Source organism: Saccopteryx leptura, chromosome 1, assembly GCF_036850995.1.
Source record: "Saccopteryx leptura isolate mSacLep1 chromosome 1, mSacLep1_pri_phased_curated, whole genome shotgun sequence".
NCBI classification, from domain to species: domain Eukaryota; kingdom Metazoa; phylum Chordata; class Mammalia; order Chiroptera; family Emballonuridae; genus Saccopteryx; species Saccopteryx leptura.
The window spans coordinates 142,777,571-142,921,749 of NC_089503.1; the positions used below are offsets into that span (position 1 = coordinate 142,777,571).

General features: G+C 41.1%; 1 protein-coding gene across 6 annotated transcripts; it reads left to right on the top strand.

The window, feature by feature from the left end:
* The first annotated feature begins 7,197 nt into the window (after nucleotides 1-7,197).
* Nucleotides 7,198-92,017, top strand: PIK3R1 (phosphoinositide-3-kinase regulatory subunit 1). Of its 6 annotated transcripts, none has more exons than XM_066376340.1 (16): nucleotides 7,198-7,317; nucleotides 17,470-18,188; nucleotides 66,177-66,269; nucleotides 66,673-66,747; nucleotides 72,704-72,835; nucleotides 73,656-73,857; nucleotides 74,047-74,126; nucleotides 85,833-85,935; nucleotides 86,705-86,803; nucleotides 86,902-87,082; nucleotides 87,329-87,454; nucleotides 88,231-88,373; nucleotides 88,594-88,770; nucleotides 88,880-88,948; nucleotides 89,621-89,791; nucleotides 90,867-92,017. In XM_066376340.1, the coding sequence occupies exons 2-16, from the start codon at nucleotides 17,855-17,857 to the stop codon at nucleotides 91,054-91,056; spliced, it is 2,175 nt and encodes a 724-aa protein (XP_066232437.1). In that variant the 5' UTR covers nucleotides 7,198-7,317; nucleotides 17,470-17,854; the 3' UTR covers nucleotides 91,057-92,017. The 6 variants fall into 6 exon arrangements, with proteins under 6 accessions (XP_066232437.1, XP_066232447.1, XP_066232465.1 ...); XM_066376350.1 differs by having other exon boundaries at nucleotides 7,302-7,440; XM_066376368.1 differs by lacking the exon at nucleotides 7,198-7,317 and adding an exon at nucleotides 61,212-61,260 and having other exon boundaries at nucleotides 18,053-18,188.
* Nucleotides 92,018-144,179: the final 52,162 nt, after the last annotated feature.

Sequence of the window (144,179 nt, forward strand, 5' to 3'; positions counted from 1 at the left end):
GTGTTGATCAGCCCACATCATTTTGGGCCCTTTGAAAGTTTCTCCTCAATTTGTGGTGGTGATAGATCAATTAACAGTCATAGTGGTCAGACTGAAAGTTGCTCAGAAGTGGTATATCACAGGTGCAAAATGAAGAGCACATTTCCCTGAAGGCAGGGATCGCTGGACAGTGAGGTTGTATGTATTGCAATCCTAGCATCAGAAGGCCCAGTGAAGATTTGGTTCTGTTGCTTACCATACATGGGACCTGGGCCAAATCACATAGCTTTCTGGAGTCTGTGACTTCGTCTCTAAAATGAAAATCACAGTACTGTACATGTTCTGCCTATAATCAAGGACTGGTACATTAAATAAGACAATTCATGTAAAAGCTCTCTTTAAACATTAAAACTCAATACAGCCCTGGTCTGACAGCTCAGTTGGTTAGAGTATTGTGACAATACGCAATGTGCGGGTTCAATCCCTGGTCAGGGTGCATACAGGAACAGATTGATGTTTCTGTCTCTCCCTCTCCCTTCTCTCTCTTAAATCAGCCAGTCAATAACAATAATAATAATAATAATAGAAAACCTCTCAATACAAAAGCCATCATAAGCATGGCTCCCTTCTTAAAACAGAAAACAAGATATCCAAAATTATCAGTAGTCATTCTTTCAAAATGCATTTTATTCAGAACTAGAGAAGGGATATCCTTGTTAACATTGTGATATAGCCACTCAGCAAGGGTTTTGAGTGTTAAAATGAAAGTGTCTAACCAATTTTAGAAAAACTGGTACTGTCACAATACAGCCTCACCTGATCTAAAGTGTTTTCTTTGCACACACACAGCTTGGCAAGACCTAGAGAAAAGGCTGTGTGATAGAATCTCAATTGGGGAGGCTGATGGTAATGTGCTCCTTTATTCTGCAAAGCTGGATGAATACTTGGGGCTTGGTTCCGTCAGCAGCGCTGACAGTTCTGGATTCCCTCCAATGGCAGGAACAAAGGCTGGTGTTTCTTTTGAAAAATTTTTTGAGCAGTGAGATTGTCCAACACAGTTTCCTTGATAAAGGGCTCATTATCTATCGGTGTGACTTTGCCCTTAATTTTTATACTGGCAGTGCCAACATAGGCATATTTAAGCAAATCCTTTTACTCAGACAGCTGTAACAGCACCCTAACCATTGTGCCGGTGCTCAAAGCTGGGGTGGGGTTTATAATTAACTACAGGCTAAATTTCCAATTAGTTGAATCACTAACAGATATAGTTTATTGGTTTGCTTTTCATTGTACTTACAGTTTTTGTCATGTTTCAAATGCAAGTTCACTTCAAATAAAAAAAAAAAAGATAGAATGTTTAAGAATTGCTTCTTTACTTCAAATGATACATCTTCATGGACCTAAGATCCCCGGTTGCTTTTGTTGGGGTAAAATGGCTTCAGAACTTTGGGAAAAGGTGACCCTCTAAGAAGGAAATCAATGTAACAATTAATAAATGACAAATCAGTCTAAGAGAAACAAATCTGTAAGTGGTGATAGGAAAGAGTCTTGTATTCCCCAGTCTAACAAGGTGATTATGTTTTAGTCTCTAAGGCAGGATGGGAATGTGATGTTAGCACAGAAAGCTGAATACTGTAAGCTTTACAAAAATAGTTTTATTCAAAGCGAGGTAGCGTTACGGAGCCCACAAAACGAGATGTCATAGATCCAGAGTGATTCCATGTTTGTCAGACAGTTCCAGGGGGAAAGTTCATCTGATGGATCAACATTCTGCTCACTAAGGAGATGCACTTTTTTGGTGCCTAGGACACTTGGCTAAGGTCTCCAAAACCAGAATGAAATACCTCTTTCTGGTTTTGGAAAAACATTCATCTACTCAGAATGTTTTCAGGGTTCATCCATGTTGTAGTATGTATCATAACTCCATTCCTTTTCAAGGCCAAATAATATTCCATTGTATGTATATACCATATTTTGTTTATTCATCTATGTTGAACACTTGGTTTTTTTTTTCCAGCTTTGGTTATTGTGAATAATGCTGCTATGAACATCGACATATAAGTATCTATTTAAGTCTCTTCTCATTGTGATTTTTTTTTTTTTGTATTTTTCTGAAGTTGGAAACGGGAGGCAGTCAGACAGACTCCTGCATGCACCTGACCAGGATCCACCTGGCATGCCCACCAGGGGGCGATGCTCTTCCCATCTGGGGCGTTGCTCTGTTGTGACCAGAGCCATTCTAGCACCTGAGGCAGAGGCCATGGAGCCATCCTCAGCGCCCGGGCCAACTTTGCTCCAATGGAGCCTTGGCTGTGGGAGGGGAAGAGAGAGACAGAGAGGAAGGAGAGAGGGAGGGGTGGAGAAGCAGATGGGTGCTTCTCCTGTGTGCCCTGGCCAGGAATTGAACCCGGGACTCCTGCACGCCAGGCCGATGCTCTACTGCTGAGCCAACCGGCCAGGTCTCATTGTGATTTTTAACTTGCATTTCCCTAATAACTAAAGATGTTGAGTTTCTATACATAAGCTTCTTTGCCGTCCATACATCTTCTTTGGTAAAGTGTGGAAATCTTTTGTATATTTTTAAAAACCGTTGTTTGCTTTTTTTATTACTTGTGTTGTGAGAATTCCTAATGTATTCTAAATGGAAGTCCTTTGTTAGGTATATATTGTGCAGATATTTTCTGTAGCCTTTTATTTTCATAAGTGTTTTTCAAGGAACAAAACTTTTCAATTTTGATGGTCTAATTTATTGATTTTTTTTTTAGTTCATGCATTTTGTGTGCTAATATTTAAGAAATATTTTCTAAACCTATGTTTTCTTTTAGAAGTTTTATAGCTTCAGCTCTTAAATGTACATCTCTAATCCATTTCCAGTTAATCTTTTAGGTGGGGTATCAGCATCAATTTGCATTTTTGCTTGCTCATGGCTTTTCAATTACCCCATACCTGGTGATATTTTAGCACCCCTGTAGATTGGCAGTGTAGGTATCCCTGTCTTTCTGTCTGCTAATTTAGCTGTGACTCAGACCTTCAGAGGTACTATCAGAACAACACCTGCATGCTCTTGAATTCTGTGTTGTGTTTCCTTTAACTCTCTAGACCTTTCTCCCTTACCGAGTACCTACTATGTATCAGGAAGTCTATTAGCTGCTGGAGTTACTCAAAAATAAAAAGTGGCTCTTGCACTAAAGAAAATAACTACACAAATATGTTTCTATGTTTCATATTTTATCAATCCAACGGACATTACTACATTATAATTTTTTTTGAAGTCCAGCTTCTTTACTATAGCTGCTTTCTGAGTAAATTTAACTGAAACTGTCACTAAGGTGGCTCATTTACATTCATCTCACACTGGTTGATTTATCTAGTCTGATTCCCCAAGCGTGAGGACTGAAGAGCTCAAGGAGATAGTGCTGCCCAGAGCATAGATTATGATCAGGGAACTTTGAGTAAAGGTGATTGTGGTCTGACATGTTTTCCAGAATACAGCCAGGAAATTGCCTCTCCTAATATTTCAACATGTTAAACAGTTAGTACAAGTCCAGAACAACAAAATGAGAATTATAGTAGTGTTGGCCTTCTGAATGCTCACTCTGCTAAGAAACATTCCAGCCAATAATTTTTTTCATGTTTCTTTTAATGTATGTTTAACCTGGTTATCTCACAAAAATAGATTTTAAGCTAATACAAAGATTTATTTCTTCCCCCTCCCAAACACTTCAGCTATGGGAGCACAGAGGGAAAATAAAAATCTTAGGCAAAATTCTGTAGTGTTTTGCCCTGGGGTTGCTAGCACTGGTATTTTACCCATGACCAATTCCCAGTCACTGAATAGGCCTGCAATGTTTGGTGCTGTAGTAAACAGAAAATGTGTGGGCCTTTGGATTAACAGTTTAATACTCTAACATGTCAATTCTCGTCTTGGATATATATATTATTTTAGGTCCACTTAATTATATGATATACAGCATAAGACCTTAAACTGGTGGTCATCACACTTATGTGACCTAAGCCAGGTTTCAAAACATGTTGAATAAATTGCCAGCATTTAGAATTAGGAAATTGCCCATAAAAATATGGATTTCCAGCTTCTCTTTGAAAACTGAAAGGTGTGACAAATCTAGGCTAAAATCCTGTGGCAACAGTCAGCTCAACTCTAGCACCAGTGGCTTCCTGTAAGACCAGCCCTTCGGTATTTAGTCTCTCTCCAGCTGACTTTCCTGGTGGCATCATTCCTACCTGCTTCCTCCAAGGCATTGGATCTTTTAAACCTGGTTTTGCATTGGAATCACCTGAGGAACCTCAAAGCTATTGATGCCTGTGTCCCACCCCCAGAGATTTTGATATAATCTACCTGGGGTGCAGGGCTGACAGTGGGATTTTTATAAACTCCCCGGGCAATTCTAAATGGGTAGCCACAATTGCGGACCCCTGTAAGACAGCATGGCAGAGTTTAACTTCCATATCAATCACCTGGGGAGCTTGTGAAAATGCAGATTGTGATTCAGTAGGACTGGGATGAAGCCTGGGATTTTGCATATCTAACAAGCTTCTAGGTGTTGCCAGTGCTGCTGGTTTATGGTCCTCTCTTTGAGAAGTAAGGCTCTAAGGCATTTGTATGTGTTTTGTTTTTTGAACCCTAAACTACACAGCGACGTTTCAAGAGCAGTGGAAGCATATCCTAGCTCTGCCATTATTGGGGTAGCTGGAGTGATGGTGGCAAATGAGAGTAGTCTAATGGCCCTCTTTGGGCTGGTTGCTTCTCCACCAGCCATAGCCACTGAAAGCCTTTCAAGGTGTGCAGGGGAGGGTGGACTCCCTTAAATCTGACTTCCAAAACTTTCACTGTCACTTGTATTTAACAACCTCCCTTTGGTAAATTGTACCTTCTCTGACATTCTGAGCTCCTTGGTGGTGGCACCACCTGTCAGCCAACAGTTTGGCTTGTTACTGACTGAACTGTGGTGTTTGCGCACTTATCTGAGCGTTGTATTACAGTCGTTTTAGAGCAATGGTTCTCAAACCCTAGCATGCAGCAGGCCTTTTGGAAGGCTTATTTAAACAGATTGCTAGGCTCTACCCCCAGTATTTCTGATTCAGTAGGACAGAGAATTTGTATTTCCAACAAATTTCCGGAATAATGATGTGGCTGGTCCAGAGACCTGGTGGTCCTCTTGGCCTCACCACATGGCTTCTTTTAACAGTTCCATTTTGGGAGTCCATATAAGATTTTATTAAAGTTTTTTTTTTTTTCATTTTAAGATTGAATACTGCTGTTTTGTTGCCTTTATTATTTCATATAAATCAATGAAAAATAAAGATGCTAATATTAGTAATATGCGAGCAGGTACCAATTTAATACAGATGACACAAAGACCAAAATTATTGTTTGTGGAAAAATTGGTCTATTGTCCTTCCATGGACACTCTTTGGACTTATGCTGTGCATTCCAATATGATGGCAAAAATATATATTTTAAAGTACAGCATCTACTGGAAATAAATTACTGAAGACTGTCTGAAAAAGAAAGCTCAATTGAGGCTCTCATGCTATTTTTAGGTTTGAGGGGAAGAGAACCCCAATTGTAGAAGTACCTAAGTCCCTTTCCAGGAACTCAGCACATACAAAAGGAGGAGATGGCTGGTAAGGCTTCTTCAGACCCAAGCCTAAAGGAAATACTGTCAACATCACAGCAGTTACATCTCAGCTTACTGCACTGGATCAAAGTAATTCTAAAATGAGGCAGCTCATTTTATTTGCAAAGCTTAGACAAACAATGTATGAGGCTCATCATTTTGGGTGGGAATGATGTAACTTGGTAAATTTCATATCTACTTTTAGATAGAATAGATTCCTAAATAGGTAGGTAGTTGTCTGCTTCTGCATCTCCACTTCAAGTGACATATTGGAATAATAGAAACGCTAGTGCCTTGAATAACCCAAAATAGAACTTTTCCGTTAAAATGTGAGTCACCTTTAAAAATCATTATTTTCTAAGGACAAATTTCAGAATGTCCTTTTCTCTTCTTCCAACGCCTACTGGAATAAACCACCAAATTCAAAGTTTGACAAAAGTCTTAGTGCTTGGTTAAAAAAAAATTCTTGCAAGAAAATTGGGAAAGAGCTGTACTGTAAAACGGCTTTGGTGCAGGCAGACTGGGCAGGTGCAGGTCTCAGAACTGAAGGAGGAATCTGGAAAGAGCTTTTCAAAAAGCGACTCTTCCATGTTTTAATGGAAAAGAGCGGAACACAGGGTGCTGGCCTTCCATTTTACCCCTAGTGGAAGGTCTGAATCAACATTTTTTTTTTTTGGTTATTTTTGTAAACTTAAGTAATGGTTATAGTGGAAGAGTCTGTCTTTGAATGTTAACATTCTTATGGGACAATATAATTCACGTGAGCTTTCTCCACCGACCCCCCTGAACGAACAACGAGAGGGCCGCAATCTGCCTGAGCTACCTACATTTGCTCCGTCATCTCAGGGCTGGAAGGGATCAGCCAGCGTGCGCGCTCAAAAAACTCTTCCTTTCTCGTGGACCCGCCTGGCTCCCGGTGGCGGCGGTACCAGGCTCTTGGATTTCGCAGCGGGCTGCTCGCGCTCGTCCCTCCGGTTCACCCTTTCACCCCTCCTTCACCCCCGGGCGCCACGCAGGGTGGCGTGGTTTTTCCGCCCACTCCCAAGGCTGCGCTGGCGAGGCCGGGAATTGCAGGGCCTCCCGGCTTTGGCGAGCCCTGGATCTGAATCCTCCCAGCCCAGCCCCTCTGCCAAGGGGCTGGAGGCTCGAAAGAGGCTGGGGTTTGTTTCAAGACGCTCGGATTAGAGACGCAGCCTCCAAAGAAGTCTCAACTTGTCCTCGACCTCCCCCAGCCCCGCTGCCTCTGGTCCGGGAGACGCCCAGTAGCCGGCTCCGCCGCGGGCGGGCAGCAGCCTGGCAGACCGAGGGACTCAGACCCAGGAGCGCTCCACGGCGGAGGTAGCGCGCGTCCCGGCCTCCCAGGGCAACTCCGCGGCTGGGGCGGAAGGCGAGTGGGGCGACCTGCGAGCTGGAAGACAGGAAGGGTCCGCAGGGCCGGAGCTCCGCCCCCTGGCCGCCCGGCTTGGAGGCGGGCATAGAGAGTGGCCGTGGCGGGGGGCGCGGCGCCAGAGGAGAGGGGCGGAGACGTGGGCGCTGGTTGGTGCGGGCTCGGGGGCGGGGCGCGCGGGGCTGGCCCGAAGGCGGGGCCGGCACCCGGAGCTGGAGCTGCGGGCGCTGGGAGAAAAGTCGCGAGCAGCTGGAGCGGAGTTGGAGGAAACGGTGGCTGCAACGAGGCTGGCGGGCGAGTGGGTTGGAGACGGTGAGCTCAGATCGGGAACTCGGGTGGGTCGAAACCGGGTCAGAAGCGCGTCGGAGTCGTGCGTGCAGGAGGCCGCCGCTACAGCCCGGCCCCGGAGAGGAAGGAAGCCGGCCAGCGGGGGAGGTAGGCGGTGGCAGCGGGTCCGGGTATGTGTGCTCGGAAGGGGGAGGCGGTGAGTGCCGCGCGGCTGTCGCCGCGCTCTTCCTGTCACCAGCAGCAGCTTCTCCTTCAGCAGAGACACGCCGAGGGAAAGCGATCGGTTGTCTGTCTTCCTCGCTGCCAGCATCTGCCGCCCGCCCAGCGCCCGGCTCACAGCCAGAGTGCTGGCCCCGGTTTCCCGGTTCTTTTACACGCTGGTTCTGCATGCCGCCGGGGGCATACGTCCCCATCGTTGTAGGCGACCTCCGGCTTTCCTCTCACCCTTTCGTCACCGCACACGTCTGAGGGTTCCCACTGTCGCCTTGCTGCAGTTTTCCGGGGCCCTTCCACAGAGAAGAGCGCCCTGATCGCTGCCTTTGCGTTAGCGGGAAGGAGCTATGCTTTCCTCCGCGCCCTCCGTTTGCAACCAGGGTCGCTGCTCGGGCCCTTCTCCGGGCGGGCGGGGCGGTGGTGGTCCCCGGAGCTCACAACCAGCCCCCCTCCGAAGTTTGCCTCCCTCCTCTTCCGGGGTGGGGGAAGTGCGCCCCGGGGCGGCTTGTGGCTGGGGCCCCAACGCGGCGTCTAGTGCCGGCCCGGCCTTGGGCAGGTTATTGAAGACATGTTTAATGGGGTCTTGGAACAGCCCGGAAATCCAGCTTTTCTGTAACGTTGGGTGAAACTGGAGAGACTTGCCCAGCAATATGGGGCGGGTTAAGGATAGCAAGAGAGCGTACTACGAGCCCAAGTTAAACTATCACGGGGAATTGTCAGGAAACCACAGCTCTAACGCTCACTTTCCAATGGCAGAAACTGCCCCTCGATCTCTAGACAAAGAGAACAGAAAAGCTCAGGCCAACCACTCCAGGCAAGAAATGTACTACTTTGGTAGCTAGAATTCGAGCATGAAATGCAAGAATGTGAGCGGAATGGCTGTTACATGTTGAAGGCAGCATGTCTGTGAACTGTATTGGGGGAAATTCTTAGGTTCCTCTGGGCGCTGTTACTTTCGGAGCTGCAGCGCTGTTGGCATGTGAGTGGGAGTTGACTCTTATTTGGGTGTTTCAGGACTTTAGAAACGACAGGCTTTTTAAATTTTCTGCCCTTTTTCCTCTTTGTTAGTGTGAAGTACAAATGGATAAAGCAGTGCTGGGGTTTTGAGTGCAGCATGAGATTGTCACTTCAGTGTCATGAGGTTCAAGTTTTAGTGTTTAGGCGGGACATTCACAAAACTTAATTGACCCAGGCTTAATATGGAATTGTATTTTAATATTTCATTAGCTGATATTGGCACCTTGAACAATGGTGAAGTATTAACTGGGAAAGGTTGAAGTAAGTACATAGGTTCATTTCTGAGATGGGCTTTCAGAGTAATGCATTTTCAAGGTGTAAATTATTGGGAGTTTGGTGACTTCTGCACAGAAGGTCCCACTTGTCTTTTATCATTGAAAAATAAAATGAAAAGCACCCCTCTAGCTATAATATTTTTGACAGATCACATTGCTCTTGAAAACAAACAGCTTAAAAGCAATAGATGATGGTTTTCTTAGGAACAAAAGTTACTTAAGCTTTAGGAAGCAATTGTTTGCATCACAACAAAGAAAATACCCTAAGAGCAATTTTGAGAGTTTGGGAGGGGTCCCTCTAAATTTGGGGAAGGTGTGCTTGGTTCAGAATCAAGGTTTAAAATGGAAAGGCCAGTGGAGGAAGCTGCCTGCCTTGCAAAAGTGTTGGCTTATGCCACTGCTGGCCTCCTCAGCTTTTATATGCCAGTTGCAGGTGGGTAGTAGAGTCATACTTTTTGTGTAAAAGAGTATAGATATTTATGATCGGAAGAAAGTTTTATGTATCTGATGTTGGCTTTGTTTGTGTTACCTGCATTTGCTTTTTTTAACTTTCATCTCGACTTGGGGCCTGTTCTTGCCAGTTGCATAACAGAACTCTGCAATGTACACATTATTATCTCCTGTTTTATCTGCTTTTGTAAAATGATGATATCACTGTGTCTTTTCTCATCTGTGATGCTGATAGCCAATGTGAAAAACCATTTCACTTCCCATTGGTCAATTATATTATCTTCCTTTAGCTATTTCTTGAAATTGAAATTTATTAAGATCAGGAAATCCTGGCAGCATAAGATTGGTTTTGGGAAACAAATTATACAGTGAGTTACAGGCAATATATATATCACTTCTTGACAGCGGTGATGGTAGTATCCATTTAACTGCTGGGACTGTCGGATGAACAGCTGATTTTAGAAGTTTTGTATCTTAAATGCAAATCTACTGCACTTACCCAAATTTTGTGTTAAAAGTATTGGCCAAATCTTTAATTTTTCCATGAATGCCATGTAACTTTTAAGTTAGCATGTTGATTGAAACATTTTTTTCTTAGGTAGGTTAGGGGAATATTCTAAAGGCATACTCTGAAAGATCGTTCATTAAAACAGGAACAACTTTTATTATGCTTGCATTTTGTAATTTGCAAAATATGTTTTATTGAATAAAGAGATGGTGCATGAATAGATTGAAAAATAATTTATGAGCTGGTAGATTATAGAAAGCTTAGATCATGTTGGCAATTGGGGTTTTGCTTTTAATTCTCACATCTGAGGCATATGCAATGCAGAGAACATGGGAAGTGTATTTTTTTGTATATTATACATTTTAGACAAGCTCCCCATAGATCTACCCCTTTTGGAAGGCACAGGGATTTGCCAGTGAAGCCCTCTGAAGGTAAGAAAGTTACTTATCAATGGAAGGAAGGGCTTACCAATTAGTTTTTACCTTAGAAGGCATTTTACAAATTATGTAACTTTTTTTAACCAAAAAATTATGTTGTGATTAATTTCTTGAATATTCATATTATTTATTGCTACCCCTCCTTCACCCATACATAGCCCCTTAAGTGATTACTTTGTCACGATCTGCCAACACTCTTATTGTAATTACTTGCCAAAAAGAGTGGCGATTAAAAGCCATTTCATGTACATTATGCCAAATGAGCTGAAAAATAGACTGTGTAAGCACCCATAAACTTGTCTGTTTGGCTTATGTTAGGTTTCTCTTTTTTTTGAAAGGGTAGTACAGATTTTGCTTTAAAAAACTTTCTATAAAAACATCTTTGGAGGTTTTATCCTACTAGCATTGTTTTTCTTAAAGCAAATCAAATACATACCCACAGAATACCTGTCATCGATATAGTTTTCAGGTTAATGAACAGCCCCCCCCCCCCCCCCCCCCCCCCCGATAATTCAAGTCACAGGAGTCTGATGGGAATGTAAGGGGACTCCACCAGTGTGTGGAGTACTTTAATAAAGCGAGATGCCTGGGCTATTGTGCCATACCCCTTGTCCTCCTTACAGGACCCCCAGTGTCCAGGCTTGGGACTCAGCCCCAGGAGCTGGGGTTGTAACCTGAGGATCCGGCTGCCTTCAGTCGCTGGAGGATTGCATTAGTGCTGTCATCTCTCTCTGAGAGCAGCGACTGAACCCGGTTGGAGCAGAGTGTTGTGCCCTGACTCCTCCTCCTACCTGACACATGTCACAGACCCTTGCTGCCTCCTGAGTCTCCTTTGCCCTGACCTCTTTAGAGCCACTCTACCTCAGGTAGGGAGAGGAGTAGATGGGTAAAGTCCACATGCAGCCTTTGTCTGTCTGTCTGTCTGTTTACTCTGAAAACGAGTTAAAGGACAGCAGAGAATTTTACTTTGGCTACTTTGGGATTCATTTAGAACAGTTTGCTGCATTTAGAGGCAATACAAAAGAAAATTCCTGGTGAATGAGTTGTGTAAATGGCAGTGACATTCAATACTGCTAATAGTAGTAATGGTAGTAACAATACCATTGCAGTACTTCACCAGTTATGTAACTTAAGGCAAATTAACTTCTCTGCTTGTTTTCTCACCTGTGAAATGGGGATAATAATTGTACCTAGGGTGGTTGGTTGTAAGGATTAAGTTGGTTGATACAGACAGAACTCTTAAGAACTGAGCCTGGCCCATAGTACACACTATGTCGATGTTAATTATTAAGCTCTAATTATCAAGTGTGGAGCTCAGTGCTTTATATAAGCAATTTAAGCCTCATAATAATCCTATGAGCTGTAGGTTTGCTTTTTTGGTATCTCTCACAGATGCTAAAATTGTGCCACAGGGGTTTGAGTAACTTGCTCAAGTTTAAAAATCTAGGTACTGATGGGGACAGCTGCTGAGTCTGAAGCTGAGTGCTTCTACTAACCTTCTTGTTAAGAATTTTACAAAGTAGCATTGTTTCTTAACAAAAGGAGGGATTTTAGGTTATCTGCTTCAATCCCCTCATTCCATGGTGTCTCCTCAGGGCCTTTTATTCTGCCATGATGTAGGGAACCAGCATGATCAGGCCATGGGGATAGGGTGTTTCTCAGGCCCAGGAAGCCCCGTGCTTTCTCCTTACCCTCAGGTGCTGACCTCTGAGCCTGAGAGCTGCCTCCAGCTGGGCCTGGGTCTCTCTCCTCCGCCCCTCCTGCAGTGCTCTGGCGCCAGGCCAGCATTTTGCTCGATGGAGAGCCCAGCCTCCTGTCCTTCCTTGTTGTTTCACCTGGGCTTCTTCTGAGCCCCCACCCCCATCCCCAAAAGGGCTTGCAGGCAGGAGTCCTGACCTAGACACCCTGCTTCCTTCCCCACTGTAAGAACAGCCCTGAGCAGGCAGCTGGCAGCATGTTCCGGGGGCTTGAAAATGAATGGAGATATTTAATGACTGTGACTTCAGGATTCACCTGATCCCATCTTTTTAATTGCATTTTAGTTGCCATAAAATTTATCCTGAGCACATTATTTTAATTAGAAATTAATTTTGTTTACTAGGAAATTTTAACTTTTGTTCAGTTCAATTTTCATGATTTCCAGAACTTACTTGGAAAGCGAAAAGATTTTTTAATAATGAGTTCGGTTTTGTTGTTTTTTTTGGGTATTTTTCTGAAGCTCGAAACGGGGAGAGACAGTCAGACAGACTCCCGCATGCGCCCAACCGGGATCCACCCGGCACGCCCACCAGGGGGCGATGCTCTGCCCCTCCGGGGTGCGTCGCTTTGTTGCGACCAGAACCACTCTAGCGCCTGGGGCAGAGGCCAAGGATCCATCCCCAGTGCCTGGGCCATCTTTGCTCCAATGGAGCCTCGGCTGCGGGAGGGGAAGAGAGAGACAGAGAGGAAGGAGAGGGGGAGGGGTGGAGAAGCAGATGGGCGCTTCTCCTGTGTGCCCTGGCCGGGAATCGAACCCAGGACTTCTGCACGCCAGGCCGACGCTCTACCACTGAGCTAACCGGCCAGGGCCTGAGTTTGGTTTTTTAAAGACTGAATGTAGGTGTGGCACTTGCCCTGGACTCAGAGCTGGCGCACTGAGGGTGGAGAAACAGGGTGTCAGGAGGTAAGGGCTGGGGCCCACCAACCCCTCCAGAGCCTTTGCATCTGGGTTGCAGACCCATTTTGTGCTGGGACCCAGCACAAATTATTAATTTTATCACTGGATAGATCATATGGTCAGGATATAGTCTTGATTTATTTAAAGCGATTTAAAGATGCCCTTTATTTCTTCTCACCTAATCTGCTAAATCCTTGTCCTTTGTAAAAGGGGAATGAGTAAGTCAACAAAGTCAGAGGACTTTTTCAGAGTTTTGTTTGGTTCTTTGCCAAAATGCCTGCAGGTTAGAGGGTTAAATTGAAATTTTACTTTCAAACAGTTGTACATTAAGTCTTGGTTGCTTTTTGTGAGGCATTAGAAACAACATTTATTTTGAGGAACAGAATGATAATTGCTCAGTATCGTAGCGGAGAGAGGAAGTCACGTCCAATCAACGGTATTGCGGATGGTCTTTAAAAAGATTGGAAGACTGAAGCAAAATCATCCCCTTTAAGGAAATTGTGAATGGTTTGTATGATGTTACCTAAGAGTAAGTTAATTTGTTGTTGTTTTCATAGAATTTCTTTATAACTTTTGTACAACAACATACGTATGTGCTAGCTAGAAGATTAGATACCCAAACACCACCTTGGTTATTTGAAAATATTAACTTAGGGCTGGGGATGTTATCTTCATATAAAAACCTTTACTTTGTGAATAATTGTGTTAGTAGTGGGTGGAAGTAGTTCAATGAACAGGTGTATGTAGCCAAAGAGACTGGAGGCGAAGTCCTGTGGATCTGAGCAACAAGTAGCCTGCAGATCCAAGTAGTTCGGCTCGTTGATGGCAGAAGGATTACACAGCACTGCGGGCCTCAGGCTGCTGAGTCTTCTGCATTCCTGTAGAGAATTTGAGGGAGGGTGAGAGAAAGGAGAACTTGTCAGTCTTCTAGATGTGATAGCCCTGTGATTGTGTGTACTTCACGTGTCCCCCTAAGGATGAGTTGAATTTTTAGAAATTGTGCAGTGAAGAGCCTGGATTAGCCACAGGGGGCATAGATGCCAAGAGGGATATAGGTGGCAGAAGCTTTTAAGCTCACAGAGCAGAAATGGGCAGGATTCTAAAAGTGGGCAGCCTTCAAGAAGTGATGTTCCCAGAATTCTTTTATTCACTAGTTTATGGATGTCTTTGGCAAGGATGCATTTTAATGAAGTCTTTGGAAGGAAATTTGAATGGTCCTAGATGCTGGCTCTTGGGCTTGACAGAACTGCTGCTGAGTTATAATAGCTTCTTTTTGTGCAGGTGTGTTTGTGAAAGAGCCACCAACACTATCAGGAAGGCTGCTGTCACAAAGAGTAAAGAGCAGAGGTCAGAGTGTACTGGCAAGGAATCAGCGTCGTTGACCCCATGGACATATCTGGGCGGTCCTTGTGCATCGAAGCAAGTTGAGTTTAGGCAGTAGGTTCGAGTGGTGTTAAAAATGGTGGCTTGGAGGCCCTGGCCGGTTGGCTCAGTGGTAGAGCGTTGGCCTGGTATGCAGGAGTCCTGGGTTCGATTCCCGGCCAGGGCACATAGGAGAAGCGCCCATCTGCTTCTCCACCCCTCCCCCTCTCCTTCCTCTCTGTCTCTCTCTTCCCCTCCCGCAGCCGAAGCTTCATTAGAGCAAGGTTGGCATGGGTGCTGGGGATGGCTCTGTGGCCTCTGCCTCAGGCACTAGAATGGCTCTGGTTGCAACAGAGCAATGCCCCAGATGGGCAGAGTGTCGCCCCCTGGTGGGCTTGCCGAATGGATTCCGGTCAGGTGCATGCGGGAGTCTGTCTGACTGCCTCCCCATTTCCAACTTAAGAAAAATACAAAAGAAGAAACAAAAACAAAAAATGGTGGCTTGGAGCCAGACTGCCTGGATCTGAATTCAAGTTCCGTCTCTCAGTTGGTCAGTGTTATGACCAAGATACTAAATCTGCACCTTACTTTCCTTTCATGTAAAGTGAGAATTGTTGATAGTATCTGCCTCATGATTATCTTGCTGTTGAGTGTGTTTATAATATAGCTCCCACAAATATTACGGGATGACTGTGAACAACTAACTCCCTGTAAATATTAGATGAGGAGGAGAAGGAGGAAGAGGGTTAAAATGGTCAGAACACATAAAGCTTTCAGTAAGTGTCAGGTGATGACCATGATGACAATGACAATCATTAAAATGGACCTGGCAGTCGGGAGAAAGTGTGTAGGTAGGGTAGCGGCCACTGCCCCTTCTTAACCAAGGACACTGTGTACCTCACCATAGGACATGATCCAATTGTAGCCCAAATGGCTAGGCAGCTGTCTCTCTTCTCTTACAACATTGCTCACCAACCACTTACTGTATTTTTCGCTTCATAAAACACACCTAGGGTTTTAAGGAGGAAAATAAGAAAAAAAAACCTGAACCAAATGGTGTGTTAAAATATTTAATAAAATACCATATTTTTTGCTCCATAAGATGCACGGGCATTTTCCCCTCCACTTGGGGGGGGGGGGGGAGTGCGTCTTATGGAGCGAAAAATACGGTAATTAGTGCTGACCTGTGGCCAATTTTGAATTGTTTTGATTGATCTTTTTCTGGCCTTGAAGGTGTAGTCCTAGAAGACAGGAATGGTGTGTTCTGCCTCCAATCCTAGAGTCATAGTAGCCTGGGGTGGTTTTATCAGACCAGGGCGCAGAGTTCTGTGCAGGATTTGTCTTTCATGGCCAGTAAGCTTCTTGCAAAAATGGTGAGAGGGGGGAAATTGTAGAAACATACAGGTCTCTGGCATAGGTGGTGGGCGGAGAGTGCTGCTCCTGAGTTTGGCCTCCTTAAAGCCAGAGGGTTTCTCAGGGTTATTTCTGTCTTCGCACAGACTTAGCCTCAGGCCGAAATAAGCACAGTTTTCAGGTTTGTAAAACCTTGACCAGACATGGAGGAGTCTTTCTTACTACTGTGTCCTGTGGTGAGGATCAGGCATAGCTACATAGGTATGTGGTGAGCAGCCGCTTGGTGGTTGCTGAGGGCTATGGAAGAAGAGATATCATTATATTCCCCATTCTGTTAAGAATCTCACCAAACTGGCCCACTGGGGTTGTTGAAATAGAGGAAGCCATAGGCAGCAGTTGGAGGAAAGATATACCAGCTTACTGGTTGAGGATTTTTCCTCAAAAAAGACATACATTGCCTGAAAGAGCTAATGAAAATTTCAACACAGATTTGTAGGAGTCATATTATTCTTAGGCATATTGCCTGGTTTCCAGGCACTTAGGGATATGTAAATTTTCATGTTCTTTATAGTTCTGTGTCTCATTTGTACAGGGTACATTGATACTAAAAATGATATTTGCTAGTTCTACATTTTTGTGTGAATTTATGCAGTGAATATTTAATTTGATTTTGGATCTAGCAAAAGGAGACGCTGTCTTCAAACATAATACAGTTTATTTTTCTCATCTGCTCTGCTGGTTGCTTTAATTTTTTTTCTCTGACAACTGAAATACAAAGTAGAATAATAATAACCCAAATTAATATTCTTGCTACACAAAGATTTCTAGTGTTTGTTTTTGCTTCTTTTAATATGTAACTCGCCTACGAGTGTTATTATATTACATCTAAGAGGCTTTAGCCATGTAAAGTTGAATACTTGACACTTCTGAATGCCAGCATAACAATTACTCTGTGATTAGATTTTGCTTCTTAAGATGCCTACAACTGAAGAGTGCCTATAATATTGAACTTCTAAAGTGTTCCACACTGTAAAACTTATACAAGCTCTCTTTGATGTAGCACATTGAAATTGTGTGGCTATTGTTTTTATTGCTTTATTGTTCAACCAGCTTAACTGAAACCTTTAGGTTGCTTTGACTCTTTATGATAAAGATAACAAGGAATGGAGTGCAGTGTGCCCCCTGTGCCCCCTGTTCTGCCGGCAGTCCAGCACTAACGTACTCACTAATTAGAGAATCATTGACTCTCTAGTTTCTCTGCCCTCCACTTTGTTAAAAAAATGTGTTTTTTTTTTCATTTCCCATTTCTCCCTCCCCTAAGCTATCGTCATAGAGTAATCTGCAGCAGCCATCTCTACTTCCTCTTCAGTTCCTTTAATTAACTCCTTAAATTCTGGTTACTGTCCTCACTGCTGCTAGACTGGAGTCCGCTCTCACCAAAGTCAGTGATGCTCCCTCTGTGCCTCCAGACGGATTGGGCCCCTTGCTCTAGCGCTTTCCAGAATATGATACTTGCTTAGTCACATCTGTACCTACGGTCATGCCACACATTCCATGCTGTCTTCAGATTTCTACAGTCAGATGTTGTCTCTCCCCAGATGGTGTTTGGTTTCTGCTGTCTTGTGGCATTTACCTAAGGTTATTGTGTACCAGTTCCTTGTGTACCAGTCTTATCTCTGACACACTGCCACATGTCAGCACCCCTCCCACTCTTACCTTTGGCTCTTCGAAGGGCAGGGACTGTCTCACTAATCTTTGTTGTGGGTATTGTGTCCAACAGTAGTTTGCCGGCCTGTGTACACCTGCGAGATTGATTAAGTACTCGTTGAATGGAAGTAGAAATCCAAATTCACATAGATGGCAAAGTGTGATGTTCATTCATAAGTCTTGTTTTTCCTTTGCTAGGTGAAGCTCGCTTGTGGAGTGCAGCAGTAAAATCATACGACAGATGGGCAGTGTGACGAGAGTGTCAGAAAGAATTGGGCCTCGCTGTGAGAGTCAGCCTGGAGCCAAAGTGTTGACAAGTTGCTGAGAAGGAAGCCAGTGGAAGAACTGTGGCCTGCAGAGGAAGTGGAGTCCTCCTTCAGTCACACCATTGATGGAGGACAGATGGACAGCCATTGGCCAGTCACCTCTCCTCTTAAACCTTTGGAGAATTGTCCTTTGTCTTCTGCCAGACACATATTAGGAACCTTAACACATACTCTTGAGTTCAAGTTCCATAGAAACATAAGATTAGACTGCAGTGTGTAACCTGACTCATCTGCTGCATGGTCACAGATTTGCAAACATGAGTGCCGAGGGGTACCAGTACCGAGCACTATATGATTATAAAAAGGAACGAGAAGAAGATATTGACTTGCACTTGGGTGACATATTGACTGTGAATAAAGGGTCCTTAGTAGCTCTTGGATTCAGTGACGGACAGGAAGCCAGACCTGAGGAAATTGGCTGGTTAAATGGCTATAATGAAACCACAGGGGAGAGAGGGGACTTCCCAGGAACTTATGTAGAATATATTGGAAGGAAAAAAATCTCACCTCCCACTCCAAAGCCCCGACCACCGCGACCCCTTCCTGTTGCACCAGGGTCTTCAAAAACTGAAGCAGAAAGTGAGCAGCAAGGTCAGTATTGATGAGTGATTGCTTGACGACTCCTTTTAAAATAAAAAAAAGAAAAAGTTTTACATTTGGGTAGTGCTGAAATGCTCTGGGCAGAAGCCATTTTGCAATTTTACATGAATTTTTACAGGGTGTGTAAGCTTGGTCAGTCATTGCACGACTAGAAATTTGTGTTTGTGGGGTGGAAGGTTGTTATAAAAAATAGGGAAATGGTATCTGAGAACCTGCATAGTGAGTGTTTTTAAACACTACTTTTGTAGTTGCAATTGAATTAAGTACTTACTGCCTTCTTATTTTTTGCAATTGGTGTTATATATCTAAAGAATCATTTTAGGAAAGTAGAGGGTAAGTCTAATATAAGTATATTTAACATTAATATGATTTGTATGGAAAAATGTAGAGAGTAATAAAATGACCACAGAACTCAGCGGGTAAGAAACCATTGTTTTTATAACCCGGTGACTACCTCTTGGTTTCCTCTCCAGGAACACTGCGCCTGCAGCTGAAACCCAATCCTGTAGTTAGTGTAGATGTAGACGGAGTTCTCTTCCTTCATGGGCAGTGTCATATGTAGCATTAGTGCCTATAGTGTGCTTGGCCTTCATGAGAAAAAAAGATCACTGAATACTCTTCATAAATGGGAACCACCTTGATTCAGAAACCACTCTTCGTTTATTGGAGGTGGTCCACATTGGCGCTTTGTGTGCAACTGTTCATTTGAGGGGGTTTTTCCCCTCTCTCTGTTAATGTCACACAGAGACAAGCCTCAGCTTTACTGTTATCTGCTTTGTCAATTCATTTCTGCACAGGTTAATTTCAGGAGTTCGCCCCCCCCCCCCCCCCAATCTTTTTGTTGTTGCTCCCTCTGAGAAGTACTCAGTGGCAGTGGATACATGTTTAGTGGAACTGGGGCATCCCAATGCATTTCTGGAAGAGATTCTGATACTATCGCACCTTCTTTCATGTTGGTTTATTGTAGCAAAAATGAATGAGGTAAGGAGAAGAAAGAAGCAGAATGTAAGGGTAAATAGCTGCTCTTTTGCATAGAGTAATAATGGGATTGGGGATATTTTGTCAAAGCCAGAGAACTGACTAAGGATACCTGAAGGGAAGTGCTTTTCCCTTTCCCACTGGACTCAAGAGAGATACTTTTGTTTCATGAACATTATACAATCCTTTATAATAATGTCTAAATATGTCTAGCTATACAGTTCAAAAGCAAAATTTAATTTTTTTTTTCAGGTGAATCAAGATGTTGACACACAAATTTTGTCAGCAATTGTGTTTCTTGCATAGTTTCATAGCAGATCAATGGTATATATATAGAGAGAGAGTTGTTTTTTTATACCAAATTACATATTTTAACTTGACTTTTTTTTTTCTAAGTTAGAAACACATCCTTATAAGTAGGCTAATTCAAAAGGAAAAATGATTTCATTTATTCCAGAATACAAAAGATTACATAATCATAAAAATATCTGAGTTGGATTGGAGAAAATTATTTAAAAGGTGGAAAAGGGTATCTTGTCAATGTTAGTGACCAAAAGATTTTGTAAAAATAATTTCTAAGCCACATTGTATTTGATAACTGCTGTCAGGTGTAACTTCATTTGGATATAGTATATGGAAAAGCAAGTCTTTAAAGAAAAATGATTCTTTTTAGGTCTTGAATTCTTTTATAATGCTTTCTTTTTTGTATAATTTAAAATAATAGAAATGTTGAGTGAAATAAAAATCTTTAGCAGAATTTAAGAAAGAGACCCATGATGATGATGTTCATTAAAGTATTAGAAAGAATGGGCCTGAATATAAAAGAGAAATTAGGAATAATTGAGAGGTTAAAAAGGCAGTGTTGGTGGGTTGAGAGTGGGGAATGTGGTACTAAAAATTAGATTTTCTAGAAATGTTAATCTTTATTCTCATTTAATACTATTTCTATGAAACAATTAAGTTGCTTCTACAAATTGATATGGAAAGTAGTTGTGAGGACAAAGTTAGGTGTTGAAACCTATTGGGCTCTGATTCCTTTTGCCTAAGTGTGTATCTGAGAAGTTTTTGTAGTAAAAGTGTGTGAAGGTGAGAAAGGATAGTTCTTTTCTCTTCCTACTGTAACTGAATTCTTCAGCCTTTTCTTTACCCTTCTACTCCCTTGGGGGACTCAGCCTGTTTTTCGTGTTTGTCTTTATTTTATTAGAGGGTGGCCCCTGAGGTCTGAGGACTACAGCAGGTCTCTCTGGTGGAGACCGTGCCCCGTGACAGTTGGCACACTCCCACAGTGGGCATGCCCACTCGTCATGTGCACCTCACACCCTGAGCTTGCTACCTCCTCTGTTTCTAAAAGAAGGTTGGGATTAGACTCTGGCCAAAAGCTGATTCTGTGTGAAGGATTCCTCCTTATATACTAGGATCCACTGTGCCACTTCCTTTGTGTGTTCTTGGAAATAAAGCTGTGACGTGTAACTTTGGGGAAGGAAAAAGAGTCAAAAATCCCATTTGAAAATCTGGTATACAACTCCTCTCAGGAACACTTGTGTTCCACCAGTGCATTTGTGTCCAGTTTTCTTTCAGAGCCCTAGCCTATAGTTTGGGTTAAATTTGTATCCTGGGTAATCTTGTATTTATCAAAATTTAAGGAATTCTGTAAACATGAACTGCATCCCTATTTTTTGCTGTGAAGCGGGGATGAAAGATGAAATCAGGACTCAGGAGAGGCAGCTTGCCCTCTGAGGCCGCCTCCTGCCCCTCCCACCTCAGGTCTGTGTTTTGTCCTCTCTGCTTGGGCAGCGCTTCCTCAGACATCCCTTTGCCCGACACACTCTTCCCACCTTGCTCAGATCCTTCTTCTGTGGAGGTTGGCTCTGCGCACCTTCCTTCATGTGGTAACCTGCCCCTCTGCTTTTGCAAAGCATTTATTATCCAAACTGTCAATTTACTTACCACGGTGACTGTTTATTGTCCGCTCCCTGTGGCAGACTGTAGGCTCCATGAGGGCAGGAGTCTCAGTTCTTCCTCCGTTATCCCAAGTATCCAGTACAGCACAGTAGGTCTCTGCAAGTGGATAAAGCCTTGTTATTGGAGCTCACTATGTAGCTATTTTACATCCAATGACTTGAAATTAGCCACATGCATTGTACATTGCATGCAGGCATGTGAGCCTATGACAGTCCATTCCTGTTTTTTAAATTAGTTTATTATTTGCATCATTCACATCAGAGGTGTCTTGCAGCTTTGGCCTCGACTGTTGCCTGCTATGTCTCCAGAAGGGGAACTGTTATTTTCTACCCCATGATTAGGATAGGCAGTTTGGTTGGTAGGAAAGTGCCTCTCTGTCCACCACTTAAGCAAAATGAGTAGATCATTTGTCAGGGTCAGCACTGTCTTCTTTGGGCATAGGTTTTTTGCCCTCTCTCTCCTCCCTCTGCATGAGAGCTAAAATTTTGATATGAGAGTCCCATTTCATTTTCCCACAAGCCAGTAAAGCCCCATTCTACCTTCTTTGGAGAGAACTTTTCCATGTTTTATCTAGGTGAAGGGTGTTAATGACTGTGCAAAATGAGTGTATTTTCTGCCCTTTAAGAGAAACATCTATTGAAAGACGAAACTGATGCATATCAGTTCTTTCTGCATTAAGCTGATCAGACACTGGCATTTTATTCCCATACGCACAACCCCATTCAACCCTGTTTTCGTTATTTCTGTCACACAAAAGGTAATGAGGCAAAGGAGGTGGGAATTAGAGACGGGAATGAAAATGTATTTCTTGCTTTCATAAGTAAGCTGACCAAGAGGTAGAACATAGGCCTGGCATGAGGATGTCCTGGGTTCGATTCCTAGTCAGGGCACACAGGAGAAGTGCCCTTCTCTTCTTTCCACCCCTTTTCTTCTTGTTTCTCTTTCTCTCTCTCCCTCCCTCTCTCCCTCTATCCTCTCTCCTCTCTCCTCTCCTCTCTCTCCCCTTTCTTCTCCCCTTTCCCTTTCTCCTCCCTCCACCCCCCCTCTCCCTCCTGCAGCCATGGCTTGATTGTAGTGAGTTGGCCCCAGGCTCTGAGGATGGCTCTATGGCCTCTGCCTCAGGCACTAAGAAGAGCTTGGTTGCTGAGCAATGGAGCAGCACCTCAGATGTGCAGAGCATCATCCCTAGTGGGCTTGCTGGGTGGATCCCGGTTGGGGTACATGCGGGAGTCTGTCTCTCTGCCTCCCCTCCTCTCACTGAATTAAAAAAAAAAAAAGATAAGCTTTCCAGGGGGCTGTTTCTCAAGACAGTATTTTGAGATCCTTTAACTAGTGTCATACTAATGTAGAATATTTGGACTACTGAGATTCTGTGACCATGTTAGTTTGTACAGAACATTGAACTCTGCTAACATGAGGGGTCACGTATGAATCTGAGTTCATAACCCATTTCCATCCCCATCCACAAACTCCTACCAGCTCGTACTTCTGACTCTGACAGTGGGTCCCAGGTCCCAGCTGGTTGCACATATAAAAGAAAGAAAGTATGCATATGCGGTGGCTTAGTTCTGATTTGGATCGAAATTGTTTCTAAACAGAAAAAGAGAAAAACCAATAAGTTGTGTTTGGTTTTCATGGTTTCCCCAGCCATGTTCCTTTTACATTTTTCACACTCAGCACTTGAGTGGCTTTCCATGGTTGTCACTCCCTGTCTAAAAAGCAGGGCTGTCATAAATCACATTAATAGACAGCACTGTACAGAGGTCACAGAAGATAGCGCGTTGATCCCAAACTGCACACCTTTGCTGGCCCTCATGGTCATAACATGTCACAGTGCTTCACAGAAGTGGTAACTGTGAGAGGAATTTGCTCTGCTTCACAAACGCCTGCCTGTAGGAGTTCTATTTAGTTCAGAGCATGCCTTGTCATAACTTTCCTCCCCTTGTCTCCTACTTGAGTGAGACTCTGCTGTGAAGTTGGAGGATTGTATTGTTTTTTCTCTTTAATTTTTACATCTCTTTATTTTTCATGTAATTTATTGGAGGGACACTAGTTAACAGAACTGCACAGGTCTCAGGGGTGCAATTCTACAACACGTCATCTGAACACCGCACGGGGCGTCCATCCCCCCTCTCACCCCCTTTCTCCAAGGCAAGTCTCCATGGTGAACGCCCCCTGAACGATGGGATAAGGCTGCTGACTCTTGGGGCTGGCTGTCTGTGTGGCACTGACCATTCTGCTGTGTGAGGAAGCACGGCTGTTTGCAGAGTATTTGAAGAAAAGGGCCTTTGAGCCCTGTCTCTTCTGGCCAACCAGAAAAATTAATCAACTCATGATTTTTTTTTTTTTACCCAGGTGTAAACATTTGTTTGCCCTCTCTGTTTTAGCACAGAATGAAATACCTTTCCAAAAGATTTAGCAATATGATTGATTAAAGAGTAAGTAAATCCGGTGAAAACAACTGTAATAATGAGTCGTGATAAAAACAGATGAGCCTAACCCCCTCCTCTTCTGACCACAGAATATAGTCTTCATATGTTAAGTTATAGGTTATGACACAGTTCTCATGAGAAACAGCATATTTTTTTATGATACTAAATTCCTGATTTTTAAAGAGATTATCCTTTTAGTTTTAAATTTATTTTGTTTTCCCAGAACTGTGAAAGAGACAGTAAAGTAACCCTGATGCACAGCTTACACAGGTTATTTGAAGATTGATTAGAAGAGAAAGGGTACCCACCCCTGCTGCTTTTTAGCAGGAAGGCTCTGCCCTGAGCTGGCCCAGCCATGTAGGTATTGACGACCTGGCACGGGTAGGGAGCTCCCCTTGGTACTGGCAGAGGGGAGAGGAAGACAGCCCTCCCTCCTTCCTCCACGGAAGGACTGGAGTTGTGGTGACAGTTAAGTTCAGGTTTACAGATAAGACATTTGATGGAAAACTTTCCGCCAGGCCACCAAGACCCATATCATTTAGAATCACAGAGCTCGTGGTACGAATACTGTGTTTTCCTTAAGTGAGACCTATCTTCAGGCACTTTCATTAAGGCTTCTGGCATTGGAGATTTCATTCTGTGTTCTCTTTCTAAAACAGTAGAGGGCCCAATACCGCATATGCAGTCTAAATAAGGCCCCCACACCTCTGATCTGAACGGGCGCTGTGTAAGTGGATTGAGCCTATTCCATTTGCCTGCCACCAGGCTAATGTTGATTAATAAAATTGTCTTTGTCATAAAAGTAGAACTCTGTATGCTAAAAGTGTTTCCTTTTTAGCTTAGTTTTAATAGAGTTATTGATTACTTTGATGTCAGTCTTTTTTGGTGTCTAGGTGAATGCATCTTTGTCTAAAACAGGAGAAATTCTGATTAAGAAGCACTTTTTCAGTAAGTCAGAGTTTAAGAAAATAAACATTCAAAATTCTGAAATTCAGCAACAAATGGTGCCTTACATCTGCTAAGTACCATCCAGAAAGGGGAGAATCTTGTACCTCTGGCAAGTAAGGATACCAAGGATATAATGCCATTTACATATCCATGTTTTTGGGGTTTTTTTTTAGTAAAAGAAAACAGATGTCAGCAGTGCGGCTGGCTATCCCATATATGTGTCTTTGTTGCTAATGCATTTCCGTGAGGAAAGACTTAAAATTGGTTTGAAGGCTGAAATGGGAGAAAATAGCTTGGTGTGATAGCTAGAAATGAGCAGCATTATTGCATGATGGGTTATATCTTAATGTTTTGAGGTCTTGATTAAGTTTATAACATTCAGTATCATAACAGTTCTTAGGCTTTCAATGAGCCTAATCTAAATAGAGGTGGGCAAAGGGAACCTAGACATTGGCTTTGTTCGAATTACTTGACTTTCCTAAAATGTAAAATTTAACAAAATAGTCAGAATACTTTATAAATGTGTTTTTCCTACTTACTAATTTATGTAAAGGACCATGGTATTTTTGTTTCTACTCTGATAATTTAATACAGTATACATTGTTAAAATGTTCTGATAAAGTGTAACTTTGCAGTTACAACAATCAAGCAGCAGACAGTTCTGTTTAATTGTGCATGCACAGCTTTCCCCCAGTGTGTTTGTGGCGCCTGAGGCATGGCTGTCTGTCGGTTTCAGGAGTACCTTCTCCTGACTGTTTCCTTGCTTGGAGGTGTGTACTCCTATTTAGCAATTCTTGCTTGGTAGCATGTATTATACAATGCCTATAGAGTCTTCTGTCCTCTCAGTTTGATGTATATTGAAGTTCCAACTCTGAATTTATTACACTGTATTGTAGGGAGAATCTTTATAATTTGATGATCAAATCTTGCATTCAAGATAGTAAAGATGTAGGCATTAGTGAAGTATAAATCTCTGTGATATATTATTTGAGTCAGAAATTTCACTCTGCTTGGCTTCCTGTAAATTCCTTAACCCTTCAAATCCCAGTTTCCTCTAATTATAAAATAAGTAGATACTGCCTCTGACTTTTTGGTGTGTGTGTGTGTGTGTGTGTGTGTGTGTGTGTGTATTTATATGATATTAAGTGAGAGGTGGCGAGGCAAAGGCAGACTCCCACATACGCCCCTACCTGTATCCACCCAGCAAGCCCCCTACCAGGTGATGCTCTGCCATCTGGGGCTGCTGCTCCATTGCTTGGAAACCAAGCTATTTTAGCATGTGAGGCTAGACCATGGAGCCATCCTCAGCACCCTGGGCCAACTTTGCTCAAACCATTTGAACTATGGCTGCTAGAGGGGGAAGAGAGAGTGCGAGAGATAGAGAGGGTGGGGTGGAGAAGCAGATGGTCGTTATCCTGTGTGCCCTGACTAGGAATTGAATCTGGGACTTCCACACACCAGGGCGATGCTCTACCACTGAGCCAACTGGCCAGGACCTATATTTTTGTTTTAACTTTTGGTACTTGATCAGTAAAAGGTTCTCGAGTCCTACACATAAGAATTGTTGGAGAAACAAGACTCAGAAAATTTAATTTCTCTCTACTAGTGTCTCCCCACTAATGCAACCATGAAACCAGAAGAAGGGGTTTATTTATATAGAGAAACCAGCAAGGATGATTGGGCCTTTGCACTCATATGACCTCATTGCAAGATCTGATTGGAGACTGGTCCATGGGATTATTGCTAATGAAAGTGCCAAAGTGATACGAAGGTTTTGCAAACCCTCATACTGGATAATTTTAAGATCTATTTCACCAGTGTGGGAATGAATGCTCTGCCTCTACTGGTGGGCACTCAGCAGTTTTTGGTGTCTAAATTAATTTGAGGCTATTCCATTTTCACCTTCTGCAGTCCCTGAGCTACTGAAAAGATATTCATGGATGCCTTCTTTGTGCTGTCCCTGTGTGGTGAAACTAAATCCGTTGGCATGATATGCTCTCAGAGTTCATAATGATTTGTCTAGTGGATTTTTTGTTAAAAATTTTACGGCAGGTAGAGGGTGATGGTTATAACATTTGTCTACTCAGGTTATAAAATTTTGTTTATTTACACTTGTTCAAATTAGACAGGGCTGCATTGCAAAGCCAGTTGGACGGTGTGGTGGTCGTCAGCATCTTCCAGGCTTGACCCTGAGGAGGCAGACTGCCACAGTGCCTTCAGTCTCGGCACATGGTACCACTGTGGTCGTGAGGAAAGTCAGGATTGCTTCCAACTTGCAACTGGGTTTTGGAAAATACAGTTTTCAGAATGACTTAAGATTGTTAATAAGATTATTGGGAATCTGCATTAAACACTTTATTCTATTTTTTAAAATAATTTTTAATGTTTAGGAATGTTCTTCTTTATTAGTAAACAGTTCACTTGAAATATATCTTTATATCTCTTGTGTCCTAACTATGGAAACATAGTTGAATATTTGTGTCTTTATTAATTTATAATTTCCAGGTATTTTACAACATTGCTAACTTAAGTCTTACCATGTTTTTTCCAGGTAGCAAAAAGGAATTTTTCCATTTGAAGGAGAGAGATTCAAAGGGGGTTGCTAAATATAGTAATACTGAATATATACTGAGTACCAAAGGATGAGATTTAATGAATTTGGTTAGAACATAACAAAATATATATTATTGTCATTGTCCCACACTTCCCCATGAATCTATGTAAATGTTAAAAATGCCTTTTTCAAATTGTACCTTAACAGTTTGCAGACTTGTTTGCCAAGCATTTTGTTAAACATTGTAGATAGATATTTTTCATTTGATCCTCAGCCACAGTGCAAAGGTGCCACTATCCTAACCATTTTCCAGATTAAGAAAGAAAAGCTCAAATGATTATGTAAATATTTAAAAAGAAGGGGGTTCATTCACAGGGTTCAAGAACCCTCCAGCAGGCAGTTGTGTGGGTCTTGTTCAGTAGTCCTTTGTGAAATTATCAGTAACTGAAGAAACCAGATATTTTCAGCTTTTTGGGTGGTCTTTAATTCTGTCTGTTGTTCCCGAGTTTCATTGGCTGTAACATTCATACAACCACACAACACATTACTTTTGCTTTACATATGACTGACAACATTTTCTCCTGTCTGCTAAATATATTAAAGGGTTAAGTTATAAAGAGACTGATAGGTCCATGAAATTAAGACAGAGTTTGGGTAAATGTATGTATATGCAGCTTTTCTTGGGAAGAAATATTCCTTGATTATTAGATATTCCAAAGTTATGTACCATTGATAAATTTTTTTTTTGATAAATGATTTTTCTTCCATTTCTTTTATCTTTGAAGAAGTTAAATATCTGTTTCACATGTTTCCCTGAGTTTCTCTTTTTCTTATTTCTGACCCATAATTATATCATTTTCATTAAAATGGAACACAGGATGGTTATTACCTGCTTAAAAGCCGAAAAGCTGAAGGTATTCAGCATAAGAATTATGGGTTTGGCATATGGACAGTGGCTGCTTAAAGTCCGTACATAGGAAATCTGAAGTTGGCTCAAACAACTGTGAAGTCTTACGCCCGAGTTCTGTCAGTTAGCAGTAAGAGCCATTTTAAAAGACTAGCTAAATGGCTAAATTCCTTTGAATGTCAAACTTCATTTCTCAGAAAAGTCAGTCACTGCCAAGTTTATAACATAAACATTGTGTTTCTGTTACCTGAATTCCAAGGACAGGAGGGTGAATGAGGGCAAGTGAAAGACACAGGTGAATTTTATTTCTAGGTGTTTAAAGGGACAGTGTGACATTGCACAGAGAGTCTTTCAAAGGCTTGGATGCTTTTCTCTGGCTTATGCTTTTTTTTCAGTTGTAAAAGAAACTTATTTAAACATTACTTAATTTTTAAAGGTCTGTCTGCCTGGTAGTTCTGACACACAGCCTCTTGAGGCTTCTCCTTAGGGTCCCAAGAAAGTAGAGAAAAGCACAGTCTAAATAGTTATAAAAACTAGAACTGCTGGAGGAAATGTCTACCATGAACTCAAGAGAACCGGATTTAAACACATCAGGAGAGTCAGTTTTGACCACTTAAAAACAGGTAGGCAGAGCTGTCTCCTTCCCAACTCAGCTCATAATGCAGAAAACCTGGGTGGCTTTGCCCAGAACGACGCTCTTCCCTTCCCCGTTGTCTTCTCCCCCAGCAGTGTCTTTTTACTCAGAAAAAGGTTATAACTCAGAATAGCCAAGCCGAGCTGGGAAGGTGGGAAAGCGGTCATTAGTGTTACATCCTGAAAATCTTACTCCACAAAAGTGAAGTGTGGTAAGTGGGCTCAAGTTAGAAAGACCTGTATTTACTGGGGGTTTGAGCATTGTTTGTGTGAGTTCTCCATCATGCAGAGCTCAGAAAGCCAGGCATGAAGGCAGAAGGTTTTCTTTCAGGCTAGCAACTCGTTGAGTCACTTTATTTGTTTATCGATTGCGTTTCATAAGTGCCTTAATGGGGGTGTGGGCAGAGAGGGGAGGCTCCAGCTGAGCCAGCGACCGAGCCAGCGACCTTTGGGTTCAAGCCAGTGACCATAGGATCATGTCAGTGATCCAACAGATGAGCCTGCACTTGAGCCGGTGACCTCAGTGTTTTGAACCTGGGACCTCAGAGTCCCAGGTTGATGCTCTATCCCCTGTGCCACCACCAGTCAGGCTAAACATGAAATTTTTAAGTGTTGATAAACAGAAGATCATATCAAGTGAAAAAGAAAAACATAAGCTTACATGCATATGGGCAGATTTGAAGGTGTTTGCCACATTGTTTGTCTGAAATCAATGAAAGGAGACCTCTAATATGTTTTGGCAATTTTTAAAAAAATTATAAAAATACTGTTAAAGTGTCCAGTCAAAATATCTGATTAACTACCAAGGAACAAAATTCAGGCTCCCTTCTGCTTTGTGTAGTGGTAAATGCAAAAGATAGTTGATTGCTTTCAGTAGAGTTTTCAGGAGAAAGATGGTGACTCGAACTTAATGTGCTGCTTCCTTATATTTCATGTGGAAAGGCCATTGAGAAACATTTCCTGATAAGCAAGATCCCAGAAAGGTGTATTAAACTCCTCGTGTCAGATGGGAAGAATTAAAAGTTGCCTTTCCATTCTTAGAGTTTCTAATTAGAAAGGCATAGGTTAAAACTATTTTGAATAAGTTAAAGGGTAATTAGCAAAAGAATAAAATGGTATATATTTTTTCAAATACTTAGAAATACAATGCATGTTCAAAAAAGGCAATAAAGAAGTGTAAAAATATTGAACTGGGTAAGATGCTTACTATGTATGAAAACTGTAAAGACACATACATGAATGCATATATGTGCATATATACCCGAACCTTTGTAATATATGTGCATATACACACGAACACATATGTACACATATGTATACACACATAAATACAGAACTAGATTTTTACCTATGGTTTTGAGTTCCACAAATGTTAGTTCTGTGTCAGGTACTGTGGGAACATTTTACTACATTAACTTGCTACTTTTAATAAGAATTCTGCGACATTGGCCTCATTATTACACCTGTTGTAAAGATAAAGAAATTAAAGATTAATTAAAGGATGGCCCATGCTCATTCAGCTGGTGGAGGAGTTGAGATTTGTCCCCAGACCATCTGACTGTTGACCCAGTGTTCTTAAGCAACAGTGCCGTACTGCAAAAGGGCCCTTTGGTGTTAGTGTTCATGCTTTGTGACACAGCTTTATTCCTGGACAGCGATCACCAGAAGGGCCCCTCCCTCCAAGCCAAAGGCAGATGATCTCCTAGCTTGTCAGTGACCTATGATGTGGCTCGATATTTGGAAATGAGTTAAACAAAAAGATTTTTCCACTTTCAGGAAATAGACCCAAGAAAAAAATAGAGTATTAAGCAGATGCATGAATTACTCTTCCTTCAAGCTAAAGAACCTCAGCAGAACAACAGGATGAGAAGAGATGATTAGCTTATTTAAATATATATATATATGTGTATGTGTATATATATATATATATATATATATATATATATATATATATACATATATATTGATTTAAGGGGGGTGGGAGAGAGAGGGAAGAAAGAGATGAGAAGCATCAACTTGTAGTTAGTTGCTTCACTTTAGTTGTTGATTGCAGAGCCAGTGACCCCTTGCTCAAGCCAGCGATCTTGGGATCATTTCAATGATCATACACCCAAGCCAGCAACCTCAGGATTTTGAACTGGGGACCTCAGTGTTCCAGGTCAGTGCTCTAGCCACTGTTTTGGGAGAGATGACTAGTTTAAAGGCATATTGGAACCTGTGGGACTTAAATGGTTAAAATATTAACCTTCAAGTTTGCTCTGAGTTTTCTGGTGATTCTCTCTCTCTCTCTCTCTCTCTCTCTCTCTCTCTCTCTCTGTGTGTGTGTGTGTGTGTGTGTGTATATATATATATATGACAGCATAACGTTTTATAGAAATGTTTATATAAAGCATGTATAGTTCACTTGGTTAGCTCAGTTGATTGGAGAGCAGTCCTGAAACACCAAGGTTGCAAGTTCAGTAAGTATATAATGACATTTATATATAATGTTATACATAAACATTTATCTGATAGTCCAGTATATAAGGCAATATAGAGAAGTCATTGTTGAGTTAATTATCCAGTTGAACCTTTGTAATTGAATCTGATATTTCATTAACACTGAGGTCCCCAGTTCAAAATCCCGAGGTTGCTGGCTTGAGTGTATGATCATCGAAGTGATCCCAAGATCGCTGGCTTGAGCAAGGGGTCACTGGCTCTGCAATCAACAACTAAAGGAAGCAACTAACTATAAGTTGATGCTTCTCATCTCTTTCTTCCCTCTTTCTCCCTCTCCCCCTTAAATCAGCTTTAAAGGATTGAAAGTTAGTTCTAACTTGCTACTTTACTAGCCATCATTGTTCGTAGTTACACGTACAGTTGTAACTGTCATTTGTGGTCTGCTTTTCCCTAAGGGGACCTTGAGAAACCTGGTCAGCTTTAACATTTAGAGGAAGTTGAAACATTGGAGCCTAATATTCACAGCTGTGTAGGTGGAAACTCCAGTTTCTTGTCAGACCACATCTCCAGGTCTTCTGCAACTGGAAGCATCTAGCTTTGGTCCACATGGAGGAAGAGGTTCACAAGATGCACAGAATATTGACTCTTGTCTTCTTTGCCAGGTTCTGGAGTCTACACAGCAGATGCCAAGGCCTCTGCCTGTCTCATGGCAATGTGATCACATAAGTGAATTGTCATCAGTTCACCATTTTTAGTCCCTTAACTGCTTTTGATGAATTCCAACCGAGTTGTTACATCCCTTTAATATTTTGAGTAATTTATATTCTTCAACTATAAAAGCGAAACTATTTCTTTTGTTCTGTTTGTGAGGGGAGGTTAGTTTTAGTCTAGCTGTGAGACTAGTGACCTTTCATACACTCTAGAGGGAAAGCATGGGGTCAGTTTCACAATGATATTTCTCCAAAATATAAAACCACTGTCCTCCCACCTCTTAGGCAACTCCCACTCAATCCATTTTCTTCTAGAACACATTTAAAATATAGCTGAGGCTTTGGCTTAAGAGTCTCTTGATTCAGTGTGTCCCTAAGGGATCATATTTTATCAGTGTCAGATGCTATTTAGTTCACATTTTGAAAGTTTTATATCCTAGCAAATGTAGTTAGCAGACTTCAGATTATATCGTCTTGCATTAATGTATAATTTCCAAAAGAAGGAAATGGAGAGGGTTGGGTTAATGTTTATAGTCATTAAAGCTTCTTAAAATGTGTATTAAGAGTTGAAAAGAAGAAACCCTTACTTATGGCTTCTGCCACTTCCCAGCAGTCCATCTCACAGAGTTGATACTTGATGTTTTCAGCCAAGGTAGTGTAGGTTTTTTTTAATTTTGTTATCTTACTCTGGTGCTCTCAGTTATGGACATGTAGCTAAATGATAACATGAGTTTTTGAGTTGCTAAAAGGGTTGTGTTTGCAGTTTATATTACTGTTTTTAGTTCATTGCTTCTGGATGCTACCTTTTTCCTTTATTAAATACAGGTGAGATAAAATGATTTATCTCTGGGATGAAATGTGTGAAATTTCTTCAACAGGATACTTTATTAATATTTGCTGGCATGCAGCCAGCATTTGTTTTGTGCTGGGCAGTCAGCTGCCGGCTCTACCTGCATCATCTCCCTTCATCTAATTAGAGATTGAGGCTTAGAGAGAAAAAGAAAGTGTTGCTCAGAGGCAAACACTAATAGAAGGTGGACAGCTGGGACTTGAATGCAGACATCACACTGTACCACCCTCAAAGTGAAACAGAGGTAGAGAGGAGCCTCTAGCAGGATTAACTTTTCTAGGGGTCGTGTTGTGTTCAAGTAATCACAGATCTGAAAGCAAGTATTAAATATTAGGAAGGAGTGGCCTATAGATTGTAGACTTTTAAATACAGTCTCACATACCTGTAATCTTTGCCTGTATTTCAGTTACCCTCAAACTAATTTAAAAGTCGTAAAGATAGAGATATTAAAAATACTTGATTGGCCAACATTTGATGTTTGTCAGAGATCATGAACTTGAACCGTACATCAAACCAAAGACTTATATGAGACAATTTATATAGACATTTGTATAAAATTATCAGCTTCTTTAAACATTTTCTTGTGATAAAGAGGGAAGAATATGCAATATTGTAAGATAAAGCAAGGCCCTCATTTCAGTCAGGCAGAAGGGTTACGCTGTTAGAACGTTATCAGTGTTTGAACCTAGAATAATGGACTTCTTTATAGCAGTTGAGAAGAATGTTTTAAATGATTATATAAAAGTTTAATCTTTACTTAAAGAAGAGAGCAGCCCTGACTGAGAACACTTGAAACTAGAACATGGATCAGGGGTCTGAACTTTTCCATGAGGCCTCTCCTGGAAGCTTGCTCAGGGGCACACAGCCGTCAAACTTTGGTTCATGCCACGGTCATGATGGTTGAAGCCAAAAGCCAAAGGAAAAGGCCTAGATACTAGGTGGTTTGCCTTAAATCAAGACAGATTTAATGATTTTAGTGAGCTCTGGTGAGAGGGGCAGAAAGAGGTATTGCATGGGTAGATTGACCCTCACATGCTTTTCTACTATCAACTACTATGGTCTGGACTAATCCTAAAATATAATTCTTCCTTTCTCAAGAGTTAGGGTCTCTTCTGTAGCTGAGAGTGGGAAAAATGGTTCCTGTTGTGCTGGGTACACCAGATGGCTCAAGGATAGCCCTAGGCTGAGCTGTAGCCAACGATTTCTCAGTTTGGGAAGACTCCTTCTTGAGCTTCTTTTCTTTCAAACTTAAACCTCAGTTTCTGCAGGGAAAGCCCCTGGTTTGGGTATAGTCAGGTTTGCCAGAGAAAACTGGATCTAAGCGGGAATAAAATTTGCTGACCCCAGCCTCAGAGGTTACATTTTCATTTATATTTTACATGACTCATTTTAAATTATAGTGCTCTACAGATACAGAAAGAAGCCTTCCTCTTCACATCCTCCCAGACACCACATAATGGAAAAAGCAAGAATTTTCTGCATAAGCAAGGCTCTTTCTTTCTTTCTTTCTTTCTTTCTTTCCTTTCTTTCTTTTCTTTTTTTTTTAACAAAAAGCCAGTCTCTGATGGGACTTTTTTCCTGCCAGAATTCCCACTGGTTGACTGTTGCAATTTTTACAAAAGGCCACGATGAAAGAGGAAGGCCCATTCTTCGAGGCCTTTTCCACTGTGTTATGTGAAACATAACTTGTGTTTCTGTTCTTGGTATCAGAAGGTTTTTTTTTTTAACTTTTCTGATAGGCATGTCAAACCTACTAAGCTCTGTAACTGTTAAAGTAATGGTTTTAATTAAAAGATTTGTTCTGCTGCTGTGACTAGACGAATAAAACTTTGGAAGGTTTTGATGTTCTGTTTCCTGTTTTTTGTTGTTACTGTATTTTAATATGCCCTCCCTATGAGCTTCTACTAGATAAGAGGATTTTCCTCAGATATGTAAGCTCTGGGAAGAACCATCCATGGTCATAACCTAGAATATTGTTGAAAGTTTCAGTGAATTAATAGCGGGTACAGTTATAAAGCTTATAAAACCCTGTTCTGTCATAGCTGTAGCTGAATAAACCATCTCACTCTGGGCAGTTCCAGAATTTGTAGCAAATATATCTACAGAAGTCACTGATGTCAGTTCATAGTGGACTAGCCAGGTAGCCTGCCACGCTGTGAGGAATTTGCACTAACAGTTGTACCTTTCTTTCCTCCCGAGAACATGTAAACCAGCTGTGGTGAGCACATGGGCCCCTCTGCTGCAGCCTTTCATTTGCTTTAGAGGCAGTTTAGTTTGTTAACCAAAAGGAAACACCCTCAAGACCAGCCACCAGCCCAGGGCATTAGCGTAAAGCAAGTGCTCAATTAACTTTGGTGTCTCAGGCAGAAACAAGTTTCCTTTGGGATACAGATTCTGAACAGTCTGCCCTTAGACAATCACATGGTCCAGAGTGACGGGACTTATTTAACTGAAACTACATAAAATGGTTCCTTAAGCTTCATGGACAATTGAGTAACTTCAGTTTCCTCTCTTTACCCTTGTTTACTTCCTGCTTTTCTAGCATCGAGTGTTAGGTATGCTGGTCCCTTACAATGCGAAGATTAAACAGCTGTAGTTGAAATTGTAGCATTAATTTAGAGTGTTCTGCGGCTGCATTAATTATATCTTGACTAAGATTACATTCCTGTGGGTTTGACAGATGCAATAAGCTACAGTATGGCTTATCCAGGGCAAACCAAAATTCTGTTAACCACTGATCCTTGTTGATCTTTTATTTATACGTAAAAAGCTTTTAAAATTGAAATGATTTGACCTGACTTTTTTTTTTCCCCCTGCTGGTGAGGTAGAAGATAAAAGAGTCAACATGAAGCACAGTTGTGAGGAGTGTGTTTGGGATTCTGTTCTTTCATTCAGTGGCACTTAGCAGAAAGCATGTGTTAAAGTTTCGTACCTAAATGGTCATAATTAAATAGAATTTATTTCTTCTAATTAGAACATTAAGCTCACTCAGTAGTCCTTATGAAAACTTTTCTTCTAACTGTTTATTTTATATCTAATAAGAAGCTCAATTTCTGTGGTCCAGAGAAGAGTTTTTCCTGTAACCATAATTGCAGCTCAAGCTGAATGTATTAATGTTGCTGTTCACTAAATAGTTGACTGGTACAAATCCACTGTTAAAGTTTTCCTTCTTTGCATTCTAATAATAGTTTGAAGACAGTGTATGTTTTAGAAAAGTGCTCTTGCTTGAACTTCTCAGATTTAATGTGGCAATCAATGGGATTAGGGTAAAAAATAATATAGCTTTAACTGAATATCATCTAAAAGTCTGAAATATTTTACTGTGTAAAACATCCTTTGGGTTTTATAGACCATTTCTAAGAAATCCAAAATAGAGTGCTGTTTTATCAACCTCTTTGCATCCCTGTGGCACAAGGAATTGTTTGTGTTACTGAGGGGACAAGAACAGGGGTGAAGTGACTCACAGTTAATTGCCAGATTAAATCAGGCATCCAAGTCACTCTGCTTCGGCTTGATGCTCTGAGACTCAGCTGCTGTCCTCAAAAGGAAGAACTTACATTTCAGATCCAAAAAGAACATAGCGTGGAATGTGTGATGGGTCTTATTAACTATCACCTGTTTTCTAATAAAAATGACTTCTGGTTGGAGGAAATTTTGAACTACTCTAGTACATCAGGAAATCCTTACTATAGTCTATAATTATTTATTGCGTTGTGAATGAATATAATTAACAGTGATATTGCACCTCTTAGAAAGTTTGGGATTCTGGTAAATGTGCTTTTTCTTTCCTTTTAAATGTTAAGTGAGTTGAGTTTTGAATATGCTAAATTTGAGTCTTTGCAGGCATGTGGAAGATTATAAGGTGGATGGATGAGTTTGTGACTGATGTTATAGAAGCCCCAGAGCAACCATTGCATGTCTGGTCAATGGCTTTTTTCGTTGTTCTGGTTTATGTGGAGCTCTTGTGCACGGGTTGGGCATCTCGGGGCTTTTGAACAATGCCCTTGGCCAACCGTTAGTCCTAATTGCTGAGACTAATTTGCTCTGTGACCTAAAGACGGTAATATAATAAATACTTAACTTCGATTTTCCCATCTGTAAAGTAGAATTAATGACACTTTACCAAGCCAAGGATTTCAGTGAGGCATCATGATCACAGCCTACTCCCTGAAAGACTAGTATTAAAAACCAGATGGTTGGCTAAAACCAAGTATTTGTTGATACTGTTCAAAGATTTTAAAAACACGATTGGCACGCACATGCACACACAAATTGTTTCTTAGACTTAAGTGATATGTTTAGATCAGAAGGAAATGAAAGGAATTGAAATTGTTTAGCCACAGGAAATAAAGATGTAGGGCTGATTTGAAACAGTTAAAAATGATAGGAAGCAGCGTTTTATGGAGAGTAGTAATGAACTCTTTTTCAGCATCTGTGAGGCTGTCCCTAGAAGAAATGAGGTTAAATTGTAACAGAATTGCATAAATCAGATAGTTGTGGTGGTGATACTGACCTCTTCTTTCTAAGACACATACTTGAATATTCTCTTTGGTTTCAATGAAATGGGTAGTGAACTTGCCAAACAACTATTTGTTTTCTCAAAAATACCTCTGGAATAGGTGCTGTTTCTTAAGACAGTGCTGTTTCTTAAGACTGCTCTCATTTGTGTTTGTAAGCTTTGTCCCCTGGAATGAGTCAACTCCAGTATTCTCTTTACATTGTTACGTCTTCTTCTATACTGTTTGGATGAGAGCCATTCCAGAGTCTTTATTAAGCCATATATATAGTCTACACTTAATCTATACCTTCCTTGGGGCCAATAATACTGTCAAAACCACATTGGGGAAAAAAAGGGGGGGTCATTTTGTTTTTGTTTATTTGGTGTGCTTCATTTTAAGGAGATTTTCAGGTCTTCTTTTCCTCTTACAAGGCCAAAATTACAGTAACTTTATAAAGTACAAGTATTTCACTTTTATGACAAGAAACATTATCTTTCTAAACCAAATCTTTGCCAGTAGTCTCAGCAATAAAGATTGCCACCTACTGGTTAAAAGAAAGAACTAACACTAAAAGATACTTGCCAATCTGACAGGTAGTGGGTGTGATCAAAACAGAATTATTTTTGATGATGCTCTTGGTTGAGGTGTTTGAAAGTGTATTATTTAATGAGGAGTCTTTGTTCTGTGCTTTGAATTTCTCAGCCAGTCTCATGAAATCGTAGCAGGTATTTTAGGGAGAGGTAGTGTGCAGCTCTCATAGTCCCTTTTTAAAAAGCATAATTTAAAAGAATTTCATTTTAATGGAATATTAGGTAGATAAATGCATTTTTAAGTGTACAAATATTGGAGGCTTGATAATGGAAAGCACTTTCTTTAAAAAAATTTTGTTAGTTTGGGCTTTCCTTCATTTCAAGCTTTGAAATCCAGAATTTCCTGTCCAACTGAAATGGGACGGGCTTGGTGACATTAGCCTTCATGACACTTGCTACCAGGATTTGTTTTTCCAGATCATGAGCACTGTGCAGAGAGCGCTGCCCAGAGCCACCAAATCTCCCCAGGCTCATTGAGATAGTCATCCTTCAGGAGCATTTGATGATTAAAAAAAAATCATTGTTTTTTTGTTGAAAAGCCTGAGTGGTTATAAACTAGGAACATATTCTTTTTAATAATTCTTTCCACAATATTTGGATAGATACATAAATTCAATTTTTAAGAATATTTTTACTTAAATATAAAATGCCAATGTAACAGTGTTTTATTGGGAATACTGTAGCCTCTTAAAATCCACCTCCCATCTGTGTTCCTTATGTCTAAACATCCTTCAGACCTTGAGAAAATTAAAATTTATCTGATTATGTGTGTGTGTTAGTATGTGTCCTAACAAACTTAGGAATAAAGCCACCACTATTCTTATATTTAAAATTTTAAGCTTTTTTATGTTATGTACTTCCCAAATGACCATTTGATACCCTTTGTTGGCATTACATATTTGGTTAATTAATTTGGCAAAGTTTATTTAATATTCTTCTCTCCCATTTGGGAACTAAGTACTCTTAATAGCTCAAGAAAGAGATGTGCTACAAGGGAAACTAGGAGAACCGTATGTTATTTGCTTTAATTTTTACATAATACACCTATATATGTGTGAAGAATATACATAAACTGTTATAAAGCAACATATTGATGAATATAAATGAGTAGGCACAATAAAAGCAAAAAACAGAAGAGTTGTTGCAGTGGAGGTCATAATAAATCCAGGAATGTTTCCTTAGGGAGGTAAAACATTTTTATATTCCAGCATATAGTCTGTAGACTTTAGCAGGGGGCTTGTACCTGATGTTGCTGTACAATTTGAAATTTTGAAATAGAGAAGAGGTACCGCCCTGACCGGTTGGCTCAGCGGTAGAGCGTCGGCCTAGCGTGCGGAGGACCCGGGTTCGATTCCCGGCCAGGGCACACAGGAGAAGCGCCCATTTGCTTCTCCACCCCTCCGCCGTGCTTTCCTCTCTGTCTCTCTCTTCCCCTCCCGCAGCCAAGGCTCCATTGGAGCAGAGATGGCCCGGGCGCTGGGGATGGCTCTGTGGCCTCTGCCCCAGGCGCTAGAGTGGCTCTGGTCGCAACATGGCGACGCCCCGGAGGGGCAGAGCATTGCCCTCTGGTGGGCAGAGTGTCGCCCCCTGGTGGGCGTGCCGGGTGGATCCCGGTCGGGCGCATGCAGGAGTCTGTCTGACTGTCTCTCCCTGTTTCCAGCTTCAGAAAAATGAAAAAAAAAAAAAAAAAAAAAAAAAAAGAAGAGGTACCTTTGAACATTGTCAAGGAACTTAAGAAATGAGCATTGTATGTAGGAAAGTTGAAATGCATTGTTATAATCAGTCTGTGTAATTTCCTTCTGTAAAGACCTGCCCATTTACCAGTAATGATACCTTCTTTGCCTTCTATTTTTGTCTCTTCCTTTAGGAAGAGGAATATATGCTTACTCATTATTTAAAATTCAGAGTCATTTTCCTGTTCCAGTTGGTTAAAAGAAGACTAGAATTAGTTACACGTGAAACTTTTATCCCTCTTTCATTTCTTTTTCCAACTGTCCTTTTTAAATTCTGCTCTTTCAGCCATCAAGTCTGAATAGTAGTATCTCTCCTTGGTCTTTTAGTATAATATTTCTATAAAAGCCAATGTACAAGCTTTTTCACTCCTGCCTGGAATGGATCTACCCTGATGGTACTAGTACAACATCCAGTCCTTATACACATATGACTGAGCCATTTAAATTCAAATTCATTTTTTAAGAAGATTGTTTTGGCCATTTGGACTTTGTAACTAGGTAATTTCTTCCAGTGGTGGAGGTTAAATGTAACAAGCCATTCTAGGAATTTTGTTACCCTAGGAGTTCCTGTTACTATAATAATGATTTAACCTCCCATAAAGCTGCATTTTAATAGGTGTTTATAGGCATCACTTACCAAGCATTTCAAGTGCTCTTTGATGAAATTGCTTGTAGAGAATGTTAACACAGATACTTTCTCAGTCAGGCTACCATTTGCACATTTTACATGGAAGGCAGTCGATAGGCTATTTGGTGAGTCAATGAATGAGTGGATCTCTTGCCAGTATGAATTGGTTAATTAATTTGGTAAAGTTTATTTAACATTCCTCTCCCTCATTTAGGAACTAATGGGGATCCAGAAATGAATGCCTGTCTCCCGCCAGTGACCTTCAGTTGTTCCGCTGGGCACCGCTGTTCACAGTATCATTTATTAGGTGCTCATCCTGTACCAAGTACTGGGCTAGGGGTTGGGGTCCCCATAATGATTAAGGCATCTTCACTGTGTTCACTGAAGCTCAGCCCTAGTGGAGTGGAGCAGAGAGCATCCATGCCACCCCCGCTGTGTGTACTCTGTCTGTGCCCTGGAGCCAGGAGGAGGCATCAGCCTTGATCCTCACTGCCCGCCTCTCATGTCACTGTCCTTGCTTCTCCCTGAGGTCTAGGTGGCTGGGCTGCAGCGCCCTCCTGCAGGGCCTCCCACAGGCTCTGGGGCCTCAGGGACAGGCCCCAGCATGCAAGGGAAGGCAAGGCAGTGTGGCATTGCCAGACCTCTGTCCCCCTGACCCCACCTTTTATAGTTTCTCCCTGTTCTGTCACCACCCTTGCCTCTCATATCATTTGCAAAGGGCAGAGGGGGGGAAATTGGATTGTTCCCATCGGTCTTGACATACTTAGATATAGAAATGACCATACGTGAGTTAGGTTTCCATATTTGTTTACAAATATTTATATTGCCCATAATGTCATTCAGATATATGCCCATTTACAGTCATCACCAATGAAGCTATTTTAAATAACTTGAGTGAAATAGACTTTGGTGGTCTAATCTGGGGACTACCTCTAACACTGTAACATTTCTGGGAGGCAATGTCTTCCTAGTTTCATACAACCAACTTCTAAATTGATCTTTGGAAACACAATCTATCTGTAAATTGGAGTCTTCCTGTACAGCCTGCCCTGGGTTTATAGAGCCCCAGCCTTTTATTCCTAAAAACAGTGCTGCTGGGGAGTTTTGAATTGACTTTTGGAGGTCTTAGGGTTAGTTGGATGATGTCAGAACCTACTTATCAGGCCACTGAGCTAGACGAAACCTAATTCATGTCCTAAAAGGTCCTTTTAAGTCAGGAGTGTGTGTGTGTTTACCTTTTGTGTATATACTAAAAGTACCCTGGTGCTCCAATAACTGGTTGCCTGGGACTCCCCAAGGGAGAAGGGCTGTCAGCATACAGTGGGTTACTCCTCTTGCTTTCACATAAGGATCTCACCTAAACTGTCCTAGGAGATTTTTTTTTTTTGGCCACATTGATTTTTTAAGGTATGTGAAACAGTGATTCTGTTTACCGACGTTGCCTTTGTCATTATGGAAGTTAAAATTCCTGAATTCTAGATTTGATTTTTAAAATACTCTAGAATTCTAGATTTAATAATGTGTGCTGGAAATGTGCTTTTTTTTATTTTGTATTTTTCTGAAGTTAGAAGAGAGGAGGCAGACAGACTCCCACGTGTGCCTGACCAGGATCCACCCAGCATGCCCACCAGGGGGCGATGCTCTGCCCATCTGGGGCATTGCTCCTTGTGGCCGGAACCATTCTAGCGCCTGTGGCAGAGGCCATGAAGCCATCCTCAGTGCCTGGGCCAACTTTTGCTTTAATGGAGCCTTGGCTGCGGGAAGGGAAGAGAGAGACAGAGAGGAAGGAGAGGGAGAAGGGTGGAGAAGCAGATGGGCGCTTCTCCTGTGTGCCCTGGTGGGGAATCGAACCCGGGACTTCCATACATCGGGCCGATGCTCTACCTCTGAGCCAACCGGCCAGGGCCCTGGAAATGTGCTTTTGATAAAACCTTTGCAACACGTCTCTGGTAGTCTTGCTATGCGTGAGTTGAGTCAGATGCTCTTGGTTCAGAAGAAGAAAGGTGTAAACAGTGTTTCCTCAGTTTTTCAATGTACTTATGTAAAAAGGAAAGTAGTTTTTAAAATGAGTATAACTTTATGAGCTCTGACGGTCTTCAGGGTTTTCATTCGTTTGGCAGAATTAAGGGGGACAGACATTTGTGACCCACTGACTAATACTCACAGGAAATGCATAAAAGGCTGCTTAGGTTGGCTTCCGGGTTGGGGTGTGTGGAAAGCTTGGCTCCTGTAGACCTGGATTAATCAGCCACCGATTTCTGATGGTCGACCCAGCTGCAAATAGTAGCAGACTTTTCCTGTGGGCTAGAATTACAAATCCTATTGTTTCTGTTAATTCTCCGAGCCTTTTCATTACTCCAGTGTTCAGACTTTGCAAGTTTTTAGATAGCCGTTCTATACCACAGAGGAAAGCACGCAGTCGGCAGCACTGGAGAGGGCAAAGGAACGCTGTGTGCCATCCAGGGAGGGGACTCGGGTCGGGCGTTGTGCGGGGCCCTGCCCCTGGGGTGGGGGGCCTTGGCTGTCTGCACAGGAATGGCTCATGTTGGAGATGTTCTGGTGGGATCATGAGTTTGGGCTTGGAAAGCACTGCCTCCAGCACCAGCAGGAATGAGGCGGGATTCACGATTTGGTGTTTTAAGACTTTAATGTTTGCCAAATGTTTGAGCAATCCCTCACCTCTTCCCATTGAAACCGAAGAGCTAGGATTTGTTTCACAGTACGTTCAGCAGAGATTTAAAAAAAAAGAAAAGAAAAGAAAAAATCAGCCGCTTGCATCTCTCCCTCATATGCTGTTCAAATGAAGACCCAGACCACCCTAGACCCCTCTGGCATATGGTTCCAAACCCATGGATCAGTAGAATTACAGGCCCAATTTCAAGCTGACTTGAGAAGTTTGTGGCTAATGATGGGCAAGTACCTACATGTGTCTTTCATTACTTGGTTGCCTTAGGAGATGCTGTTTAAATTGGCAGATAGACTTTTTGAAAGCAAACTTGGTGAGATTACTGATTTCACCAAAGGGAAAAAAAAAAGCCCTCTAATGCCAAGGGCGAGAGGGAAGGGATTTTGTAGCATTTAAAAGTGTTGTGAAGCCATCAAGTTAACAAGAAAAAGTAGACTAAAATATAGTTTTAATTTGTTGTACTAGGTTTGGAATGATAACATTTCAACTGTGAACTGTAGGGTGTGTATATGTGTGTATATGGGTGCTGAATTTCAAAATCCTAGAAGTTTTCATTTGATTCAGTCCCCGATTCATATTCTTCTTCTAATGGTGAATTAGTATATTTCAAGGGACTTGGCTGGTGATCAGAGCAAAGGTTTACAACTCCTAGCCCAGAGGTCTCTGGACCTTTTTTGTTACGAGGAGCGATTGGGGCAGAGTAGGTAGGGAGTGTCCAGTGACCCAGCCCAGCCTTATCTGAGCAGCTCACCTGTGTGGCAGCTGCCTCTGCAGCAGTGGCTCTAAAATCTCCCTTGCTCTGCCTTTCTCCCCAGACTCCCTTCTCTGGATATTCCTATTTTTGTTGGCTTTTTGTTTGTTTTGTTTTTGTTTTCCACATAATAACTGATACAGTATTTGATGGGAAAAATTGACTATACGTCTGGCTAAAGTAATTCAGGAAGAATGTCAACTTGTTTTTACCTTGTCTTTTCTTAGCAATGCTAATTTTATCTGCAGTGCTGTTTTTCTCTGCAAATTAGTAATAATATGCATACATTTTCCTTGACTGTTTTTGTTTCCCTGGCTTTTTTGTTTCCATTAAGGAATTAATGGTTGGTGGTACTTCTTATTGCTACAGTTTCCATTTAAAGTGGGTCTTCACTTTTGTCTTTGTGTTTATGCATTGAGCTGTGTTTTCCCAGTTTCTAAGTCTGTTTCATGACACTTACCCTACATTTCAGATGAGGATTTATGTGTCCCATAGGATTGGAACTGGGCTTGGAGAAAAAGCCAACTAGCAAATGGAATAACTCTTCCTTGTAAAAGGTTCCAGCCCTTTTAAACTAGACCCGGAGAAATAGAAAACAAATATTCTTGGGAAGAAACTGGGTTTGTTAGGACTTGGCTAGAAATTTTAGGAAAGGAAAGAACATTTCCTCTGGCCTCAGGAGCACATTCAATGTGAAATATCACTGTTTTCAAAAGAGCTAAACTTAAATTTATCTTTGGGTCATTTATTTGACTGGAAAATAAATGGATCCTAGTCCTTGTAAAAGAAAGGGTTCAAAATCCTATTTTAAATAAAATGATAGTCCAGTAAGTTAGGCAAGATGCTCCCAGCATGAGCCACTAACTAAAAACAGCTGGGACTTACCGAGGTGTTTGCAAATACCTACCCTGAACCGGGGGATTGGTGAAATGTGGTACAAGTTAGTTCCAGCTGCACACATTTGCCTTATTAGAGTTCTTTATGGTGACTGAAATGCATGCTTCATACATATTTTGGTGTAGTCATATTCTCTCAGCACTTTACTAAGCAGGTGGAAAGTTTATTTAGTCAGAGGAATGACTGCAAACAATGAACTATAAACGCATCTGTGTCAATTCCAAGAAAGAGCTATTAAATGTCTTCCTTTTATTTTCCCATGAATCTCATTTTTTGGTGTGTGTTTGTATTTTTTATAACCTCTCCAGAATCTTGAATGATTTTAAAGGCTTGCCATTTGGTCATAAATGTGACACATAAATATTTTATAAGTCGGCTAACCAAACTTTTTTGTTTGAGCAAATTTCTAATGATGGCTCTGTGAACTTCCTCTTTTGGGACTGTTAGCAAGTACAAAGCCAGGCCAGGAGAGACCTGTTCCTGACAGAAGAATCGTTTTGCATTCTGGTTTAGATACTTTGTTGTTTTCTATGGTCAGTTTCCATTTCTTATCCTCTCTCCTCTTCAGTTAGGATGAGGAAATTAAAAGTTTGCTGAAAAGCATTCTGAGTGGAATTTTAGACTGGAAAAGGACCAGAGGAATCATTCGGTCCTACTCTCCCCCCTCCCCCCCCAATGCAAAGAGGATGACTGAGGTAAAATTGGGACACTGGGTTCTCTTATAATGCAAAAGTCATCTTAAGGCATTTTCATCTAAGACCTCTGTCCAAAAAGGTATCTTTATTTACAAAGACTTTGTTTTAGTGAACTCTTCAATTAAATAAAAATGACCCTGTGTCAGGAATGATAAGAATAGGGTTACAGTATGTTTCTAGAACATTGGCTTAATATTTAGGTCAGTTTTACCTTGGAGCTGGCTGGAGTGGACTGATAAGTGTTGAGTTGGTCAGCATTTGAAACTTACTTTTTATGACTTTAATGTGATTTAAGGGAAGATACCCTTGGAAGTACTGTACTTAGCTGATTCATACCCATAATCATGTTTCTTTAAGGTCTTAAAACTTTATATAATCCAGGGGAGTAGACTGCATAAGGACAGTCTTTCCTTTTTTTTTTTTTTTTTTTTTTTTTTTTTTAATGAGGCAAATGAAGCAGTATCTTAAATTAAATCAGGGTTTCCTGAGGTTCTGGGATCTTATTCCTAAATTTTCCACTAGGTAACCTCCAAATCCTTTTCTTCTGTTTGTCCCTGGTTGACACAAGTCTGGCCACGATTTGTGCTGTGAATGGACGCAGTGCTGCTCTGAGGCTGTACTTGCTGGGGAGGGAAATCCTTGAAGGGAAATCAATCTGAATGGCCTGGAACGTTAGTCACTGGGTTTCTCCAGAAGCTTTTCAGAGCTTAACTTCTGAGATTTCTAAATGGATAATGAAATTTAACAGCATCTAATTTTCTAAAAATTACCAAGGGAGAATTGTTCAGCCCCTGATTTGCAAAGTACTCACTTCTTAGTCCTCTAGAAATTTTTGTCAGATAAAGGTTTTTCCATGCCACGGATGTGGAAGGACTAACCCACTCTCACTGATAAAGGGAGGTTAGTGTTGTACAGGAACAAATGGTGAATTCAGGGCTTTTCCGAAGTCTTTGGAGGTATTCATTCTCAACCGAGCTGTCTGCGAATAGCATCTTTATCTGGGACAGCCTCTGATTCAGCCTCATCTCCTTCAGCAGTGAGTTAAACAAATGTCACTTGTCAGCTACTTCTTCATGACCCTTATGGACCAAGCATTAATTTGGAGCCATGCTCCGTGAAAAAGTCCTTGGGGGGAAATGGGTAGCAATTTTATAAAGATGAAGGAGGGGCGTGAGGAAAACGCTTACACTTGCTTATAATGAGCTGTATCTTCACTTTGAGGCTCAGCCTTACTACTTTGGTGGTGCTGGATTCTTTCACAACCCTCCCCTGACTTATTCCCACTGCTCTTATAACTTGGGAGGGACCCAGAGGGCAAATGTGAAGCATACTGTCCCTGTGTGGCAGCTGCTGCTTCTCTAGCATTGGTAACTATTGTCATTAATTGCTCCTTTAATGGAGATATTACAATATGCACATTCATGAATGTTCTTAGGAACATTATATATGCTTTGCAAAATTCCCAAGAAGTGATGATTACTAAGGACTTTGGTCTGTAAGACATTTCACATTAAAATGCCAATAATATCTTCAAGAAACCCCAAAGACAGACGTGGGCTCTGCAGGCTTGGTAAATGCGTGCCTTTGTGGAGTGGTTTTCTTTCCTTTTCTGAGGCACTCAGTGGCAAGTAGGGGGCACTGAATTCTTAGGGGCGTATTCACAGAAATCTTTAAAACCAGGTATGTGTTTATTTAAAATAGTACATTGTTCAAAGCAACTTTGATTACCCCAACTAGATGTTTTTCTGGCCTTTAAAGAAAGCAGGCTGAACTTATTTAATAACCTATTGCCTTTCTCTCCCTTGACCCCCCCGCCCCCTTTTCTCTTTAACCAGTTCTCTCTCTGTTTTGAGCATTAAAAATATAAAAGCATTTTGTAGATTTTTAAGTGCTACAGAAATTTAAGGTGTTATTGTTATACTTCTTAATGTCACTGTTGTGGTCTGAAGCTGACTGGCGTTGAAGCACTGACGGTAAGCGTGACTGGGTGGCCTGCATGGTCATCTGGTCTCAGCTTTGCAAAGTCCATCATTGATGGGAGGGTTTTAATGATCTTAATTGGACACATTTTAATGATTCATTCAGGCCTGACCTGTGGTGGCGCAGTGGATAAAATGTCAACCTAGCATGCTGAGGTTGCTGGTTCTAAACCCTGGGCTTGTCTGGTCAAGGCACATATGGTTGATGCTTCCTGCTCCTCCGCCCTTCTCTCTCTCTCTCTCTCTCTCTCTCTTTCTCTTCCTCCCCTTTCCTCCCTCTCTCCCTCTCCTCCCCTCTCTAAAATAAATAAATAAAATCTTTTTAAAAAGTTTAAAAAAATGATTCATTCATAGCCAGTAGTACTAAGGAGTCATACATGTGCATGTGTGTTTTTAGAAAAGATGATGCCTGGAATTCTACAATTAGAAAAATTTGGCTGGAGACCCGATTAAAATGACCACATCCGTGATATGATAACACCAGAGGCTTTGTGGATCGTTTCTGTGTCAGTGTGGATGTGGATCAGACCCGGCCCTAGGAGGCTGGATTTTGAGCAGGGGAGACCAGGGGACCCTCAGGGAGCTGAGCAGTCTCATGGATTGGGAAGGAGGATTAGCAAGAGAATGAGATAGTGGAAGAAGAAAAATATTGCCAAGTTGGGGAAAAGATTTGGAAAAGAAAGAGATGCTCAGGACCAGCCTTCTATTTTTCAGTTCTGGCAGGCTTTTGCTATTGAAGAAGGTCAGCATATCCACCCAGGCTGTTAGAGCTTGGTGACCCGCCAACGGGGTGCAGTGACGTGTTAGTACTTGTCCTGTGGCAGAGAGTGTCTTCCTCAGGATGTGGCCACACCAGGGAAAGGCAGACATGCTGTGTGGGGACTCCTGGCTACCACCAGGATGTAGGGTGCTGCATGGCCCACAGTGTGGGGTGGGGGTCCCAGAAGAGGTAGGTGCGAACCACGTGGCCCAGCCAGACCCAGTTTTTGCCTCCACATCCTAGTATGCTCCCACTTTAAGGAAGGGGGTTCATAACTCAATGAAACGTGGGCAGATGGATAGTAGAAGCCGCCGCTTTGTTAGAAGGAGCTATAAAGTTTCCTCTACCCACAAATTTCAGTCCCTCCTGTTGGCCACAGAGCCTGCTGAAGTGCAAACTTAACCATGGAGGGAAACCCTCAATGAACACAGGGCTGACCTTTAGTTATTTAGCGTTGATCCGTTGTGTGCCTTTGGCTTGCTGTCTGTTGAAAGACCCCGAAAGGGAGTAATATAGTCACAATCAGGTAGGGCTGGGAAATGGGCGTACTGCACTGTGAGGTTTATGTTCTGCTCATACTTTTTCTTGTGTCCTGCAATATGGTCTGCTCCTTCCTTTGTTCAGAATTTTTCAGAACAGATTGGTGAACATTTCAAACAGTCACTGACAATGGCATCTGTTATGGGTTTTGTTTTGTTTTTTGTTTGGTTGGTTGGTTTTTGTTTTTCCTAACACCACATAATTTTTTTTATTGTACCAATAATCTGAATTATTCATATACTATCGTCAAGTACCGGGTAAGGAAAGGGTTTTTACTTAGGGGTGTTAAAATCTTGATGAGACATTGTTTCAGGGTTGATGTTCAGTATTGTTAGCAGAAATACACAACACAATTGTTCAGTTATTTCCCAGCAGCAACTTCAATGCATAACATTCATAGGGCACTTGAAAGGATCTTAGAAATGATAACCCAATCCATATAACTTACGTCTAAGAAAACTGAGGTCCAGAGAGATTCAACTGAAAGACACCCAACCAGTGTTTGTTAAGAAAACTTCATGTGTCAGACACTTGACACAGTGCAGGGCGCAGTGATCAACATCCTTGCTCAAGTTCCTTGCTCAGGTCAGACAAGTTCTAAAGTGATTGTTCTTTCATTTACATTAAGTTAATTATCTAAGGCAGGCGTCCCCAAACTACAGCCCATGGGCCGCATGTGGCCCCCTGTGGCCATTTACCTGGCCCCCTGCCACACTTCCAGAAGGGGCACCTCTTTCATTGGTGGTCAGTGAGAGGAGCACTGTATGTGGCGGCCCTCCAACAGTCTGAGGGACAGTGAACTGGCCCCCTGTGTAAAAAGTTTGGGGATCCCTGATAAGGTCTCTTAATTAGGAATCTCAAATGGGTCTATCATAAGTTTCATCTTCAAATTGTCCTCTTTGACTGAGTTTTTGAACATTTTGGGAGAAATGGATGTCTTTATTTTTTATTTTTTTGTTCAGTGACAGGAGGGGAGGCAGAGACAGACTCCCACATGTGCCCTGACCAGGATTCCACCCGCCTCCCACCCGCAAGCCCACCAGGGTGCGATGCTCTGCCCATCTGAGGCATTGCTCCATTGCTCAACAACCAAGCTCTTCTTAGTGCCTGAGGCGGAGCCCATGGAGACATCCTCAGTGCCTGGGGCCACCTCGCTCCAATCGAGCCGTGGCTGCAGAAGGGGAAGAGAGAGAGAGAGAGAGAGAGAGAGAGAGAGAGAGAGAGAGAAATGAGAGGGGGAGGGGTGGAGAAGCAGATGGGCACTTCTCCTGTGTGCCCTGACCAGGAATCAAACCTGGGACATCCACATGTTTGGCTGATGCTCTACCACTGAGCCAACCTGCCAAGGCCAATGGATTTCTTCATAAATGAGTATTCAACACATACTTATTGATCACATCCTCTGCCTTGGTACATTAAATTTGGGACAGAGTCCATGAGTGACCTCCCAAAGTTTACATTCTCTTGGTAATGTTGAGCCTCCTTGAATGTTGGTTTACACCTGAAATTAAGCTTTTTCTAGCTGTTTAATGCAGGCAATATGGATACAATATTACAGACCACATATTCCTTCCTGAGAGTCAGTTTACTGAGTGTCACCATAAAGTAGCAAGTGATACTAGTAGCTGCATAGCCAAACCCCCAAATCATTAAAATGGATATTTTGAAAGCCTGTTGATTTGATAAATTCTATGTCAACTTCTCTCAAGGTAGGCTCTTTCAAACTTCTCCTTAGAAATTCAGGCACATGACCCCCCTCCTGGCTCCCCCACCCCCATCACTCAGAGCCCTTCCCCAGAAAGAACCCCGAAGTCTGAGGAGCACACTCACTGCAACTCTCTGTTCTTTTCTTGTTGCCTTTCCTGGATAATATTTTTTGATTCAGGACCTTTTAATGGTTTATAATGTTATCATATAATTGAATTGGGAATTACTTGCCACTTCCAGTTTCTGACACCCATCAAACACTTTACATTTGGAGAAAACAATAGCTGCTTGATTTTTTAAAGGAAGAGTTTTCCTTCTGGCTCCAAACTGGAAGCAGATATTTGAGCTGTGAAACTTGTTTTTTTTTCCTTAGAAGTGTCAGGAGCTGGGCTTAAACTTCATGTTCCATGTGCTTGGGAGAGTCAAGTGTAAAGACAGAGAGCAAGCAGCCTGGGCACCTGCTGCCAGGGAGAGGGCGTTTGACAGCACAAACTGTCAGGTTGCGCCACCCTCATCCGCAGCCCCAGGTCATGCTGCCTTTTTAGCACGAGTTTGAAGCCCAGTGTGCATCTGATATTGTTACCAAAACAGTTGAGAAATACAGTGTGTCCGTAAAGTCATGGTGCACTTTTGACCGGTCACAGGAAAGCAACAAAAGACTATAGAAATGTGAAACCACCAAATAAAAGGAAAACTCTCCCAGTTCCATACCTATTCAGTGCAGTTCGATGTGGGCTCACTCACAGAATTGTTAGGGCCCCTTAGGAAGCTATCCCGTATAGCCTCTACAGACTCGTCACTGACTGATGGCCTACCAGAACAGGGTTTCTCCACCAAACTGCCGGTTTCCTTCAACTGCGTATCCCACCGAGTAATGTTATTCCTATGTGGTGGTGCTTCGTTATAAACGCGCCGATATTCACGTTGCACTTTGGTCACGGATTCAAATTTAGCAAGCCACAGAACACACGGAACTTTCCTCTGTACCGTCCCCATCTCGACTGGCATGGCCGTGGGCTGCTCCACTGTATACACGGTATTACGTCGTCATCTGCGCATGCGCACATGCTGCCACATCATACTACAGAAACTGGGAGGGTTTCCCTTTTATTTGGTGCAGATTTCACATTTCTATCGTCTTTTGTTGCTTTCCTGTGACCGGTCAAAAACGCACCATGACTTTACGGACACACTGTAGTTTCCAAGTTTTTATAAGAATGGACTCATTAAGCTGCTGCTTCTGGAAAGAGGGATGTGTTAGAGACTTTGAATTCAGAGATACTGAGCTATAAAAATAGAGGCCATTAGACCACCTTCTCAGGAAGAAAGTGCCCCGTAAGGCACCTGCCTCTGCCTCCAGGACTCGGTGCACTTTTCTACCTCCACCCCTTTTAGTTTAACTTCTGTTCACTTATCTTGTAGCCAGTATCTGATGTGGTAAGGATCGCTAATTTTATAAATGAAATTATTGCAGCTCAAGCTGTCAAGATGTGAACCTCATCAGATTTTAGAATCCCTGACTTAATAGCTTGACTGTGGCAGGCTTTCCCTGACCATGGGACCTTATGTCAGCTGCAGTCAGCAGACTGTCTCTGGCAGGAGGGACACAGACACATTTAATACTCACTTTAAAGACAGCCAATAGCAGAGAGCCATCAGATGAAACAGTTTTACTAATCCCAGCATTTCTGAAGACTGGGACAACTTGCAAGTCTGCATGTTGTTCTCGCCCCACACTGGCCCTGTGACGGGCACCAGGACACCGCCTCCTGGTGTCTGTGCGTAGGGTCTAAGGAGCACTGCAGGTGGCCCAGCTCCCTCCCAGTCCCGCAGACTCAGCGTCTCTACAGTATTATTAAGCTGTTTTTACTCTTCACAAGCTGAGAGTCAAGAACACAGAACTCTTATTGGACCCTCTTTGGATATAAGGAATATGGTTCTTCGTATATCTTTTTTAGTTTGATTTCAAAGGGAACACATTCTCCAGAGAACCAGATTCACACTGAGAAAAACCGAAGACTGTGTCTTCTACAGCTGTACTGCCCAGTACAGGATCCACCAGCCCAGGTCCCAGACACATTGGCCATTGAAATGTGGCTAGTTCCAGCTGAGATGAGCTGTGAGTGTAGAAGAACAAGAGAAGAATGTAAAATAGCTCATTAATAACTTGTATATTGATGATACAGGTCTGGGCAAAGGTGAGTTTACATTGGTAAGTACTTGAAAGAGTTTATACTTGTATTATTTATTTGTATTACAACTGAAAGCCTACTTTTGCCCAGCCCTGTATGCCGAAATGATAATACTTTGGGTATACAGTATAGGGTTAAAAAAAGTTTTAACGTGTTTATTTTTATTGGTAATGTAGTTACAAAAAGTTTTAAATTACATATAATTGGACCCCATCATTATAGAGAAATAATATCCAAGTTTTTATAAAAATGAATTCATTCCATTCTTCTAAAAGCCATTCTTTCTCTAAATATCTGGTATAAATTCTATTTTGCTGATTTGTATATTCTTTTGGATTTCTTTTTTTAATCTAATTTAGTTTCTAGCTTTAGTTTATTGGAGTGACAATGGTTAATACAATAAATTATATAGGTTCCAAGTGTATAATTCCATAATACATCATCTGGATTTCTTTTCATGTATAATACCTTTTCTTTCAAAAATGATCAGTTAGTAGAAGACAGGACCATGGAAATGGCTCACCTCATTCTGTGATTTTTAAGGATGAAGAGGGTTGGTTGTGTTCATGACTGGGAAGTTCTGCTCTCATTTAGTGGGCATAGAGTAGAGCTGTTCAACCTCCTGCAGAATATCATAGATTTTTTTTTGAGAGAGAGAGAGAAGCATTAGCTTTTAGTTGCAGCACTTTAGTTGTTCATTGATTGCTTCTCAAATGTACTGTGTGACCCTGTGCTTCAAGCCAGAGACCATGGAATCATGTTGATGATCCCATGTTCAAGCCAGCAGCCCCGTACGGGTTCAACCTGTTGAGCCTGCTCTCAAGCCGGTGATCTCAGAGTTTCAATCCTGAGACCTCAGCATCCCACTTCAACACTCTATCCACTGTGCCACCACCAGTCAGGCGGCAGAATACCATAGAAATGAAAAAACACAGGATGTAGGGAAATGGGCCAATCGAGGATTGGAGGTTCTTGAGTTCTCTACTTTCCAGGTCTATTCTTTGACTAGAGAACTTTTATTTTTCTATTTTTTTTCTTGTCTGGCTCTTGGCAGTCCCAGCTTCCAGAGTAGTGTACTGGGCTGTACCAAGAATAGGTGCAGTCTCTACAGAAACTGTCTTCGCTGAAGGAACTCAAGGAACTCAATGGGATAACGATCAATTAGTATGTAAGGGTCCCTTGGAAGGAAAATGCCTTTCCTCTGACCGGTATAGCTGTGAGCCTAGTCACTTCATCTCTGAGCCTCAGTGTTCCCCTCTGTAAAATGGGGATGCCAATACAACCTCCCTCATGATGAGATTATTTGAGACAGACGTGAGCTGTAGTATCTGTTCTGCCAGACACTAACCAGGTGACCTTGGTATAGTCATCTAAGCTCTCAGTCTTCCCACATAGTGAGACTGATGTTCTTCACTAGGCTGTTGTCATGACGCAAGGAAAATGACCTAAGTGACTAGAGCAGTATCTAGGCCAGTGTGTTTTCCTCCCTCTCTCCCTCCCTCCTTCAGCCTTTCATGTTGCTGTGTCATGGTTTCCACCCTCACCCCCCCCAAATCATGATATATAGAAATTGAGTTAAAGTCACAGTCTCTGATTTATAGTTTTGACTTTGGAATATATTTCATTTAGGAACGTGTAGTTAGTTAATTATCTCTTATTAGGTCATATACAGAAATCAGAGAAATGTTTTAGTCCTTTTGAATTTGTTTATTCTGACAGACTAAAATTTATATCTTACTTGAAAACAACACTACTTCAAAAAAGCTTTCCCTCCTTCTGTTAGATATTATAGGTGTTAAAATAGCCTATGAAATAGAAATTTTTGCTATTTTCTTTTTATTTAATGTAATTTATTTAATTTATCCCTCTGCCCCCATATTTGAAGTTGTTTTTTGTTTGGTGCCAACTCCAGTCACCTCCCAAATGCCTTCCTGTGTGTTTTGCCAGATTTGCAGCAAAATAGTACCTAACGAGAAGATAGAGTTATTTTGAGAGTAATTCATGATTAAATGTACCATATTCCCCCATGTATAAGACGCACTCATGTATAAGACGCACTTTAATTTTGGGGCCCAAAACTTGAAAAAAAATGTATTACATAAAGTTATTGAACTCAAGTTTTATTAATCATAAAATTTATACAACTCCTCATCTGCACATAAAAGCTAGAAATGCAAAAAAACCCACAAAACTCCAAAACTACAACCACTGTATAAGACGCACCCAGTTTTTAGATGCCAAATTTTTCCAGAAAAGGTGCATATTTTCCACGTATAGTGGGGAAATATGGCAACTTAGTAATTTTATATCGGCCATGTGATCTCCTTGACTTTTAGCTCTCAATCATAGATTTTTTATTTTTATTTTATTTTTTATATATTTTTCTGAAGCTGGAAATGGGGAGAGACAGTCAGACAGACTCCCGCATGCGCCGACCGGGATCCACCCGGCACGCCCACCAGGGGCGAAGCTCTGCCCACCAGGGGGTGATGCTCTGCCCCTCCAGGGCGTCGCTCTGCTGCACCAGAGCCACTCTAGCGCCTGGGGCAGAGGCCAAGGAGCCATCCCCAGCGCCCGGGCCATCTTTGCTCCAATGGAGCCTTGACTGCGGGAGGGGAAGAGAGAGACAGAGAGGAAGGAGGAGGTGGGGGTGGAGAAGCAAATGGGCGCCTCTCCTATGTGCCCTGGCCGGGAATCGAACCCGGGTGCCCCGCACGCCAGGCCGACGCTTTACCGCTGAGCCAACCAGCCAGGGCTCAATCATAGATTTAAGAACTAGAAATTATTTTACAACTTCTTAGCTATAAACCTTATCACTTCACTGATAAGGAAGTGAAGACCCAGGATATTAAATATTTTCCCCAGAGTTCCCCAGCCTGTTACTGGCGGATCTAGAACTCAGTTCCTCACCTATTGTCTAATTATTTTTCTACCACTGCACAGTGAATTTTCAACTGTTTTTTTTTTTCCATAGGCTATAGTAACAATTGAGATAGGCATGGAGAGTATTTTTTTTTTATATAGAAGTCACCGAAAGAATGCAATGTGTTATAAAACCCCTTTATACTTTCTCCAGTAGGGTTACAATAAATGACCCCCAAAAGTATTTTATGGACTAAAATGAATCTGTGCCTTCAAAAGGATAATGCAAAAAGTGACCAATAGGGGGAAACCTAAGACAGCCTTTTGATTTAATTCGCTTAACTTCTAGCCTCTTTTAAAAAAATTACCCAAGCTCCTATTTAAGCCAGCAAAAAACATCTGTTGTTTTATTTATAGCCACGATTTCTAAGAAGCATATTCTATAGCAGATGAAAAAGAAGTTGACAGCTCATAATTCATAAAGTTACTGAGGCCTAATAAGATAGAACAAAATGTACAAAACTCCCTCTCGTGGTTCAGGCCCTATCACTTCCCTTTCAACTGGAGTGGCGCACTGGAGAAGTGGAGCGTAGGTGGTTACGGTCGTTAAGAAAGAGGCGACCCTGAGATGAGCACGCAGAAAGGAGCACCGCGGGGTGATCAGGATTGCTTTCACCTCTAGCCCCTGCCCCCCCAACCCCCAGCCCCCCAGCCTGAGTGGCCGGGTACTTAGTCATTAACAACATCACAGGTATTTTCATGATAGGAAACCCTTATGTTCCTTCCCGTTCCCATTTTTCATTGGGAAGTGTTAGTTACAGGCTACCTACGAATTGTTACGTTCTTTCTAGCAAGAAACTCGAGGGTTGGTTAAAATTACTGATGGACTAGTTCCATATCTGGGTTCAGTTTAATTTTTGACTTCACTCCTTTTCTTCTACCAGTCAGCTCTAGTTTATTTGACATAGCCTAAGCATTGATAAAAATAAACCCAGTTCTGAGACTTTTTTGGCAGTCTTCTTTCTTGTAAGCTATATATTTTATATTTTGCTTCTGTTCTGTGTGTAGGGCTTTCTGTATTGTGTATCAGTTTTGTTTTTTTTTAAACTAGATTGGTGTGGCACAAATAAGTCTCTAGCATATATGCTTTATTATCCTAATCTTTGGAGAATTTAACTATATGATCCAACTTCTGCTCAGATTGATCCATCTAAATCTGTATCCTTAAAAAGAAAATCATAACCAGAATAAGTCCAGGAATTTCTTCCGCTGAGAGGGGAAGAGTTTTTCACTCATTTCACCGAGGTTGTAGAACACTGCCCGACAGGAGAGCTTCTCTAGCCACCAGAGTCCATCAGTTTGTCGGAGGTTGTGAAAGGATATTGCTTCATTAAAATAAAATTAAAAAAAAAATAATTCCTCACTCAATTGTTTAGATTTGTGTTTACTTTTACCTCAAAACTGTACTCTTTATTATGTATGAATAGCTTAATTTTATATCAGTGATTTATTAAAAACCTTTTGATAGAAAATAATCTGACTACTGTACTTTATTTTCTTACGTAATTTTTATGTCTTCACTGGTAGAGTTGCCTATTAAATATGATATTTTCTGGTCTCTTGTCTTTTTTGCCATATTGTTTTTTTTTTTCTTTTTAATCCTACAGACAGTTATTTTTCTCTTCTCTCCCTCTGTAATCATGAGTGCTCTAACTCCCTTCATATACTTATTCAGCATATGTTAGTAAGATCTGATTTTGAAATCCTTTGAAATATGTTACAATATGTATATGGATTTGTAAGTAATTTGCTAGGCCCTTTCTCCACTCAATGATTAACCAGAATAGTCCATTTGTACCTTGGTGAAAGTGATAAGTTAGCCAGCTATATTTAGCTGAATAAAACCCATTACATCCTTGGGGAAGAATGTGCTTAGTTTAGCCTTATGAGAACATATTTAATAAATGCTGTCCTGAAAATATTTAGCCTGGCCGGCTGGGCTGGCCAAGGTTCAATCTTGATAAAGCAGAGGTGATGGCGAGAAAGTGGTCCACCAGTCCAAGCTCAAGTTGAACAAACACACCTCTTGTCACTGAAGGTTGTAATGGTGTCTTCTGTTGCAAGTGATTTTCCATCCATATCCTGCAAATATTGTCTCCCTTCCCCCAGCTTTGTAACCACCAGAACGTCATCCTGCGGGGTGTCTGCTGAATGAGGCAGCTGAGATTCAGAAAGGTTATGACTGACTTTGAAGTTGACCAGTCCTTTAAAAGCCTACCTTTACCACTTACTGCTGGCAGGACGTTGGCCAGCTTGCTTAACTTTTCTTAGTCTCAGTTTCCTCATCTGTGCAATGGGGATGATTACAATACCTTCAAGGCTGTAAAGGTTAAATGAGACAAAGCACACAAAGCCCCGAGCACAGTTGTCAATACCCAGTGTTCAGTGCATGAGAAGTGCTGGCAGTAGTACTAGTACTGGTAGTAATAATTTGATAGATCAGCCTTTCTAATATTTCCTATTACTCTCCTCCTCACCCCACTAAAATTTAAATAACTGAGTCCTCTTAAATGTGGCGGGAGGTAGGAAAAGCTCTGGTGTGGTCTCGGGAGAACTGGGTGATAGTCTTTGGCCTAAACTTACTGTGGGAATTTGGCAAGTTGTGGCCATGTGCTCCCTTTCCACTTGGGTACACAGATGCACAGAGCACCAGAGCCTCTACTACTGACCTCTCTCCTTTGGTATCTAGTTGGGTATCATATCAGATCTTACTAGATTTCATAGCTAGATTCTCCGAGAGCGTCAGTCACACAACCTCCCCAACACACATTCAGATGTTGGGCTATTGGGATGTGATATAAAACCGGCCTATGAAGCCCAGGGCATTTAGGCAAAAGTATGAAGGTTAATTGTTACGATTCTGTCTCCTACCCTGATCTGGAGATTCTTTCGGTGATGATGAACTCATCCTAAATCCTTGCTCCTCAGAAGTGTGGTCTGTGGTCTGTGGTCTGAGGACCAGCAGCAGGGGCATCACCTGGGAAGCTTGTTGGAAATGTAAACCCCTGACCCCACCCTGATCAGCCGAAGCAGGTTATTACTATGCACATCAAGTTTGGGAAGCACTGCTCTTGGGAATGTTCTAGCAAACAGAACACGTCTACTAAATACCTTACAGAATTGGTATTTAACATTGATTTTTTTCTAAACTAAGGCTTTTTTCCTCTTTTGGGTATAGTGTATTGATGCATTGGGCAGCTTGAGCTGCCATGATGAAATCCCATAGACTTAGGGCGGGGCTTAAACAACAGAAATGTGTTTGTCACAGTTCAAGGGGCTGAAAGTCTAGACAGCAGCAGCGTTGGGTTCTAGTGAGCTCTTCGCTGGCTTGCACTGTTGTCTTCTCTCTGTGTTCTCACATAGCAGGGAGGAAAAAAGGCTCTCTGGCATCTTTAATTATAAAGGGGCTAATCCCATAATGATGGCCCCACCCTCACGAATTCATTTCAACTTAATTACTTCCAAAAGGTTTTATGTCCAAATACTATCACATTAGGAGTTGAAGTTTCAACATAGGGACTTGGTGGTAGGGCGTAATTCAGTTCATAACTGATTTCTGTAATTTACTTTGAAATGGATAAAAAAAAAAAAGTAAGGGATTAATGGATAGACATGTGATAAAACAGACTAAAATGTTACTTTTGGAGTTTAGGGTGAGGATATATGGGAATTCACTATAGTTCTTTCAACGTTTTGGTAGTGTATGTAAAATGTCAGAGAGAGAACCCTGTTCTCTCGGTAGTTATTAGAGTGGAATCTAGTGGTTCTTTTCTCTGATTTCTATCCAGGCTTTCTTCAGACTGCCTGTTCCGCTTAGCTGGACAGATTTCCCCCTTTGGCGGTCACTCCCTCCCTCCCTCTGCACTCTCCTTGGTTGGCCAATGTCCTGCTTCCTTGCAGTGAGTAAGGTTCCAACCTAGCTGAAAACACTCCTTTCTGGTCTCCAGTTTCCCCAGTAATATCTTTATGTCCAGTGCCTCTCTGCCCTCTTCTGATTGGAGGATCCTTTAATTCTTATGATATTTGGCTTCTCAAGTTACATTGGAAGACTCTGCTTAATTAGTTGTAAGCATTTCTAACATTCTATTTTATACATTTGCCTGAAGTCGAGTATCAAATATAAATGTGAGAGAAGAGAGTGCCTCCACAGGTTCACCCTGAGTCGTGAGGAGGGTAGCAAAGCTCACCCGGAGCCCCTGCCTTCCTCTGGTTACTAAGGGGGCTTCCACTGCTTTCTCTTTATGGTGGTAATTATCTGCATTTCTGAATGTTTTTATTGTGAGGGAGAATGGTACCAACTGTACCAAATCGTACCGACTTGCTTATTTGGTAGGAATAAAACTGGGTAGCTTTACTTAACACGCCAGAAAGTACTATGGCTACTGGTGGGGGTCAAGCATCAAATACCTGCATGTCACGTAACACCCTTATCACGGTTACCCTTTAAATTGGCAAGAAATTTTGGAAAACTTATTACAGGTGTCTTTCCTTGAATGGGACTTGTAGATTCCTGGAGAGAAGGAGGCGCAAGCTAAACTCAGAGTCACTACTTAGGAACTTTGTTACGTTGACCGAACGACTTAATTTCTCCAAGTCTCAGTTTCCTCACCTTGACCTTGGGGATAATAAAGACTAATATGCCTTTGAACTGCTATGGGTAAATGAATGCATGTCTATAAAATACTGTCGGGGTATGGCTCCTAATTGATGTTTAGTAATAACTTATGTGTTCAACACATGATCCTGCATACTGTGTGTACGTCCTGTGATTTTTCCTTCTTTCCCTTTGGGGGCCTCTTAGTCACCTTTCCTGTGGGATCTTTCTAAGCCAACAGACCAAAAGACTAACTTCCCTTACAAATCTTTAGCCTCCTAAATCCCACAGACTCAACTATAAATTACTTTCCTGGTGTGGGGAAGGGGGGGGGGGGTTCCTTTTTTTCTCATTTACCTTCTGCCCAGCATTTTAATTTGCTATGCACTATAAATGGTAATCTTTAAATCAGACTCCAATTTAGGTGATAAGAATCACACTTAATTAGGCTGTCCTGTCAAAGATTCAGTGTAATCTTGCATTGCAGTTGTCTCTTAATTCTGAGGCTTTAGCTGAGGCTGTCAGAAGCAAAGCTTGGAATGTCTGCTTATGTTTAGTAAGATCTTTGCCTGCTATTTGTTTCCTGTACTAGTCTGTTGTCTAGAAAGAAAACTAAATGGGCAGAGGAGCTCAGATTCCCTTCATTTGTTTTTAAACTGTGGAGTAGAAGAGATAAGTGGGAGAAGATGAACTTACTTTTGGAGTTTAGGGTGAGGATATGTGGGAATTCACCGCACACAGTTCTTAAAGGTACTGAAGATTAATTAGTTTAGGGTATCTGAAAGTATTTGCAAACTTGTTTAAATCTGTGGACAACCCCTAATTCCTTTTTAATAACTATCTCTGGAAATAGTTTATGTGACTGAAGATATAGATATTTTCACCTCTACTCTTCTTACCCCTACTTTTAGTTGCCCATTTTTTCCCCTCCTCCTTACAAAAAAAGCTCATTTTCACCAAGTTCAGTATCATTCTAACTTCATTTTTCTTTTATATTTGGACAACTGAAGTACAGTAACGCAAATAGATTAGTGTAATAGTCCTTATGGGGAAAAAGTGCAATCGGTTAAAAATAATGTGATATTTTAAATAGGACTTCTGAAAGCATATTGAGTATGTTTATGTAGAGAAAGAAAATAAAAATGCAAGTGTCTGCCCTCTCAAATAATCTTTCAGTTTGCCACCTTTAAAAAGTATTGAGAATTATTTGTGTCTTAATAATAATAGTTGTTGCTCTTAAAATGTACCATTGTAATAGGGTATTTTAAATATCTGTTAATAATAATGAAAAAGATCACATGAGTAGTTTTAAGTTAATCTTAGGTACCCATTAGTTGTGCTTCCTACATACTGGGTGCTATGCCTACCATGTTGATTTATATTATTCACTCAATCATTATTACACTAATAATTATTCCCATTTTACAGATGAAGAAACTGGGGTTCAAGTTAATTAACCTGCCCAAGATTACATTCAGTAAGTGACATAAACAGGACTAAAATCCAAGTCTTTTTGGCTTTAAACCTGTGCTCTTAATAATTTCTCTACTTCTGATTAAACAGGTGTGCTCCAAAATTAAGGAACTCATAATTGTTTGTTTGTTTTTTGGAGGGGGGTTGCTGTAGTAGCTTAGCCAGCATTTGTTATGGCTTTGCCCATAGAGGTTAAGAAGTTTAAACTTTCAGGGTATTAAATCATTATAGGCATAAAGTATGAACATTGTTATAAAGTTAGTTTATTTAAGGAAAGTATTCGGATTTGTTAGATTTATGCCCACCAGAATGCACATATTTCATTTGAAATAGATGGTTTCAGGCAGACAGAAATCAAATTTTGATTTACCAACAGTTATTAGACAACCATCTTGATTTAATATTGACCTGCACTTTGCATATACACTTTCTTTTCTGTGTATTTGTATTAGATTTTAAAAGGTAAGTGGCATTCTTTCATACAGTTCCAAGCTGCTTCCATCAATAATGAAATACTTGGCTTGGGCCGTCTCTGGAGTCCCAGAACTTCAGCTTAAACTTTCCATTTGTCCCTGCCAGGCACTGAATCTAAAATATCTTTTTTTATGGAGAACGCCTCCAAAAGGTGCGGCCGTGTGCCGGTTTCATCTTGCACTTTGTAGCGGTGTTGGCATCGTTTAATGCAAGGAATGCCTCTGTCTCTCCCACACACTGCTGGTGCCCAAGGACTGTTCAGACCTGTCCATGTTAGTGGTTTGGGAAGGGCCTGAGTTTGGAGAGAAGGCTCTCTTCTGTTCTGAGTGAGTGGTTGTCACCAGGACCGGGGGTGGGGGGGGGGGCGTGGCATAGAACTAGTGGAAAATGTAAAATTTGATGTGTCATCAAAAAATCTTTCCACAACCTAGGGCACCTAGTTCACTGTTGAAGACTGGTTCCTCTTTCTTATGAAACAGTACATCTTGGCTTCACTTTTAGACCATTCTTTTGTTCTCTTTTGTCTGCCTTTTCCTTAAGTAATACTGGTTTCTTCTGGTGAAAAAATGATTCAGCTAAGTGAAAAATTGGTATTGGGCTGAAGTAGAAGAATCTGCATTCACCAAATTCTTTAAGAGTAGGCTTAGCTCTCTGGACTTACACACTGACTACGTACCACAGGATTCACCACTAAAAAGCATTCCTCATTCGGGTATAAAAATCTGTCTGGAAGATGAAGTCTAACGAGACCTGATGTGTAAACTTGATAAGGATCATGCTGATTTCTTTTTTGAGAGCATGATCCATCCATGTACATGTATTTCTTAGTTCCATTATGTTTCAGTGTATTGAACTGAATGATGTGGGTCTTTCTCGTGGACTTGTCAAAGAATAACTTACCCAATTTGGCAATTCCTGGCAATTGTCATTTCCTTTTGGAATTTCGTAAAGTGAGATCTCATGGAAAAGTAAATATTGACCTTGCTTGCGCATTTAATATCATTAAAGGAATAACTGCTTTTAGGATTGTTGCAATAATTAATATTTTGCTTTAAAATACTTTTTATACTTTTGATGTTAATTGATCCTGTTGCCCAAAGTAAAAGATGTGAACTTTAAAGGTTTCTGGGTAAGGCTTCACACTCCCTATGTTTAAATATTTTAAAGGGGGAAAGGATTGAATCACATATTATACTAGAAGAGAATAGGAAATCCTTGCATTGTTATTTTAAAATATTGTCTCTCCTTGTAAAACTTGCATTGCAAAACTTTGATCAGCTGTGATTATTCATATACTTAAGTAATAAAGTGTTATAAAGCTTTCTTCAATATTAAAAATTCAGTGGGAAACTCAGTCTATTGCAAAGGAGTACTTGTAGTTCCTGCTGTGTCCATCTAATTTCCTTCTTTCTGATGTATTCTGGTGTGCTGAGAAAAGTTCTGCATACCCGACAGCTGTCCCCTTGCTTCTCAGAAATGGCATATGAGTGAGACAAGTGATACTTTGTAATTTAGGGTACTGAAAGTCAACTACCTTTTTATTTTCTTTTTTCTTTTTCTTTCTTCTTTTTTTTTTTTTTTTTTGCCAAAGAAACATTGAAAAAACTAAGGAAAGAAAGGTTTGGGTTTTGCTCCCCCCCTTCAAGCTTTTATATGTAGTATCTGCCAACCCAGTAATGTAACAGCTGTTGGGTGTGCAGTCCAATCCCAGTTAGGTGAAATCTTTATCACTTAATTTAACTTTCATATTTGCCTGCAGAAATGATTGTTTTGATAAGATTCTGGAAGGAGATAAGCCTTTATTAAGTAATTCCATGTTCAGTTGCCAACTTTAAAGATTTGGTTTTTGATTTGAAAAATATAATGCTTGTGTAATTTCTGAGGGAAGAGAGAGTAGACCTGGCATGTTCATCGGAGGAGTGTTGGATGGAGATGTATGTCCATGTATTTATGACTTAATCTTTAGCTTTCTGCATCTTGGCGTACGAATTTCGGCCTGTGAGTTTGGGAGGGCTAAGAAGAGACACTACAGTGAATCCTAATTAATAACATTTCTGCCCTGTCATTTCTCTGTCTTTGTGTTTTCCTTCTGTTATTTATGCTGATAGGATGGTATTTCATTTTGTTCAGTGGTGAAGGCATTTGTGGGGGAGCATGATTTTGTGAGCTAGAGACTCTTTGAAGGTGAAGGGAAGTAGTTTATAGTTAATCAGAGGAAATGAAATGGTGTGTTTTTATTTTATAGTATTTTTTTTTAAATTTTGCAATGTTTTAAATTAAAAAGACTGTGAAACTTTCAAGACACTTGTATTTTAAGTGTTTCTCAAGTATATTCATTCTAAGGTTTAGATTTTTGGGGATGTGATGACTGGATTTTTTTCAGGGAGTCACCCACATGAACTTGCTTATCGTAATAGCACATCTTAAGATTTATTACTAACCCGAACCAGATTACTAACTCTGTTTGTGGATATTCCAATTCTGGAGGTTTGTGGTAACACTGGTTTCCTAGCAAATTCTCCTTTGATCTATAGATTCCGGCAGGTAAAGGAAATATGGGAGCTCTCTCTCAACTTTCTGCATAGTGACTGCCTGGAAATACCTGTCTGGCCTTTATGAAATTGAAAGTGTGTTCCAGTGATGTTATAGTAGCACAGAGTCATCCAGGAAACAGTGGTAAACTTTGCATGCCCCGAGTTCAGATGTCGATCCTGCCTATGCCCAGACAGATGGCTTTGTGGGAGGGGTCTCTGTAGCACGAAGCCAGCTCAGGAATCTCTCATTAGCTCTTGACAAAGTTTGCCCTCACACAGGCTCTAGGACTGTGCTTTCTAATACTGTGGTCCCTAGTTGCATACAGCTATTTCAATTTAAATGAATAAAAATTAAAAATTCAGGTTCTCAGTCTTAACAGCTACATTTTCAATGCTCAGTAGCTACATATTTTCTATGGAAAAGCACAGCTATTAGAACATTTCTATCATCACAGAAAATTCTACTGGCTGGTGCTGCTCTAGGATGTCTCCATGATTTAATTCTTCTTTGATCCTAGGTAGTTGCATGGCTAATAGAGCCAGGTGGCAAGACCACGGGTGTTGTCTATCATATTGCAACCTAAAAGGATCTTAGACCATAGTGTAGAGTTTGCAAAATGATATAAAGTTATTAATTTTCTGAGGTCAAAATTTATTAATTTTATTTTACTTTTGCATCATAAATTTGTTGTCCTATGAAGACTTGCAGTATTAAAACAGTGGTCCTCATTAGAAATTTGCTTAACACGATATATAGCTAATAATAAACTTACCACTAAAATCTCATAGAAACAGAATTGTGCATATTTAGTCTTTCTTAGATAATATAAACTATTCCTACATAGGAGTACACAGTGATGAACGTTAATGTCTAAAAAGTAATTGATGGCTAATAAGCAGGTCGCACATGTAGGTATTTTCAGAAAGACTATCATTTTACCTCTGTTTTGCAGTTCGAGAAATCTGAGGTAAATATATTTAGCTCCCTCTTCTGGTTTATTATGAGAAAAAAACTTTATTCAAGATGGCTTCATATGTTTTTGGAGAATACAGTTACCAATGTAATGTTGAAGAACATTTGTATCATCCAGTTAAGATTTTTTTCTTTTGTATCATTATAATTAGTAAAACATGTAAATAGAGCATGTGAAAATAGGTTTATGAAAGCATCACATTTCTTAAGATAGTAACTGACCAAAATAATGGAAATAAAGAAGGACTTTGACAGTGGTACATGGGACGTCACTTGGGTGTCAGGGGGCCACTGATCATATGTGCTGGCTTCCGGGTCTGATACTGGCCCAGCCATGACATCTGTGGGGCTTGGGACAAAAGTACTGAAGGAGACCCATGTACCCTGTGTCTGAATATTTTTAAGTTGTCAATCACGTTAACCAACCGTTCTCCTATCCAGACCAGACAGTTACTTCTTCATAATGACCGGGAGGCCAGATTTGAATTTAAATTTCTTGGGCTCCAAGTTCTACCCTAGAGCGTGGCTTTTCAGGGGCCTGTGCATCCAAAGTGCATACCATCCTGAGCCCCAGGCCCAAGGGCACCCGCCAGGCAGAGAGGTGTGCCCTGGGGAGGATGGACCTAGGGGAGAGGTCATGAGAAGCCAGCAGGGCAGGGAATTCTGGCATTTCTGGCTTGAGTGTTCTGGGTGTGTCCTGGGAGAGAAGGCCGTGTCTCCTTAGCCCCCAAACCACAGCCACTGCAGGAGAGGCCCAGCTGGAGGCAGTCTAGCGAGGAGCCCTCTGACGTGCAGGGTCCAGCACGCGCTCTCTCTCGCTCGGGCCTGCATTTGCTACTGTCAGAACTAAATAATTTTGTTTTTATATTATTACCTTCGTTGTTGTTTGATGCATTTGATTGCCCCAAATTAAACATAATCATTGGATTTTGTTTGCAGCTTTGACCCTTCCGGATCTTGCAGAGCAGTTTGCCCCTCCCGACGTTGCTCCACCTCTTCTTACCAAGCTAATAGAAGCCATCGAAAAGAAAGGTAATCTGATGGGAAGAGAAAATCAGAGAACTTGTTAGATCCTTGTTTCATGAGTGCTAGCATAAATGTTTGTCTGGACATTCATTGAATACCTGTGTTAGACACAGTATGGGGAACACAGTCTTGGTCTGATTTCTAACTCCATATTCACATGTAGTTCTGGGTAGAAACTATTACGTTCTCCATAATTTAATAAATATAATTTACATGCTCTTTAGTGGCCAGAAGATTTTGCCAAAATTATTGACATGCCAGATAAGATTAATGGTAGGAGTTGACTTCCAAGAATATTTGGTACACATCTAGAATAGATACTGGATGGAAACTGGAATGTCTTTCTGGCAGCAGGCTCACAGGTTCTCCAGAGAGCTGTGTTTTGCATACTCACTCTGTTTTGTCCTAGGTCTGGAATGTTCAACTCTATACAGAACACAGAGCTCCAGCAACCCAGCAGAATTACGACAGCTTCTTGATTGTGGTGAGTGTCAGGGAACTACAGATATGAATCGGAAAGACAGTTCTTACCTTTCTGTTTCAGATAAAGCGCAGAACACTTGAACTTAACTGTGCAATATTCTAAGTCTGAAGGGAGCCCAGAAATCAAGCACAGTTCCCTCTGCCCTGTTATGGTAACAGTGCAGACCTTTGGTGTTTGTCTCCTGTGCTGGGGTATGTGTGCATGCCTGCCTCTAGACACGTTGGCTGTCATCAAAGCCAAGAGCCTTTGGTCCTGCTGAAGTTGCAGAGGAGAGAAACAGCCTCTTGGGGTTTCTCTGGCTCTACATATCTACCATCTTTCTCTGATCTGTAGTTGGCTACGTCTAATTCATATGGATCAGTTTTTAAATATATTTATAAGTCTGTGTCATTTAACAAATGTCTCTTCTGACCTTTTCCCCTTTTCCCTTTCCCTCTATTTTTGTTCCTTTTCCTTTCTTTCTGTTTCACTTCCTTCCTTTCTTGTTTGCTTGCTTTCTATTTTATTTTTTTTATTAAGGGAGAGGCAGGGAGGCAGAGACAGACTCCTTGCATGCACCCTGACCGGGATCCACCCGGCAAGCCCCCTATCAGGTGATGTTCTTCCAGGTTGGGCCGCTGCTCTGTTGAGATATTTTAGTGCCTGAGGTGAGGCCATGGATCCATTCTCAGTGCTTGGGGCTAACTTTGCTTGAACCATTGGAGCCAGGGCTGGAGGAAGGGAAGAGAGAAGAGGGGGAGGGGGGAAGAAGCAGATAGTTACTTCTCCCATGTGCCCTGATCAGGACTCAAACGCCAGACTTCCATACATGCTGGGCTGACACTGTACCACTGAGCCAACTGGTCAGGGTCTTACTTGCTTTTTCATGCCATTTGTAACATCATGATATTGTTTTATTCCATGGTGTACTGGCAGACCAACTCGGGGGGGGGGGCACTGGTTTTGTTGCGTTTGCCCATTTCTGTGATGTAAATGTTCTCACCATGATCTCATGTTATCACTGAACTCCTACTTGGGCAGAACTGAACATAGTTACAGTGGCTCTTGGAAGTGGTACAACCCATCTCCTGCACACCATTGGTTAAATGCCATTAATTAATTCAACCAAGGGGTGATTTTCTTACTTGTCCTCCCTCCTTTACAATACAGAATAAGACTGTACAAATGTGAATGCATTTACTTGCCATCATTCCAGCAAGTCATCTTTTATATCAGCTCCTGGGATCGCTCAGATTCCCTTCAAACACTTTTTTTTAAGAAAAATAATTTTCTGCCCGACATATTTTAACTGATGGGTGTTTGAACAAAAAAGAGTAAAACCCAGTTTTGGAAGAACCTCTTTCAGACATGAGTGCAAAGACTGCCCACATGATAGTTAGCAGGTGAAAATTTGAAGTGTAAGGCAGCTTCAAAATGAGGCAGCTTATGAAAATTTTTAGAAAAGATGTTTCTGGGGAAAAAAGAGATTAGATCTTTATCAGTAAATAGTTTCACTTGAAATGCACCACCCAAATGTTTGAAGCTTAAAAAAATTTTTTTTAACTTTTTTTCCCTTTGTACATGGAAATCAGTCTTACACTTACACAGGGTAGGTCCTCTTTTCTCCTGTCTCCTGTCTCACCCACAGAGTACACCATTAGAAGTTGAGTGCCGTGAAATTCTAGGTGATACACCTATTTTTATTTATTTTTAACAGCTTTACTATGGTGTTAAGGAAACCCTGAAGTTTTGTCCTTAGCCAATAGAACTAGTGATACATGTTTTGGTCAGAAAATCGGTCAAGTAGAACATATTAAAAGTCACAGGAAATGTTTAGACATCAGAGACTGAAGAAATGGGAGTTATTTGAGACATAGTGGTTGAATTTTTAAATGTGACCAAACACAGAATGATGCAGTTTAGCTTTTTTAAAAAAAACTTCACACCACCTGTGAGATGGAATAAATAACCAAAATGCACGTCAACAATATATTTTGACAGACAGATTTCCTTCCCCATTTGAGATCAAAACACAACGTAGAACACTGAGTTCATTTGGATTCCGTACTATAAAAGTGAATTTTGTGGCCAAAAAAAGGAGTAAACATTATTTAAATTTAGGAGTTGATTCTCCACAACTGTTTGCAGCTTGAGGATTTTTCAGTTCATAAAAATATTATAGTATCCTGGAAGAAGCTCGGAAATAAGTCACTTACACTAAACAAAAACAATAAAGGAAAACAAATGTATCTTTTTAACCAACCCAGTGAATTACCAGGGTCTGAAAAGGAGAGACAGGAAGACAACAGCCCACTTGTATTACCACCTATTGAGTTTTTATTTCATCCACACTTTGACCTTGAGATGTCTATGTTACTGCCGGTGGCAAAGCTCTGACTTGCACCCAAATTATTCTGACTTCAGAAGTCCTTATGCCCCCCCCACCACTATATTGTCCTAAAATGAATTCTTTCTTTCTTTCTTGTCTCATTTGAATTTTAATGATGTGAATTTTTTCCTGATGATTATGGCTTTCATTAACCTGAATTAGGCTTTTTCTTTCAAAGTTCTCATCAAAAACTCTTTTTGTTGCCCTGGCCGGTTGGCTCAGTGGTAGAGCGTCGGCCTGGTGTGCAGAAGTCCCGGGTTCGATTCCCGGCCAGGGCACACAGGAGAAGCGCCCATCTGCTTCTCCACCCCCCCCCCTTCCTTCCTCTCTGTCTCTCTCTTCCCCTCCTGCAGCCAAGGCTCCATTGGAGCAAAGATGGCCCGGGCGCTGGGGATGGCTCCTTGGCCTCTGCCCCAGGCGCTAGAGTGGCTTTGGTCGCGACAGAGCGACACCCCGGAGGGGCAGAGCATCGCCCCCTGGTGGGCAGAGCATCGCCCCTGGTGGGCGTGCCAGGTGGATCCCGGTCGGGCGCATGCGGGAGTCTGTCTGACTATCTCTCCCCGTTTCCAGCTTCAGAAAAATACAAAAAACAAACAAAAAAAACCCAAAACTTTTTTGTTAACTAGGCTTACCGTGATGATGTCACAATATGGACAAATAGATTTTGTGGTATACCTGAATCTACTATAATGTTATGTCAGTTATATCGCAGTTTTGTTTTTTGAAAAATCAGGCCTTTTCAGCCTCAACACTATTGGCATTTTAGTGGGGATGATCTTCTTTGTAGGGGCTGTGCACGATAGGATGGTTAGCAGCATCCCTGGCCTTTACCCAGTGGATGTCATCATCCCCCAGTTGTGACAAAAGTGTCTCCAGACATTGCCAGGCGTCTGGTGGGGTGAAGTGGGGCAGCTCAGGCACAGAGAGAGATCAGTTGAGGATAAGGTGCCATTCCAGTGGGAGGAGGGGTGACGCACTGGTGCATTTACTGGTTACTCATCATGAGTAGACTCAGTGAGAAGCGGGGTGAAGAGGATGTGACAGCCCCCAACTTGTATCTACAGAGTGTATGGCTCTCCCCTGGCTAGCTTCAGAAGTTATAGATCACTCTTGAAAGAGCTTTAATGCAAAAAAGGAGACATAGGACAGAAGTCAGAAACTCCAAGAAACTTTAGAAGTCACGTTAAAGAGAGGTAGAACGCTAGTGGAATTTGACATAAGGCGGTGACCTCCTGTAAGGACTTAGTCAAAGACTGGAAATAAGGCTCTTTCATTCAAAGACTGGGAAGGCTCTTTGGGTTACACCTCCGGTGTTAATGTTAACTCACCAGAGCACTGCTCTAAGGACTTTTCTTAGTTCAATCCAAACATTGTACAGACACATTCTCTGTGCTGGGCTTGCCACTTGGGGAATCAGGAGGAACAGTTTAGAGCCATAGTCTGTGCCCTTGTGGTACTCTCAGTCTGGTAGTGAGACACCCACCAGATACTGCCCGGGGAGTGTGACGTAGAGAGACGGCTCACTGCACAGAGAAGGCAGCGGAAACCCTGCCCGATGGCGGCGGGGCCTGTGGAATATTCAGTGTCTTCATGTGTACACCACAGCACCCAATGGTTCGTCATATTTTCTTAGGATAAACAAATTAGGTAATATTAATTTGCTGGCAAAGAGACTAATAGTAAATGAAGCATCTGGAGGGATGGGAGGGGGGCAACAGCTTGCCTAGTCAGTGGCTACAGAATGTTCCTAGAGTGACACTCACGCACAGTTTTGCTTGACAGTTCGTCCACCAGTAAGTTGCATTACTTTCGGGGTAGATTCTTTATGCAAAGTCCTAGTATCACCTTTCCTGCACTTGTTAGAGATGTGATGTCTCATGTTAGTTCTTTGTAGAGCATGTAAGTGATTTGACTCTCTACCTTTTTAAGTTTAATAATTCTTTTAGTCAAACTAACCTATCAACATTTTTCTGAGACAAACTTTTCTGAGCTTTATGGTCTTTCGTAAAATCTGCCTTAATTAATTGGGCAAGTTTCAACTATGATCAGAATGTGTCCCAGGAACTTTGATAGCTTCAGGCCCAACCTGGAATGATTTATCTTGGTTCACGGTGCCCAGAATGACCTCCTCCTCCTCATGCTCAAACAACTGGGAATAAACGTTGACTCTCCTGTCTCAGTCCCCAGCCTCATCCAGTCAGTCACTACGTTATGTTAGTTCTTGATAATGTCTCACACATATCTAGCTGAATTTGCATTCAAATTACCAAAAGTGTTATCTTCACTTTGAGCAGCTCTGCTTTCCAACTTACTTTTAACACCACAATTAATAAAGCTGCTTAAAAAGGTAACATTTTGTGCATGAGTCTCCACGTAACTTCCCTCATGTCACTAATGTGCGTCCTGCAGCAGCGGCCAGATACCTCTTGTTTCCAAATGGCCATTGCTGTCCCCAGTGTCCCCTCTTCCTGCCCGGCACTGTGCCTTCTTGTGTCTCAAGCACTCCGACGGCGACTTGGATGTGTTATCACTCCATGGCTGAATTGCCGGACCTCTTTTCCCGCTGACAGGTTTGCTGGGCAGATTTGCTCATCTTACCTGACTGTTCAGAGCCCATGTTAGGTTAGTAACGCCCTAATCATGATAGCCAGCCAGAATTCGGGGGAAATGTTCTAAAGATACTCAAGTTATTTTTATGGGTATTCTTCAGTTTGCTAGTATTCTGTAATATCTTACTGTCTAATTGGTTACTCTGTTGGGTTAAATTTATATTAATTCTGAGATATAGTATTTAGCAACTCAGATTTTAGGAAATCTATGGGTTTGCACATTTCACATTTTCCTGCTGAAGTTTTAGGAAGCATTTACTACATGATTAGCCCCTCAAGGCAGCACCCCTACAATCAGGATAAAACTCCCCTCCAGAAGGTATTTGGAAATGTTTTGGGGACTACTTAGTGTGCTTGAGCTGCCATAAACAAAATTTCACAGACTGGGTGGCTTAAAGAAGCCTATTTTTTCACACTTCTTGAGGCTGAAAATCCCAGATCAAGGGACTTCTGGTTTTTTCTGAGACCCCTCCCTGGCTTACAGATGGCTGCCTATCACTGTGTCCCCAACATGGCATTTACTCTGTGTGTGTGCCCCTGGTATCTGTGTGTGTGTGTGTCTAAATTTCCTCTGCTTATAAGGACACCAGTTAGATGTAATTAGGGCCCATCCTACTGGCCTCATTTTAACGGAAAACCTCTTTAAAGGCCCTGGCTCCAAATATAGTCCCATTTTGAGGTCCCGGGAGTTAGGGCTTCAACGTGTAAATTGTGGGGTACAATAAATTTTTGTTACCCCAAAGTCCGGTCACATGCTTCTGGCATCATGGGCAAAGGCCATCATGCTTAAATGCCTACTGTGTTGGGGGCAGACCTAAACAAAGCAAAATTGTTCTATTTGAAATGCCAGGAGCAAGCCCTGGGAGAGACTCGTATTCGTCCGCATTTCACATGTCACATCTAAGCCAGACATTCAGAAAATTGGCCCAACCAATGTATAAAATGTCTGAAGTGTTTTTTTTAAATGTTTCTATCATAGATGCTGCCTCCGTGGACTTGGAAACAGTTGATGTTCAAGTGTTAGCAGACGCTTTCAAACGCTATCTCTTGGACCTGCCAAATCCTGTCATTCCAGTAGCTGTTTACAGTGAAATGACTTCTTTAGCCCAAGGTTTGTTTTCTCTTCTGAACCTCATTGAACACATATTGAGATGTGGATGTGCTTGTAAAGTCTTCATAAGAAGAAATAATTTTTAGAAATATTAGCAGGAATCGTTCCTCCTACCCTGACCCTACCTCACCCACCACACCCTGATGCATCCCACACCCCCAGCCTCCATCAGTGTAATTTCCCTTCATCAATTGGGCATCGAATAGAAGCCCCAGATTCTCCTTTGTTGAGGAAAATTGTCCACCTGTAGAAATGGCAAAGTGTTCACCTTAATTAACAAAGTTCATTGCATCAGCAAAGGCCACAGTGTTCGAAGTAACATCACTGGGTTCGGGGAACCGGGTCTAGGACCCAGTGACTGGAGATGTTCTTATCTTCTTCAAGTGGCCATTACAGAAGTGTTGAGGAAAGAGGGCTCACAGTTTTAGGAGCTAAGGCTCAGTTAAAGTGCTTTGGGGACAGGAAATTGTGGTTTGTAACCTTCAAAGTTAAAACCTGCGATACTTATCTGATGTTCCTCCAAATTAGCCAATCACACTTGCAGCTGCTCAATAGAGGGCAGATTTCTGCCAGCACACCCTGAACCTCTTGTGGTTTTTACACCAAGAGTTTCTTCTTGCATTTCCATTTGACTTGAGATTTCTACTTTCTCACAATGTCTTTTCTAATCAGAAGAACAAATGAACTGTCTGCTTCTTCTGATGACTTGGTTTTAAATGACTCCTCCTTCTACAGCTAGAATAGATATTTTGTAGGTGTTTATTCACGGATACCTAGAAACAGTCTCATTTTTCTTTTCCTTTTTTTTTTTAACTTGCAGAAGTACAAAGCTCCGAAGACTATATCCAGCTGTTGAAGAAGCTCATTAGGTCACCCAGCATACCTCATCAGTATTGGCTTACACTTCAGTATTTGCTCAAACATTTCTTCAAGCTCTCCCAAAGCTCCAGCAAAAATCTTTTGACTGCAAGAGTGCTCGCGGAACTTTTCAGCCCTCTTCTTTTCCGATTCCCAGCAGCCAGGTAGGTGAGAGAAGAGAAACACGTGTCTTTGGGTGAGGAGGGTAGTCCTAGGTTGATTGGCTAGTGCACTTACTCTGAAGACAATAGTTCCCAGGGGCCCTGTATATGTTTACACTGGAGTGTGTGTGAATGAAAGCAAGTTTATTGTTTAGGGAAAAGGTTTCTGATAGAACTCTCTTGTTTTTATAGCTCTGAGAATTCTGAACACCTCATAAAAGTTATAGAAATTTTAATCTCAACGGAATGGAACGAACGACAGCCTGCACCAGGTAATGACCTTTGAAGGTTCAAAATTCTCTTGTTTGGTTTTTAGAGCCTGAAAAATGGTGGCTTTAGACTTCATCTGAAATAACATAAGTTTCTTGTAGAATCAAGAACCATAATAACACGTGTTCTTGTGATTAAAGAAAAAATAACTGAGTGGTAGTGTGTATGGTAAATGTTATCCATATTTCAGTATTTGTGGATTTTAAATGATCTTGGTTTTAGATGAGGCTTGCTGGGAGAGCTCTCTGTTCCCTTCAACTTTTATGCTTCTAGTTTTGCATAAATTATGGAGCTCATTTTAGTTGTTGACATTTTTGTTTGTCTTTCTAATATTTAGAAAGCAGGGGATTTATAATTACTATATAATTTTAAAGTATTTGGGAATGTGTTTTTTGGAAGCAAGTATGCTGAGAAATGTCTGTCAAAATAAACATTTTCAATAATGCAAGCAGTATGAAAGCAGGGTGTTCACTGCAGCAAGTTAGAGCAAGCCAGACACTTCTTTGAAAGCAGGCTTGCATTCAATTAGCTATTTAACAAAGCAGGAAATGTAGACTGTGTTAGCAGTGGATTTAATTTAAACTGATGTATTTTTCTTCTACTGTGGAAAGTCTAAACAACCTTTCTTTGCTATATATACTGGTTAAAAGCTGGTCATTTAGAATAGTGATTAAGGTCCTGGAAGTGAAGTTTCAGGACCAGTAAAAGGTGTTGCTTGTCATCTTAATTTATGCCTAGATTTTAATGAAACATCACAGGTAGCTCGTGTAGATCACCAAATTCATCTCTGAATGGGCAGACAGGGGAGCCCGACTGTCAGCGTCATGCAGGGCGGTTCACGGGTGTGTTCTTTGAGGTCTCCCGTTGCCGGGGATCGTTGTTTGCATTTGGATGGAGCAGACCGAGAGAGGCAAGGGCCTATGCTTAAAAGCTACCTGTAGGATTGGGCTGAAACGAGGCAGGTATTGGACAGGGCTTCTGTGGACAGGCCCAAAATCTGGTCTGCAGAGGTGAGAGAGACGGCAGGAGTGGTACGCAAGGCACGTGGTGTGCTCCCGTCACAGCAGGAAGGGTGTTCCACAGGCAGACCCCGAATTAGAGGCACACTGCGTCAGGGATGGCCGTCAACAAGGACAGCCTGGGAATAAAGCCCAGGGGCTGGCCCAGAGATTGCATCTGCTGTGACTGCTTGGGTCATTTGTTAATAGGTTTTAGAGCTCTGTGTTAGTGCTCAGAAAAGCCGCCTTTGCGCTCAGTGGGAAAGAGTTCAGTGATGTGTTAGAAGTACCCTGTGATAAGGGGTTGGGGCAGGAACAAGGCACGTGGGCCAGTCATTGATGGCCTTCCCTAAACTATCGCATGAGTGGGGAAGGAAGAGGATGAGCAAGAACTAAGCTGATCCCTGGGCCAGAGGCTGAGCTAGTCTTTCAGTTCCTCCTGCAGACCCCTGGGAGAGTGGGCCCTGATGGCAGGAAAGGGCTTGGCGGTGGCCCTGGTCTTCCCAAGGGTCCCCCTCTGGAGAGGGTGGGGCACAGAAGCTAAATGCCAGCCAGGCTGTGACAGATACCCTCAAATGAATTTATCACATGGAGCGTTTGAGAATTTGCACTACACGGAGTCTGGTAGGATCAGTGGTGGAGTTCAGTGAGTCTGACTGATGTAAACTGGTTAAACATCGTCAGTTCCTGCGTAATTCTACCAAAGGAGATTCACCTGCAGCTGTTTTCATAACGGACACTTAGAGCTAATACGTCATAGACCCTACCCACATTCTGCTATTGTATAAGAACTTCATGTGCCATTTTCAAAGGCACATTCATCCCATCAGCTCTGCTGAGGAATGATAAATAAAGCCTTGAATATTTGCTAGACTATCCCAGAATACATACAGCCTCTTCCAAAAAAAGTGAATCCAAGTCATTTTAAACCCTGGTTTGAGCCATTTCCCCCTTTGTGTGATTGCTCTTAGTTGTTCTGGAAGTTGCCTAGACCCTTTGGGGTTAAACAGACGCTTCAGTGTCTCTCACTTGTGAAAAGACACTATGTATCTCAGGAAACGCCTCATCCGGAACACTCTGTTCCAGAGTGGCTCCCGTGCAAGTGATTGGCAGGAGGCCCTGGGTTGAAGAAGTGATTTCTTGGGCCAGGTAGGAATGTGGCGTTTGCGTAGAGTCCTCTTTCGTTGGCCCAGCACGTGCTAGCACCGGAGAGCTTAGGAAGTACAACACCCATGCATCTCCATAAACGGTCATCCATCATTCATTTGCAATAACTTTTATTGAGAATAAAAATGAACTCACATGAACGCTATTTGTAGGGAGGGGTAGCAGGACTATTTTGGAGCAGAGAGACACCTTTGCTAGCTTTTACCAGACAGAACCTGAATGAATGGGCAACACCGATGATGTCTGAGGCAGAGTGTCAATCTGAATGGGACCCCTCGGCACATGGTGTCTTAATTAAACACTAGGTCGAAGGGCATGTGCTGTAAGTACAAAAAGAACTTTAGGGACGTGATTGGTACCTTTTTAGGGTAACTGAATAGATAAAAAAAAAGCTCAGGAAAAATAAGACTCTAAATGGGCTTTGCCTAGTAGGTAGTACAGTTGTAAAGGGGAAGGAGAAATAGGATTTCAGTTCAAGAAGTTTCAAAGATTTATTCAAGATAAATTGCCAAGTACAAAAATAATGGCTTGATATTTTTATCATATTTTAAAGAGCAAGAAACATTTTCAGTGACAGCATCATGAAAAGCATCACTTTAGAGAGCTGAAAGCACTGCCTGGCTCTTCAGGTGCCCACAGAAAAAGTAAGGCCAGCAGAGGTTAGGGGTTTCACCCGGTGTCCCCCAGCCCACGTGTGCCGGAGCACGGTCTGCAGGAGGACTCCGGTTCGCTGCTCCACCGGCCGCCCCTGGGCTAGGTTTGCGGAACCCTTCTGAGCACTGGTGCTGCTTTTAGTGTCCAGTCAGAAGTCCTCCGGAGTCTCCAGCAAGTGAGAAAGGAAAACTAGGTGAAGTGTGCTCCTCTGGGTCGTAGATGGTAAAGAGCCACACGCAGTTTCTGTCACTTTTGGGATAAGACCCCCTGTAACACTCCCTCTGTTGGTCGTGCAGTGGGAGGAGCCATGTGAGTCCAGTAGAACTGGGTTTGAATTTCAGCTCTTGCTACTTGCTTGCCAAGTTTGTTATCAAGTAACTAAGCCTTTCCAAACCATTTCCCGGTCTGTGAAACTGGAATCACGCTTCTGTCCTGGGGTGGTTGCGAGAACTAAATGAGGTGCCAGGTACTGAAGCTCATGACCTGTTTACAGTGTGACTCTTCTGTCTGTTGCATCAACTCCCATTGGTAGGGCCTGGCCAGAGCGGGCCGCAGGCTGCGGCACTCACCAACTCCGTCCTTCCTGGTGAGCTCCGTCTAAACCCTGGCAGGCTGTTCTCCCAGCAGCCCCGGTTCCCAGCCAGCAGAGACAGGCCCTGAGAGCCTGTAAGGAGGGGGTTTAATGAAAATGTGAGAGAGACACTCACTGGGCAGTTGCTACCTTGTGGTACGTGCTTGGAGAGAGGAAGGTGCCCTTCTGGGATGCCCTTTCTCTGTGTGGCATGGTGAGTGTAGGGGCCGGGATTTTAGTTCCAGCTCCTCTGCCACTTTGCCCAGGTGCCTTTGCACAGTGTACAGAGCAGCTGGACGGTTGGATGGCACTTCGTCAGTGCCCAGGTGGCCCCCTCCTCCACCCCACTTCATGTGCAGGCTGCTGACCCAGTCTGTGTGTTTCTGTCCGAAGCCCCTTGTCCTCTTACACGTAGCATTATCTGCTCAGCCACATTTCTTAGGGACAAAGCCAGTTCGCCTTCTGAGCTCTTCCTAGCATGGAACAGGGCACAGGATGATAATCGGCCAAATGAATTGCTTTTTCATCTTTGATAAACGTCCCAACCTTCGAAAAGCTTTCAGATACCAACTCATAAAGTGTTTCCAGCAAAGCTTCTCCCCTTATGGAGGGAAACTAGGGTTTGAGGGGTTCAGCACAGAGTAAGTGCTGTTCTCTTTGTTACTAAAAGTCTTCACCATATTTCAAACTGAACAGCAGGTTTTCTTAAAGCATTGTAGTGTGTTTACTCTGCTAATACTTAAGTAGCTAAAGTAGATTGCTATAGGGCAGCTAAGGTGAAAACAGGACCGTTTTAACATGGGGTACCTTCGAATGAAACCCATTATAAGTGTATTTACATATTTCAGGTTTCATGGATACATTCAGAAATATTAATGTAGCATAAGTGAAGTCTGATAGTGCACCTTCAAGTCCAGAGGGGAAAATAAATGACTCTTTCTCCCCCCTGCCTTTCTACACCTGTCAGAGTTAATTTTTAACCACTGGCGCATTGCAAAACATTCATCCTAAAGAGCCTGATTCATAAATCTTGTTTTAAATGTTATGGGCTTGCTTTTCAAGCAAGACTAAAGCAAGCGCTAAGGTAGAGGGAAATGACTTTCAAAGAGTTTTACTTTTCTATGATTTATTTTTTATTGAGTTTAAAATGTGGTCTGACATTAGAGGGTTGTTTCAAAGGTGAGAAATAAAACCTTGAAAAAAAGTGCACACGTACATTTTAAATGGGTTGGGATAAACAGAGGGAAGCCATACAGGGTTATGTATCGAAATATAGGAAGTTTTGTTTGTGCTCTGAAAAAGAGACATGTTCCAGGGTGCATATATTGTTGGAGTATCACTTGGCTTTACCTCTGTGGTGAGAGGGACAGAGTCTGAAAGGGGAGTGAGGGGCAGGAGTTCTTTACACCGTTAAGCAGTGGGCACACCTTTTCACATATTTTGTAGATCATGTCAGTTTTGTGCACATGTAAATCTGAGCTTATTTAGAAATTCAGATGGACACTTTTCTTAGTGTGCAGGGTCATGAAGAGAGCTGGATGTTGAGTAATGAATTTGCATCATCCTGAAGAGCCCGTCTGTCCTATGTTGTCTTAAGTTAAAATTATAAGGGGAGGCGTTCACTTTAACCCTTAAACGATGATTTAGGTTCGTTTATTTTTTTCTCACTTTTTTTTTTTTTTGAAGTGGCCCTTTATTTGGAAGTGATAGTCCACCCAAACATGTAAGAAGTTGTGCAAGATGAAAGGTGGTTGTGAACGTTCACTGTTCGGTGGCGATTTGTGCATGTGAACTCAGTGTTCAGTCTGTGCCTTTCAAACATTTTAGTGATTTAAGGCAGTGGTCCCCAACCCCCGGGCCGCGGACTGGTGCCGGTCCGTGGGCCATTTGGTACCGGTCCTCAGAGAAAGAATAAATAACTTACATTATTTCCGTTTTATTTATATTTAAGTCTGAACGATGTTTTATTTTTTAAAAAATGACCCTCTGTTACATCCGTCTAAGACTCACTCTTGACGCTTGTTTCGGTCACATGATACATTTATCTGTCCCACCCTAAAGGCCAGTCCATGAAAATATTTTCTGACATTAAACCGGTCCTTGGCCCAAAAAAGTTGGGGACCTTTTTTAAGGGACTGGCTGTGGAGCAAAATAGGGCCTATTTTTGCCTCTGAAACTTTGGGGAAAGGAAAAATATTAAGATATACCGTCTTGACTACTTTGGAAGGCTAAAGTTAGTTTTTAGTTATGTAAGTTTTCCAGTGTGGCTGAGTCTTTGGGTCTCAGATAAATGCTGAACCCTAACATAGAAGTTTTCTCCACGAGCTTAGTAATCACATGAAAAATATTTCCTAATTTGTAATGATATCTGTGCATTTGATTTATTAGTTGTTAGTGAATCATATGCATTAAGTGACAGTTGAGCAATTATGTTTATTTAGTGTGAAATTTTGGACATAGTGTGAAATGAATGAAAGTACAGAAACTTGCTCCTTTTTTTCCCAAGCAGCAGTCACTGACTCTGTTCTACCAGTAGAGGGCTCCCTTTTTAAGCTAATAAAGAGCATGTGTCCGGCAGAGCACTTTTCCAAGGCTAAAATTGAATGGGAAAAGACTCAGCTCACACTTTCAGTAATATAATAGAACCTCTATGGTAGATGATTGTACACATTGTGAGAAATTGGAAGCAAAGTTTACAAATCTATTTTAAGACTTTTTCTGTAAGTAGAGGGTGTACTGCTTTCCAGTGGATAATTTTCTTCTGAAACAGAAAATACACTGTTGGACTAGAGAGCATTTTAACCTTAGGAGGTTTTGACATGAATCATCGTGAGCATCCAGGCAGGTAGGCTTAAGAGACTGATGTTTCCAAGGTTTCTAGCTTTAGAAAGAACTATTTTTAAAATAGAGTAAGATTATGTTGTTGAGGATGTAAGGGCATTTTTTGAACTAACCATATGTCCCTGTAATCAATCAGCTGGCAGGTACTGGAAGAGTCACTTATACACTGCCCACACCCCATTGGAAAAGGAAGGTTTTTGTATTACATCAGTTACACCAAAGGAAAGTTTGTAAAGTCACTTTCACTGTGAGTTTAGCAACACTTCCCAGATGTTGCAAATAATCTGGAAGATATTTTTGCCTGGGTAGACTTTATCAGCACCTTGATCTTTATCGTTGCATGTGACCATCGGATCATCTTTCCATACAGAATCTGAGGGTATAAAGATGACAGATCCCATATCTCTTCAAAAAGAATGAGATGGTAGCTTTTTTTAAATTTAAATAAGCTAAAAATAGAAAGCAAAAAGTCAGTTTTGCTGTAGCTGTGAAATTTTTGGCATGTAGCATACAAGAAATTAGCTTCAGTTTCACTTGTTAATTTTTACTTTCTCTGGCAGAGGGAAGTAAAGTGACGGGCCAGTGGGTGGAGCAAAAGGAGTTTAGGACTAAACGTCAGAAGGCTGGGTTCTGGTCCTAGTGCTGCGGTTTTGTGCAAACCAGTTTACCGCTCAGGGTCAGACTTGTGTGCGTGTGTATAGCACGAGAGAATCGCTTGACGTCATCTCTGGATTACTTTCTGGTTTTAACAGCAGTGATCCTGTGATTTTACACTGTGTTTTGGTTCCTGGGATAATAGTGAAGGTAATACAAGTGAAAATTTTCCTAGGTCAAATTTTAATTCTTTAAATAGTAGCCAAGTAAGTGTAGCGTATTGCACTTTTCTCAAATATAGGACAAAAATCCTCCAGAAAGGCGTTCCATTCTGCTTGCCCTGCCATCCTTTGCTTCATGTGGCCCTCACGTGAACCTAATGCAGACACCCCTTTTAATTATTACAGAGTCCTGTGGCTACTAAAGCCTGAGTTGAAATTGACTATAAAAATAGCTGCAGAGTGGATTCGTTCTTTCTCAGCCTTCAATTGGTCGTGGACTACAGTATCCATGCAGAATTAGAATAATCTTCCCTGGGACTGTTAAATGTTTTTTAAACCTGCTCCCTGCCTAATTGCTGCATAGGGCTTTCCTGTTACACCTGTGGGCTGCCTGTGCCAGTGTGTGGGTGGAGGTGGACTCTTGCAAGGCATAGTGTTCTGGGCCATTCCGAGAGGTTCAGGCCTTTACAAGCAAGGCTTTGATTCTATTTTTTGCTGAACTAGCTCAGCCACTTCCTGTGTTTGGCTGCTCCGAGTGCCTCGCTTCACTGTGGCCACTTGAGCCCTGTGAGCCAGCGAGCGCGCTGCCGCAGCCAGTTAGAGAGACTATTTTAGGTCCCCGCACAATGGCCTTCTCATTTCCTCGGCGAAAATGAGTGAGTTGGGCTGGCATTGGCCACTTGTTAGCAGATGACAACTTTGACTTTGACTCGGGCTCCCCTCCCCTCCCTGAAATCCCTAGCTCAGCAAATATTTGAACCTGCCCAAGTTAATCATGAAGCAGCGATCTTTATCTAAGGGAGCCGTGCAAGCGCCCAGGCCCTTTCCCTCCCCAGTGCTGGACCCACCTCCAGCAGCGCTCTCCGTGGGGAGCCGGCGGTGAGCGCGCAGCTGCTGCTGTGCGCGCGTGCCGGCTGCCTGGGTCCTCCCTTCTCCTCCGCTTGAGCACCGCCTGCCGGAGCCCTGCGGGGCGACTCGGGGCTGGGCCCGGTTACTGGAAGAATAGCTTTTTGGATTTTTTTTTCATTGTCGGATACAGGCATTCACAGAGAGACCGTTGAAATGCATAACCTGCAAAGTAAGTTGTTTTTAATTTGTGCACTTCTCTGCCCCTCCGGTGTTGCACTAGGGCTTTTTTTTTGTACTTATGTGAAAGGTTCGTGTGTGTGTGTGTGTGTGTGTGTGTGTGTGTGTGTGTGTGTGAGTGAGAGAGAGAGAGGGGGGGGGGAGGGAGAGAGGGAGATGTTAAGCACTCCCTGGGGAGGGCAGATGGCAGATTAGGGGATATATCCCCCATTACCTCACAGGGCACTGGGTGAGGAAAAGATGGGGTTAGGTTGGAAGTGAGGAAGGAGGTAATTACAAAGTGCTTGGCTGGAAGTTGGTGCCTGGCCAGGCCTGGGAGAAAGGTGGACAGTCACCTGCCCCCTGCCCTCCTCCCTGGGTAGCTGTGCCACATGGGCTCCAGCAGCAGGGCTGATTTGCACCAAGTGCTCCCAAAGGCATGGGTGGCCCTCTTTGGACGCTCCACAGCTGCCCAGAGAACTTGTCTCCTTTCCTTAGGGCGCAGGGGGGATCAATCTTTTTATTAAACTGAGAGATTTTTTTCTGAATCTTATCTCAGAGCACCCCACTACCACCACCACTTTTACCATTTTTATTTAAATTTCAGTTTAGTTTACTTAAACCCTTGGGAAAATAGAAAAGTGAGTGGGAGAGGGTGGGTGGGTATAGGCTGAGTCTGCCTTCCCAGTTAATGGGGAAATGAATTAAACCCAAGAAGGGGATTCAGGTGAACAGTGCTCAGAGAGTGGACTGCCTTTTCTGCTATTGTCTATATTTTATGATTCCAAATTTGATAGAAGGTCTACGAGTAAATTTTTAGAGCTTCTGTGCTCTTTAAATTATCACACAAATATGTATGTAGATCACAAAGCCCACTATAGTTTTTAAATAAGCTGCATTTACATGGGAGGGGGGAGCTTTTCCCTGCTCTCATATTAGAAAGAGAAACCTTTTCTCAAGGGATGCACAATATAAGAGCGGCAGGATTGTATGCAGAACAACTTTAAAGAACAAAGCTTAATAATTAGGTTTATAGGGAAATTGTTTTTTTATGTTAAATACTGATAAGAAGGAATAGTAATATTTGTCCCCAGTGTGAGACATTTGAGACAGAGGGGATAAAAGCTAAAACTCCCCCCTCCAAGCAGTATTAGATGGGTTCATCGGTGAGAAATACTTTGCCAAGATAACTCGACCCCTTCTCAGCACTCTGATTTGCACGGCCTCTTTCTTTTTGGAAGATACAGCTCACCTTGACCAGTATTGTTAGACAGAAACATTCAAATTCTCATTAATAATGTTGGCAGTTATGTTATTTCTGCTAATAGACCTCCTCACTCCTGTTAAGAATTTTCAGTGTTAGCCCCCGAAGTCTAAATTAGACTCTGCAATGTTTGGTAGAGAATGAGATTTTCCCTATATGTTCCCTTTCAGTTGTGCTTTCTAATGTGGTACATTTGTGACAGTATTTAAGTTCTGAGTTTTCAGTGAATTATATAGGACTGAAATTAAATATCCAGAGTGCTTTCTGCTTTTAATCTGTATGGGAAGTACTTAAGGACTGCAAAATATATCTTAAATATACCATTTAGATGCATTTGTAAGATTTTTAAGCCAAGGAATGATCGGACTATCTAAAAAACCAGATGCACTGGGGAGGAAAAAAAAGCTACGTGCTGCAGCGTATCAGCTTTTGTCAACCTGCCAACAGCGGAGCGTACCATGCTGCAAGGAGTAATAAAAAGGGAATTAGGAAACTCACTGCTGGAGGAGAACAGTCAGATTAAACACCTTTTTGAAATGATGAGCAAGTATACATTGCAGTTCTATTAAATGTAGATTCTGAGTGAGCTTGGGATTGTGCTGAGGCTGGTGTAGAGGAGAAATGATGAAGCAGGAGTGGTCTGGTGACATTTTTCTGACTTGATTGGCTGCCGGGTGTGATGTAATAGGTTACAGTGCAGCCCCTTATAGGTTTTAAAATGAATTCTAAGGCACCATTACAAAGAAAGCCGGACTCTTTTCTTATAACTGAGCTCAGCCAAGGAAACTCTCGCACAAATGTACAACACTCTTTGGAATATGGAAGACCTGGATTTAGAATATTCTAAGACAGATATAAATTGTGGCACAGACTTGATGTTTTATATAGAAATGGATCCACCAGGTAATACTGCAGTATTCTTGTAGAAAACTACTTTAATGTTATGGCATTTTATTTTTTATTTTTTGGCAACTACTGTAACAGCCTTTGTAGATTTCTATTTGTTAATTTGTTCTAACTTAGTAAGAATTTGTTTGATCATAGCTTGAAAATGAAACAGATTGCCTGCCTGTGGAAGCAGGCAGGTTAGGCTGTATGTGATCAATGCTTCTTCTTACTTGAATGGGGATGAATAGCATGCCAGTTTTTCATCTGTGTCTTTTGTTAAGATTTTTTGTTTTGCAGTTTGGGTTGTATTGGTATATATTGTTCCTTTAATTAAAATGATGCTTCCTTTGTGCTGCTTCTCTCTGCTGACAGTGGATGAGAACAGTGTAGTACTTTGCAGTGCTGACACTTTGGTACTTTAGGAAGCATGGAAAATGTAGCAGCGGCTGCAACTCAGTTCTAGGTGACCTGAAACTGTTCTAAATCAAATGTTGAGACTTTGCTTGCTCTCTCTTGTATTAAGATAGTCTGATGAGAAAAGAAGTTTACTCTCCATTCCTTAGTCCTTGTCTTTATAAACCATTCTTGGTAGACTCCTAAAATCATTTTTTGCATAAATTAAAATAATGACCGTGTTTGAAAACTTATGACTTGGAATTTAGCTAAAAAATCGTAGTCCGACTTTGCTTTCTGAATTATTTGATCCTGGTGTTAGCCCTCCTCCCAATTAAGACATTTTGGAAACCCTGCAGCCTTTCATTTGTCTCCAGTTGGTATAGGGAGACTGATTTGACATTGAGGAAGAGAAGAATATGGTTTTTAATCAGTCAGCAAGTAGAGCACAATTTATCCAATAGAATTTTAAAACGGACACTAAAGAGATTTAGGTCGCAGATGAGTTTCTTAAAGTGGCTTTTGGCAGACAGTGCCTGAAGTACTAAGATTGGAGAAACCTAATTCTCCTCTTAAAACATACTGCTGTAGATGAGCGTCTTGACCACAACAGCATTTGTGGAGGACAGAAACTGTATTTGTCTCTCTTAATTAAATAAGAAGAGGAAATTAAAGCCAGCCCACATGATTCCTCCTGCTTATATGTTCATGGTTTCTTACTTGAGGTGGATGAAACTTGAATATAACTAGAACCTAGAAGCAAAAAATGTCACGGCTCTGGATTGACTCTGAAATTCATTCAAGTGGCCAGCCCAGTTTATTTGTTAGTCTCTAAGCTGTTCTCTCTTTCAGTTTCTTTTCTCTTTGAACCATACTTGGACGCTGACAGCTTTCTGATTTTTTTTTAAGAAAACTACCTTCCATGTTTCATGGAATTCTGAATTAGTGTTATATTTCACACTCTGCTTTTATTTAAAGAAATTAGTTCTAATTTAACATGTTTATTTGTACTTGGGGTTGCAAACAACTTTTTCTCTCTCCTTAATCTACAGCATTGCCTCCTAAACCACCAAAGCCCACAACTGTACCCAACAACGGTATGAATAACAATATGTCCTTACAAGATGCAGAATGGTACTGGGGAGATATCTCGAGGTAAGCCTATAGAAACACTTACGTTTTCACTAGAGCTAGAGAGTTTTCGATTAAGAAAAAGGAAAGCACCAGCTTGCTAAGTTCCATTTTTAGGCTCTCATCCAACATAAGCATGAAGCGTACTTGGTTCTCTTCCAAAGATGACCAGAGAAGTTACTGCACCCTTGGAGAACTGTGGGTGCTGGATGCCACAGGAAGTGAAATATCCGAGAAGTTCAGCTGTTGACAGAGATGGAAGGGAAGCACCAGCATGAAGTGACACTGCCCCAAGGCAGTCTGAACAGTGACTCCCTGTCAGGCAGAACTCTTAAGAGTTAATGTTATTATCTCTCACATAATAAAATAAAATGGCATTTTTAGTCTTAGCTTTTTTAAGGGGGGTGAGGAGTTGGGATGAAACCTATTGGGATCATGTCTTGATTTGAAGATTTGTTACAGAGTTTGGTTAAAAGACAAATTAAAACCTTGTACCACAGCTATACCAATAGTCAAAGTAGGTGTTTTTTGTTTTTTTTTAACTCCTATGTACCTGTTTGTAATGAGATGGAATTTATGACATTTTTTTATGTAAACAAAGAATAAATTGTTAAGCTCTGAGAATGTAACTAAGAAATGTAAATCTGTAGGGTCAGGGAGTGAGAGGCTTTCTCTGTACTTTCTGCTTTATTTTGTTATGAGCCTAAAATTGCTCTAAAAATTAAGTCTGTGAAAAATATACCTAGAATCGCTAAATCCTCGAGGTAAGCACGGCTTTGTGTTTTCACTTCAGGGAAGAAGTGAATGAAAAACTTCGAGATACAGCTGATGGGACCTTTTTGGTACGAGACGCATCTACTAAAATGCATGGTGATTATACTCTTACTCTAAGGTGAGTCAGAATGGAGGTAAATTGGGTTGGTTCAAGTTGACATTAAACCAGCTTTCTTTAAAGATTGTAATGTCGTTATATTTATATTGCATTTACAGGAAAGGAGGAAATAACAAATTAATCAAAATATTTCACCGAGATGGGAAATATGGCTTCTCTGACCCATTAACCTTCAACTCTGTGGTTGAATTAATAAACCACTACCGGAATGAATCTTTAGCTCAGTACAATCCCAAGCTGGATGTGAAATTACTTTATCCAGTATCCAAATACCAACAGGTAATCAAATACTCATGTTGTCATGTTATTTAAGTAAGATACTTTCAATGATTGGAAACATTTTGAAGCAGAGGAATTACTATAATGCAATTGGAAAAGCTTTGTACTTGTAATCACAAAATTACAATTTTGGAGGAACTAAATAAAATACTTGAAGGATTTTTCCATGTTAGATATCTGTTAAACAGTTCTTCATTAGTGAAATAACTTATCAACTGAATTTCTTCTGTTATCCAATCCTTCTAGGATCAAGTTGTCAAAGAAGATAATATCGAAGCTGTAGGGAAAAAGTTACATGAATATAACACTCAATTTCAAGAAAAAAGTCGGGAATATGATAGATTATATGAAGATTATACCCGTACTTCCCAGGTGAGTTTTCTGTGAAAATCAGATTAAAATTTTGGAAGTCTTAGTTATCAAAACCTAACATGTATTATAGTCACCTTTAGTTTTTACAAATAAAATTGGGGGAGAGATCATTTGTTTGTAAACCATTATTGATTTTTCTAGTAGTTTATTTTTTGTATCTAGGCCTTTTGAATGAAGCCTGTAAGTTTCAGAATAATAAATTAAGTTCACAAGATAAATGAAAAGGTTGTTGTGAGTTTTAAGTTAATTTGACATAATTCTTGATCAAAGAATTCTCTTTAGATTGGAAACTAGTAATCATTGGAAGTTCCACAGACTTGTCTAATCTCAGGAATAGAGCATTATATACTCTGCCATGAGAAAACGGAGGCAACACTTACTGTCATGTTTTTCCTAGAGAACCTCTAAGACCCTATGGCTAAGGCTATAACCTCTAATGGCCTTAGCCTTCTGTAAGCCATCCTGTATCTGAGGCTGGCAGCGGGAATAGAGGCAACATGATGTCCTAAGCTGCTGATAAAGTGGGGTGACTTCAAAAAGACAGAAATTTAGGAAACTGTTAAGCAGTCACCTTCCATAAACAAATAATTCCCAAAGGCACTGAGTACTTTCATGATAGTGTTTTAGTAGGTTTTATGAAGTAAGAGTCCCACCTTGCTAACAGAGTACTTACGTTCTGGATAATCATATAGTTCAGATGTCTGGGAATGTCTTGCAATAAGAAATTACCTGTTCTATGAAAGGTGTGACATGGTCTTACTAAAATTGTGTTACAGGAAATTCAAATGAAAAGAACAGCTATCGAAGCATTTAATGAAACCATAAAAATATTTGAAGAACAGTGCCAAACCCAGGAGCGCTATAGCAAAGAGTACATAGAAAAGTTTAAACGTGAAGGCAATGAGAAAGAAATACAGAGGTTGGTCAACCATGAGTGTTTCCTTTGTCCTTGTGCTAGAGATATCCAGAATTTTTTAAAACTGCTTAAAAATGTCTTTCTGTGCTTTGCATAATTAAAAAAAAGAAAAAAAATGGGAAGAGGAAAATGGCTGGGAATCCACAGTGAACCTTCCCATAAACTGGGGGGAAACCTTCATGATGAACTCTGGTAATTACAGAGGGGTCTCTCTTGTCTTTAGGATTATGCATAACTATGAAAAGTTAAAGTCTCGAATCAGTGAAATTGTGGACAGCAGAAGAAGACTGGAGGAAGACTTGAAGAAGCAGGCAGCTGAGTATCGGGAGATTGACAAACGCATGAACAGCATTAAGCCTGACCTCATCCAGCTGAGAAAGACGAGAGACCAATATTTGCTGTAAGTGTTGGAAACGAGACCCTCTCAGGGAGTGATGAGTAATGGCTACAATTAAGGATAAGTTATAAAGTAAGTTCTAAATGCATTTTTTTCTGGAACTCTTTTTCAGGTGGTTGACTCAGAAGGGTGTTCGGCAGAAGAAGTTGAACGAGTGGTTGGGCAATGAAAACACCGAAGAGTAAGTCGTTACCGCAGATGGGAGGCAGCAAGAGACTTTTTCCTTTTAGGAAAATGCATGACTTGCTTTATTTAGAGAACAAGTGAGGAATTTTACTGAGTTTGGAACATCTTGTAGGAGAAAATGTGTAAACTCAGTCTCATTACCCAGAATTTTTAAACAGGAAACTTTAGAGAGGCGAGATACAGATTTATTTTCCCATAATGCTGTAGAGTGACACTGTGTCCATGATGATGTCCCTGCATATCTGGCCAATGCTAGAGAAAAAAGGATACAATTAGGCTTAGAATATTCTTGAAGCTTAAGCACATGTTTTGTTTGAATTATCTGAAAACTGGCAACCCTCCTAGTTCATCAATTTCCTGATCTAAACTGGACAGACAGGATCGTTTAATACCTTCCTCCCTGCCCAGGAACCTGAGCTCAGTGGCTGACTTGCGAATAAGAGGAGTGTAACTTCCTGCTGCTAACTCTTTGTCCCAGGAGGTGACACGGAGGCCTCCCCCGGAGGAGAGGACTCAGGCCAGAGAGGCTGGTTGAGTCAGACCCGTGATGGCTGGTCTGACTCGCTTGTAGGAGGGGCAGAAACGGGGGAGAAGTTAGGAGGGACAGTGAGGCAGGCTGGTGGCTCCCACGCACTTCTCTTAAAAACTCTCTCCCCTGCCTCCTCAGCCAATATTCACTGGTGGAAGACGATGAGGACTTGCCGCACCACGACGAGAAGACGTGGAATGTCGGAAGCAGCAACCGAAACAAGGCTGAGAGCCTCCTGCGAGGGAAGCGAGACGGCACTTTTCTGGTCCGGGAAAGCAGCAAGCAGGGCTGCTACGCCTGCTCTGTGGTGTATGTATCCCCAGCAGACTCTGTCCGGTCCGCACCTCCTGAGGAGGGCTTTCGTGCAGCCAGCCAGCCACGGGGCGGGGTTTTGCAAACATTCTCCACTGGAAGACTCACAGTACCACAGTAGAGAAGATAAACAGTATAGAAATCAAACAGGCATTAGATTTTAAAGTCTCTGTTCAGAGAGTTTAGTAGAAAGAAATCTGCTTTTGAATTAGAATATTGGGGTTTGGGTCCCCATTCAGCAACTACTATTTATTTTTCCTCCTTTAAAATGGAAATAGCAGTGCTTGCTTTTTATTTTTGCCTCCCAGTGCTAGTATAGTTAGAATCTGACGTAAGCACTTAAGAACACCACTCACAGGGAACACGTCCCCATCAGGAACCGGTTGCTGTCCTTGAGATAATTACAGCCAAGGGAAGACATTTTTGTCATGTGGCATATGTTCTTTTTAGTTTATTTCTTACTTGTCCGGGGAGTGCTTTGGGCGTGAGTTCTGGCTCGCTAACGTTAGCCAGAGTCGTGCGCGCCCTCCGGGGGCGAGGTTCTAGGAGCACGTCCTCCTCTGCGCTCCCTCCGCGGAATCAGAGGAGCCGTGCTGTAGGCAGGGAGGAAGACACGAGTGGAGAGTACATGCCAGGGTGGAGAGGCACGTGGGCGTTTCCATGCCAGCCCGAGAGACGGAGTCTATTAATAGCGGTAACACCGTGACTCCGGTGGCCCAGCGTGGCGGCTGGCAGCTCCCGCGCGGTGCGTGCGCTGCATTCCCGGCGTTCCCTCAGGCGTGTCGTGCACAGGATCTCATTTCCCAGAGCCTCCCTGGGCCACGTATATGACTATCAGGTTCCTTTTGAACCGTTTTAAATTTCAAAACTACAGCGGCTCGGTGAAACCGGGCCACCTACCCGCCTCACTGGGCCAGTGAGTCCAACAGTTAACCTGGGACTGTTACCCTCCTGGTGTCTGGCCTGCGTCAAGCACACTTCTTTAACAATGATGATTTTGTTAAAAACACCTGATAGTGTCACCATTTGTCCCGGTCGGGGTCAAACCGTGTGTGTTCTCTCTCCTCTCCAGGGTGGACGGCGAGGTAAAGCATTGTGTCATAAACAAAACGGCGACGGGCTATGGCTTTGCCGAGCCCTATAACCTGTACAGCTCCCTGAAAGAACTGGTGCTACATTACCAACACACCTCGCTGGTGCAGCACAACGACTCCCTCAACGTCACGCTAGCCTACCCGGTATATGCTCAGCAGAGGCGATGAAGCGCGGCCTCGGAGCCTCCTCCTGAAGTTCAGCCACCCTGAGGCCTCTGGAAAGCACAGGGCTCCTCTCCAGCCTGACCTGTGAATTGAGCTGCGGAGACCAAGGCGCCTGTCTGCAGATGGGACTCGAGCTTTGACAAAAAAGTCGTTGGGGAAGACGTGCAGCCTAGCACTGGGCGGTGACCAGACGTTTCTAACCCGGAGTGCTTATCCTTCCTTCCTTTCCTTTTTCCTTTGGTTTAATTTAAAGCCACCACAACACAAAGAGAAAAAGAAATGCAAAAATCTCTGCGTGCAGGGACAAAGAGGCCTTTAACCATGGTGCTTGTTAATGCTTTCTGAAGCTCTACCAGCTCAAGTTGGAACCTTGTAGACCAGAGGATGGATGGGGCCGCGGAGCCCTGGCCTGGGAATGCTCGGTCCAGCCTGGTTTGGCCTGGGTGTTGCTGTGCACAGTGGGCCTGGACACTTCGCTCTGTGGATTATTTCATTTTGTAACAAATGAATGACATGTAGCAGAAAGGCGCTTGGCCCTCACAAAGGACACTTTGGGAGAAAGTCAGTTCACAGACATTCAGAGGAAATTCTGTTGTAGCAAAGTGCCAGAAAGCATTTTGTTTTAAACTTTTCAACAAAAATACAAAACCCACCAATGGGAAAATGGAACTCGGAAAACAGGACTTAAAATGACATTCAGTATATAAAATATGTACATAATATCGGATGACTAACTATCAAATAGATGGATTTGTATCAATACCAAATAGCTTCTGTTTCGTTTTGCTGAAGGCTAAATTCACAGCGCTATGCAATTCTTAATTTTCCTTAAGTTGTTATCTCAGTTTTAAATATACCTTCACAATAAGCTTCCCCTGCCCCAATTTTTGTTGGCTTGAAAATACTGTTCTCCTCAATTTTTGTGTTAATATTCATTTTGTTATTCTTTTACTTTTTTTTTTTTTTAAAGAAATGTACAGGATGCCAGTTTTAAAAAAAGGCTTCAGAATTAAAACTATGAAATATTTTACAGTTTTTCTTGTACAGAGTACTTGGCTATTAGCCCAAGGTTAAAAAGTTCATAACAGATTTTTTGGACTAAATGTTTTGTTGGGCAGTGCCTGATAAGCTTCAAAGCTGCTTTATTCAATAAAAAAGAGAGAGATATATGAACACAACAAAGTATCGCTGAGTTCAACAATGTTGTTTCAAGACTCTTAAAATACGGTACCTGGCAATGTTTGTTTCATAAAGAATTGTGAACTTCTTGAATCTGGGGGGGGGGGGGGAGGGGTAGCAAAGGGATGTACAGGTGGGGGGGTCGCGCGGTGGAATGCACTTTCTCATGATTAGAGAAAAAGTAACTGCAAAGTGAAGTTGCTTATACTTCAGTCTTTCCCATTTTGATCTGCTAGTTATGATCAATTATGACAATTATAAATCTACTAGGACTTGAACACAGTGCAGCTGGCGAGATATTTCAGTTCCGAGAAAAATAAGCTCTCGGAACTACGTTCTGCCTTTGTTTGGAGCACTGATTCCAAGGCATAGATTGCTACATTTAGAAAATATGTCTCTTTTTAGCATAAATCTACCATTACAACCAACACACATTCATTTTAGGAAAAGCATGATCTGAAAAAAAAAAAGATTTTTATCTGGCTATTTTTTATTTTCCTAGCTTCCCATTCAGGTTAGGTCATCAAGCAAGTAGGCATGGTTGTAACTGTTACTGCTCTGGGCTGTGTGGAGCTGGTTCAAGTCACGGCCGTTTCGAGAATCATAATAGTCCTCATTCATCCAAATTTGTATGTTATACTTCACTGTGGGGAAAAGGAAGGGATTGTTAGAGTCATCTTTGCAATTTAGAGCATGAGTGAGAGGTTTCCTGATTCACATATACAAAAACCATTTTCTGTTTGGTGGTAATTGTGCCTATATTGGGAGGAATTAAGGATAATTATAATGGTCACTGCATGGTAGATTAGAATGGAATCTCACATTTTCAGTTTTTCTTTCTCAACATTAGATTCACCCACACCTTTCTCTTTCCTTCAAATATTGGGGTGAGGGTTTTTTTTAATGTTGTTTTAAAATTCTTTTGAAAGATTCCTAGCAGCTGACTTAACCAACTGTAGAATGTATTTTTTTTCTCTTTACATGAAGCTACTCATATCAAGAGCAATAGTCAGTCTTACAGCCGGACTGTCAGACGTCAAACTTGACTGTACTGATCTGACCGTCTCCCTCTCATTGCCAGACAATTGATGATTTTCCTGGTTTGATTCTGTGTCTGCTTTAAAACTATCCACGTCACACAGAAGTCTAACGATTAGTTCATTGTAGTTTATAAACTAGGATGGTTTTCTTTTTTTCTTTTTTCTTTTTTTTTTGTAGCACATCTGTGAATTATGCTATTAAGTATAATTTTCATGTAATTTCTAAAATACAAGATCTGTAATGGAATGTTTTATTAACAGCTACATTTCATAAAGAGTTTTGTTAGTGTTTTTGCTTCAACACTTTGCCAGAGGACACGGTATTCGGCATCTACTTTATTTTTCATCTCAAGAGCACCAACAATAGATTTTCTCTGAACTGGGAAGGCAGGATTCCTCCCTCCTATCACAGTGAGTTACTACACCATACCTATGCTGTTCCACCTCTGCCAGAGGCCTCTTTGATTGTAGCATGCCCACCACCTGTGTCTTTCTGGGTGTTTGCCCAGCAGGGCTCTTTGGGTTCCTTTAGACAGTCATCTCCCAACAACCTGGTCTCTGGGGCTCATAGGTATGAATGGATACAGCCAAGGCACTCTGATACATGCTCTTATCCATGCATTGATTTCCCCACCCAAGATAGCATCCTAAAAATAAAAGCCAGAAGCTAAGCTGCAGAGAGGCTGTGACAGGGCTGCAGAGGTGGGTGCACTGGGACCTGTTATTAGACATGAGAGAAAAATTATAACCATGCGAAAAGGCAAGAAGCATGTGTTTACAACATCTGACAACTTCACAGCCCTTTTTATATGTATATATGTATATGTGCATGGACTGTGTTTCCAGTACACCTTTCAACCAAACATCCACAGTTGTTCAGTTCAAGTGCATAACAAGCAAATGTCTAGTACAGTTCTTATATATCTGTATGGGTTGTTCTTTTCCTGTGAACTTGCTTTGTTTTGTCTTATAAAGGTGAAAATTGTTTGCAAGTGAAGTGAGAAGTTCATAATTCTTTGGCTTTTTTTTTCCTGTTAAAAGTTACAACTTTTGGGAAGCTGGTCTTAGATGACTCGCTTAACTTGGAAATCCTTGTTTTCAGTGTGTCAAGTCAAAATGTGTTTATGTGAGCTGTCACTGTAGAGAACCAATTGCTTTGTCGTGTAGCTGGTTATGAAGAAGTAACGTGTTTGGGAAGTCCTACTGATGTTCCTTATTGGGAGAAAAATTCTGCTGGTTTTAACAACTGTGCTTTTGCTATGCATGGTATTCAAGTCAGCTGGAAAGCAGACCCTGAAATTTGAGTTCAGAGTCACTTAACAAAGGGGCAGTTTAAAGCACAATGCCTCACATGGGACAAAGTTCCAAAATGCCAAATTCTTATTTTTTTAAAATCTAGTTATATAAAATGCTAGTATGAGTAGGGAGGGAGCAGAATTGGGTTCATTGGAAACACTATCCAACTTAAGATTAAACTTGTCACCATGAGATAGCATTAGCTACCCAGGATGCTGCTATTAAAAAAAAAAAAAGAGGAAAAACAAACTCATTTATATGTGTGTATTTTTTAAAGCTACAATCTGTTCAATGTTTTTACAAACCTGTTTATATGACATTGTTAAAATAAAGTTGGTCTTTTGACGAGAGGGAGGATGTGATGGTCAGTTGTAATTTTGCCTTTACAAGGCAGCTGGGTGGGGGGTGGGGGAGCGTGCCTCCTTGACATTTGGTTCAAGCTATAGATTTAATGGAGCTATGTCTTGTTTTAAGTTGCTTTAATGCCTTGTATTAGGTCTTCAAACAGAATAAAGGTTGTTTCAAAACTTAATGGTGGTTTGAAATTTCAATGATCACTGAAGAAATATTTCTGAAACCATTCTCCTGCTCTTTTGGTTAATGAAGGTTTTCTGTTTCTATCGTCTCCCACCTACCCCACTTCGATCTATTATCTCATTTTTGTAAAGTGAGAAGGTCATTAAGAGTGGTCATGTGAATGATCACTCAGTGTTGTTGACATAATCACACTATATCCTAAAAGATGAAAAATACTTCTAGGTGATGTCATTCCAAGGCATGTTCTTGCTATAAGAAAACATAGCGGCCACTGTCCCTCAATCACTCTCCTCCACCATCCATCTCCAAACCTTCAGAATTGTTCTCTAAGGAGTGAATGTGTCTCTGTCCTGCAGTTCACATATTTTGAACACACTCAGTGCAGGGAGAGCTTAAGGCCATGTGCAGCATGTGGAGTGTGACATGGCGTTGTTGATGGAGCACACTCCAGACTCAGATTTCACAGTGTAGCATCCAGTCAATGGATACCTAAACTATGCTTAATCTGAAATAACTCCCATTCTGTTAGCCTTGCGGAGTGAGTTTATGGCAATGCCACTCTGCACGTACATGGTGCTCACTTTACATGGAGGCACAGGGAGAGCCCTGGGCATGAAGCCATGGTCTGGTGATGGAGATGAGAGGCACATAAATAATTACAGCCCTGGGAACAATGACGAACATTCTCAGTGTCGGGCAGTGACTGAGATTTGTTTCCTGCTTTTCTCCCGCTCTGTTTGGTACCACAGAGAACTGGATCCCCAGGGTCTTACCCTGCGGGTCTCTCTCTAGGTAGTGAATCTCTTGCGTGGCTCCCACTCTTCAGACAGACTTCTCTCTTTGCGGTCTGAGCAGCCTCACTCTGCTCTCTCCCCAGTAGAAGCCTCTGGATTCTGAGCTCTGGCAACATGGCCTCCTCCCATTTTCACACCAGCCCAGAATGTGGTAGGTAGGTAGCTGATTTCTGCTGTTGCTAAGACTTTATTCTCAATTCCCCGTTTGGTTGCTGAGACCTTCCATCATCTGTGTAACTACTTCTCTTTATTTAACTCTGTATAAGAGCTAAAATCATTTTTTTTTCTGACTGGTCTCTGATAGATGTACCAAGTGATTTATATCCATTAAACACTTCATATGCATTATCTGATTGAATCCTTCCACAATCGAGTTAGAAGATCATATCCCCACATTCTACAGATGAGTAAACAAACTGAGGTGTTAAGTGACTGAAGACGATGCAGCAAGCAGAGCACAGTAGACAGACAGTGCGTTGCAAGGCCGCGCTGTAACAGCCTTGACGTGGAAGGTGCACTAGGAAGTTCAAGGAGGAGTTCACCAGTCACTCTTCCTGTTGGGATCTAACCATGGGGCCCTCGGTTGGTGGACAGTGCACAAGTGGCCAATGATGTGTGGCAGAAAACGGCACAGGATTGCTTTCTACCAGGGGGTCCCCAGACTGACAGCATTAGCGGCATCACCACTTGGAAACCTGTTAGGAGTGCAAATTCCAGGGCCCCACCCCTGGCCTACCAACTCTCAAGCCAGGACCCAGCAAGTCTGTTTCAATAAGCTCTCCAGGTGATTTTAATGCACACTAAAGTTTGAGACTGGCTACTTAAGGCTACCTGATTATTGAAATTGTCTTTTAATGAATGATATAAACATTTTACTTTATATAATTTATGCTTGGAGTACAGGCTCTATACAGAAAAGAAATAGGCTGATTTACAGCTTAGGAGGCTCAGGTTGGTCTTAGCTCTGTCTTCAACCATGTGTGGAAACGTGACAAAGTCAGTTTACCTGCCTAGGCCTTCAATTCCATCTCTGTGAAATAAGGACAACTTCTAGAGGCTATAGTGTGATGGGTGTACTAAAGGAGAGTACCCAGCCCCCCAGTTTTTCACCTACAAGTTGACCACATTTATAACCCATAGCATGACTGGTGACTATAAACCACTGCCATGATTGAGTATTGGCCCTTTGTGTTGTCAGTGACAATGGCCAAGAAAACAAAAGAATCATGGTCCACTTATCTTGCTGATGTCTTAAAGCTACACTTTAGGTGAATCAAAATGGGTAGTCAAGTACTGGATAGTGTGGAGGGAGATATACTTGCAAATGACCCTTTGCCCATTTATCTAAAGCATAGGGGACTGACTCAGAGAGCTTGGCCTACTAAATCCTCTGGCAACATGGTGGATGGCAGGTAAGAATATTTGATCCATTAAAAAAAATTTTCTGAGCTTGTCTTAAAAAGTCTGTCTAAAAGTAAAACTCCTATAAAGACTTAAATATAATACCTGAAACCATAAAACTTCTAGAAGAAAACACAGGAAAAAAGCTATTTGATATGGGTCTGGACAATGATTTTTTTTTAAATATACCTAAAGCACAAAATAAAAAAAAAATAAATAAGTGAGACTACATCAAACTAAAAAGCTCCCTCTTAGCAAAAGAAATATTCAGCGAAATGTAAAGGCAATCTAGAGAGTAAGAAAAGAATATTTGCAAACCATATATCTGATAAGGAATTAATATCTAAAGTATATGAAGAACTCATATATCTCAATAGAAAAAAAAAAACTCACGCAATCCCATTTAAAAATGGGCAAAAGACTTAAACAGACATTTTTTAGAGAAGATACACAGATGGCCAACAGGTACATGAAAAGGTGCTCAGTGTCACTAATCATCAGGGAAATGCAAATCAAAACCACAATGAGATATCACTTTACACCTGCTAGAATGGCTGTCATTGGCAAGAGACATCACCAAGATGGTGACCTAGGTCATTCCTGACTTTGCTCTCTTACAAGAGAAACAACTACCAAGTATTTTTGGACAAGGCATCACTGAGAGAATTCTAGAACAAGGGAGTGAGGCTGAAGCACCTCCTGCACCATAGAAACCCAGGGAGACTGCATTATGAGGGAAAGGGAAACAGCTACACGCAGACTGCTCTGCCCCTTCTCCAGGCTGGTTCCAAGAAGTCTCCCCTGAGCCCATGAATCCTCCAGTTGGAAAGCAGAGCTCAGAGGTGACATCTAGCCTCCACCCCAGCATTATGGATCACTTCTTGGAAGTCCCTACTTTGGTGTAGCCCCACAGGGGAATCTGTAGAAGTCAACCACTGAAAATCTGATTGTGACAGAGAAGGGGTGAGGGGCTTCCAACAACCAGCACTCAGATCTTGGCAGACCATGCTCCTACTTGTAAAGCCCAAATAGTAATCCCAACCAGCAGCTTTGCTCATCTGCAAAACTAAGGCAGTGGTGCAGTCTGATCAGGGTACTTGGCGGGGTATAGGTCTGCTTGAGTTAGGACCTCAAATGAGAAGTTTTTCTTGCCCTAGAGGTAGGTCTGCCATACCCAGTCAGAAGAGCTGAGTCACAGCTCTACCCAAGGTAGAGTGTGGCCCCCAGCCCCAACTGATGGGAAGGGCTGGTGAGAACACCTGGAAGCTTTGCAACCAAGCAGTGCTCTAGCCAAGAGACAGGTGGGCAGAGCGGATTGCCCTCAGAGCAAAACCAGAGCTCTGTACAGCCAAGGGATTAGAGGCACAGGTCAGCTTGAGTCAGGACCACAAAGTACCTGGTCATTGTTGCTGAATACAGCCTTCACCCTGCCTGACCAGGGAACCAGAACACATGAGAAGCTTGTAGCCCACCCAACAGCCCTGTTTACAGTGGAACTTGGACGGAAAGCACAGCCCATTGCTTTTCATGTCTTCAGAGCAAAACTGGTGGCCTCATCTGTTTGAATACTCAGTGCACACACTTGCCTGATTCAGTTCCCCAGACAATGAACCCTGCAGTCCCCGGATCCCATCCTGCTGCTCTGGCAGGGAAGCTAATTCGCAGCCCCACCTATTGCTAACCAGTCCTGACTGTCTAGTAAGCCCGTTGAAAGAATCCAGGTAACCGTGAAGCCCATTCTATAGCCTTACTGGAGCAGGAAACCAAGCCAGCAGTCCTATCCAGCTGTTTTCAGACAGTTCCCCAAACTGTTGCTTTAAACCAAAATAGGCCCTAATAGCCCCACTTGCCCAATGACATTACCAACAGATACATCCAGAAACCCAAACTAAGCCAACTAGTAAAAGACTTTCTCTGCCAAAGTGAATCTGCAAAGTCTGGAAGAGGAGACCACTTACTTAAATACACAGATATCAGCATAAGGAATCGAACAAAGATCATGAAAAATCAGATAAATATGACACCACCAAAGCAAACTAATAAAGCTCTAAGGACTGACCCTAAAGAAATGCAGGTCTATGAACTCTCAGACAAGGAATTCAGAATAATTCTCTTAAAGAAATTTAGTAAACAACAGAAACACAGACAACTGAATTAGAATAGGAAAACAATGCATGAACAAAATGAGAAGCTCAACAAAGAAATAGAAACCACTAAAAACAAAAAACCCAAAAAGCCCAGAGCTGAAAAATACAATTGAAATGAAGTATTTTAATAGAGACCTTTAAAAACAGACTTAACCATGCAGAAAAAAGAATAAGCTATTTGCTAGATAAGACATTTGAAAATGACCAGTCAGAGTACCAAAAAAATAAAAAAGAGTGAAGAAAGCCTATGGGCCTTAAGGACATAATGAAACAAACAAACAAACAAACAAAAAGGAACAGAACATTCATATTATGGTAACTCCATAAAAAGAAGAGGGAAAAGAATAGAAAGTACATTTGAAGCAATAATAGTTAAAAATTTTCCAAACTTGGGAAAGAAGTAAACATTCAGATCCAAAAAGCCCAAAGAACACCAAATAGAGTGAACCCAAATAGGATTACACCAGAACACATTATAATTAAATTGTCAAAAGACAGAGAAAGAAATTTTTTTTTTTTTTTTTTTTTTTCATTTTTCTGAAGCTGGAAACAGGGAGAGACAGTAAGACAGACTCCCGCATGCGCCCGACCGGGATCCACCCGGCACGCCCACCAGGGGGCGACGCTCTGCCCACCAGGGGGCGATGCTCTGCCCCTCCGGGGCGTCGCCATGTTGCGACCAGAGCCACTCTAGCGCCTGAGGCAGAGGCCACAGAGCCATCCTCAGCGCCCGGGCCATCTTTGCTCCAATGGAGCCTTAGCCGCGGGAGGGGAAGAAAGAGACAGAGAGGAAAGCGCGGCGGAGGGGTGGAGAAGCAAATGGGCGCTTCTCCTGTGTGCCCTGGCCGGGAATCGAACCTGGGTCCTCCGCCAGAGAAAGAAATTTAAAAGCAGCAAGAGAAAAGAGATAACTTAAGTTGTTATCTCTTTAAACTGCTATAGATATAAGTTGTCATATGTAACCATCATGATAACTACAAAGCAAAAACCAGTCATAAATACACAAAAGAGAAGGAGAAAGAAATATAAGCATACAACCAAAGAAAGTCATCAAAGCACAAAGAAAGAGCAAGAGCAAAGGAAGTATAAAAACAGCCAGAAAACAATGAACAAAATAACAATAAGCACATACCTATCAATAATAAATAGACTAAAATTTCCAGTCAAACAACACAGTGACTGAATGGATTAAAAAAAGACATACTTATATGTTGCTCACAAGAGACACACTTTAGATATAAGGATACACACAGATTGAAAGTGAAGGGATGGGCCTGACCTGTGGTGGCACAGTGGATAAAGCGTCGACCTGGAAATGCTGAGGTCGCCGGTTCGAAACCCTGGGATAGCCTGGTCAAGGCACATATGGGAGTTGATGATTCTAGCTCCTCCCCCTTCTCTCTCTCTGTCTCTCCTCTCTCTCTCTCTCTCCTCTCTAAAAAATGAATAAATAAAAATAAAAAATAAAAAAAAATAAAAAAAAAACAAACAAAAAGAAAGTGAAGGGATGGAAAAGATATTCCATACAATTGGGAAACAAAAGAAAGCCTGAGCAACAATACTTACCTCAAACAAAGACTTTAAAACAAAGACTGCAGTAAGACACAAAGAAGAGCAATACATGATGACAAAGGAGTCAATCCAACAAGCGTGATATAACATTTGTAAATGTACACTCAACACCAAAGCATATAAATATATGAAGCAATATTAACAGACCTAAAAAAAAATGGCCCTGGCCTAACAGCTTGGTTGGTTAGGAGCAGTGGTCCCCAACCTTTTTTGGGCCACAGACCAGTTTAATGTCAGAAAATATTTTCAGGGACCGGCCTTTAGGGTGGGACGGATAAATGTATCACGTGACTGAGACAAGCATCAAGAGTGAGTCTTAGATGGATGTAACAGAGGGAATCTGGTCATTTTTAAAAAATAAAACATCGTTCAGACTTAAACATAAATAAAACGGAAATAATGTAAGTTATTTATTCTTTCTCTGCGGACCTGTACCAAATGGCCCACAGACCAGTACCGGTCCATGGCCCGGGGGTTGGGGACCACTGGGTTAGAGCATCATCCCGAAGCACAGAGGTTGCAGGTTCCATCCCTGGTCAGGGCACATACAGGAACAGATGTTTCTGTGCCTTTCATGCTCTCTCCCTTCTTTTCTCTAAAGTCAATAAAGTAAACATTAAAAAAACCCAGCAAAACAATAATAAAAGTAGAAAACTTTAATATCCCACATACATTAATGGATAGATCATCCAGAAAGAAAAATTAATGTAGAACATAAGTTATACTAGATCAACTTAAGAAACCTACAGAATTTTCCATCAAATAGCAAAAGAATACACAATCTTCCCAAGTACACATGGAACATTTTCCAAGATAGATCATGTTAGCCACAAAAAAAGTCTTAATAAATTTAAGAGTATTGAAATGATATCAAGCATATTTTCTAACCACAATGGAATGAAACTAGAAATTAATACATGAAAATTTGAAATTTTGCTTATAGGAGATTAAACAACATGCTACTGAACAATCAATGGTTTAAGAGAGAAATAAAAAACATACATTGAGACAAAATGAAAATGTATTATGCCAAAATGTATGGAAGGCAGTTAAAAGAGGGAAGTTCATAACAAGTGACTATCTCCAGGAACAAGAAGAATCTCAAACAACTTTTGTACCTCAAGGAACTAGGAAAAGAACAAATAAAGCCCCAAATTAGTAGAAGGGAGGAATTAACAAAGCTTAAAGCAGAAATACATAAAATATAAACTAAAAAAAAGTAGAAAAATATTCAATGAAACTAAGAGTTAATTCTTTAAAAGGTACACAAAATTGACAAACCTTTAGCTACACACTGTAAAAATGGAGAATTTAAGTAAATAACATCAGAAACGAAAGAGATATTACAACTGATACCACAGAAATACAGTGACAAGAGACTATTAAAAATTACATGCTAACAAATTGGACAACCTAGAATAAATGGATAAATTCCTAGAAACATACAATTTACTAAGACTGAGTCATGATGAGATAGAAAACTCTGAATAAGCTGATAACTAGTAAAAAGATTTAATCAGTAATAGAAAACCAACAAACCAAAGTCCAGATCAGAGAACATCATTGGTGATTTCTATCAAACATTCAAAGAAAAGTTAATATCAATCCTTTCTAAAACTTTTCAAAAAATAAAAGAGGAGGGAACTCTTTCAAACTCATTTCATAGGGGCTAGCATAACACTAATACCCAAACCAGACAAGGGTACCACAAGAAAATTATGGGCCAGTATCCCTGATAAACAAGGATGCAAAAATTCCTCAACAAAATATCAATACAGTGAATTCAATAATATATTAAAATAATTATAAATCACACACAATTAAGTGGGATTTATTCCAGGGAGGCAAAGATGATTCAACACCCACAAATCAGTGTCATATACCACAATAACAAAATAATGTTAAAAAATCATAAAATTGCCTGACCTAGGGTGGCGCAGTGGATAAAGCGTCAACCTGGAAATGCTGAGGTTGCCGATTCGAAACCTTGGGCTTGCCTGGTCAAGGCACATATGGGAGTTGATGCTTCCAGCTCCTCCCCTCATCTCTCTCTGTCTCTCTCTTCTCTCTCTCTCTCTCTCTCTCTCTCTCCCTCTCCTCTCTAAAATGAATAAATAAAAAAATTTTTTAAAAATCATAAAATCATTTCAATAGATGCAGAAAAATCATTTGACAAAATTCAACACCCATTTATAATAAAGCTATCAACAAAGAGGGTACAGAGGGAAATACACTTAACATAATAAAGGCTATATATGACAATCCCACAGCTAACATTATATTCAGTGATAAAAAGTAGAAAGCTTTTCCTCTAAGGTCAGGAACAAAGCAAAAAAGGTATACCCTATCAGTAGCTTTATTCAATGTAGTATTGGAGCCAGAGCAATTAGGCAAAGAAAAGAAATAAAAGGTATTCAAACTGGAGAGGAAGAAGTAAAACTATCACTATTTGTAGATAACGTGATATAATAAATAGAAAACTCCAAAGACTCCATGAAAAAAAGTTGTTAGAACTAATACACAAATTTTGCAGACTACAAAATCAATACACAAAAATCTACTCATTTTATACAATAATAATGAACATTCATAAAATTAAGAAAACAATTCCATTTTCAATTGCATCAAAAAACAAATAAGGTGCCTAGGAATAAATTTAACCAAGAAGATAAAAGACCTGTATGTTGAAAACTACAAGACATTAATGAAAGAAATTGAAGAAGACAAAAATAAATGAAAAGCTCATGGACTGGAAAAATTAAGATGGTTAAAATGTCCATACTACCTAATGCATATGTGGTATACTACCTATACAGATTCAGTGAAATCTCCATCAAGATTACAATGGCATTTCTCACAGAAATAGAACAATTCTTAATTTGTATGGAACCATAAAAGAACCCAAATAGCCAAAAAAATGTTGAGAAAGTATAACAAAGCTAGAGGCATCAACTTCCAGTTTTCAAATTATATTAGAAAGTTGTAGTAATTAAAATAGTATGGTATTGCCTGACCAGGTGGTGGCGCAGTGGATAGAGCGTCGGACTGGGATGCAGAAGGACCCAGGTTCGAGACCCCGAGGTCGCCGGCTTGAGCGTGGGCTCATCTGGCTTGAGCAAAGAGTTCACCAGCTTGGACCCAAGGTTGCTGGCTCCAGCGAGGGGTTACTCGGTCTGCTGAAGGCCCGTGGTCAAGGCACATGTGAGAAAGCAATCAATGAACAACTAAGAAGTCGCAACGTGCAACGAGAAACTGATGATTGATGCTTCTCATCTCTCTCCGTTCCTGTCTGTCTGTCCCTGTCTATCTCTGCTTCTGTTAAAAAAAATAAAATAAAATAAAATAAAATAGTATGGTATTGGCATAAAAATAGAAGTATAGACCAGTGAAACAGAATAGAGAACCCAGAAATAATGCATGCATATATGGCCAATTTATTTATAACAAAGGAGCCAAGAATATACAATGGGAAAAAGATAGTCTCTTCAATAAATGGTGTTAAGAAAATTGGATATCCACATGCAAAAGAATGAAACTGAATCATTTTCTTATACCATACACAAAATATTACTAAAAATGAATTAAAGACTTGACTGTAAGACCTAAAACCATAAAACTTCCAGTAGAAGCATAGCCAGTAAGCCCCTTGACGTAGGTCTTAGCAATGATATTTTGAACTGACACCAAAAGCAAAACAACAAAAGCAAAAATAAACAACTAGAGGCACCTCAAACTAAAAAGCCTCTGTACAGAAAGCAAAGAAAGCCATTAAAAAAATGAAAAAGCACCTATTCAATTGGAGGAAAATATTTGGAAACCATGTAACTAGCAAGAAGCTAACACCCAAAATTTATAAAGAACTCATGTAACTCAATAGCCAAAAAAAAAAAAAAAAAAGATTAAAAATGAACAGAAGATTTGAACAGATATTATTCCAAAGAAGACCAACACATGGCCAACAAGTACATGAAAAGATGCTCTTTATCATTCATCATCAGGAAATGCAAATTAAAACACCCGTTAGAATGATTATTCTCAAAAAGACAAAAACAAAAAACAAATGTTCATCAAAATGTAGAGAAAAGGGACCCCTTATACATGGTTAGTGGGAATGTAAAATTAGTGCAGCAACTATGGACAACAGTATGGAAGTTTTTTTTAAAAGAAATTAACAATAGCTTGACCAGGCAGTGGCACAGTGGATAGAGCATCGGACTGGGAGGCAGTGGACCCAGGTTTAAAACTCTGAGGTCACTGGCTTGAGTGTGGGATCATCTAGTCTGAGCAAGGCTCACCAGCTTGAGCCCAAGGTCGCTGACTCAAGCAAGGGGTTACTTGGTCTATTGTAGTCCCTCCCCCCTCCTGACCCCATCAAGACACATATGAGAAAGCAATCAATGAATAACAGGTGCCACAATAAAGAGTTGATGTTTCTCATTTCTCTCCCTCCCTGTCTGTCCCTATCCGTCCCTCTCTCTGTCTCTGTCACAAAAAAAATAAATAAACAAACAAACAAACAAAATTAACAGTAGAACTACCATATCATCCAGCAATTCCACTTATGGGCATTTATCTAAAAAAATTAAATAAAAACATTAAGTTCCGCTAAAGACGGCAGCGTAGGTAAATGTGGAACTCAAACTCTCCCACAACCACATCAAAATTTCAACTAAATTACAGAAAAATGATCATTTAGAATGCCTAAAATCTAGCTAAACAGAAGTCCTATAAATAAAGATATAAAGAAGAAGCCACATCAGACTGGTAGAAAGGGCACGAATCCAGAACAAGCTGGTCCCACACCCACTGTGGCAATTCAAAAGGAAGTTTCGGCTTCAGTCCACCTAAGAATCGAGGAATCCCAACCCCACATCAGAAAGCCCAGCCCAGGCTTCCAGTGCTGAAAAGATAAGTCCTCATAACTTCTGGCTGTAAAAAACAGCGGAAATTGTGACAGAGTGAGATGGAGGACTACTGGAGTCCCAGGAATTCCTCTTACAGGGCCTGTGCACTGACTTACTCAGACTCAATCACTCTGAGCTCCAGCCCTGAGGCAGCAGCTGGAAAGGCATCAGGGACATGGGGACAAGAACTGACCTGTCTAGCTTCAAGAAGAGGGCTGCAGGGTCAGCTTTCTCTCAGTCAGAAGTACTGGCAGAGGCCATTGTTTCTTTGCTGAACCCTCTCTCTCACAGAGCCAGCAGATGGTCACCATATCTGAGTCTCCATCAACTTGGCTAACACTCTTCACCCTGCCCTGGTAAATTCTATTAGACCTTGACCAACCCAACTTTTCCAGTGGCTTTTCCATACAAATGACCTCTCTTGGTGAATGTTCCTGGATTTCCTAACGTCTCTCAAACAAGCATCATCTGGCTTAGGCATGCCCCATACCTCTTGCTAAGTTGACACCAGCCTTGGTTCTCAGCTTAGCCACTCCCAGGTATCTCTAAGCCCAGCACACTTAGTAGCCATCTGTATATGCTCTGTATCTCATGCCAGGCTGGACCTTGTACCTCCAAGAAAGCCCCAGAGCCAGTGCATCCAGTGGGTAGCTTTAGACCACACTGAATTAAACCCAAGTGCCTCCACAAGCAGCACACTCACGGGGCGGACTTAGTGAGCACCAGAACCCCACTGAAGCAAGTCCTGCTCTGTGGCGTCAGCCCTTACACAGCAACTCTTCCACGGTAGTTGCAGCTGGTCCTCGTGGCCAATCAAACTGGGAGGTCAATCCTTCCCAGCGATGTGCCCACAGAAATGAAATCAAGGCTCAACTACAACAGGACAGTGCACACAACCCACACAGGTGGTGTACCAGGAGTGCCCAAATTGGGTGATCAGAGAGGCTGTGCCATTGGGCCTTACATCGGGCCACTCTACCAGGTCCAAGAGTCACAGAAGCTCAAACTAATACATAAGATGAGCACAGGGAAGCAGCCAAAATGAAGAGACAAAGAAACAGTTTCCAAATAAAAGAATAGGAGAACTCTCCAGAAAACAAAGTAAAAGATATGTGGAGGCAGACAAACTACCAGAAACCTAATTCAAGACAACAGTTATGAGACTGCTCAAGAAACTTAGTGAGAATTTCAACAGTGTAAAGAGACATGAAAAACATATAAAAGAGCCAGTTAGTAATAAAGGATACACTAACTGAAACGAAACATAAATTACTGGGAATCAACAGTAGAATAGATGAAGCAGATAGTCAAATCAGTGATTTGAAATCTAAGGGAGCAAAAAACACTCAGAACAGCAAAAAGAAAAAGGAATACCATAAAAATGAGGATAGCGTAAGGAGATCCTGGGACAATTTTAAGCATTCACATCACGGGTTGCTGGAAGGTGAAAAGAGGGAGCAAAAGGTTGAAAACTTATTAAAAAAATAATGACAGAATACTTTCCTATCCTAAAACATAGACATACAAGTCCAAAAACCACAGATTCCCAAACAAGATGGACCTAAAGAAGCCCACACCAAGACACATCATAATTAAAATGGCAAAGGTTCAAAAGAGAATCTTAAAAGTAGCAAGAGAAAGACTGTCAGCTGATTTCCCAATAGGAACTTTGTAGGCCAGAAGGGGTTGGCAAGATATATTCAAAGTGATGAAAAATAAGGACCTATAAGCAAGATTACTCTACCCAGCAAGGCTACCATTTAGAATCAAAGGACAAAGAAAGAGATTTCCAGACAAGAAAAAGTTAAATAAGTTCATCACCACTAAACTAGTATTACAAGAAATGTTAGTGTCTTCTCTAAGAAAAAAAGGAAAAAATATGAGTAATAAAATGGCAATAGCCTAACCAAGCGGTGGCTCAGTGGGTACAGTGTTGGACTGGGACATGAAGGACCCAGGTTCGAAACCCTGAGGTCACCAGGTTGAATGCAGGCTCATCTGGTTTGAGCAAGGCTCACTAGCTTGAGCCCAAGGTCACTGGCTTGAGCAAGGGGTCACTCTGTCTGCTGTAGCCCACCAGTCAAGGCACGTATGAGAAAGCAATCAATGAACAACTAAGGTGCTGCAACAAAGAATTGATGCTTCTCATTTCTCTCCCCTCTGGTCTGTCTTTCCCTATCTGTCCCTCTCTCTGTCTCTCTCTGTTTCTGTCACACACATACACACACACACACACTCACAAAAAAAAAAGAAAAAGAAAGAAGATGACAATAAATGCATATCTATCAACAATTAGTTTAAATGTAAATGGATTAAATGTTCCAATCAAAAGACATACAGTAACTGAATGGATGACAAAACAAGACCCTTATGTATGCTATCTACAAGAGACTCACTTCAGATTAAAACACAAACAGACTAAAAGTAAAGGGATGAAAGAAGATATTTTACGAAAATGAAAACAAAGCAAAAGAAAAAACTGGAATATCAATACTTCTACCAGACAAAATAGACTTTAAAACAAAACTATAACAAAAGACAAAGAAGCACCTAGCAATTCCACTTCTGAGTATTTATCTGAAGAAACCCAAAACACTAAATCAAAAAGACATATACAGCCACATGTTTACTGCAGCATTATTTACAATAGGAAGATATGGAAGCAATCTAAGTGTCCAATAGATCAATTGCTAAAGTCATCATGCATATATACAATGGAATATGATTCAGCCATAAAAAAAGAATGAAATCTTGCCATCTGTAACAACATAGACTTAAGAGGGTATCATGATGAGTGAAATAAGTATATAGAAAAAGACAAATGTCAGATAATTTCACTTATATGTGGAATCTTAAAAAACAAACAAACAACAAAACCCAAAATAAACTAACAAGCAGAACAGAAACAGACTGATAGATACAGAGAAATTTTGATGGTTGCCAGATGAGAGAGGGGTTCGGGGGTGGGTAAAAAAAGGTGAAGGAATTTAGAAGTACAAAATGGTATTACAGGATAGTCACGGGGATGTAAAGTACAGCATAGGGAATATAGTCAATAATATTGCAATAACTATATATGGTGTTAGGTGGGTACGAGATTTATTGGAGTGATCACTTTGTAAGTTATATAAATGTCCAATCACACTTGAAAAATATTATGTTAACTGTAATTCAAAAAGAAAAAAGAAAAACAAAAAATTACTAAAGATATATACACCCTATGCTCATCACAGCATTATTACAATACCCAAGATATGAAAACAACCTAAGTAAGTGTCTATTGATAGATGAATGGATAAAGAAATTATGTTGTATATATACACAGTGAAATATTATTCCACTGTAAAAAAGAATGAAATTTTGCAATCTGTAACAACATGGATAGATAAAAAATTCTAAAGACTCCACCAAAAACTGTTAGATCTAATCAACAACTTCAGTAAGGTTGCAGGATTAACATACAAAAATCAGTTTTTCTATACCCTAAAAAACAAATTACCTGAAAAAGAAATAAAGAAAACACTGCAGTTTATAATACATAAAAACAATACTTAGGAATAAACCAAAGAGGTAAACTATCTCTACTCTGAAAACTACAAGACATTGTTGAAGGAAATTGAAAAAGACACAAATAAATGGAAAGGTATCTCGTGTTCATGGATCGGAAGAATCAATAATATCAAAAGCCATTTATAAATTAAGTGAAATCCTTACCAAGATTCCAATGGCATTTTTTTATGAGTAGAAAAAAAAACAATCCTATAATTTGCATGGAACCACAACAGACCCCAAACAGCCAAAGCAATTCTGAGAAAGAACAAAGTAAGCCTGACCAGGCAGTGGCGCAGTGGATAGAGTGTTGGACTGGGACACAAAGGACTCAGTTTCGAAACCCCAAGGTCACCAGCTTGAGCACGGCTCATCCAGCTTGAGTGCAGGCTCACCATCTTGAGCATAGTGTCACTGGCATGTGTGTAGGATCATAGGCATGACCTCATGGTCACTGGCTTGAGCCCAAAGGTCATTGGCTTAAAGCCCAAGGTCGCTGGCTTGGGCCCAAGGTCGCTGGCTTGAGCAAGGTGTCACTTGCTCTGCTGGAACTCCCTGGTCAAGGCACATATGAGAAAGCAATCAATAAATAACTAAGGTGCCGCAAGAAAGACTTGATGCTTCTCATCTCTCTCCCTTCCTGTCTGTCTGTCCCTATCTGTCCCTCTCTGTCTCTGTAAGGAAAAAAAGAAAAAAAAAAAGAAAGAACAAATTAGGAGGCATCACACTTTCTGATTTCAAGCTATACTATGAAGCTATAGTAACCAAAGCAGTATGGTACTAGTATAAAAACAGACAAATAGACCAATAATACAGAATTGAGAGTTCAAAATAAACCCAAGCATTATAGTTAACTAATATTTGACAAGAGAACTATGAATACTCAATGGGGAAAAGATAATTTTTTTTCTTTTTTAAAAATTTTATTTTTCAATTTCAGTTTACATTCAATATTATTTTATATTAGTTTCAGGTATTCAGCCTAATGGTTAGATGATCACATACTTTATAAAGTGGTCCCCCAATATTTCAAATACCCACCTGACATCATACATAATTATTACAGTATATTGACTACATTCCCTCTACTGTACTTTACATTCCCAGGATTGTTATGTGACTACTAATTTGCATTTTTTTCATCCCTTTATCTTTTTTTTTTTTTGTATTTTTTCGAAGTTAGAAGTGGGAAGGCAATCAGACAGACTACCGCATGTACCCAACTGGGATCCATCCGGCATGCCTACCAGGGGGTGTTGCTCTGATGCGGCCGGAGCCATTCTAGTGCCTGAGGCAGAGGCCATGGAGTCATCCTCAGCGCCCGGGCCAACTTTGCTCCAATGGAGCCTTGGCTGCAGGGGGGGAAGGGAGAGATAGAGAGGAAGGAGAAGGGGAAGGGTAGAGAAGCAGATGGGCGCTTCTCCTGTGTGCCCTGAAGGGGAATTAAACCCAGGAATTCCACATGCCAGGCCAATGCTCTACCACTGAGCCAACGGGCCAGGGCCTCCCTTTATCTTTTTCACCCAGCACCCCAACCCAATCCTCTGCCAACCATCAGTGTTTTCTCTGTGTCTATGACTCTTTTTCTCTATTGTTTGTTTTGCTCTTTACATTCTACTTAGATGTAAAATCATATGCTATTGTTGAAATAAATCCTTCCAATAAATGGTGCTGGGAAAATTGGGTATTCACATTGTAAAAGAATAAAGCTGTGCCCCTATGTTATACCACTAAAAAACAATTAACACTAAAATGATTAAAAGACATAATTGTAAGACTTGAAATTCATAGAAACTTGTAGAAGAAAACATAGGGAAAAAGCTCTTTGACATGGGTCTTCACCATTATTTTTTTTTCACTATGACACTTAAAGAACAAGCAAAATAATAAAAATAAAGTGGAACTACATTAAGCTAAAAAGATTCTGCACAGGAAAAGAAACAATCAACAAACTGAAAAGACAACCTTCAAAAGTGGGCAAAAAATATTTGCTAGCCAAATTATCTAATAGGGACTAATATCCAAAATATATAGGAACTCATATCACTCAATGGCAAAAGTAAGAATAAAAAACAAATAATCTAATTTAAAAATGGGCAAAAGACCTGAATAATTATTTTTTCCAAAGAAGATATACAAATGGCCAACAGAGACATGAAAAGATACTCGACATCACTAATCATCAGGGAAATACAAATGAAAACCACAATGATATCACCTCACACCTGTTAGAATGGCCATCAAAACAAACAAACAAAAAAGACTAGTGATAACAAATGCTGGTGAGGATGTGGACTAGGCAAACCATTGTGCACTGTTGGTTGGATTGCAAACAGGTGTGGCCACTATAGAAATCACTATGGAGATGCCTCAAAATATTAAAAATAGGACTAACATATGATTTAGCAATTCTACTTGGAAATAAATTCAAAGGAAATAAAAACATTAACTTGGAAGATACCTTCACCCCCATGTTCGTAGCAGCATTATTTACAATAGCCAAGACATAGAAACAACATAAGGGCCCACTGACAAGTGAATGGACAAAGAAGTTGTGGCATATATACACAATGAAATATTATTCACCATAAAGAAGAAAATCCTGACATTTGCAACAACATGAATAAAACTGGAGGGCATTATGTTAAGTGAAGTAAACCAGAAAGAGTCAGAAAAATATTGTATAATCTCACTTATATGTGAAATTAAAAAAAACCACAAACATACAAAAAGAGGACCAGATGTGGAGAATCGGGAGAGGGGGAATTGGAGAAAAGTGTCAAAAGCTACAAATTTCCAGTTATAAGAAAAATAAGCATTAAGGATATAATGTTGTACATGATGACTACCGCAAACACTGCTGTATGAATATATATGAGAGTTGTTAAGAGAGTACATCCTAAGAGTTCCTGCCATGCACAAAACAATTTATTTTGCATTTTCTTTTTATTGTATCTATATGCAATGATGAATGCTAACTAAACTTACTGTGGTAATCATTTCATGATATATGCAAGTCAAACCATTATGTTCTATACCTTAAACTTATATAGTGATATATGTTAATTATTTCTCAATAAAACTGTGGCAGGGGGAGAATGGCTATTATGAAGAAATAATAAATAACAAAGGCTGGGGAAGATGTGGAGAAAAGAGATCTCTGAGGTATTGTTTGTGGGAATATATATAAATTGGTACAACCACTATGGAAAACAGTGTTGAGGGCTCCTCAAAAAATTAGACATAGAACTACCATATAATCCAATAAGTCTACTTCTGAAGATACAACCAAAGGAAACAATAAGAGGTATTTTCACTCCCATGTTCATTATCTACAATAATCAAAATATGGAAACAACCTAAATGTCCATTGATACGTGAATGGATAAAGAAGATATTACCTACCTACCTACCTACCTTTACAGTATGGGGCAAACATAGGTTTACAGTTGCGAGTATGCAAAACAGTTTATTCTCTAATTATTATTATTGTACTATTTTTCATATAAACAACTGAAAACCTACCTTTGCTCTACCATATATACATATATATATATTATACACACACATCTCTCTCTCTCTACACACACACACACAAACTCTATACAGGAAATCCTGTAATTTGCAACAACATGAATGAAACTTAACGGTATTGTGCTAAGTGATATAAGCCAAACAGAGAAAGACAAATTCTGTATGATCTTATATGAGGAATCAAAAAAAAATCATAGGAAAAGGTATCAGATTTGTGGTTACCAGAGTTGGGAGGGGCGTTATGGGCTAAATTTTTGTCTCCCTCTTTGCCCTCATGCCAGTTCACAAGCTGAAGCCCAGCTCCCCGGTGTGGTGGTTTTTGGTGGTAAGGCTTTTGAGAGGTAATTAGGGTTCAAAAAACAAGGATGGGAGTCTTGGTGGGATTAGTGTCCTTACAGGAAGAGACACCTAAGTGCTGTGCCCCTTCATGCGTGCATACATGCGCACAGAAAGAGGGCACAGAGCCCCCAGCAGAAAACCAACAGAAGGAGCCACAGGAGATGCCCACCTGCCAGCACCATGACCTTGGACTTCGCACCCTACAGAACGGTGAGAAACAAAGCTGTCAGGTCTCTAATATTTTTTGATGGCTGCCCGAGCTGACTAAGAAGGAGCAACCAGACATAGGGCCAGTTCCTAAACTAAGTAATATTTTAAGATAGCTTCTTTCTGAAGATTTGCCTAACTTCTTCTCCTTCTGTCCTTTTGAGGCTTACTGTTCATTCCTCTCTACTGGATCTCTTACGATGGATGGCAGTTGTTTCAGAGCTTGCCTTTACCAGCAGGCTGAGATCTTTGAAGGCAGCGACCTGTCTTCTTTACCATCAGACAATGTGGCACAGGGCCTCTCTTAAGATGACAGTAAGTATGAAATCAAGTTACCAGCACATTTTCTCCATTGTGATGAAGTTATCCATATTCTTTGGTTTTTTAAAGTGTGGGCCATAAATCGTTGAGCTCTGAAATGAGAGCCCCATAAATTAATTGATTCCAGTAGGTTAGTCATAGAACCTTTGGTGTATTCTCCCGTCAGAACCATAATTCTAATGAGCAGTCTTGGTGATGAATGGTGCTATCCTGGAAGTTTGCTGTTATTGTGATGAGTGGTGATAGTTGGAAGTTGACTGTCCTGTTCTTGTATTATAGGCCAAAACTTTACATGTGTGAAGAGAAGTATAAATTTAGAATTTTTTATTTAACAACAAGTTAAGCCTGAGGTCATGCTTCAGACAGTTGTGATTGAATGCTACAGAGAGCAGGGAATTTCTAAATTTCCTTCTGGAAAGCAAAAGCAGATAAGCATATTTGTGAGTATTCATTTATCTTTTTTTTTTTTTCCCAAAGGCATCTTAGCAGTTTTCTGTTGATCTGATTTATGACATCAATATCAAGCTGAAGATAACCAAGTGCTATCTTCTGAAAACATTATCTGAAATTTGTATAGCCCAATAATCATTATATCTCTGTACACAAGATATGACTACAGGATTCTTTTACATTTTTAAGTTGTATTAAGATATAATTACCATGCCACACTGTCAGTTTAAGGTGTATGGCATAATGACTTGATTTGCGTATATTGTGAAATGATTACCACAATAAACTTAGTTAACTTTCATCATCTCATACAACTACAATTAGAAAAAAACTTTTTTTCCTGGTGATGAGTACTCTTAAGATTTACTTTAACTTTTGAATATACTATACAGTGCTAACTATACCCATCATGTTATACATTAATGACATTCCTAATATTTATCTTATAAGTGGATTAGAAACTCTGAACCTTGGCTGAACATTAGAATTGCCTGGGTAGCAATTTAATAGCAAACCTGACCTATTAGGTAGGAGTGGGGGATGTATAAAATGCCCTAGACCATGGCTGACAAGTAATAAATGGAATCCAATGATTATGACTGTTGGTAAGGCTTTTCCACCCAATAAAATTAGCATCTCAAGAAACTACAACTTTTCATTTATTGTAGTCCTTAGCAAAGGGCTGGATGTATGTAGACTCACTTTAAACGTATCTACTTCTAAAATCTTTATTTATACTTTTACCAGCATCCAGAAAATATTTTATTATTTTATTTTTATTGGGTTTAGGTATACAACATTGGATCGCTCATAATCTAACACACTTAAATTACCGATTCCTGAATGTTTGGCTGTTCTACTTATATAGTTATTCTGAAAGAAATACTCTATAACATTTTGTTAAACACAAATATAACAAGATTTTTTTAAAGAAAAGATCAACATAAGTACAAAACATGTAATGGAGGAGGGGAAGGGAGAAGTTATTGAAAATAAAACCAAATCATGCCTAAGGAAAGTTCCAATAATTGAAGGAAAACAGAGCTTCCTATCAGCCAGGCAAAATAACTGACCACACAATGGTTTCATAGTCCTAATGCTCCAATAGGAGGAACTTGGTTATTTGCTGTGAGATAAACATCCCCCTTACCCTGATACTTGATAGAAGCTGTCGGAGGGGTCTTTGTAAATGATAGTGCCTCTCACACAATGTTCTTGATTTTAAAAAATTGCTTTAGAAATATTCCTCATATTGTGCTTTCTTGTTCAACCTATGTCAGAAACTGAATATTGTTCTAGAAAGGAGATCCTGTGGTTTGGCTCTAAAACCCTGTTCATGTGCAACTTGTCCATTTCCATGCATTCTTGGGGCTGCACTTCAACACACAGGATAAAACTGATCTGAGCATTCTTCCGAAGGACTATGGCAGACCACAGGTCACATGCTGGATGGTTCCAGGTTCGCGGTAAATTTCTTGCCACTTAATGTTGGTTTGGTGTGTGGATAATAAAAGTTAATGCAACTTTTCAAGAAGTCTGTGTGACATCACTGGCAGTGCCAAGTCTACAGCTACAGGAATTGGACCCTGCACTCTCACATCTAGACATCAGCTTGGTCTGGGCTAGAGCCAAGCTTCACAGGATGCTACATTCTGTTCACCATACTTCCACAGGACATACTAGCCCCAGTTCATTTTTACTGGTTGCATTTTTGTTTTTTTGTCTTTAGTTCATCTCTCAAAATTACATTTCAGCTAAAATAGCAACTCTGAACCTTTGAAAGTGCAAGTTTTCTGGTCTTTTCCTGAGGGGAGACTTGTCATCAGTACCTAGAACTTTACAGGAATTTTTGCAAAAATATGTGAGTACAGGATAAGATAGAGGAAAGTTCTGACCAGTCTAGGATTAAGGGCATTATAAGGGAAGGGGTCTCTGAGAAGTAAGTGGCTATAACTACTCAGTTGGAGTTATAACCCTCTCTTCCTCCAATTCAGAGAAATTGAGATGGGAATTAAGGATGGGCCAGCAGAGATGCGCTTGAAAGTGTTTACCCTTAGCTCTCCCATGTGTCCCTGATACAGAGAGAATAGATGAAAAGCACATATAATAATATATTAGAAAGTGATGAGGTGTTTTGTTTTTTTTTTTTTTTTTTTTTTTTTTTTCAGAGACAGAGAGTCAGAGAGAGGGATAGATAGGGACAGACAGACAGGAATGGAGAGAGATGAGAAGCATCAATCATCAGTTGTTTGTTGGGACACCTTAGTTGTTCATTGATTGCTTTCTCATATGTGTCTCGACTATGGGGCTACATCAGATCAAGTAACCACTTGCGCAAGCCAGTGACCTTGGGTCCAAGCTGGTGAGCTTTGCTCAAACCAGATGAGCCCGCACTCAAGCTGGTGACCTCGGGGTCTCAAACCTGGGTCCTCCGCATCCCAGTCCGATGCTCTATCCACTGTGCCACCACCTGGTCAGGCAGAAAGTGATGAGTTTTAAAATTTATTTTTTATAGTTATATGACTTATAATTTTGTAAAATTATAAGTTTATGACTTAATTCTTAATGAGATTTGTGATAATTTATTTGATTTTAAGCTGTATCATTTAATTTTTAAGAATAGCTGTATTCAACAACCATCTTACAAAATACATGAAAACTTCACAACCTGATTTTTTAGTTAGCTGCAGCACACCCCTGGCAGTTGGACAGGGCTGAGTCTTAAATTTAAGGACTTTGGATAGTGCATGGGTCTTGACATGCACCAATTTGCTGTGTACCTCACGTCCAACTTCTGCATGGAAGGATTATTGCTAAGAAATGCAAAAGTGGCCCCAAACCAGGTTCCTAACAACATCAGTTACAAAAAACAGATGGTCTTCTGCCTAATTTAAGGCTATGACAATACATGGAAACCCACTTGGAGCAATTACTGTTTTTGACAGTTCTACTTTATTTCATGATAGAACAATGATCCTCTAGTCTAGGGAAATATAACTCTTTAGATTAAAATTTTAATAATTGTTTTTAATTAAAGTTTTAAGCTGTCAAACATCTTGACTTACCCCACCCCTATCCCTGATAATTTCAGGTGGAATCTCTATGAGCTCTCAGTACTGAGCCACATGGTCTTCACACCACAGAAATTCCACAGCCAAGCACTAGGCCCGTGGAAAGCTTTAGTAATTAAACTGAAGGGGACACGTCTGGTAGATTAGAGAAAAATGCCTCCTACCTAAAACCAGTTGACTCCAGGAAACAGGAAAAAAAATTGTTTTTCACAATGGAATTTGAGAGAAACTTGCAATATAATGAAAAGGAAACAATTTGAGCTCAGGTCTAATTGTTATCAGATGAAAAAATACTATTGGCAAAGTGTAAAATGGAATTTTGTCAGTAAAAAACACGTTGAGTGCTACAGGAACTTGAACTAGTGAATTAGAAGAACAATTCAAAGTATCCTCTTAGAATACATAGAGAAGAGATGACCATAATAAGTGCAAAGAGAGACAAGCTCACCAGTGAGTTGAGGAGATCTAATCCATGTATATCAGAAATTCCAGAAGGAGAGCAGGGAAGGTAGAAGAGTACTAGTGAAACAACTGAGAGAAAAAAATGTCCTTGAGTTGAATAAGGATTGAGCATACATATATAAAAATCCACTGAGTAGCTTAAAATAATAACTAAAAGCCTAAAATTGCTGGTAAATCTTCTTAGAACATGAGGGAAAAAATATTTTTTTTAAAAAAGGCCAAACAAAAACAGCATGCTACCAATAAAATCTTTTTTGAAAATAAAGATTTTATTGGCCCTGGCTAGTTGGCTCAGTGGTAGAGTGTTAGCCTGGCTTGTAGAAGTCCCAGGTTCGATTCCTGGTCAGGGCACACAGGAGAAGTGACCATCTGCTTCTCCACCCCTCCCCCTCTCCCCTCTTTCTCTATTGCTCTCTTCTCCTCCCACAGCCATGGCTTGGTTGGAGCATGCTGGTCCTGGACGCTGAGGATGGCTCCATGACCTTGCCTCAGGCACTAAAATAGCTCAGTTGTCAATCAAAAGAGTAATGGCTCCAGATGGGCAGAGCATCACCCAATAGGGAGATTGCCAGGTGGATCTCAGTCAGGGCACATGCAGAGTCTGTCTCTCTGCCTCCCTGCTTCTCACTTAGAGAAGAAAAGAAAAGAAGAGAAGATAAAAGAAAAGAAAATTGATGATGATTTTCCTTCACAGTACTTAATGGAAGAAGATGGTAGAAGGACATCTACAGTGTTTGAGGAGAAAGGATTGTGACAAAACAGCAATATGACTGCCAAATAATTATTCACATGCAAAGGCAAGAGAAATTTAAAACATAGAATGTCTAAGAATGACTACTATTTACCCTTTTTTAAAAATTTTTATTTTTCTGAAGTGAGAAGAGAGGAGGCAGAGAAACAGACTCCTGCATGCACCCAACTAGGATCCACCTGGCAAGCCCACTATGGGATGATGCTCTTCCCATGTGGGGCATTGCTCCATTGTAACCAGAGCCATTCTAGTGCCTGAGGTGGAGGCCATGGAGCCATTCTCAGCACCTGGGCCAACTTTGCTCCACTGGAGCCCTGGTTGTAGAAGGGGAAGAGAGAAATAGAAAGAAAGGAGAGTGGGAAGGGTGGAGAACCAGATGGGTGCTTCTCCTGTGTGCCCTGACTGGGAATCAAACCCAGGACTTTCACACGCTGGGCCAATGCTCTACCACTGAGCAAACTGGACAGGGCGACTACTGTTTATCTTTTATGAAAAAAAAGCTTACTCAAAAAATCCTCCAGCCAAATGAAAAGTAAATCAGAGACTTCAAACTAAAATGTTTTGCACAGCAAAACCATCAACAAAATGAAAAGATAATCCTCTGAATGGGAAAAAATATTCACCGATACATCTGACAAGGCTTAATATCCAAAATTTTCAAGGAACTTATAAAACTTGACACCAAAAAACCTTTCAAATAATCTAATTAAGAAATGGGTAAAGGCCCTGGATGGTTGGCTCAGTGGTAGAGCATCAGCCTGGCATGTGGATGTCCTCGGTTTGATTTCCAGTCAGGGCACACAGCAGAGGTAACCATCTGCTTCTCCACCCCCCCTCCCTTCACTCTTTCTATCTCTCTCTTCCTCTCCTGCAGCCATGGCTCGGTTGGAGCAAGTTGGCCCCAGGTGTTGAGGATGGCTCCATGGCCTAGCCTCAGGCACTAAAATAGCTCAGTTGCTGAGCAACAGCCCTAGATGGGCAGAGCATCACCTGGTAGGGGTCTGGCTGGGTGGATCCTAGTCCAGGCACATGCAGGAGTCTGTCCTACTGCCTCCCTGCTTCTCACTTAAGAGAAGAAAACAAAGAAATGGGCAAAGGAACTGAATAGATACTTCTCCAAGGAAGACATACATACAGATGGCCAACAGACACATGAAAAGATGCTCAACATCACTAATCATCAGAGAAATGCAAGTTAAAACTACAAGGAGATATCACCTCACACTTATCAAAATGTCTGTCATTAATAAAATAACAATCAAGAAGTATTTGTACGGATGTGGAGAAAAGGGAACCCTTGTGCATTGTTGGTGGAAATGCAGATTGGTGTAGGCACTATAGAAAGCAGTATGGAGTTACCTCAAAAAATTAAAAATGGAACTGTCTTTGGACTCACTGATCCCACTTCCGGAAATATATCCAAGGAAATACAAAACACTAATTTGAAAAAAATATATGAATTTCTATGTTCATTGCAGAGATATTTACAATTGCCAAATTTGGAAGTAGCCCAAGTTCCCACCAATAAATGAGTGGCTAAAAAAGCTGTGCTACAATTTACACAATGAAATACTACTCAGTTTCAAAAAAAGAAGGAACTCTTACCTTTTGCAACAACGTACATGGGCCTGGAGATTATTATGCTGAGTGAAATTAAGCCAGTCAGAGAAAGACAAGTATCATATGATTTCACTTATAGGTGGAATCAAATGAACAAAATAAACTAAATAGAGATAGACTCATAGATATTGAGAATAGATTGACACCTGTCGGAGGGAATGGGGCTGCGGTGCTGGGTGGAAAAGGTGAAGGAATTAAGCAAAGAAAAAAGACCTTATAGACACAGACAATTCTGAGGGGCCTGAAGAAGGGAAAGGATAGTTGGGGAAGGTAGAGGAGGGGAGAGGGGGGATAAATGGACACTTGATTTGGGATGGTAAACACACAATGCAATCAGTGTATTATAGAACTGTACCCCTGAAACCTGTATGATTTTATTAATCAGTCACCCCAATAAATTCAAGTAATTTTTAAAAATGAAAAGTAAATCACAAGAAAGAATATAAATAAGGAAAATTTAAAAAAAATGGTAGAGAACAGTGACAGCAGCAAAAATATTTAATATTCAAACAGTTAAAATACGTATGAAAAAGAATGCAAATGATAAAATAGTTATTGAATAAGAATATATGTAATGTAAAATAAATTGAAATTAAAAGGAATAATATGGAGCTAAAAGTTGAAGTTGGGCTAATAATCCTGAGGATTGGGAGAGATAATGGATAATTGGATAAGTGTATGTGTTTGTGAGAAAAGATGCATGTTGATACATTCCTTTTAATAATAAATATTTGTATTTGAATGAACAATGTGTTGCATAACTAACCGTAACCGTTCTGTGTTCCACCTATTTAGTCCTCCCTTCCTGGTAACCCCTGGCCACCACTGATCTTAGTACTGTCTCTACAGTTTTGCCCTTTTTAGAATATCATATAGTTGGAATCATACACAATGCAAAAGCCTTTGCACACTGACTTCTTTCACTAAGTAATATACATGTAAGAATCCTCCATGTTTTTTCATGGCTTGGTCACTCATTTCCTTTTACCATTAAATAAATTCCATTGTCAGGATGTGTCATGGTGTATTTAGCTATTCACCTACTCAAGAACATTTTGGTTGCTTCCAGTTTTGGCAATTAAGAATAAAGCTGCTATAAACATCTATGTTAAGTTTTTTGTGTGGACATAAGCTTTCAACAACTTTGTGTAAATACCAGAGAGTGCAACTGTTTTCCACAGTGCCTGCACCAGTCTGCATTCCCACCAACAGTGCACAAGGGTTCCCTTTTCTCCACATCCTCACAAATACTTCTTGATTGTTATTTTATTAAATTAATGGTATGGTAAGAGTGTGTTTAATTTTGTAAGAAACCACCAAATTGTCTTCCAAGTGGCTGTGCCATTTTGCATTCCTACCAGCAATGAATGAGAGCTCCTGCTGCTGCACATCTTCACCACCATTTGGCATTGTCAGTGTTCTAGATTTTGGCTATTCTAATAGGTGTGTAGTGTATCTCACTGTTGTTTTAATTTGCATTTCCCTGGTGACATATGATGTAGAACATCTTTTCATTTGCTAATTTGCCATCTGCATATCTTCTTGGTGAGATATCTGTTAAGGTTTGTGACCTAATTTTTAATTAGTTTTTTTTTTTTTAACTGTTGAGTTTTAAGACTTCTTTGTATATTTTGGATAGCAGTCATCTATCACATGTGTCTACTGCAAATATTTTCTCCCAGTCTGTGGTCTATTTATTCTCTTGATACTGTCTTTTGCAGTGCAGAAATCTACCCTATCAGTTATTTCCTTCATGGACCATGCCTTTAATGTTCTCTCTCTCTCTCTCTCTCCTTTTTCCAAAGAAAAAATTTTAAAGTTAAAAGTAAATATCTAAGAGAACACAGGAGTGATAAATTTTGATTGGGAGTGTCAGAAAGGCTTTTAAGAGATATTCTGAACAAGGAGGGCAAAGTTTTGAACGACATCCAAATTAAAGCAAGAATAAATGCCTGGAAGTGAGTGTGCATGTGTGCATGTGTGCGTTTGTTCATGCGCATGCATAGAGGGTCCACTTACTAGAAGAACCACCACCTGGACAAGTAGGGGAATTTTCAAGAATTCAAAAGCACATTCAGATGGCAGCTTCCATGTTTCTTTTTGACATTTTATCTTTTCCTATCCTCAACCTTCCCATCTATCGCCCATCCTTTGTTGACAGTGAAGACTGTGTATATTACAAGGAAATCTTACTAAAAGAAACAGGTTCGTGCCCTTGAATTTCCCAGGGCATGTCTTGAAGGCCAAACTTAAAGAATTGTCAAAGTCTAAGCCACTTTACTCCGTATTATGGCAACCCTGAAACCTTCCCTGTGTCTAAAGGTCACTGTTTAAAGTTTTGATATTCTTGCCTTACATAACTCTTGTATCTTCTTCTGGGAAAATAAGCCACATAGTGATTTATAGCTCAAACGTATATTTAAAGGGCTTAAAAACAACAAAATGTTATGTGTAATCAACACATTCCAGGCAAATTGGCTTCAAAGAAAATTTCACAAGGATCCTCATTAACATTTAATACACGTTTGAGAGATGACATTCCTATTTGATAGAAGAACAATTGGGTTCTAGAAGGTTAAAAACATCCCTATGGTGGCATGTAAAGGTGGACAAAATAATTAATACCTGATCACAATAATAATGATAATATACAATAACTACTTATGTTATTGAATGCTATGTATTGAGAAATTTTTGTGCTTTACACATTATCGTATTTATTTACTTATTTATTTATTGCCCTGAGTTTACAGAAGAGAAAGCTGGAGCTTTAACGAGACTATGCAAAGTGCTCAAAGTTATGCAGCTAATCTGTGGTAGAGCTGGGACCCTAGTCCAGGTCCATCTAATGCCAGAGCCCTTGCTCACACTCATAACCTTGTACCGCCTCCAATTACTCAAGATGTCTTTAGCCATGTGTTACATTTTAGAGAATAGGGACCCACAGCCATGCCTTTAGAAATACAGATTCTGTGACAACAACCAACAGAGATTCTTGGTGCAGCTTCTCTGTAATATCATTCTTCATCTCATCTGCCGCATTTCCATTTAGCCATGGTCCCTAATGTCTCTAACCAGCCCTCCCTTACCTCTCCACTCTCACTGATCTTACAGGCCATTTACCTTCTAACACTCTCAATTGGACTTAAGTTGTATCTTCCACATCAGTTAGGACTAACCTGCAGATAAAAGAAAAGCCACCTGAACATCGCATAATGGACATTATTGAAAGTCTGGAGGCAGACAGTGGCTGGAATTGGTTTGGTAGTTCAACTATACCAGCTATGACCAAGGTTCCTTTCATGCTTTGCTCTGCAGATGGGGGTTTTGGCCTCATGCTTGTTGCTTCTTGCTCACAAGGTAACTGCTCTTCTCCAGCCATCACATTTACATTCAAGACAGGAAGGAGAGGAGGGGGCAGAGCCCATGAGCTCTCTTCTCACATCTGTTCCTTTGATAAGGAAAAGGAAAATTTCCCACATGCCTTCAGCAGACTTGTAACCTCGTTGGCCAGACCTAGGTTATGTGGCCACACCAGCTTCCAGAGTGCAAGCAGGTGAGGACATCACTTCTGCATCTATAGTAGAAGGTGGATGAGGATGGGACTGAAATGGCTGCTGGCTCCACCCGTCAACAGCATCTGCCACTTTGGCATTGTGGTCTCTCTTGGTGCTTTTTTCTTAAATCCTTTGTCACCTCACATAAACCATAAGCTACTTGAGGCTAGAGTCTTTTTAATTTTCTCTTCACTGGGCCCCCTCCCCACTCTTACCATAATCTTGCAAAGCTCTGAGACACATTGTTGGAAATGTTGAAATACCTGTAAAATTGAATTTATTAGGTATAAACCACCTAGAAATATAAGGAATGTTCTTTTTTGACATTTCATTTCATAAAATCTTACATTTCCTTGATGACATTTCCCTGAGACACAAAAAGCTGAAGAAAACCTTTGAGAAATTCTGTCAAAATTGGATTGTATTTCACTAGTGTGTGTGTGGGGTGGGGGTGGGATGCAATGCTCGGAGCAGAAGGGAGGCTGCTGCCCAAACCACTTTCTGTTGGGGCCGCCTTCTCTGACCGTTTCCGTGATGCCGGCATTCCAACACAGCCTGGGCAGGAAACGGCACAGGAAGGCCAGCTTACATTTGTTTTTTGTTGGCAAGACTAATGAAAGCTCTGCTGGGGTGGAAATAGAAACTATTGGTTCAAGTTGACTCTGTTGCTGCTTCTGTCTTGTAACAGGCACAGTGAGGGCTGACCGAGATACTACTGGCTTAGCGTGCCTGACGCTCTCCTGAGCTGCTTAACCGATCCCTAGGCAGGGCTTGTTTTAAGAATCCATGACACCTGCCTTCTCTTTCCTCTCATCTGCACTACCTCCCTACCCACCCCTGCTCTCTCAAATGCCCTTTGGGAAAAAAAAATGCCTTTCAGAGTCATATCCTCAGAGAATAGAAAGAGCTGCTGGTCTGAGAAACTCAATTTTAGCCTAAGTCATCCCTTAAGCTAGAAGTAGTTCCAACTTACAGCCATGTCCTCAGATATAGCAACAATTTGATGGCACCTGTGTAGCCAACTTACAAAATGGCCTCCAAGATGGTTCCTTCTTGGTCCTTTCTCTCTCTCCAGAGAGGGTGGGGTTTGAGGTAATGATGGGAAGCTGATGACTTTAGATGCTAGGATTTTGCTCACAATTATATTAGTGCTATGGCTTTCTCACCTGGTCCAAGAACTTCCTACCTATTTGGAGTACAGTTTTGGGTAGAGAAGAAATCCCTATGTTTCCCATGGCTTCTTTTTCCATATTCTGCTCATCATAATTTCTTTCTAATACCACCTCCATTTCTAGAAGTTCCTTGGTTTCAGAAGACAGGAAGTGCTTTGGCTACTGGGTCAGTCCATACTTTGTAAACCCCTGTTTTGAGGGCCGCTTTCAAGGCTTTGGATAAAGAACTGTTTTCCCAGAACAGACCACAGCAAATAGAGGAGAAGCAGAGAAAAGACCTTTAAGCAACCTTGAGAAGCAGGACAATAAAACAGGAATTTAGTTGAAATACGGGGTTAGCAAACCACTTCAGTCAAAACTTTTCTTCCTGCAGTTGAATTCTCCTATCATGTCAAGAACTGTCCAAAGCCTCTGGACTACCTCTCATCATATCTCCCATTGGTCCATTTGTCCAACCTACTCTTGGGACCCCCTTCATGGGAATCAGTTAGAGCATTCTGGAATATAACACATTTATTACAAACTCTCATGTAACCCCCCTATGACTCACTTTCTTCATCTATATGATGGGTACAATAATAATGTCTGTTTCATAGGGTGTAAGGAGGATTAAATGAGAAGCAAAAACTGTATAAAGAACTTAGCTCAGTGCCTGACATGCAGAAAACTCCTAGTAAATAGCCATTGATAAGAAACAATCACAAAGCAAAAGCGTCTCTGCAGAGTACTAATAACTCCTGGTGGAGAAAGGCTTATACAGGGTCCATTACTCAGAAGGGGAGCATTTATCAAAAGTGTGTCTGGCTATGCAATATTACCAGAACTCTAGGTCAGGCCAAGGGGAGAACAGGGCCACTACAGGGTTCTAAGGAAGCGGGCAGGTGGGAGAAGGGACACAGGGAAAAAAAACAAGAGGGGAAAAGAAAAGGAGAACCAGGCCAATATGTTACATTTGACTTCCTATGCAGCTGAAAAATGTCTTTATCCTCCTAGCTATCCTGAGGAGATGGCCCTACCCTAGGGCAGCTCTTTGAAGAGCAAGATAGGAGTGAAGAAAACACACAAGACTGATGGCAGTGGAATCTCTGGGCTACCCACCAATACCAGGCTTTCTATAAAGTGAGCACAGGGCTGGACCCACCCTTAGGGCCTCAGGTCCTGGGATTTCCCGACTCCCTTTCTCTGCATCTCAGCATTCCCTGCACCCTCTTCCACAGGACTGCTGCTGGCATCCACGGGCAACTGTGGGCTCTGGCTGGGAAGGATGCAGAGACCCATTCTTCCTTGTCCACTTCTGTGAGTCACAGGCCAGGCCTGTCCACTTCTACCCACCTCGGCAGCATTTTCTCCCAGGAGGACAGCAGGAACAAGCAAGCCTCAAGGGATGGCTGATGCTGGAAAGGCCTAGGGGTATTTGTAGGTAGTGACCAGGTCTTAACACCAACTTGCTAAGCACTTGAATTTAGCCTTAGATGCCACATCCATTATATAAAGTTAATAAGACTCATTCTTGCCATTAATCCAGAGAAGGGATACGGATCAGTGAATTGTTAAAAGAAATTTCCTGGGGACAATGGGAGTCAGTTGATTGCAAGCCATTCTGATTCATCTAGGACTCTGATAGGCAAAAGGAAAGAAAGAGAAAGAGAGAGAGAGGAAGGAAGGAAGGAAGGAAGGAAGGAAGGAAGGAAGGAAGGAAGGAAGGAAGGAAGGAAGGAAGGAAGTGAGGGAGGGAGGAAGACAGGGAAGGAGGGAGGGAGGGAGGAAGGGAGGGAGAGAGGGAGGGAGGGAGGAAGGAAGGAAGGAAGGAAGGAAGGAAGGAAGGAAGGAAGGAAGGAAGGAAGGAAGGAAGGAAGGAAGGGAGAGAGGAAAGGTAAGGAAATATATGTGGGCTTCCTTCTTGCTCTCCAGCCTCAAGACAAAGTAGACATTGGCTTTTTCCCAAAGAAAGCCTGCCAAAGAGTGAGGGATCATGGGGAACACTAGAAGGGATGGTGAGCTGATTCTGTCCACCACGCATTCTGCATACTCTTGCTCTCAAGACAATCTCCCTGCCTGACTTTGTGACTCTTTTCAGGGTCAACCTGAAGAGTTTTGAGTACATGAGTCTATTTGTTTGCCAAGAGGACCAACCAGCTCAATGGAATAGATGAGTCAGTAGTACAGTGTGGTTTGCCCGAAGGAGCAAATGCTTCCCCAGGATTTTCTCATGCTCTCTAATGTTCTACACAAGTGGTTCTCAACATAACCCTGGGAATGTGAAAGAAAGTTAAATTCTTGGATTCTACTGAGACCTACCAAATGGAAATTTCTAGGGATGGGACCTAGCAATCTGTATATGTTAAAACAAGCCAAGTAGGTGATTCTGAGGCTTGGTCAAAGTTTGGCCAAACCACTGCTCCACATCAGTGCCCATTGAATTTGAACATGCATACCAAACACCTAAGATTATATTCACCTTCAGGATTTGATTCAGAAAGTCCAGATGGGGCCTGAGATTCTACATATCTATGGAGCTCCCAGGTGTTAATAACCCAGGTGTTGCTCATGCTTTCCGATTTGGACCATACTTTGCAGCCTAGCTCTGCACCAGTGGTTTACATAAGAATCCACAGGAGACTCTCTGGGGAGATATTTAGACTGTTAATGCTTGAACCCCATCCCTATAGTACACGATAATTTGATTGGTTTAGGGTTGAATCCCAGCACTGGCATTTTAAAAAATACTCCCTACTTAGTTGTAATGAGGGTGAAAACTGCTGCCTACACTTTCAACTTTACTGCGTTCTGTTTACAAAGCGTAGGTTCCTGGTGGTTTTATACTTATGAAGCAGTGTGTGCATTTTAAGCACTTGATCATTGTAAACGCATGCTGATGATGAGGAGGTAGTTATCCTAGTGATTAAAGGGTGGGGACAACTTGAGGCATTTAAGAAGGACTACAGAGTCAGGAGGGGGAGGTGCTGTGCCAGGTTGTTTCTTTAGTCTTATGTCAGTCTTGCCTAGTATTTGAGGACCAAAAGGAGTTTTTCAGTTGTTAGGTGTGAGGAAACATTGTGGAAGATTCAAGTGGGCAAAAAAAATTAATGGATGTGTGGGATAGCACACTGGGTTCTTTTTGTCCTTCAATGAAATGGCAACTTTATAAATTGTAGAACACTAGTAATAATGCAAATCATTTTTTCATAGAAATGTAAATTATGTGAAGATGTTTTTAATTATTGTCCTGTTGATATTGACCAATTTTATTACCATCATTTCAACATTCCTGATGGGCTATGCATATGTGTAGGTTTTTAATGCACCTCTAAAACACTTATGCCATTTTATAAGTTCCTTAATTAATTTGTGAGTTAAATAAAATCTTTGACATGTTTATTTTACATTTGTGAACAGCCATAGTTTTACCACACCAAAAAAAATTAGCGTTTGAGAAAAAGAATGGACATCCTTATGTAGCTGTGGTCGGCTGATGCAAGGCCAGGGGCCGCTGTCACCATTGTGAGCATGCACATGCAGGTTCTCATTGAATTCGGGCAGATGGTAAGAAACAGCGGAGCTGAAAACTGGTGGGCCACTCCTTTATTCCAGCCTCGCACTGGCAGGCGAGTAAATACACAGCAGGAAAACACTTCCCTTTTCATTCAGGGCTCCCAAAGCCTCTGACTTTCTACCAGTTTTCCTAGAATCGAAGACTCCCACCAGCCTAAATCACCTCTGGTTCCCCATCTGCCAACATGGCTTCTTAATCTCTGTACAAACTGGTTTCTCCTTCAGCACCCTGCCATCTTGGCTGCTTCTTCTCCTCAGCACACTTCCTCTCTGTTCTCACTCTGCAAAAACATGGCCTCCTTCCTCCTCCTCCTCCTTTTTCTTAAAACTTTTTGGCGCGAAAACCCCTCCTCCAGCACCATTAGCATGCCAATGGCCCTTCTCAAGCAGGAAGGTAATCAGCAGTTTTATCTGGACAGCATCATTCACGTGGACAGCACCATTTTTTACAAAGTGAGCATAAAAATCACATTTTACAAACTTATTTGCCCAACAGCTGAATAATGGCCCCCAGAGATGTCTACTCCCCAATCCCAGAACCTCTAAAAATGTTACCTTCCTTGGTAAAAGGGGCTATATAGATGTGATTAAATTATAAAATGGTAAGATTATCTTGGATTATTTGGGGTCAGGGGAGCAATGTAATCACAAGAATCCTTATAAGAGGGAGACAGAAGGATCACAGTCAAAGATGTGAAGGCAGAAGCAGGGTTAGAGAGATGAGGGGAAGGGGCTCCGAGTCAAATAAGCAGGGATCTCTGGAGACAGGAAAAGGCAAGGAAGAGAATTTCCCTCAGAGCTTCCTGAAGGCAGGCAGCTCTCCTTTGATTATAGCCCTTACGACTGTTTCAGACTTGTGAACTTTAAACTGTGAGATGGTAAATTTGTACTGTAATTTGTTACAGCAGCAATGGGAAGCTAATACAGTATGGTCAGAAGCTACTTCCCGTGTCCCATAAGGTGATGAGTTACGTGGGAGCGTTTGCTGTTGGATTTGACATGTGCTGCTGCCTCCAGCCCCAGCCGTGCTCCTGCCTCTGGCTCTCTATGGCTGCAGGGAGAAGCCTTGACCTGCCAATCCTCCTCCAACCTTCCCTCCAGCTCAGAGTTACAGCTTCCCTAGCTGAACCAGTCATGCCACCTCACTTCTCATGACCGTTGAGTTAATCACCTCTTTTTTCCCCTTGCAATCATACTAACCAAGAAAACATACTGCTGAGGATTAAACCCTGTTCTTGGAGGCTCTCAGAAACATTCCTCAGCCTTGTCTTATCCCTTCACAACTTACTATTATTTTTGTAATTTTTCATGGAGTATATCAAAGGACCATGGCACATGTGAGTCACTGAAGGTCACCAAATGAGTGCTGAGCCTCATTCATCCTCCCCAGGAGATCAGCAGCTCTGCCAGACTCCTCGTTTCATGGGACATTCTCACCGCAAACTCCACACCGCAGAGATGAGCGCAAAACGCTGTCTAGTCCCTGAACTTGGTCTTTTTGTTCCCTTATCCACAACTCAGGTATTTCACTTACTTTTATGAACACTGTATGAGCTTTAATATTCTTCACTTCTTTCTCATTGCAAAAGCAGCTACAGGAGCACCGACCTGCTGTACGAATTGCTGAAGCCAGAGAATTGCAAAGAAACACGGTCCTTGACTCTTGGGCATTCACAATTGAAGACATGGACAAGGCTGTTGGCCACTTAACCTAAATATTAATCAGTGAATAGACCAGAAAGGATTTACCCATTTAGGTCAAGGGTAGCTGACTGAGTAGCTGGGGCGGGGAGTGTGGGAGGGGGCCACCCACAAGTTCCCAGCCAGGTAGGAAGAAGTGAGAAGTCATCTATGTGTCAGGGCACAGTGCTGGGAAAAGCTTTGGGAAGGGGCATGGCTGTCAGTGAGCCTCTTGGCAGTGGATAGTGAGTATGAGGAGCTGCACTGCAGACACCTGCCGTTCATGGGGCCCCAGGCGTCCAACTTTCAGAGGGCACTGGCCTGAAAAGCCTCAGAGCAAAGTGAGTCCACAGACACTGTTTGCTCCTACTAAGAGCCCTGTGGACAAAACTCTCCAGGAGAGACAAAATCAAGCTCTAGCTGTATCAGCCATTAGGGTTGATTTCCAGCCAGTTGTACCTAAAGTGTGGACTGGAAAAGATACCAATTAGCTGTTTCGATTTAGCAGCGGTCGGAGAAAGCACTCCAGCTCAGCCGATCTCCAATCTTAACTTGTCCTTTCCCCCAGCTAGACAAGTGGAGAGACAGGGCTTCATGAAACCCCCCTGCCCCTGGCCTGAGACTTAGGCATCCTGACCACAAGGCAATAATAGTAAGGCTGTGCCAGCCCCTGAGCTAACCCATCAGGAGAAATACCCACACTGTTCTACCTACTTAAAAAAAAACCCCAAAAACCATGCCTAAGAAGGGAACTATTTCTATACATGCGAAGACTTAAAGAGGAAGGCTAACGACAAAATATTAGTGAAAGAAACTTGTTTTTCAATAGATTATATTAATCCAGAAGCTCTATCCTCTCACTTTCCTTTTCGGGACTTGCTAAACCAGGATGAGGTCTGGCTGGTGTGGACAGAAAGCCTCTCCAAAGTTCCCTCGACAGGAATTTCTGTTTGTCCTACCTGCTTTAAAAAGAAAAACAACAAAAAAAACCCCCACATTATTTTGTTTTTATCGAGGTCATTCACAAACATAAATGTAAAAGTGAAGTGATCATGGACAGGATTTATTGAAGGCTTCTTATATGCCAGACACCATATTAGGTGTTTTGCAGGAATTATCTCATTTAATTCTCAACACAACCCATGCGTCATGTCATCCCCATTGTACTGATGTTAAAACAAGCTACACAGATAGATCGTCAGTAAATTTCCCAAAGTCACAGGGCTACTAAGTAGTGACAGAATTTGAACCCTGACAATTTTTCTTCAGAATCAACATATTTAATAGTACATTATCCTGCTACAAGAAAGTTTATAATAAAAGTTGAGTTTAGAATCCTTAAAATGAAAAGTAGCAGATTCCTAAGCACACACATATTCTCTCTCTCTCCTCACGTCCCACTCCTGCGTCTTTGGGTATTAATTACTGTACTGCTAAATAATATTCATATACTTGGATCTCTTGGTTTGTGATTTTGGCAAAATCTACCTCATCTTTTTATAGTGGATGAGCATTTTAGCTTTTGTATGCCTTCAATGTAATTATAATCATAATTTTTCATTGAATTTATATGCAGTGTTTTCATTGTTTTTACTATTTACTTTTTTTTTTTTTTACTTCTAAGCCGAGTAGTGTATACACTGTTTACATTCCTATATTGTATAACTCTTTGATATTCTTGAAATTATTTCCTAACTTTTTTACTTACTTGGAGTTTTCTAAATAAATGGCAAAACCTTCCCATGTCTTCCTATAGTGTGTACTATGGCTTTTCATACAATGTTTCTTATCTTCCAGCCCATCAAACAACTGGACATGTCCAGTTCTCCCTGGAGACATTCCTCCCAGGGCCCCCTGCTCCCCACTCTGCTTAGAGGTGGCTGTCTTCTATTCTTGCCGCACAGCTGTCGTTCGGGGCATTTCCTTTGTCATCATCCAGGGAATTCCCTTCACCTCCTTCTGGTGTGGACCTCCTCTTTCCTAAAATCCCTGGCTTCCTCTTTCTTTGTTTATGGCCTGTTTTGGTCAGTACATCCTTCAATAGTTTCCTTAAAAAGTGGTAGGGTATTTATTTGGAATTCAGTGGTCCAAATCACTTTAGCTTTTAATCACCTCACTCACCTTTTTCAGCCTCCCCAACTCAATCTCTTTCCATATTTTACAATACTTAGTGTCTCCAATTCTGATGCCTTTCCAGAGGTTTGTAGGCAAATTGACATAATTTATTTCTTCCCCTGTAGACCTTCAGTTTTGACTTTGTTCTGTTTTGGTAAGTCATTTACCAATCTTCTATCTGCTTTTTTGTCTCACGTCTTATGTTTTAGAGCTTCATTTGGCTTCTAGTATCATGGAAGGCAGTGTTGCTGATTCCTGTAATCTTGTATCAAGGGGATGAGTACTGAGAGGGGAGTGAGGGACATTGTTACTCTGCTGTTGTTAAGCCTGATATGTTCCATGATCACTGGGTGTCCTACCAAGCTGGCATCAGGCAAGATTGTGACCAATGCTCTTTACTCAATAAATGCCCCACACAGCCAGTTTGTAATTATCTCTCTGGTTCATTAATATGCCAAAGGCCTAGGAACTGGAATAATTTTGTTACGTCTCAAGGCTGAGGCTTGCTTTTGTCAAGCTGCAAGTCCACTTTGATCCAGGCAGGATACTCTCAAATCCTTGGATGAATGGTAACCAAATGTTCAAATGTTGAACAGTCACCTAGGATACTTGTTGTTGTTTTTTTTTTAAAGAGAAAGAGAGAAGAACAGAAAAAAATAAAAATAAAAGAATTTTCCAGGGCTTTTGAATCAGTAGGATCCATGAGTTAACTTGGGCAAGAGCTCCTCCGACTTCGCTTTGATCAGCACGTAGGACAACTTTGGCCACACACCACTCAAGGGTGCCGGCTCCTTTGGGCAGTGCTGTATCTCTCCCTTTGCTCTACTTCCTAATTGATAAAGAAAGTTAAGTTGCAACCCAAAGTGATTTACTTGTAAAACAGTTACTTGTCAGTCTTGTTCTGTAACCATGCTACAACTTGTTCTCACATATAATTATCTATAATTCCTAAGTTGTGATTTAATACTACTGCCTGAACCTACCCAATATCTCCAATATTGAGAGGTTCTGGCAATAATAGTTAACAAGCACTGATTGGGCTCTTACTATGTGCCAAGTATTATTATAAGTGTTTCAGTTATTCATTTAAACACCAATCCTAAGAAGTAAGCACTATAATTATCCTGATGTTATAGGTAAGGAAACGGATGGTTATAGAATTGAACAACTTACCCAGATCACACAGCTACTAAGTTGAAGAGCTAGAAATTACTGAAATATAATGAGCTACCAGCCTTTTCAACAATGATCAAGGGAGAAAGGAAGGAAGAAGACCCAAACAGACCCCAAGTGCCTCATCAACTTCTACCGCTCAGCTTACTAACCACCATCCAGGTGCCCCAGGAGAGCAGCTGGCCCGACCGGAAGAAATGCAGGGAGGTGCTAGCAACAGTGGCTGTTAGAAGTGCTCCGACAACAGATGTAGACTTGAATCTGGGGCAGGTGTTATGGGGTCACACTGCCAATATTGAATCCACAATTCTGCCTCCGCTAGAGCTTAAGGGTCCCTGAAGTGAAAGCTACCTAAACATAAGATTGTCAGTCTCAAAAGAGTAGTAGAAATGGTGGCAAAAAAAACCCCCACAAGAAATGACAGGTCAGAGTTTACTAATAGGGTATTTATACTTATGGCCAAGCAAAGCTTTGGGGGGAATGAAATGGACTCTTTCCAAGCCTCCCTTTCCCCATTTGTAAAATGAGCATAATAATAGTATACCTATTTAATAAAGTTTATGAGGATAAAATGAGCTGATATGTAAATGATATAACATCGTACCTGACACAAAGCAAGTATTCAATAATTGTTAGCTATTATTATTAAATGTCTTTGCTAGTTTAAGTCTCCAACCCAGATGGAATTTTACATAAAATCAAAATAAATAAATAAATAAATAAATAAATAAATAAACAACATTGTCCAATTTCACTTTATTTTTCTAATTTAGTCTCTACTTTAACCAACACAAGATTTTTTTTCTCTCTAAAATTAGATATATCTTGATTCATAATAAAATAAGTCATTGAATCAGCCTCTTATCACTACTGTGGCCTGCAGGAATATCTTTTGACCTTCAGTAGCAGCTTTATCCTCATTACTCACAAAGCTTATCAGACAGCCAGAGGCCATGTATCTGGCTTCTTCTGAATAAATGGCTCTTCCCAAACACCTCCTCTCCCTTTCCCTATCCTGGCGGCAACATCCTTAGAAATCTCAGAGGACCAGTTTTCTATTTCTTCCTAATCTCTCCAGCACAAGTAGGTACCCAACAGTGTTTTATGATTAATAAGAACTGTTTCTTCTTATTGGGCATTCTTGCCCAACACACAAAGGAGAAAATTTGGGCACAAGTTATTTTATTAAAGCCCTGCCTTTTTAGGAATCCAGGCTGGACCTTGGCCTTTGACCTGTCCTGAATCCCAGAAGGCCCTTGGGGCCAGTCAGCACAGGTTAAGCTGCGGTCTTTCTGTCTGGCTGAATCCACAGGAGAATTGCTCTTCCAGCTTCCATGCCCTGGTCCAGGCCCTTACACTTAGCCCCTGTCGTACTGCAAAAGCCTTGGGAGAGTTGATCCTTGTGCCATTGGCCCTCTTTCCTCCATGCTGGCCAGCCAGTTCTCCCCTTGATGCTACCAATGATACCCCTTGCACCAAGGCACGAGCTTGTCCAAAAAATCAAAGTTTTTCTCAAAATAAGACTGAACCACCTCTACCATGTTTCTTCCCGCTTCTCCCCTGCATGAACCCTTTGCTTCAGCTAGAAAGGCTTGTTTGCTTTATCCCCTCCTCACCTGCACATGATATACCTGTGTTTTGGCCTTGCTGAGATGTGCCCTATGACTTCCTCCGCCCCCCCCCCCCCACTTACCTGTCACGACTCTGTTAGAACCCCACTTACTCCGAGAAGAATTTCTCTACTCTAGTTCATAGAGCTTGTCCCTCTCTTAATTTGCCACAGCCACCCTTCCATATTTATTACATGCTGCCTTTTTGGGGGCAGTTGTATTTTTATCTGCAGATATATTTCCCCTAACTGTAATGTTTCAGTGCTTGTTCTATGCCATTTACTTTATAAATACCTAATTAATTTACACCTTATAAATGCCTAAAATCAATTGTTAATTTTTATAACAAATCTATGAGGTGGGTCTTGTTATTAGCCCCACATTAGAGAACTGGGACAGAGGAGAGTAAAGTAAGTCATCTGTGGTTAGGAAGTGGTGGAGCGGGTAGATCTAATGTCTATGTACTTACCCACGGTGTTATGCCCTGCGCACAATAGTCACTCAATAAATATTTGCTCATCAATTAACTGTTGATTTTCCCACCCCTCCTCTGCCCTAGCCCTGCCTTCTCAAAGGGAGCCTGGCTTGGGAAAATGATCAAATGTCTTCATTGTGTTGACTTCCTTGGGAGAGAAGAGTTCTAAAAATAGTTGAAACTGTTATTTTGATTCTGTATTTCATCACTATGGTTTTTTGGTTCCACTCTGAAATTCTTTGTTGCCAGAACCCCCAGATATGTAGCCTGTTGCAAAGTTGTTATTTTTGATATCAGAGGTTGGAGATGTTTCTATTAGAAACATTGTCTATTTACATTCCTTGGCCCAAAATAGTCTGAAGTGTCAGTATTATGTCTTCATGTTTCTAATAGAACTTTATGATGTTACATCAATAGTCACAAGTTACCATGAGGTGTTTTTGTCCTCTCCAGTTTTCGGGAAAGTGTATTATGATAATAAGTAAGGTCATATTTATGAAGCGATGCCAGTATATCTTTCCCTAATACGAGAAGGAAGATAAAGTGTGTACAGAATTAAGTTGTTGGCAATGCACAGGAATAAGCTGCCCTCATTAGCAATAGTTCTCACAACTCCCTTTTTATAGCGACATGGAATAGCCACTGCTGCTGGTTATATCTCCAAAGAAAGCCATGTCTCCAAGGGCATTCCTGCGGACTGTGGACTCAGGACACAGCCTACTACATGAGCTCCTTTATTTTCTCCTAACATCATTACTGAGATACAGTCTCATTACAGTAATAATATCAAGGATACCCTGTAGGCAGAGAAGTTATATAAATTCACCTTGATGATATGTGAAAGGGGAACAGGAAGGTTTGCTGCAATTGCTGTCACACTACAACAATTTGCCTGCTATCTGCATGCTCATGATTTTATGAAAACAAACAAACAAAAAAAGCCAAGAAAAATGTAGAGGGTGGCTTGTTTGTGTGTTTGCTTTTCAAGCAAATATATCAGAACTTAAACATTTATATCAATAAACCCTTAAAAGTAGTCATACAGGGGAGTCAGGAATCAACCCCCAGATCCTGCCATTACTCACATATTTGTTACTTCCTTTTTAGAACCGCATTCAGGATAGGATGTAATAATTTATCACACACGCTTGGAGCGACAGTGGGGACTATTTATAATTAAGTTAGGATAATTGGCAAAAACCCAGTCTTGAATAACTAGGATGGCTAATCACTTTGCTCTAGAGCCATATCAGAAAATCAATTTTGGTCATTGTTTGACCAAAAATGTTCTTAGTCAGCTGAGAGCTTTCTTTTTTTTTTTTTTTTACAAGACTTGATTTGTGATGATCTTTGGTTATCTACGGAAGTTAGCTTTTTCCGAAAAGAGTGACGACTTCCTTCTGTAATGACAGTCAAAAGAATGTGCTTTTCATTTTAATGAAATGCTAAAAGTACACTGATCAACAGCAGCATCTTGGTAATATGCAGATTCCAAAGGGGCAAGCCCCGTGGATGCACACGCTTATTATACACCATCTATTCTTACACTTTGTGCTGAGGAAGCCCAGTCTCATTTCGGGCCAGATGCCAGGACTCTCTCCTTGCCTTGTCTTCTGCCAATTCTTCCTCCTGGTCCTCATTTCCCTCATCCCAGAGACAATTCTTTTTTTTTTTTTTTTTTAGCACATGCCACAGATAAGTCCACTACAAAATCCTCTATGGACTTTTGTGGTACTTGTTGGCTTCCCTCAGTTATCACCACGACCTTTAAAGCTTCCAAAGTAGGGCCTTTTAAGGGAGTAAATACAAGGTCAAGTCTGAAAGGTGAAGGTCAAAGCCTCTATTCATGTGCAACCTGAGTAAAGCTGGGCCTCCTTGGGGTCCTTCTCAGCAAAGATTGTATCCAAAATAAAGACAAATCTGATTCCAGAATAGCCTTAAAGAAGGACAAGAAAATTATACTGTAGATGTACTGTCTAGAGAACACTCACAAGTGAGCACCAACAGACATATATATGGATGTCAGCTGCAACATTGTTTGTTTTAGTATTTGTCACAAGTAATTGATGCCCTCCCCAAAGAGATCCACAGCCTAATCTGCTAGGAATATTCTGTCAAAGGAGAAATATGCTTACAGATAGAATTAAGGTTACTAGTCAACTGATTTAAACAAAGGGAGATGACCCTGCACTCGCTGGGTGGGCCCAATGTAATCACAAGGGTGCTTAAAAGAGAAAAAAGGAGGCAAAAGAGGAGAGTCAGAGAAAAAGACATGACCGTGAAAGCAGAGTCCGAGAGGCGCTACGTTTTTGGCTTCGAAGATGGAGCAAAGGACCACCAGGAAAGGAGTAAAAACAACCTCTAGATGCTGGAAAGACAAGGAAAAGGGTTTTTTCCTGGAGCCTCTGGAAGGGAACACAGCCCCGTACACATCTGGATTTCAGCTTAGAGGGACCCGTGTCAGACGTCAAAACTGTAGGACTGCAAGGTAATAAATTTGTGTTGTTTTAAGCCACTAAAGTTGTGGTAACTGTGTTAGGGCAGTAATTGAAAACTAATACAGTAATTTAGCCCAAAGAGGAACACATAATACCATATTTCCCCATGTATAAGGCGCATCTTAATTTGGGGGCCTGAAATTTGAAAAAAAAATGTATTACATAAAGTTATTGAACTCAAGTTTTATTCATCATAAAATTCATACAACTCCTCATCACTCTCAAGACTCCCATCAATTAGCTTGTCCTCATCTCTGTCTAATGATGAACCACTGTCTTCTTATATTGCTTTGTCCTCAGTTTCATCTATGGCATTTGAAATGCCACAATCACTGTATAAGATGCACCCAGTTGTTAGACCTCAAACTTTTTGAAAAAGGGTGTGTCTTATACATGGGGAAATACGGGATATATTTATTGTGAAAATGTGATGTAGCTATTAAAAGCAAATAAGTAACGTTAAAAAAAAAAGCAAATAGTCTAAGACAAAAAGTAAAATGGGGTTACCAGGGGCTAGAGAAAGGGGGGTAGTGGAGACTTATTGTTTAATGGGCACAGAATTTCTGTCTGGGATGATGAAAAAGTTTGGGAAGTAGGTAATGATGATGATCACACAATTTGTGAATATACTTAATGCTACTAATGTACCTTTAAAAGTGGTAAATTGTATTACGTATCTGTAAAGCCAGAAGCCAGGGCCACTATCACAGCAGCCCGGCTCATGCAGGTTCACATTGGATTCGGACAGTCGGTAAAGAAACAACGGAGCCACAAACTGGTGGGCCATCATTTTTAATTCTAGCTTGCACCCAGCGGACAAGTATAAACATACACTGAGCTCCAAAACCCACTCACATTCAGTGCTCACAAAGCCACTGACTTATCCGAGTTTCCTAGAATCAAAGGTTACCTCACCAGCCTTATTCTCCTCAGTTCCCCATCTCCATCCTTATCCCAGATACAAACTCTGCACAAATTGTCATCTCACTCAGCACTCCGCCATCTTGGCTGCTTCTCCTGGCCACATGACCTCTTTCTGCTCTCTGCTCTGCTCCCTCTGCTCTCTCATGCTAATCATCCCAGGAACCAAGAGAGCAAGCTCCCATTCTGCCCCCATTTTATAGTGTAGATTCAAAATCTTTAATCCAATATACAAAATAGGGAAGTCTCTAATACAAAGTCACTTCTCTGAGGCATGATTGGATTGTACCGCCCCACATCAAAAAGGGTGGGAAAGGCTTAATCCCAAAACCAAGCCCCAGGCTACAATAATCCTGCCTGCCCCCCACACACATTAATATCACCTGGGCACCTCCACGTGGGCTGCGTTATCTTTTACAAAGTGAGCATAATACATTTTATCTGCCCAACAGTATCCTTTACTACAATAAAAAATAAAATTAAAAGAATGAGCTAGATCAATATATTTTGATAGAAATAGAATTTCAAAATTATAACTTTTAGAATGTTATTTGTATTTTGTATAATAAAACAATTATGTAAATTTAAAAACCACAAAACAATCTTTATATTGTTTAGAGATGTGCATGTGATAAAAGTATAAAAGTCATGACAGTGGTTTCCTGTAGAGAGAGGGGGGATGGGACCAGGGAGGACATAAGGGACTTCAATTTTCTCAACAACCTTTTATTTTAAAAGGAAAATCTAGGATAAACATGCAAGATTATTAACCTTTATGAATTGTAGGTGTTGAGTACATAAATATTAACAATATTATTCTTTACAGCTTTCCTTTCTTTTTCTTTCTAGGTAAAAAATATGGAGGTTTCATTGAAGGTCTCTTTATGAAGCTGAGAGGTAGGAATGAAACAGAAATCACAGCCACGACTTCCTAAGATTCTCCTTAGAGAGGTGTCTCTCTCTAAGCCCCATTGCTCACTGGCTTCTCCCTCCCTGCCTCTCAGCCCTGACGCCCTGCACTATGCCAGTCTGTCCCTGCTTCCCACGTGGATCAGTGTCCGTCTTCCATCATCCTAGTGAGCAAATATCAGAATAAACTGGGACCGGGTAACTGGCTAAGCAGGCAAATGACCCTCCTTCCTGAGACAGCTTCTCAAGCTTTAGTGCACATTGGAGGCACTTAGGTATCTTGCTTAAATGCAGATTTTGGTTCAGGAGGTCAGGCTGGGGCCTGAGGGTCCATGGGTCTACTGAGCTCCCTGGTGGTATTGATGTTGCAGGTGCAAAGAACACATTTTGAAGAAAGAGGCCATGGAAACAAAGTGGCTATGTTTGCAAAGGAGTGGGAGTGCACAGGGCTAATTGGAGCCTGCTGTTACAGTTCGTAGTTTTCCCTTGTATTCCTGGTCACACACACAGTCTGCCACTTGAAGACCCATTGTGGTCTCACAATCTCTGATTTTTATCACTTCCTTGAAACTTACTTTTTGTATTTGCAAATGAAATCCAAACATAGTGTTAGGCTCTGTATTGAAGGGGGGCAGGTGTTATGAACAGAAGAACATTTACAGTAATAAACTCAGACTGTCAGGAGGCTAGATATTGTATTCTGCTATTTATAACCCTGCTTCTAAAAAGAAAAAAGGTGAAAATTATGGCTTACTCATGTTTTTATTAGTACTTTTATAACAATAAACTGCTACTCATTTATAGATCTATTACAATAATCTATTTGTCTTATCACTATAGAACTTTTTGTTTTTAAAGGCCTTAGTGCCTAGGACAAAGCCTGGCCCAGAGAAAGGACATACCAAGTGATTTAGAAATCCCCAATAAACTTCACTCACTTCCCAGCCTCCTCATTTGTAACCAACTCAGCTACTGTGACATGAAACTTTTGGTCATTTTTGTCTAAAGAATGAAGTTTATAGGGTGACAGATTCCACTCACTGTAGGGAAAAGCGCTTAAACAATGAATGCTTTTCATTATATGCACAGACCTCTGTGTAGAAACAATGCTTATATAGATAGCACTTACAATGGGCCAGGCACCCTTTTAAGAGCTTTCAAAATACTTGATCCTGATAACAATTAGGATGTAGATAATATTATCATTCCCATTTTACAGATGAAGAAAATTAAGTCATAGAGGTTGAGATACCTGCTTCAGGGTCACATAGGTAGTATCAGGCAGTATATTTCTAAAGTTCATACTCTTACCCACTATAGTAGAATAGGCTGTATTTGTTAGTTTCCCTCAAAAAGAGAGCCTGAGACAAGAGTTTGAATGCAAGCCATTTATTTGGGAGATAATCCCAGGTAACAGGAAAGTAAGTGAGCGTTATCTAGAACCTCTGACAGTCTTGCAGAAGGACTTCCAGGATCATTCACCTGAAGGAGGGTAGGCTGCCACACTGTCCCAGGGTCCATCCCCATTGATTGTCTGTTTCCCCCAAGGCGTATGCACCACCCTACTTTTGGGCTGCATTTGCACAATAAATGGCCTGGGATAAGGTCATGAACAGATGTTGAAATATGTGGGGCACCCACTGGAGATTGAGACACCATCAGCTCAAGGTGAGTCTGTTCTGGGCTGTGGCTAAAATCAGAGGTGGTGAGGGGATGAGACAGGGCTGCAGCAACATTTACGACACTGCCTCTAGATGCAGTGGCATTCAAGGTGAAAGACTGGGGAACGTTGCCAAGAAGATTTGAACATGTAAGTTAGATAATCACTTCACATGAAATTCTACAACTCTCTAAGTAAAACTTCGTAGGGCCATCACATTTGCACGACTAATATGTATGCTACATTGTTAACGCTATTAACTCTCCAGAGTAATGAGGAAGTATAACTTAAGGACATTTACTATTTACAGTTAGCAAATAGCATCCAGCTTCTTTTCATCCAGGTCAGGAACTATTTAGAATTGGCCACCAAACAGTAATACTTACAATGGAGAAATAAACCTTTTGAAATATGTGTTAATATATTCTGGATTTGGTGAGTTGGACGGGGAAAAGTTCCTGAATACTCACCACCAGAAGCCATCAGGATGAAGAAATGAGATTCCTAATCTTCTAACAATCATTTCCAGTCAATAACACTAAGGTTAACAACTTTTTTACAATGAAAAGGAGGACAAAAATGGAAGAAAACAATATTGTAAATAAAAGAAACATTTTATTCATTGCAACAATAATACACTATAATATGATAAATGATTAAAATATTTTTAATATTTTATATTGTAATTATGCTTACATGTCTATTAATTTTTAATAATAACTATAAGAAAAAAGTACTCATTTAGATACAAATATGTCACATCACACGCAATGGATCGACTCTGCATCGATCGAATACGGACGTTTATAGATTAGTCTTCCAATATCAAAAAGAAGGACATGTAGGAGGACAGTTTTTGAGAGAGGACAGAACTTACAAAAGAAGGACTGTCCTCCCTAAAGGAGGACAATTGGTCACCTTAGTAACATATATTTTCCCAGAAATGTGCATATATGTTTTCTTGCTAAATAAAAGCTATAAGTTAACAACGAGCTTTGGGGAAACTTGAACCTGACCTTTTGCACACAATGAAATACCATTTCTCCTGCAGATCTTGCTGAATTCCTGAGTTTGTATCAGAAGGGCACTTGGTGAAGACTCCGTTTTATCCACTGACTCAGTGTGGTGAAAGTTGAAGAAATTCTGAGCCTGCTGCCTCCAGGCCACTGGGCATTTCTAAGTTTGGAGGTTTCATTTGGTCTATTCAGGGAGCTTCCTGAAGAATCACATGTTAGGATTGTGGGGAATGAGGGCCAGCTCAGGTCACATCAAAGTGTGATTCAGCCCAGCCTCATCACTGGTCACAATTTGGCACCATTGGTTAAAGCATGAAGCAGAGGTCAGCTTTGTTGGTCTGACCCCTCAGGGGACCTGTTATATTGATACAATCCCACGGCCACAGAGTGTAACCTCATTCCAAGCCGAGGTCCTCTTCATGCCTCCTGCTGGCTCAGACAGGGAACAAAAGAGACTGTGGATGAAGCTATGCACACATTTCTGCTGGGGATGGGAACCTCAAAACCTTTGGTCATTCTCCCAAATGCCCAAACTAACGAATAGGAAGCATGTGAAGGCAAGTCAATGCGGAGAGAGTATTATAGCGACTTCAGGGCACCGCTATTTTCTTTGCAAGTGGAGATCATCAATACTCACTTTCCCTTTGTTGTACTTTCAACCACTGGGTGAATTCTTCCCTTTAGTGATTTGCTGATTATACTGTCTCCCTGCTCCTGTCAATGTACCCTCCCTTCTCAGGAAATAGAAAAGGGGAATGTATTTAGACTTCAACAGGGGCTATGCAGATAGTATATAGAACAATTCTAGTCTCTAGGGCCAGCATATTGTGTTGGGGGACCCACCCTGACATGCAGGAATCCTGCTTTCTATGGGAAGGGTCCCTGAGAAGAAAGAAGGAAAAAGAGTGGTGATTGGGAGGACACTTGCCTTTACAAAGGACAGAAATGCCATTTGAATCAGCTGGAGTGAAAATGGGAGTGTCTGTCTCACATCGCTGAGAGAGTCAAGGGTCAAGCAGCCTTTTTACCCAAACTTCTCAAGCATCCAAATGTCAGCAGGGCTCCTTTCCTTGCCCTCTTGGCTCTGCTTGCTTCGGAGTAGCTTCATTTTCAGAGAAGCCCTATCTTCTCTGTGCCCATGCGGCTGTTGGTAGTTCTAAGCACAAAATACACTTGCAATGCCAGAGAAGGAGAGAGGCAGAGTGTTTTCTGAGAGCACTGGGAAGGGTCGTGAAGTCCTTACTGGGCTGCTCTGCTGGTCAGCACAGGCTGCTTATGCACGGTAACAACTGACGTCTACAGTAACAACTGGAGCTCCACAGGCCAGTGTGTGCTTTGCTTGCCTTACGCCTCCAATGTGTGCTGCTGGTCTTCAGGCACCCAGGATGATGGCGGACACTACCATAGTGTAGCTGTGCCATTTGCAACCTAAGATTTCCTCGATTGCTACAGCATGACTAGAAAATCAGACATGGGCCCAGAAGTGACCAATATCATTTCCTTTCCCTTCCTGTGGCCAGAACTAGCCCGATGGCCCTGCCTAACTGTAAGGTGACCAGGAAGGTGAGAGAAGACTTGGGATGTTTGAGGGGCATCACTGGTCCTACCACACCT

Excerpts from the sequence above, each read along its gene's own strand:
- PIK3R1 (XM_066376340.1), top strand. The coding sequence starts at position 17,855 with ATGAGTGCCGAGGGGTACCAGTACCGAGCACTATATGATTATAAAAAG. Across the intron at positions 66,748-72,703 it reads ACGACAGCTTCTTGATTGTG|ATGCTGCCTCCGTGGACTTG; the intron begins GTGAGTGTCAGG and ends TTTCTATCATAG. Across the intron at positions 73,858-74,046 it reads TTCCGATTCCCAGCAGCCAG|CTCTGAGAATTCTGAACACC; the intron begins GTAGGTGAGAGA and ends TTGTTTTTATAG.